Genomic DNA, 110,115 nt, shown 5'->3' with positions numbered 1-110,115 from the left:
AAATAATCATAAAAATCTAAATGGTTTAAATTTAATAAAAAAAAATGTGTTTCTTTAGTCAAAACTCTCACTTTGTTATTCATTCATTTCTTTTTTATTTTGATGAAAACAAGCACAATTTTTCAAATAAAAGTTTATTAATCAATTAAAAAAACAAAAATAATGTTTTGCTTATTTTTATGCAACTGTATAAAAAATTAAAAGAATAATTAATTTGAAAAAATTATATAAAAAAAAATAGATAATTTATTCTCACTTAATATTCATGAGCAATTTTTTTAAAAAAATCTATATATTAGATTCATATATAATTATTTTTAATATAATCATAAAAACTCTAACTTTATTTGAAAAACATGGTATGATCGATAATTTTTCAGATATTAATGATGATTTTATTTAAAGAGAATTTTGTTATAGATAAAAAATGAAACAATTAAATAAAGAAAAAAGGTATTGCCTGCAAGTCTGTGTTTTTCAAACTTAGGAGAATTTTTTTAAATAGATGATATAATATATTATTATCCAATAATCTGATTGAGAGTATTGTCGCGATTGTTTTCTAAAGTGTTTTTTATTTATAAATACATTAAAATAATTTTTTATTTATTTTTTAAAAATTATTTTTTATATCAGTGCATCAAAATAATCTGAAAACACCAAAAAAATATTAAATTAAAATAAAAAAATAATAATTTTTTTCAAAAATATTTTTAAAAACATAAAAATAAATAAAGTTAAATATCACACGCTGCAACAAATTTTGACAGGATTCTAAAAAGTAAAATTTTAAATCTTTTTAATTTTAAAACACCTAAAAAATATCATAAAAACTCAAAGTAATCCATTAAAAATATCTTTTTAATCTTTTCTCAAAACATCTTCTAACTTATTAAAAAAAAAACTCAAAATCCAATAAATATAAAATCCACTCTACTTTTTCTGTCATGATTAAAGGAAAGATTACTTTTATTGAACTCTTTTTCCAAGAAGATCCTAAGGGCACAGGTATGATTTTTTTATGATCATTGACTAAAACTTTTCTCTCCTCTTTTATTTTCTGACAAGTATCTTCCTCGTTTCTTAGCATTAAGTGAAACATAATGAAAGTGACTATGATTGAAACGTAAATATAAAAAAATTACATAGATCAAAATGTAAAAATTGCAAAATTAAGGGATTATATTGTGAAAAAAATATAAAATTAAGGAATCATACTTAAATCTTATAATGTTGAGACACCATAGCAATTTATAGTGTAAATATGAGTAGCTCTGCAATTAAAAAAAAAAAAAACAATGGAACATGTTCTCCTTTTAATTTATTTTATAATATTTATAATTGAAATTGTAACTGAAAGGTGAGTGGCTCTGTAATAAAAGACTCAGTGAAATTAATTTCTCGCAGTTTGTAATAAAATTAAGCACCCAACCAGCCATATCCACATGTTTGTGGCGGAGCACGTGCATGCCTCCATCATTCTTCAACACAGCCAGTCAAACTGACGAAAGACGAACACGCAGATCTCCTGAATTTTGGGCACAGAAAACCTGAACCAAAACAAACTCAGTTGTTCTCTGAAGCAAAGCAATCAAACAGTACTAAACAATCCAAATCCATGTCTCTCTTTAGAAATCTAATTCAACTCTCTACTTCCAAATCCAAACCTCTCTTACAAAACCCAAATTTCCTCTTCACTTCACTCTCCCACTTCACCACCGACACGCCGACGAGGTATGCCGGCCTGGAGCCTACCAAGGGGGACGAGAAGCCCAGAGTGGTGGTGCTGGGCTCGGGTTGGGCGGGATGTAGGCTAATGAAAGGAATTGACACTGATTTGTACGATGTCGTATGCGTGTCGCCGAGAAACCACATGGTTTTCACCCCTCTGTTAGCTTCCACGTGTGTTGGGACTTTGGAGTTTAGGTCCGTGGCTGAACCCATTGGTCGGATCCAACCTGCCATATCGAAAGCACCTGGGTCTTACTTTTTTCTTGCGAATTGTACTAGCCTTGATGCAGAGAAACAAATGGTAATGTGGTGTGACTTGCACTTTTTGTGTTTGCTAAAATAGGGACCTTTTTGGGTTACCTTTTCTTTTTAGAGAAAGTTATTTAGCTAATTGTTTTTGGAGAGGGTAAACAAAGTGACTTCTTTGCATACTTTTTTAGTACTGGTAATTTCAATTAATTGTGCCTTGTTACTTGATTTTCCAATTTAAAATGTTACATAATTTGGTTTGTATTTATTGAAGGTGCATTGTGAGACTGTTACGGATGGATTGGACACAGTCGATCCATGGAGGTTTAAAATTTCGTATGATAAGTTAGTAATTGCATTGGGAGCAGAAGCATCGACCTTTGGAATTCGTGGCGTGAAAGAGCATGCAATTTTTCTTAGAGAAGTTCGCCATGCTCAGGAAATCCGCAGGAAGCTACTACTCAACTTGATGCTGTCTGATATGCCTGGTATGCAACTGCTTTTCTGTTTTTGTTTTAACATTTTTTGGGAAATAAATTTATATGTCAAGTATGTTTGTTTAATATGAATTTATTTTTTTTTTTTTTTTTTGTGCCGAGACAGGTCTTTCAGAAGAAGAGAAGAGCAGATTATTACATTGTGTTGTTGTAGGAGGTGGTCCCACGGGAGTTGAATTCAGTGGTGAACTCAGCGATTTTATCTTGAAAGATGTTCGTCAAACATACGCGCATGTGAAAGATTACATACATGTTACTTTGATTGAGGTCTGCTTGTTATGAATTTTAAGCAGTTAGTTGTGTTAATGTAGAATTTTATTTTTATCATTTTCAAGTCATTAGTGCTTATACTGTGCATTAAAAATAATTCATTATTGCTATTGGGATTTTCATTTGCTAATTTGCATCTCGGAGTTGCCAAAGATTATGATGGGATTAAGCAAATTATTTCTTATTCACAGGCAAATGAGATCTTGTCTTCCTTTGATGATAGCCTCCGTCACTATGCTACTAAGCAGTTGACAAAGGTTAGAAATGTTTTGACTGTTGCAAAATAAAAAAATGCAGGCTGCCCTATCTTATTTGCATCATTTAGTCTCTTAACGTGAGAGGATTGCCCATGATGCTGATCTTTCTTAGCTATATGTTAATGAAAGGCATCAATTCCAGCTTTTATAAAGGATTTGGAACTTCTTTTTTATCTGTGTTATACTTGACTGTTGGAACCATTTGGCATTCCAATTATTTAGGAATTGTTCTTTTCCTGTTTTTCGCAGTCAGGAGTTCATCTTGTCCGTGGGATTGTCAAGGATGTTAAACCGCAGAAGCTAATTCTAACCGATGGCACAGAGGTTCCATATGGTCTGTTGGTGTGGTCTACAGGTGTTGGCCCCTCATCATTTGTAAAATCTCTGGAACTTTCCAAGTCTCCTGGTGGACGGTAACTCACTCGTTCTCTATGACAAGTTTCTGGTTGATATAAATTTAGAAGCATAGCTGGTATAATCTCTTTGTAAAAGAGGCCAACTTTTTGGTATCATTGTTCTGGAAGTGCACGGGAAAGAATGTGATTACTCAAGTTGACAGTTCGATGATTTATATGGTGGTTCTAACCATAGCTCTCCTTTTGCCTTCTATTTTTATCCCTATGTTTCTGATTTGGTCTTCCTTTCAAAAAGCTGCATAGCTGCACTGATATTATTTTTGGACATCCCATGTGGTTCCAAACATGTCTCCCTTCCCTTCTATTCTTCAAGTATGTTTAACTGGGTTTTGCTTTTGTCTAATGCTTCTGATACGTTTACAGGATTGGTATTGATGAGTGGCTGCGAGTTCCTTCAATGCCAGATGTGTTTGCAATTGGTGACTGCAGTGGGTTTCTTGAAAGTACTGGCAAACCAGTTCTTCCCGCGTTGGCTCAGGTGAGAACTAAGAACAACATAAGCTACCTTTGATTTCGTGTAGGCTCCCAAGTCAAGAATTTCAAGCTAAAATTTACTAACGCAGGTATTATAATAAACTCGCAGAATAAGTAGGAAAAATTTTAAAAGACTCCTGTCAATTTAGCTCAATAAGGAGATTATTTGAGTTTTCAAATCTTTGTCCCTCTTCATTTCTGAAGCCTCCCCTCTCGCCAAGAAATAGGTCTTGTATGATTGCAGGAAGTAAATTAATTAGATCTCTGTAACTAAGCTATTTGCATGCTTCCAGGTGTCAGCTTTCTTTTCATTATCATTTGTGCAATTGTGTGTGTTATCAAGTCTTCTCCTGACTCCTTGCTGGTGTTTCTTCATTTATGAAAAACTGATTCTGCTTCTTTGATATGTTTCTCTGTTGAGTTTTCTTCAACAGGTGGCAGAGCGTCAAGGAAAATATCTTGCAAATCTATTGAATAAAATTGGTAAAGATGGTGGAGGACGCAGAAACAGTGGAGGAGAAGTAGAATTAGGGGATCCATTTGTTTACAGGCATCTGGGAAGCATGGCAACTATCGGTCGCTACAAGGCGCTTGTGGATCTTAGACAGAGCAAAGTGAGAGCATCCATTCACTCTCAAGCTGCCTTGGTTGAGCTATTATATGATGAAGTCGGTTGGCTCACTTGTCGGATGTTTTCTGCAGGAGGCAAAAGGATTAGCTCTGAAAGGATTTGCGAGTTGGTTTATATGGCGTTCTGCATATCTGACTCGTGTTATAAGCTGGAGGAATAGGTTCTATGTGGCTATTAACTGGGCTACAACATTTGTCTTTGGCCGTGATATAAGCAGGATATAGCGCTGAAGAGAGGCACAGGTTTTAATCTCTCTCTGGAGCTTGTTTTTATGCATTATTTTTATATCAATTTTGTTTTCACATCCTGAAGGTTGGATGCCAGGTTGCAGGCATGCTATCGGACTGCAGTTTCTCAGGTTCTTGAGAAACCTCCGTTCATGTGGGAGGAAGGGATTGAATAGTTCAAGAATACCATGGCCAGGCCTCACAGCATAAAATGTGTTCACGTCAGATTTTTTCTTATCCTCGTAGTAGCCTCATATTTGATTCCTTCTCCCTGAATCTGCTGGTAACTTTGAGGGCTGCTATCTCCGGATCGGATTTGTATAGTTTTTTTTTGTAAGGATATGTTGAAGTGTTTTTTGTACATTCATTTCACAGCTTTAAAGAATTTGACTTTTTTCCAATAAAAGATGTATGAAATTAACTTGCTCCCTACAAGTAGATAGCAGACCTTTGCAGGGTAATTTCCAGCATTTGATAGAATATGCAAACGAATCGATTGGAGCTGGCCTGTCCACCAGCATCATGCTAATGAGTTTTTTTTTTTTTTTTTTTTTTAAGCTATAAATTGGCTCCAGGATATCAAAGAGGAGGAAAAAGGAATCAAGCTTGTTACAGATAGCCTACTACAGCATGCTCTACTTGAAACCATGTTCTTGCTGTTTGGAGAAAAACAAAGCAAGCACGAGTAATGCTCTCTATTTTTCTAGAAAACCAAAATAAAAAAGAAAACTGGAATTTTTAATTTAAATGCAGTATTTTTTTTCCCATCTAGATCTAGAAAACTGAAAGTTTGGTTTTTCGATTTTTTTAAATATAAAAAACATATTTTTAGATATTCTCTATCATTTTTCTATGTAAGTTTCCACTATTTTCTCAATAAAAAAATAACTTGAACAACATGAAATTCTTTATATATACAAACACTAAGAAAAAAAATTAATTTTTTTTATATTTTCATGTTTAATTATTGTCATGATTTTCTTATTTTAAACCTTGTACAAAGACTTCTTTTAAATTAACAATATAACTTTTTACAATTATTTTTAATTTGAATAAAATAAGTTAATATTTTACAATTAAATCATCACAAACTATTATAAAATAAATTTTGATTTTCTTATAAAAAATAGATATAATCTTAATACAATCACGTTTTTTACTTTTATGAAAAAATCCATGAACATGTAAAATGGAAAATGGAAAAGGAAAACTGAAAATAGGAAAGTAAAATACCCTCAACTTCTCAATTTTAGTTTCATGCATTTTGAAAGTAACATAACCGGGTTAGCTGATTTGCCTGCCAATAGCAATTCAAGGCATTAACATGGTTTATATTCTTTGAAAGATAGATACGGTTCATATTCACATGCATCATAGCCAGCCTTCCAAACAGTATACCATCAGGCGTTCAGCCACCATGACCACTTGTTTCAAATTCAGCCCCGCATAGGTGGCAGGGGCAGCATATCAGAAATGCCAGAAGTAGCCAACCTTCTGCCAACAAGATCTTTTAGTTCAATCTCTCCTGGAAATCTCTCCTCCCTCAATTTGGAGAAAACCTGCAATTCACAAGAGAGCAAATAAGATTAAGAAGGGTAACTTAAATCTATTTCTCTTAACAAAATTGAAATCAAGGTTCAAATTTATCAAGCAACTAAATAAAACAGTTGAGCAAAGATTCTCAAATGCTCAGCACAATTGTAGATTCAAATACCGACTCCAACTGGCGTCGGTGGCTCTGGGAAACTGATGGGATCTACTTGGTTATAAATGTATATGGTTACATGATATAGAGTCTAGACCATCCAACCCATGTTTCAATTGTAAACATTGATTAGAAGAGCACACACAGTCCTGTTAGTGAGAAGAGTAGCCAGTGCATACAATCTCTCTTGCATTACCAGATCCTCAAAATGAACTAGCAGATCCTTTCAGATACCCCACTGGCAAAAAATAAATGCATTTGAGCAAACTAAAAATTCAATTCATGCTCAAGCGATAGGCCACTAACCAATTCATCATTGCAATAAACTTCAAACGCCCCGGAGGTTTGCAGGAAGGACCGCAATGCATTGCCTAGAAGCCAAGTAGATGCAATGGTCCCAAATTTATTGGCACGTAGAGAATAATACCAAGGAGGTGGAGTCATGAGTCCCAGCATCGGAAAAATCTGTTCACCACCCAACACAATTCCCATTACTCCTATTTGAAAAACTGGTACTAATTTGGCTGCCAGCCGCTTCGGCAGGGTTGGAGGATAATTTACAAGCACAACATCAATTCCTGGAAACTGCGTTTCCAGCATCTTTTTCATTGTTACCGCATTCCCTCTGCAGAGAGCAACACAGAATAGTAATCCGAGCATCAATAGCAGCTCAAACCAAATCGATCCCATCAAAACCCAAACCTAAATTACACCTATTGAGATTACAAGAGCATATGCAGAGTTCACCAAATTTCGACATGAATCACCAATAACCACTAACAAAAACCATGAAAATCAAGGGTTCTTTTCAGATTCTCACGTGACAGGGAAAAACCCATTCAGCTGGTCATATTACTTGATCAATTGATCAAATTACAGATGGAATTTTGTAATCACGTAAACATTAAAAAAAAAACCAGTAAGAATTTTAGACAACGAGGGGGAATCAAGGAATCAAAGATACCTGTAAGAGCAGGAAGCGCAAAAGTCAATTCTGACAGTGCTTCCAAGACCAATCCCTCCAACAACTGGCTTCTGCAATAGAGACACACACCTCGGAAAATTAATCAGTATTTTAATTATTTTGAGAGTTAACTAAGGATAAAAACGTTAACGTGATACTTCACCTGCGTTGGAGATCCTGGGGTTTCATGGGCACCCACTGGTGGTTGTTTGTGATGATGGTGGGGGTGGGGGTGGTGGTGGTGGTGGTGGGGAGAGGGTTTAGGAGGTGGTGGAGAGAAGAGGTGGATAAGGTCAGTGCATAAGAGAAATAGAGGTAATCCTACCAGCAAAATCTGTGCTCGATCCATAGCTATTTGCTGTCAGAGGGAAGAGCCTGTGTGTGCGTGTGAAAAGTAAGCGAGAGCCAAGAAGAGAGTTTGGAACGACTAGAAAATGCACGTTCGCTGATGCGTAAATGCCTTTTCAGCCATTGGATCTCCTTTTAGTTGATCCAATGGTGGGTCTTTGTCCCATCCTTTTTTCAGTTTGGAAAAAAAATATATTTTTAGTTTTTATCGTCGTAAATTTTATTTTTTATATACTTCTGTTATTTATGACAGCTCTCACTCTTTCTCTCTCTTTAGAATCTGTTTTGTATTCTAGTTGGAAACTATATTTTATTCCAATCATAATTTATAACGTTTGATTAAAAATTTGAACTCCAATTTAAAGATGGATAGTGGATACCACTAAAATGGAGGTCATATCACCGATTTTGCTAAAGCGAAAAATTGCTGTTTTTCATTGCTTGCGTTCCACACCGTTTAAAATCCATTGTTGTATGTGCAGAATGAATTAAATATATTTAATCAAATATATTAATTCGAGTTTAAATTTAGAAAAAAAATGTAATTTTTAATTGTATTTTATTTAAAAAATTAATATTTAACATCATTCAATAACACTACATAAATTAAAAGAAAATTATAATGAAGTCGTAATGTTTACAAAATTTAATTGTAATTTTAATTTTGTTTCTCATGATATTTAACCTTATTGTTTCACATTTTAAAAACCATGAAAATTGTAGTCCTTATCGGATAAATTTATATAAAGTATTATTTATTTCACGATTTAATAGTAGTATTTAAATTTATAATATTTAAATTAAAAATCATCAATATTAATATATATCTTTTTAGTTATTTTATAATCTCAATTTAAAAAGCATTCTTAACCAAACACGTTAAAATAATTTTTTATTCAACATCAATTTCAACCACAATTTTAACCAAATATATATAGTATCAAACCAACCTCAACTGAAAGTATTATTTACAAAATAATTTTTTTTTAAAATCACAACCACAAAAACTATCACAATATCAAACAAAAAGCATTTTCTTGTAGTTATAAAGTATTTTAACATGATATAAAAATAAAATCCAAGGCTTATATCTAATAAAATAAAAACTCCAGTTTTTTTATTAATTCTTTAGTCAGTTAACAGGACAAATCACAAGCCATCATCTCCGTGTGCATTGGATAAAAAATCACGAGCCATCATTTTGAATATATATATAATGTAATTTGTTGGTAGATTATTATCATACCAAGTAATTTTATTTTTTTATAAAGTTAGATTTATTAATGGATAATTGGATCTTATAAACTTTATGTTGCAAGAGTATATTAGTAGAATTGTTTAAATTCTTTATGGATTCCATGCATAAATCACATATAATAAAGATATATTATTTAATTTTATTAAACAAATACAAATATCATATTCTCAGCAGTCGCATTTTAAAATGACATTTAGGAATCCAAGTATCAAAAATTCCTATTTATTTCAAGTACCATTAAATTTTCTATTGAAATTATGGTGCACCAAAATTTTTTTAGTTTCATTGTCTTTAATCCAGATGGATATTTTGCATGCATTCTTGTTGCATTTATTTTTCACTTTTTTCAATAAAAATAGTATTTAATATTGTGATAGTAATTATTTTTTAAAGTATTTTCACTTAAAAAATACAATTAAATAATATTTTATTATTATTATTTAAAATTAATTTCTGACATTAGTACATTAAATATGTATATAAATACAAAAAAATAAATTTAAAACAAAATTTTTTTTGGCAAAAGCATTTCCAACCACAACCAAACATGCTCTATATTTTATTTTTGTCTGCATTATCATTTACCACATTTTTTCTTAGTTTTTCCAATTTCTTGTTAACACATCCATTGACTTTAACCCACTAAATTCAAATTTTAGAGTTTAATTCTTAGTAATTTTGGAGAAAAATATTATTGTATTAAATAAATAATGATATTTTTTAAAATAATATAAATCTAGTTATTTAGTTAAAAATATAAAACTCAATCGAAATGACTGTTTTCTTTTTTTAATTTATGATTTATTGAACTTTACAATCACTTAATTTCGTTTCTTTATTCCAGTGAAATATAAGACATCTAATCGAGATAAAAAAAATATATTTTTTTTTGATTCAGTTAAAAATTTTATTGTTCTAACCAAATTAATTAATATCACATGATTTCAAATAGATACATTTATCTTACAATAAATATTTTTTTTCCTGTTTTAACCAGATAAATAAATTTGTTTTAATATTTTTATATATAGATATTATATTATTTTGCAGGGCCAGTTTTTCTCAAATAAGCCTCAAATTTTAAGTTAGGTTTCAAAGTCAACTACCACATCATCAGAAAACAAAAATAAATAAATAAATGACGACGACGACGACGATATATACACACACACACACTTACTTGCTGCAATGAAAAATTTTGGTATACCAAGATGAATAAATTAATATTCCTCTACTAAATTGAAGAAAAAAAAAGGTAAAAAGCTTTTGGAGGAACATCGCAATTATCCCAAAATTTTACTCGGTTTTGCAGGCCTGAGGCCCATTGAAAAACTTGAAAGTCGGGCTCATGAAAATCCAGGTCTCCCGTAGCGATAAACACACAAGGCATCTCGAGGCTGAGATTTGAAATTTCTAGATGAATAGGCCCAAATAATTTCAAATCAAGTATCTGTCTTTGTCTTCTTCTTTCGTGGGAAAAGGACTCTACAGTCTACCCTTCTCCATCAATATCTTCATTATTACAGTTCAACGTTTTAATTTTTGCTTACCTGAGCTCTAAGAAACATGGAAGTGCCCCCATCAATTTGGCTGATGAATTTCAAATTTTAAAGGTGGGAATGGGAGATGGGTTTTTCTCATGTGAATGACGCATGCATGGATGCCTATCAGCTTGCCTGACTGAGCTATTTTTGAGAGATCTGTAATGGTAGAAGCAGCAGAGTTGAGCAGGATTATTGTGTTATGAGGTCATTTCATTTCTAACAACTTCAGATCAGATCTTAATCACATGATGCGTAACATAATCTCATAAACCTGTCGCCCTCACCATTCCCTTTTCCTTGCAGCAACAACAACAGGAAAAAAAACAGGGACATGCCATGCCATGCCAGGCACCCTATAACATTTTGTGCGGCTGTTGCAGGCAATTTTCAAGGTGGTGCCCAGCTACCAACATCAATAATTACGAGTAATCTTACATTGCAAATTCAACGATCTCTCATGTTATCGATAAAAGTATAGTATGCACAGGTGAGGTGAGTGCACAGCGACGATTGATTGCTTTGAATTGGAAACCAAAAGGTGGATGGAAACAGAGGGCAGAGGTGGTCGGCAGGGGAGGCTTGCAGGACCCCCCTCCTCTCTCTTTCTCTCTCTGTTTCCTTTAATGAGTTTTGACTGATGAAGGCTGCAAGAAAGGAATTCCCTCTGGTTGCGTTCCCCTGGTTTCCTGGACATCGCAACCAGACATTGTCTTTCATAATTCAATCTTATCCGTCTCTCTCTTACGCAGACATGGCGCACGTACAGAGCAACAGTATAGTACCATATAATTCAAAGCCTCTCTCTTTTTTTCTCCACCACAAGACAAGAGAGACCCGAACGCGCTTATACGGACACTTTTTCATTCATCACGCGCATTAACCAGGAAATTTTTTTACTCGGTTCGAGTGCAATTCTAGTAAGGACTAGGCACGGCCCACGCGACGAATATGTATTTAAAAAAAAAAAAATGATCATATTTAGTTGAGGTAAACATGTTTTTAAAAAATAAAAGTAATTAGTAACACTGACTGAAATTAATAAGTTAATTTTATTTCAATGAGACGATAAAAAAATGATATTAACCAAATAATTTATAAAAAAAATCATGATATCTTTTAAACAAACAATAAGGACATGAAATTGGATAAAAAATAGATTAAAAAATTAGGTTGAGTCAACAAACAAACACTAAGGAATATAACAAGGAAAAAAAAATTTACAAGATAATAATTAAAATAATAAGGATGAAAATTAAAATAAAAAATAAATTAGAGAGCAACTAAATTTTTTTGATAAAAAGGTTAAATTAAAAAAAACAACTAAAAACAAGAAAGAAAAAAATTGAAAAAAATAACACAAACATAAACTTGGTTTGAAACACAAGATTAAAAACCTTTATAAAATAAATAGAAAAAAAAATAAGAGCCAAATACAAAAAACATGTGAAAAATTGAAATACTGGGTTGAAAAGAAATAACACTTATACAAAAAGGTAAAGTATGAGAAAAGGAAATTAAAAGAAAAAATGACACAAATTTTTGCATGGAAGGTTAAATTGAAGATAAAAATAACTCTGGCAAAAAAGAAAATAAAAGATCAAATTAAAAATAATAATATAAAATAAACTTGAATTGAAGAGTAAAATTGAAAAAAAAAACTTATATAAAAGGGTTGAGTTAAAAAATTAAAAGAATAAGAACTAAATTGAAAAATATAGTATATTATAAAATGAAATCGAAGGACTAAATTGAAAGGAACATAACTCTTATTAAAAAGCCAATGACAAAAAAAAAAAGGAAAATCAAAAGAAGAATAACTAAATCACAAATACCAAAAAACAAAGAAGACCAATTAATAATTTTTTTGGTAGAAGAGAAAAAAAAAATAAAAGAATAAAAAAATATCCATCAGCGATAAATCACTTACTCGTTAGTGACACACGTCCTATTAGCTAAAAGATGACACAACAACACATTTAATTACACAATTAATGGTCAGGTTTAACTACAGGAGGTGTTGTGATGCCTAAAGTGTGTAAATATCTCCCGCACGCCACATTTTTATGAATTCTAATATTATTTTATTAAGATAAAATATAATAATACCCTTGATAAAACAAATAAATAATAAAATAACCAACAAGAAAATACATAAATATCATCTGTGGACAAAAACTTTGATTGTTTTAGTTTAAAAGGCATTTTAGCAATCTTACCAAGACTTAAAATAGAAAAAAATTGATAATACTCCTAAATCAAAGGCATATATATTTTTTTTTTAATCTTTAATAGCAATTTCGTATTTTTAATGTTCATATAAAACAAAATGACCTTAATATCTTTTTATGAAAAGCCATTTATTATTTGAACTAGAGATAAATTAATAATTTTATTGTTATATTTCACGATGAAATGTATTTAGAACTATGGTGAAAATACTAGTAAAATTCCTTTTTTATTTAGTATATTTGTTATGTGTTTGATACCGTAGAAAAAAGTAATTTAAGGAAAGATTAGAAAGGAAAGAAGTTGCTATAGAAAAGATTTTTTTTTTTTGTTATTATCACTTTTTATTTAGTATATTTGACATGTGAAGCACGGAGAGAAGCGACTGAAGCTTGAAGATTCTGACACGTGGCTAAGATAAGGATGAAGAATGAGACATTGGAAGGTGACAAGGAACTAAACGTGATGTGATAGAAATAAAGAGGAAAGAAATGGGAGCTCCATTATAATTATAATTAAATTTATAACCATTGTAATAGCTTTGTTTTTAAAATATATTTTATTTAAAAAATATATTAAAATAATATTTTTTATTTTTTAAAAATTATTACATCAAAATAATCTAAAATAAAAAAAATAGTTTTAAAACATAAAAATAACATTACCACATGTTTAGACTGAGGTAGATGACGGGTTTGATTTTTGCTGGCAGCTATAGAATCTTTTCATCTTAGCAAACAACTCATTGTCTGTTTGTTTGCTTGCTTGCTTGCTTTTTTTTTTTTTTTTTAAAAAAAAAAAAGATAAAGTAGAAGAAGGGGCGGGTGATATGTCCATGCCCACATGTATGGGCTTTATTAGAACAGGTATTTAAGTTTTTTTTTTTTTTAAAAAAAAATCATCTTTTAAATATGAAGTTTTTATTTTATTTTATTTTTCAATAATTTTATCTTTTTTTTTGGATCTTTTGGTTTTTCATTTTAATTCCATCATTTAACATGAATTTTTAATATAATTTTATCATTTAGTATACTAAATTGATAATAAATCATGTTTTATATTTTTTTAATTATATAATAAAAAAAATTCAATTTACTATAGTTCATAACTCATATCATAGGTTCGACGGATTGACCAGAATTAACTTGATCTATCTCCTTTTTTTCTCTGAACATGCCCAATCAATAAAATTACATTGGAACAATTCTCTTGTGATTTAATGTAATACTCATACTAAGTAAATAGTCTATTCACGAGCTTTCAAGTTTGAATCATTATAATAACAATATTGAATTTTTTTACAAACAGGATATTTTTTTTATATTTCAAAAAAATTAAATCTAACCCACAACAAAAAATGCAAGCTACTGTATTAGCTAACTAAATAATTTTTCAAATGTCATATCAATTATATTTTCCTCCTCGCGAAATGATTAACAGTTATAGAATTTTACTAGTTATTATTTTTCAAAGAAATGAAAAAAAATATTTCACCAGGAAGAGTGTTTTAGAATTTATATTAATTTCAAATCTATATCTGACAACACTTTGTATCAATACATGAAATTTTGTTATAGATTAAAGTATAGTCTGAATAAAAGCTAAATTTGAATAACAGACATACCTCTTTTTCTTGATTAATCTTTATTTTGAATATTTTATTATGTCTCTAGATTTCTAAGAATGTCGTGTATTTTGAAAATTAAAAAAATTCATATGCATGTGTTCATGGTCTTATATCTACTTCGTGCCTAGATAAAAATATAACTCTGCAGAGTTTTTCTTAAAAAATGTATAAAGATCTCTTATAAAATTCGTCAAGCCATGTGTTTAAAAAACTATATCTCTTTTACAGTAATGTACTCCGTAAATTAGAATTTCTTTAAGATTTATAAAATTACGAGGCAATTAAAGCACGAGAATGGAGTGCAAAGTGTATTTCTAAAAAAATTATTTTTTTAAAAATTATATTTTTTACGTGCTGATTTTAAAAATATAAAAAATATATTATTTTAATATAAAAAATATTTTAAAAAATAATCATAACTATATTTACAAATTAGTTTAAACTTTCTCCTGAAAGAATAATGAAAGAGAAAGAATAATGAAAGTAGTGTTTGTCTGTATTTAACCAAAAAAAAAAAAAAAAAGAGCATGTGCTTTCAAACATTTTTGCAATCGGGACACGGTCTGCACCCAGTAAAACAGATGCATTTAAAAATAATTTTCAAAATACATTAACAAAAATATTAAAATAAAATGGTGTTTTTAAACAGTTAATTCACCGTAGAAATGTGGCAAGTTTTGTAAATTTCTCAACTTTTTTTTGGCTGCTTTCATGTTGCATTTTCGTTATTTTCTCATCTGCTTTTTTTCTTTTCTTAAAATCTTGATTTTTTAATTTCTTTCCTATGTCATATTTTTTATGTTTTTTGTTTCAAGAATTTCTTCTATTTTGCATTTCTTGGCGTGTTCATGGTCTTGGAGATCATTCCATTATTTATTGTAACCAGTTTTGTAAAATTAAATTATAATTGTTGTTAAAAAACAATTAAAAAATATAAACTAAAATTCACACTCCAAAAAATAAAAGCCCCTTTTATATTTTTAATAGACTATGTATGTGAAACTCAAAATAGAAAAAGAAAAGAGAAAAGAGATTGTTAGACTCAATCCACCACACGCCATCATAGAAGAAAACTTAATTGAGATGATTCCAATAATATCAAAAATAACCATCATTGGTGATTAGAGGAAGTTGCACACACTATACATAGATCTTCCTTACATGTTAATGCATGTAATATCTTGTCTTATTTTATTCAATTTAATCTTCTAGTTTTTAATATTTTTTCAATTTAGATCTTTATTCTTGAATAACTCTTTTATTTTTTTTTTTATTGGTTCAATTTTGTTCATGATTCTTTTATAACTTTTTAATTTAATCCTGAAATTTATTCCAACTTAACCCAATAAAGATCTAATTAAAGAGATACAACAATATAAAAAAAAAAAAACAAACAAAATAACCCAACCGAATGAACACAACAAGTTATAACAGAAATATCTTGCACCTTAAAATTTTTTTTGTTGCGATTGTTTTTTAACCATCTAATTTCTATATATTAAAATACTAACATATGTTATCAACTACAGGAAGGAAAAAAAAAGCGATCAAACACTTTGAAGGCAGGGCAGATAGAGTTGATAGAAAGATTAGAAAGATTTATAATAGGTTTAAGAATATGGTTATAGTTGTTTTTTAAAGTATTTTTTATTTGAAAATATATTAAAATAATATTTTTTAAAAATTATTTTTAATATCAGCATATAAAAATAATATAAAAACACTAAAAAATATAAATTTAAAATAAAAAAATAAAAAAAAATAATTTTTTTTTTAAATATTTTTAAAACATAAAAATAAATCAGCATTAAATTTCCTTTCAGGACAGGATTTAATTACAATGTCTTTAGCCTGACATGAGGTATATAGCACGGCAAGTAAAACAGTTTATTTTATATTAAAAACATTTTTTTGTTTTTGTAAAAACACATATGTAGTTTTACAAAACACGTACTGAAACCTGTCAGTTGGTTATTATTACCAATCAGATGCGAAGTGGTAGTAGTATGTATTATTACCCTGTACTGATACAGACCAAGTACCTGCAACAGCAGCGAAAGCCGACAAAATGAACAAATTGACTTGTCAATGCGCGTGGAAACATAATTTCTGAGTGTTTCTGAATCAATTCTCCATCCATCAACTATTAGATTTTTTTTGAAAAATGACTTTTAAAAAAAAAAAAATTTTGGTTGAATAAAAAAGAAATTTCAAATTCCATGAAAATCTAATGGCTCAATGATAAATTCAAGATTTAATGACTAAAAAAATAAGATAATATGATAAAAAAAAAAGAAATTAAAAGAAAATATGGTAATCAAGACCAAATCATAGATATATTCTTGAAATTTTTAATATTATTAAAAAAATTTAACAAGATAATTCTAATTCTAAAAACTATTGTATGACCACTTAGTTTGATGGTCTTTTAAAATATACTTGTAATTATTTGGTCAAATTTCTTTTAATTATATTGAATATGTTAAAAATAAAGCTTCGATAGATTCATAATTATCTATTATTTATTGATTATTAGATCTTGAATCACATTTATTATTTTTGAATCTTTATAAAAAAATTAAATTGTCAATTAATTTAAATAAAAAATAACTTTTAAAATAATTGTTATTCATCGTTTATATACAATAGCGGTAGTTTTTAATTGCTATTACCATTGTGTTTAGATTTTGTTGTTTTTTAAATACATTTTTTAATTTATGTTATTTTTTCAAAATTTTTATTTAAACGTTTTAGAATTACAAAAGACCCCAAAGTGTTCACGTTCAAATCTAAAGCCCGCCTCCTGTCCCTGTCCCTGCTTTCCTTCTCTTCGTTTCCATGTTTCCTTCTTTTCTCTATCTAAAAAAGAAATATATTCAAACCTCTCCTTTTCTTTTCAACTCCTCCCTTTTTCTTTGTTAAACTCCAGTTTTCCTTTTGGCAAAGTTGAAATCCCACAAACCCCATCACCAATTCTCACTCTTAAACACTACTTCAATTTACTACTACCTTTTTGGGGGGGAAGATGAAACTGTTACCGTCTCCTTCTTTCTCAGCTTCCTCCACTTCTTCTTTTGATCCAAATATGTGCACTTCAAAAAGTGCCACTGCTAGTTGCCTTACAGGTCTTCTACGTCGAATTCTATGCTCTCGCAGCCTCCCTACACACCCATCTGACCAAATCACTGAAACAAGTTCAATACTTTGTGATGGTAGACACCAAGAACTCATCAAGTCAAATGAGAAACTTGAGACCACTGCTGCTACTCCTGGTGTCGTGGCTAGGCTAATGGGATTGGAGTCTTTCCCAGAAACGAGTTCAGTTGATATGAAAGTCAGTGCTAACTCGATATCAAGAAGTCGGTCGATGAATTCTGTGGAGTTCAGAGGTGAAAGCGATCGGATGCAAGGGCAGCATAGAAGGGTTAAGAGTACATTGTCGTTTCGGGAGATGCCAACTTTTCTTGAGGTAGAAAATAAGGAATACTTTGTTCTTAGCTTTGAGAATATTGGAAGTGAAAGCAAGAAAGTTAGATCTAAAGAGAGGAAATGTGAAGTGCGTTCTGGAGAATTGAAGGAGAAAAGAAGAGAAAAATGTAAAAGGAAGGAAAACAGAAGAGAGAAAGCAGTAGAAGCAGAGAAGAGAGAAAGTGAAGAGAAAATCAACAAGATGGTTTTGAAAGTTTTAAAGGAGTCAGAGTTGAGTAACAGAATATTAGAAGATCATAAGCCTGCTCAAGAAGTTGGCAATGGTGGCAAAATTGAGGATTCACCCGCTCACATGAGTCTAAAGGGCAGTGAAACAGTTTACTTGGAAAATAAATGGCTGTATCATAAGGAAGTCTCTGGCATTGGAGCAGAATTAAGGAGGAGAAACAAGAAAACAAAAGGATGTGCATTCAAAAATGAGGAAGCAGAGTTCAGCTCACAGGATTCCAGCCCTGTTTCTGTTCTTGATTTTGATCAATTCATCGTTGATCCAGAAGTTACTAAATCAGGTGTCATTCTCCTCAGTTCAGCTCAAATTTTACACCTTCAGGCACAATTAGTAGTTGGTTTCATTTTCCTTTCTTCTTTTCATATCAGGAGCTGTGTGTATTGTGTTCTAAAAATCTTGCTTCTTTTTGTTTATGTAACAGAGGAAGATTCAAAGTCAGGGGAGTCTAATTCGAGGAGGAAATTATCCCCCCAACTTGAGAATCAAAATCACAAACACTTGTCACAACGCAGTGATGGTGACTTGATCTTCGACAACCGAAACTCCAATGAAACTGAAGAACCTTGTCCAGCGTCAAGGAAGAAAGTTTGCCATAATCATGACTACTTAAACATGTGGGATGAAGTTTGCAAGCTGACAGAAACTCAAGTGGTCGAGACAAATTTGAATGCACACAAAAATATGTGTAAATTCGAAGAAGATTTTGAAGAAATCAGTGCAGATTTTGGGTTGCAAATCTTGGATCAGTTGTTACAGGAGCTTGTAGATCAACTTGCTTGACTCTTGCCATGAAAAAAAAACCAACTAGTAAGATTATACTTTTTGTAAATTATATTATCACAAGAAACTCAGAATCTAATCTCTACCTTTCGAGTCTCTCAGCAGCAGAATTTAAATTCAAACTCCCCAAAGATGTTGGACTACTTTGATACTAGTAAATAATTTGTTACTGGAAAAGAGTTGTCTTTTTTTCTTTTTGTCTGCTGTCTTGTTAAACACTTTGGTCTTGTTTGAACAAATTTTTTATGTTTTAAAATTTGAATTTTTTTATGTTTCAAATTAAAAAAATTTAGTGTTTTTAATTATTATTTTGTATTAATGTTAAAAATAAAATTTAAAAAATAAAAATATTATTTTAATATATTTTAAAATAAAAATTACTTTAAAAAACACTCTAAACTAAAATATCAAAATGCCCCTTTGAGCTCATGTGTAGGCAGCCAGCCGAAGCATAAAGCATCATGTCCCTGCAAGTTTAGGACAACGGACAAATTGTCCCCAACTATCATCCAATTTTGTATATTAGGTCACCGGAAGAGCTTTTGAAAACGTGGTTATTTTTAAAAAAAAATTAATTTTTTTATGTTTTAAATTATTTTAATATGCTAATTTTAAAAATAATTCTTTAAAAATAATAAAAAATATTATTTTAATGCATTTTGATACGAAAAACATTTCAAAAAACAACCACAATCACAACCACATTCTCAAATAAATTTTTAAAAATTTTCTTATTTAGACCCTCAAGTATTTGCTCAATTAACCCTCACGTTTGAGTAACTCTTTAGGAAAAACATTTAAACCATAGCATGTTGTTTTTGTCACAAATTTCAGTTTTAACATTATAAAATACACATTTTTTAGTTTTAATTGGTATGAAATTATAGTTTCATGTTTTAAAGTGTTATTGATATGAAATGTTTATTTTAATTGGTATATAAAATAATTGATTTTTTTAAAGAAATTTTTTTTATTAATATTTGTCATTCATTTTTTAAAAAACTTTAGAATGATGTTAGTCCTTTGAAAGAGAGAACTTTTATGGGTTAATGATAAATATTGTCCTCGTATTCCAAGCAAGTGTTAATTGGATTTCAATAGCAAATTAATTTGTTAAATACTCTTGACAAAATTTCTAATAGATTTTTTTGGTAATTTTAATAAATACTTTATGAAATAAAAATTAGAAAGAAAAAATAACAAACAAGTCAACGCGGTTAAAGTTTATATGTAATTATTATCTATTTGAAAATATGGTTATGGTTGTTTTTTAAAATATTTTTTAATTAGAAATATATTAAAATAATATATATTTTTAAAATTAGTATGTTAAAATGATTTAAAAATAAAAAAAAATTAATTTAAAATAAAAAATAAAAAAAAATAATTTATTTTAAAATATAAAAACAAACAGTACTAGTACTAGAACAATGTAGAATCTGCTGAAGACGGTCAACAACTAGAACAATGTAGAATCTACTGAAGACGGTCAACAAAATCACTAGTAAAAGCTTACATTGAATCAATTGGTTTGGTACAGGACTCAATTAACACTTAAGAAGGTACATGGACTTTAATCATCAATTACTTGGATGGTACAGATCATGATCTTATATATATATATATAAGATCATGATCTGTACCATCCAAGTAATTGATGATTAAAATATATGAATTTTAACTGTTTTCCATCTATTAAGTCATTTCTTCAATTATTATAATTAAAATAATTTTAAAATATAATACTAGAGTTTAATTAAAAAAATATTAATACAGCTCAACATTTAACTATGCATCAAGACATGTTATTGTAAATTGTAGCAATGAAATGATCGTTTTGCCAATTATCAAACAAAGTAATTTAGTCTGTTAACAAATAGATTGTAGCAATGAAACTAACATTAAAGGGCATTCTAGTATTTTCATCATATTTTTTTCAATTATAATTAATTTGAATGAGAGTAATTTAGTCTATTAACAAATATATATCTAATTAAAAAATAAATAAAATTGATTGGCGTGTGGCGCACTTTCTTTCTATCAAACATCACCATGAATAATAATGTTTGAAGTGTCACGCCATCCTTTTCACCATTGTTAATGTGCGTGTGAAGAGATTAGGCTTAAGTGAATTCGTTTTCTTTTCCTTTTTTTTTTTAATCTCTTCTCACTTTAAATGTCACCGTAACCCTTGTAAAAAGGTTGTGTGTCATGTGAGATTGTATTTATATTAATTTTGTTCATAATTATTTTGATTATTATATATATTTTTTTATGCATTTTATTTTTAAAAAAAGTTTCATCTTCGAACATTTTATTTTTTTATCCAATATTCTTATTTTTTTATTGTTATTTTTGTCTTTTTTTATTTTCTTTATTTTTTTTTTCAATTCTGTCCCTCAACATTTTATTTTATGTAATTTTTGTATCCAATTTCTATCCTCATTGTTTTTATTGCTATTTTCATGCTTTTTATTCTTCTCTTTATTTATTTTTCAATCTAGCCCCTTATTATTATTTTTTTCATTTAGTTTTTATACCAAAGTTGATATTTGTTTTAATTTCTATTTTTTTCATAATTAGAAATTTTACTTTGTGATTTTTTCATATTTGCCTTTGATAGGGTGATCCCGATCTCATAACCCGAGTTACACATTTTGAGGACTAGTTCGATTTAACTTTGGTTTTTTTTGGATTTTTTTTTAAAATTAATTTTTTTAATTTTATTATTCGACATTGGATTACTGAGCCTTGAGCTTCATGATTGTTCTCTTTTTTTTTTTATGGGGCTATCCCGATCTCAAATCTCGGGTATTGGGTTAATTGAGTTAACTCGGACTGACTCATGTTTTTTTTTATGTTTGTTTTTTTAATTTTTTTTTTTTAGTTTTATCATTTAGTTTGCTTAAGAGTTGACTTCCATTATTTCATTCAATTTCTTTTGTGCATGGTTATCCCTATCTCACGATCATCCTCAGGTTTGGTATGCTAAACCAAGTTGATTTTTTTTTTTTTTAAAAAAAAATTGATGTTTTTAAGTTTATCTTTTAATGTTTGCTTTGTTGATAATTGAGCTTTGAATTTATTTTATTTTTATCTTTATTAGGCTATTCCATTTTTATTTTATTATTATTATTAAATAAGATCGTTAAGACGTTTTAAAAATATTTAAAGTATATTTTTTATATTATCGATTTTTCTTATTCTTTTAAAACACTATTATCGTCTATGTATCTTTTATTATTTTAAAAAGAATTTAACCTGATCGGTGATAGAGCATGTAACAGCTATCAAATAAAAACTAGAAATGAAAATTCATATCTTGATTCTTATTATTTTTTTGTAAATCTCACCTTAAAATATTCATGTATTGATTTGGTTGAAGATTTCAATTCCTTTTTTTTATTTTCTTATAGATTAATTTTCGACCATGGGAGTAAAGTGGGCACAGTATAATGTGGGATCCAGCCAAGATTTTCTTTTTCTTTTTCTGGAATCCAAATAACAATCTGATGATAATTGAGGGATAAATCAAATTATTGACAGTGCGAATACCAACTGTACTAGTTAGGTTGTAGGGCACGGCATGCCAAGTGGCTTGTTTATTTTTGTATTTTAAAAATATTTTTAAAAAAAATTAATTTTTTTAATTTTTTTATTAATTTTAAATTAATATATTTTTAGTATTTTTAAATTATTTTGATGTAGTGATATTAAAAATAATTTTTTTAAAGTAAAAAATATTATTAATATGTATTTTAATATAAAAAATTATTTAAAAAAATAACTGGAAGCTGCGAATCAAGCTTAAATTTTAATGCTTTCTACCGCCGAATTAAGATTCCGAGATTTGGCTTTTCTTTTTTCTTTACTCAAAAGAATCCAAAACGATGACTTGGATTACAAGCTAATGATGTGTGTTTTAAGACTTTGCATGCACTTTGTCACCCCCCGAAGCTTATCTCTCTGTCTTCACCTGTTTTATTAGTTTATAGCCGAGCAATATCTTAATTGCAATCAACGCTAAATCCACTTGACTAGGTCCATTCCAAGCTTCTTTTTTTTTTTTCTTTTTTTCTCTTGAGAAACAATGCGTGGTGAGGTCATACTTGACCCCAGCAGCAAACAAGGAAGAATGTTTTGTCCCTCGAATTAAAATATATATCAAATCCCAATAAAATAAGTTAAGCAGGTAAATTATTCTCATGAGTCGAGCAATTCAGGCAGCGTCACCAGAGGGAGAAGTAGGTTTCAGTGTGCAGCAGTAGGATTTTGGCTTCTTGCGCGAGCAGGATATGAAACGAAGAGGTAGGGTTGGAGCACCAAAGCATCCTCTCTTCCTTTTTCTCTCTTCGAGTGCACCACTACTTTAAAAGGTGTTTTGAAGATACAAAGCGAGTAATGATAACTAGACTGCCTTTTCATCAGTGCTCAACAATCTCCCCAACTTGAGAATTATGGAATCAATGAATCCCATCTTTTCCTTGCCGAAAGTGAAGTGTAGTACTCAAAAAAGAGTGATAGGTGGGACACCATTGACAAAACACGAAAGAAGGAAGAAAGAAATGGCATCACTACTGGGAGCTAGCATCATCCGTAGATACAGTCCTGGATTTTAACGTCCGTTTTCCTTCTTTTCAACCTCTAGTTTGATGTAGAGTCGTTGGCTACCAGCATCTACTTTCTTCTCCTGCAATAGGCCATGGATAGAGACCTCCAATGCAACTTGGGAGAATATGGCTTCTCGTCTACTGAACAGGAGGTTGATTCATGGCGCATCAAGGATAAGAAGAGCTCGTTAACATATCAGAACAGAGACAGGATGAGATGCGGGCGTATACAACAAGCAGAAAGATAAAGGATCCATTGAATTCTGATACATGTTTTATTATGTAATTACTGTAACAGTTTTTAGTACATATGATGTATACAACCCAAGAGCTAAAATGAAATCAGGCCATGGGTGAAATGAAATCCCCGAGGCCACCGCCTCTACTCTCGCCAGCACAAGATGATGCTTCCCACTTCTATATGCGAGTGAAAAAGAATCTATTGTTTCTTACGAATATAAGATATCCATGAGCAGAAACATTTAGTCCTGCCACAGATATCTTTGTTCTCTTCCTCGGTTTTAATTTCTATTTTTTTCCTTTCGTCCATTCTCCAGTTTCTTACTCCTAGATGTGATCAAAACTAATAAAAATTCAAAAAATGGCAAGACAAATAAGTAGTTAAATGATGAATTATGGGCCAGACTGGGGCTGATATTTGCTTCTAAGCCACCAGTGGCTTCTGCTCCATGTACAGCTGCTCCACCCAAGCCGGAAGCGTCTCTGAGCCTCCAATGTTAAGATGACATTGCTGCTGCTCCTCAAAACCCAATGGCCCAGATTTTGCAGGTGTATCCTTCACCAGGGACTGTACCCATGAAACATCCTGCTCATCAACAGTTGCTGGCACTGAGGCAGCAGCTGTAGAAAAACTGCTGCCATTGCTTCGAAAACCAAAAGATGCGGACTTCCGGAGTTTATTGAGCTCTTCTCCCTGGATACCCCAATCTAATTTTCCATCAGGAGAACCCCAGTCAGAAAGGTTAGAAGGCATTACGTTTGCTGAAGATGATGGTGAAGAAAACCCAGTATGACGATTCAAAGCACTTCGTTCCACAAAGCTCTGGCTACGCTTTGCAAAGGCAGCAGACCTTGAACTCAAAACTGCTGCTGCCGCCCCTCCAGAATGATCGACTCCAAAAGATGGTGATCTTCTCACAGGAGATGATGAGAAGCTGGTGGGATAGCTGGACCGAAGCTGCTGGTTGATGTTCTGGCGCATCTGCATCCCTGTTGGAGGCTGCAATTGAGCTACTGCAGCATCCAGTGAAAGTCCCTGCATCTGAGGCAAAATTGAAGGATCGAGGGATCCAAAAATATCTTCAAGGTTAGTAGGCCTCACTCCTCCAAGCCTATTCAACTCCCCAGAGCGATCACCAGAGGCAGCAAAAGCTGGGGCAGTGGACAGACCATTGTTCCAGCTGGAGGGGGATGAAAGACCAGAAATCTCATCCATAAACTGCTGCCTTCGACGGTGACTTTCAAGCCCAAGCAATTCCATGTCTAAATCCATATCTCGAGCACACAATGCAGATTTCAACCTGCTACCAGGAAGCTGCAGTGCAGGGGGCGCCACATTAGACTGGTTTGTCCATCCACCTATAGGTGAAGAGGACCCGGATGGAGTCGGTGGGGTTGATGTGGATGGTATCAAGCCAGATGGAGAACCAAGGGAAAGTGGGCTTATAGAACTCATGTCCAAAGTTGAACAATTTGCTGAGTAGGATCTAGGAGAAGGCACTGCCGAACCTGTAGAGGCATACAGGGGGCGCAGCTCTTCAGGCTTGTGAGCAAAGAAACACACCCTCCTAGCGCAACCTGTCTCATCTTTACAGAGACGAGTTCTATACTGGGCAGGATGAAGCCAACACTCAAATATACCATGTGCATATTCACAGGCATCACCCTGCCTGCAAGACCCCTTTCGAAACTCAGGACATGGAACACAGCTATAGTGGTATTTCCTGGGGTCACGACGCCTAGCATTCTCTCCAGGGTGCACAAATGGGCACTCTGTCCAGTCATGAGAGTAAGCCCTTGAGCAAGGCTTGACCTTAAATGTATACATTCTAAACTCGTCAGTCCCATATATCCCATTCTTAATATCAGGAAGTGTCAGATCAATAGGATACTCTTTCTTCTCGTGCCCATCTTTTGAAACCCTTGGCGTTGAAATTTCTTGCTGTTCCAGCCCATCCATCTCGTTAACAATTTGATAAGCCAAAACACATGATTCTTCACCACTACTGCCACCCTTTAACATGATCTCCAGGCTCTTTCTCGTTGAATTAGAACCAGACTCAACAACAGGGGCAATCAAGTCACCAGGGTGATTTCCATTGGCATCAACGGAACTAGGATCAGCAGAGGCATCAAGCAAGAGCCTGGCAACCTCAGGAGCAGAAGAAGAGCCACCGGCAGCAGCACAGTGAAGCGCTGTGGCCCCATCAGAACCATAACCTCTGTTGACATCTACATGACCTGTTTCCAGGATATAATTCAACACATCTTTGCTTCCGTACAAGGCAGCAATCATGAGGGGTGTCCTCTCCTCGAACCCCATCTTTTTCGAGCCAATTCTCCTTCCATACCACAAACCTGGCTCATCAATATCATGTCCCTCCTCTTCAATTGCTCTCTTAAACCCGGTCAAATCATTCGAGGCAGACAACTCGAGCAAAAGAGAGAAATCACAGCAAACCCCGTCTTGCTTTTGAAATTCATTCTCCATGTTAAAACCAGTATGTGTTGGTTTCCTCTTTGAACCACTGCACATCGAAAAGTCTCTCTCTTTAGAGCCTCCACAAAGTCTTTCTTTTCTACAGAATTGTAAACAAATAAAGCCTTCAAAAACATTTTACAAGCACAGGTTTTTAGGTTGTTTTCCATTACACACAAGGAGAGGGAGAGAGACAACAAGTGACAGAAAATTTTGGTAAGGAATAAATTCCACCAAATTATAAACAAAACATCCATTAAAAAACATTTCTGAAATTTTTGTGCCATCAAATAAAAACAGTAACAATCATAAAAGAAAATTTTCAAGAAGCGGGAAAAAAAAACAGAGAGAAATTAGTTAAAATCCAAACAAAAACAACAGCACCATCTAACACACCCTCCTTCCTGGTTTCTAATAATAGAAAACAATTCAACAATTTTTTCTAGCATAATTTCAATAAATATCAAACTAAACACCCCCACAGCTCGAATCCCACTCTTTTACCTACATTTTCGAACAAACCTAGTATTGTCAAAAACCCACCAAGGCAAACAAAACCCATCATCGAATCATAACAAGCATAAGAAAGTACATACCTTGGCTTCAAATGTAAGAATATGAGAGCTTGAATGTAAGAACTGAACTAAACCCTGAGCTGCTTTCTTCTGGGTTTTCTTTTCAAGTTAATTAACCTCTCTCCTTTTATTGAACTTCACAAAGCCCAAAAACCTCAATAAAGAAGGAAAGAGAGACCTTTTGGCTTCTCTCTTTTAATGGGCGCTTTTGTTTAGGTCAAAAGGTCTGAGTCTTTGAAACCACCCTCTGCTTCTTCTATGGCTCCTCCTATATTTTTTTACTCCTACTTTTTTTTATTTATTTTTTATGTTTCCCTCTAAGGAAAATGAAATGCAGATGCAAATGCAAATGCAGATGCAGATGCAGATGCAGATGTAGATGCAAATGCAAATGCAAATGCAAATGAAATTTTATGTGTGAGTGGAAGGTAGGGGCCACGAGGTTCTTAATATCTAACCGTATCGATTGTTAGGTTGCCACGTGTTGAGAACCCGATAGAAACTGCCCTCACCCAGAGGTGACCGTATCGAGATTCCGGATTGTCACGCTTAACGCGTTTTTGGCCTCTTTTGGATGACGTGGACGTACCTGCACCGTCGAGATGATTTTAATCCTATTCGTTGCTTAACTACACTAAACTCACTACCTGTGATGTAAGATTATAAAACAAGTTAGTTGTATTGGTGAAAGCGAGTGCATAAAGCTGCGATGATTAGCTGTTTTTTCTATAGAGTGAACGAGCTGTTAATTTGAGCTGGATATTGTTTTTTTAAGTGTAATGAAAATGCGCCACTGAGGAATGAATTCTTGAAGGTATAGACGAACGTACGGTGGTTTTTTTTAGAATGTAATATTTTCCTATTATTTTTAATATCATTATATTAAAATAAAAAAATATTTATTTAATTTTTTTAAAAAAATAAAAATTTTAAAAAAATCCAATCGCTCTCCTATGGTGTACATGTAACAAGCGCTTCGATGTTTTCTAGAAAGCTCTGTCGTCTGTTTCAAAATGTAACTTTGAGGTAATGTGTGGCAGAGAGCGACGGAAATAATTGGGCTTTTAGATAATTTTTCATCTTTCTGAGGAGTGACATAGAAAAACAAAAACGAAGGCCCAAACAAATTGAATTTTATTTTTATAAATATCCCTTTGAGCATTTTATAATTTTTTTATTTTTATTTTATAGATTTTTAAATAAGTTTTATCACATGCACGAAAGTATGTGTCAGTGTTTAGATTTTTAAAATATTTCTTAATAATGTAATTATATTAAAAGCTTGTTTGTTTCATTTCATTAAATCAATGTGAAAAAATAAATTGCTCAAAATACATAATAACTTATTTTATATAATTAAGTAATTTGTAAAAATTAAAAAAGTGAATGTATCAGAGTTAATTATTTTTTTATAAATTAAATAAAATTAATTAAGCAAGGAGTGATTTTTATTGAAAACTATAAGAAGAAAGTTTTTTACTCAATAAGTGTGTTTTTTAACATTGAGAAAGAAAAATAAAATATCATTTTGAAAACTTAATATTGTAATTAAAACATATATATATATATATATATAGAGAATTAAAAATTGATCACGTTCTGGGAAAAATTATATTTAATAATAAAGAAGTGAAGACTATATAATAACAAAAAAATATGCATCTATGATGAATTGTCATCTCTTATTTTTAACTATGTTAGATTTTAACTTTGTATTGGTTCAGAAATTTTATTTGACATGACATTGGTTTAATTAGTTAATTTATTATTTTAAATATTTAGATGAATAATTTAATATATATATATATATATATATATATATATTATCTTCTTAAAAATGAATTATCTTTTTAGCAGTAATTACAAATCGTTTCCTAACATAATTTTGATTTTGACTAGTGGAGATATTATTATTTAAAGTTAGTAAAAAAAATATTTATTATTAAAAATTAAAGTAAAAATAATTATTTTTATTTATTATTTCAAACATTGCAATATCAATATGACAATACAACTTTTTCATAATTTATTATGTGTCCCTCATCAATCAAACATAATGCTTGTATACCATCATCAAACCCAAATTTATTTTAATTTCTTATTCTATCTTGTCCCAACTATTTTATTAATTTATTTGAAAGGTGCAGTCATCTAACATTTATACACTTTTCTCGTAATCTTTTTTATAGATGAGAATTATCAATCAAATAAATCACATGAAAAAAAAATTACAATGTTTGTTAAATAATTATTTGAAAAATATAATAATAGTTCTAGTGATACCTACTGCGGTGGGGTAATGGTGATTGCATCAGGGCAATGACAATGTGATGGTGGTGATGATAAAATTATAATCATGATAGTTGAAATAGTCATACTAGAGAATTATTATTCATAAAATATATCACGGGATTTCATGAGCTAAAATTATATTTTAATAAATGAATTAATTTTAGGTTGATTATAAAATATTTTACATTAAATAAATTTTTTTGTAGGATATTGTATTAAAAAAAACATTGAAAAATATTCAGGACTAATATATAATGCTTATCTTGGTCCGAGACACAGGGAACACTGGCTCCTTTGTTCATCCTCGATAATTAAACTGTGCAATCAAAATCTGTCATGGTAGGGGCTGTGAGACTCCTGGCACGGCATGACATAGGAGTGCCCATTTTCAATCAACATTTCCTCTTAATCTTGTTAACAAATCAAAGAATCCACAAACACTGCTAAGATAAGAGATTCACCATCATCATTACAACAGTTACATGGATATAGAGAAAAAAAATTAAAATCTTTAAAAGAACCCAACAAATTGCACACAGATGACAAGTACTGTTAATTCACCATCAACTTTATACTAATAACATGTCTGGTGTGATGTGAGCAATGATTACAAGTTTCTTCAAAGTTTTTTTTTTTTTTTTAAAAAAAAAATATATATATATATATATATATATTAAAAAAATCTATTAGCACATTAAAATTATATAAAAAATATTAAATTAATGATTTTTTTAAACTAAATGTAATTTTATAATATATATATATATACACGATTTTAAATACAAAAATAAACAATGCTGGTATGTAAAAATACCATGTTTAGTTGTGTAATTACATGTTGCCTGCTCTTTTTCGCCGTTGGAATGAAAAAAAAAAAACTATGTGAAAAAAAATGACAGGTATAAAAAAAAAAAATTTAAGTCCAAAGTTAATAGTTGAAGTGGTAATTTAAATAATATAAAAAAAAAACACAACAAAAATAAAATAAAGTAACCAAAAAAACAATGACAAAACGATATAAAAAACCACACTCGAGCATATCTGGATTACTAAAGAACATAATGCTAACCTAACCAAAGGAAAAGCATAACAGAAAAAGTCGAACTTCAAAAGAAGAAGAAAAAGAAAACATCAGCTTTTAAAATAGAAGAAAAACAAAGCAATCTCAGGCGAACCTTCCAAATCTCGTCTAATCTGAAAAACTTGTAACTTATTAAATTATGGATCCGAGTTTAATTAAAAAACTTAATTGTCACTCAATTTAATTTTAAATGATGGAATCGTTGTAAAAACTACTAATAAAAACACTTGCAAAGGAAAATAAGTAGAAAAAAAAACGAGCTTAAAATTTGATAGGAAAAAACCAAATAAAGATGATTTGAAAAAAAAAAACCAAAATTATCCCAAAAAAATTGAGAGAATGATCAAGACTGGATTAGACATCGAGGGATGAAATTGAAACAAAAAAATAACAATTAAAAGAGTCATGACTAAATCTGACATAAAAATCAAATGAAATTAAATATTTAGAGATAAGATTGTAAAAAACTAATCTATTAAGAAAATGGTTTAAAAATAGCAACTAAAAGAAACATGACTAAATCCGACACAATAATTTTATCGGGGTGAAACTATAAAAAATAAAATCAATCAAGAAAATAATTCTAAACAAAATAAATAACAATTCAAATAATGAACACCAAATTTGAAAACAAAATTCAAAGGACCAGGGATGAAATAAAAAATAAAATCCATTTAGAAACAATCAATATAAATAAAAAGAAATGCAAATAAGAGAAGAGGGACTGAATCAAAAGAAAAAAATCAATTGAAGGGCTGATTTAATTTTTTACATGGCATGCACACAAATCCAAGAAGAAGGAGAAGGAAAAAAAAGGATAAAAAAGACATTTTTGGCCAAACTGCACCAAATCACTATGCACGTATCATCCAGATAAGTAAAGGATGTCGAGACAAATCTAATGATGCGACGGAAATGCCAGCACAACTACTGGAGTTAGCCGCACGCGCCACTAGAAGTTGGCAGAGCGGCTAACATTCTGGTAAATGTTTTGAACAAGATAACAACTTTTTTGATATTTTTAATTGCACAAAAATAAAAATACCCCAAGACCAATCAACAATCGCAATCAAAACCATGAGGAAATTACTACAAAGCCCATGAATTCATGGCTAAAAAATTAGAATGGCGTGGGTAATGTTGTAATTTCATTGTTTGACCAAACATGAAAATACAAAAACATCCTTATAAAAAAAGCTTTGAATTATTTTATTCTAGGGCTACATTTGTTATTTTATCATGCATTTAGAAGTAGAATTACTAAAATAACCCCATTCAATTCTCAAAAAATATTCACATCATGTGAAAAGATTTTTCTACTCTTGAAGCAAAAGTAAAAAGAAAATGATCAGGGATAATATAACAACTATACTATTGAAATAAATAATAAACTGTTTCTTAAAGCACAGATATCAGCATCATCTTTACTTTTAATTAAAAAAATTTGGTTAGAAATGGATTGTTATATTTCAACCCAAAAAAGAAGGGATTAGTCATTAGCCCCATGACAAAAACCGACGGGATATTTCCTTACAATTGGATAAGCACAATGTCTCTACTTTAATGCCAACTTTTTTTTATGTGAATTTCCTCGTAATTAGTAGCCTCCTCCTATATATGCTATGCTAGCTAGTAACTAGGATGCCCTCCCTTTCTCTTAATGCCCCATCCTCGTCCATGTACGACTCGACATCTTTGAATGTTCAAATGAGGAAACGGCTGAGTGGATTTTTTAAAATTTATTAAAAATAATATTTTTTATTTTTTTTTTTTATATCAATACATTAAAATAATATTTTTAAAATAAAAGTTAAAAAACATGATGTAAAACCACGAAGAAAAAGGCGTGGACATGAAACCCCAATTTGACTATGATTAATTGAATATGTCAAGGTTGATGAAAAATCCATGGCGTGCTTCAAAAAACGACCCCACAAGAACATAAACGACATCGAAGATTGCATGAAAGATATGGTGATCAGGACCGCAAGTGGGTCAGAAAGAGCTTTGATCATGTCGTTTTCACTTGTGGAGTGGAAAAGTTGCTTTTATGTTAAGTGTAAAAAAGTTGTTTTAGTCTTTTAGAACATGTATTTATTCGTCACCTATCCGGCTATTACTATGGTCAATTGAATAGGAGCATGGCGGCGATGACTAGCAGGGAGACTTTTTTTATGGTCTTTAAACAGCAATAATAATGTATTTTTAAGAATGTGTTATTCCTTGTTTTAAAAAGTTTTTTTTATGTAAAAATATTAAAAAATATATTTTTTATTTATTTTTAACAACAACACATCAAAATAATTTAAAAAACTAAAAAAATTTAATTTAAAACAAGAAAAATCATTTTTTTACAAGAAACACGTTTGAAACTTCCTTCCAATCGGTGCCTAATTCTACATATATACATTTCAAATTACTAGGCTCTCTTTTAATTTAGCAAGGGTAAAATACATTTATTGTTGTGATAAAACATCACAAAAAACTATATCAACCACCATTATTTCTAAATTATAATTTATTTTGTTCATTGTTGCTCCTTTTAGCTTTACAAGTTGCAAATGGGATCTTGCTCTCTCTCTTTTTTTTTCTTTTTTTTTTTTGATTTACGTGGGTGTCCGGGCCAGCTTGCGCACACCACGACTAATCCCACGGCTCACTGAACATCCTGCAAACTCAATGAGCATGTAAGGTACCACGGGGGTGACAAGTATGCACGGTGAGGTTTGAACCTAGGATGCAGCGAAAGGGAACAAGTCCCTTCAACCGCTGGTACGGATCTTGCTCTCTTTTTTCATACAAGAGTAATGGGTATGTATAAACACTCATGAACTTTGTTGAACAAGAACGGAGAAAAGAGATTTTTGCATATCCGCAGGAGAGAAGACTTGGGGGTGTTCTTGTTAGGTACTGCATTCCAAATAAAAATTGGATAAATTTTGAATTGTTTTTATTTAAAATTAATTTTTTTATAATTTTAAATTGGTTCAAAAATATTTTAAAAACTTACTGGTATTATATTTTTAACCAAAAACTTTAAGAATAGTTGCTTTTAAATTTATTCATCCTTTCCCCATGCTCTGGATGACAATTGGCCGGAGGAGGGAAACCTGTCACGACATTGTTACTCTTTCCGACGACTTAATGTAGACTTTTGTTTTAGGAAAAGAGAAAAAATAATATACATTGCACTTCCTGTAAATTAATGCATAGCTCGTCTTTGAAATCCAGTATATTATCGTCATCCCATTTCAGGATACAGGTTTAATTATAAGTGTAATAATAATTATTTTTTAAAGTATTTTTATTTAAAAATATATTAAAATAATGTTTTTTTATTTTTTAAAAAATTAATTCTAATATTAGCATATCAAAATAATATAAAAAAATCAAAAAAATGTTAAAGTAAAGAAACAAATAAAAAAAATTAATTTTTTTTTAAAATACTTTTAAAATAAAAAATAAATAAAAATATGTCAATGCGCCGCTAAAATGGCCGAGTTAAAATAAATTTTGTCATTTTTTTCCTGAAAAAACACTCTTAACTGCCCAAAACAATACACACACTGCACAGCTGTACGATACAAAATATTATTTAGTTTGTTCTTGTGTTTAAATAATATTTTTAGAAAGAATTATTTTTTATATCATATTAAAAATAATTTTTTAAAAATAAAAAAATATTATTTTAATATATTTTTAAAATAAAAAATATTTTAAAAAACAATGATATGCTATCAAACATCCTAATCACAGGCACATTAATAAAATTCCCGACTTTGGTGGTTGATGTTATTATGTTCAAAACCGAGCAAATTACCATTAAACCCTATATCTCCATCATACGATCCAAGGTTCATGAATAAAAAATAAAAAAAAAAAACCCTTCGATGTTCTAAGTAGACGAGGCATCCTAATTATATGTTCTAAGTGGAAGATCAATTTTGAAAATAGAATTACATTACTACAGCCAAGTACTTAAAAGTTAAAGCACAGATGTTTAAGACTTGGGAGAGGAAAATTCTAAATTTAAGCGATGAATATGCCATAGTATTTGTAGCCAAAACATGTCTGCAGTGTAATAAATATTGATTTTTCAAGTTTTTTAAATTATTTTTATTATCAGCATATTAAAATAATATAAAACATAAAAAATATAAATTAATATTATTATTTAAAAAGAAAATATAATTAGACAACAATTACAAATATAACCAAGTGAAAATGCAAAGTTAAAGTTTAAAAGTTATAAAAAAAAGCTAGAATTAAAACTCATGCAAAATGATAGTCTTGTATAATTATATAATATAAAAGTATTGAGAGTCTTATAATGGTTATTTTTAAAAATAATTTTTATTTAAAAATATATTAAAATAATATTTTTATAATTTTTTACCTCTGAAAATACAAAAAAATATTAATTTAAAAAAATATAATATAAATATATATTTTTTAAAAAAATATTCTTAAAATATAAAAATAAACATGAGAAAAGAGGGATGAAGAAACAGAGATTGATGGGTCGAACGGAATTAAAAGGTGAGCTTTAATATAAATATGACATCACTGCTTAGTTCACCAATCAGGATGGTCCTTGGCATGCAGCTGAAAAGTCAGAAAAGTACATCAGTTTGGCTTTGCCACGCTGCAGGTTTTGAATGGCTATTCTGCCTCACTGTTACTTGGTAACTTTTTTAGCCAGCCGCCTCGGACTTTTTCTCCCGGGGTTCCGTGGACGGAAAACTCCAAGAAGCTAGCTTCTACCAAAACCCACAGTCCACTGGGCCACAAGCACAGGCAGGATGACGACGGAGAATGCTCATTTTAGAATTTTCTTACCAAACCCTCCTCTCCATTGGTGGTTACAGCATCGATAGATAGTCTTCTGTCCAAACAAAATCAAGGATTTGATACTTTTCATTATAATAGTATATTAAAGCTTGTTTGGCATGCATTTTAAAAATATTTTTAATTTTTTTTAAATAATATATTTATGATGTTTTAAAATCATTTTAATGTGCTTGATCTTAAAAATAATTTTTAAAAATAAAAAAATATTATTGACATGCTTTTCTTAGTGAAAAACATTTTTAAAAAGCAATAACATCCATACTACTAAACACACACTAAAACGGCCTTAAAATATGTTTGGTAAAAAAATAATAATTCAAATCAATGTTTTTTTTAAAGAAGAAATGTAGTTTAATTTAGAATTTATAATTTAAAAGGCTCAAATTTTAAAATTTTGATTAACTGTAACAATTTTTTATTTAAAAAAATTATATTTTGAATCGATATACTTATATTTTTTCCTTGAATTAAAAGTTTAAAAATACTTAAAACAATCTGTAAAAAGCTTGTTAAACACGTCCTTCACCGAGTCTTCCTATTAATATTTAATCAAACCTCAGTTTCCATTTAGTATCATCATAACATGTGAGATTTATGTGTATAAAATTATAAATATATAATTATAGTTATTAAATTCAGCCTAGCTAGCTAGGCACGTTGACGCATTGACTTACTGACCCACAACATCATTTTAATATATATATATATATATATATATATATATATAATTTTTTAAAGTATGGGTTAATTACGTTAATCCAACTAACCCATAATCCAGCTTTCCGGATTAGATTTAAGAGAAATTACTCAGAAATTATAAAAGAAACAAGAAGAAGAAATTACTCAGAATTTGTAACGGACGAACACTAATTTTCCAAAAGAGAAAAACCATGAGAATGCATTTGAATTGTTCCTGTCGTTTATTTTAACTTGAATTAGAAGGGTGTTTGTTTTTGTTTTTTAAAGTGTTTTTAAATTATTTTTTATCCAAAAAAAAATATTAAATTCATGTTTTTTAATTTTTTTATGATAATTTAATGTGTTAATACAAAATATATATAAAAAATATAATTTTAAAAAATACTCTGCACTTTATTATCATACGCACTATGAGCTCATTAGCGACTGCATATTTCAAAACTAGATGACAAGGAGAAGCAATGTTAGCTATAAACTAATATTAAATAAAAATTATCTCATAATATATTGAACAAATACATGTCATTAGCATTATTTATTTTATTTAATAAAAAAATATATTTAAATCAGTGTACACGTCATAATAATGGCTCATCCCACCTCGTTCCATTGTCAACCTGTCAATCAATTTACAGTGTGATTCCAGATCCTTCTTCTTCTTCTTCTTCTTCTTCTTCTTCTTGTATTGTTTATTTTTTGTCTGCAATGGGCATTTCAAAGTGGAAAATACACGTCACGATGCATAAATCAACTTTAATAGCGGAAGGGTGGAAAAAGGTAATGGGCACTGCTGCATAAATAAATATTCACGAAATACGGAAGAAGTGATCACTGAGAACCCAAAACCCATCACATAACACAAAATTTCGGGAGTGGAAAAAAAAAAAAAAAAAAAAAAACATGCAGACAAAGGGAGCTTGTCACGCTGCCCCCATTAAGGTGGCAGTGCGCTCTGGACTCTCCTAACACCGTTAGGGTTTTGGATGTTGATACAGTGAGCTATAGGTTGTAACGCTTTCAACTATCTAGCAGAGAAAACAAAGGCAAACAGGAGCTTTCAAATATAATACTTCCAATTAGTTTGGGCCTGCTTGTCTTTGTTCTAGACAGGCCAGCTCTACATGATGGTGAGTGAGTCTGAACTCACCCTGCTGCAAGCCTGCGATCTTCAAATGGGGATAAATCTTCCGAGCTTTGAATCCTCCAGGAGGAAGGGAGGAAAGTTTTTCTGATAATTTATAAATGATGCCAAGCCTTTTCTGTTCATTCACCATAGCTGCAAATACAATGTTTGTGTGTGTGTTGAAGGAGATGGATAGTTTGGTTGGGCCTAACAGATGGAATAAATAGTTCAAAGTCTTGAATCTTTTCATCCATATTTGCCTTTTGCCCTATTGCCGGGCAAACCTGAAGCAAAATCAACCATCTCTACCACTGTTATCACAGTAGCTATCATTAGCACATGGAATGGTGCTGCACACCTGAACCTCTCTCTACTTGATGGTGGAGTCACTACCTGGCGCACTAGACAAGTTGAAATACTGACATGATACATGCAGGAAAATCCATCAACTTGTTCTTGTGTTTTTAAGAAATTCTCGACATACACTTGTTTTTTGGAGAACTTCTGTCATTTCTAATTGTATTTCAAGTATGGCATGGTTGATAGTTGAAACTGCTTTGGCAAGTGAAGGGCCAACTACGAGGAGGCATCCCCTTTTCTTCCACAAAATATATATAAAAAAAGAAGTTTTTATAAAAAGTTGCCCAATGATAGCTGCACAAAAAAGATTCTGGGATCAATTGACCAAAAGGGCTTTCCAGATACTAGAGCTATATGCTACTATACATATAATTACAAGAAACACTCGTCAGTAAAAAAATCAGTTCACGGATTTATTCTTGAAGGCAGACATATTCCAGGAGCTTGCTCCTTCACCACAAGGCCTTTACAACTAACTAGCTTTACAATACACTGGGCACCAGCTTGGGATTTCTGCTTGGCTTCACTGAACCCTCTCCCAACAACCTCTTCAATCCAATCCTCCATTGCTCTCTTCTTCTCAGACAACCAAGAAGCTGCAAGTATTTGTACCATGACTTCATGATCAACCTCCAGCAATACCTCAGATCCGAATACCCTCTGACATTGTTTGCTGATTTCCTTCGTTGTCTTCTCAGCAAGAGAATCAAAATCAAATGGCTTGAATACCACCTTTTCATCCACTTGATCAGAAAAATATTCCAACCAAGCTTGTGAGCTTTCAGAAATAGAGTCACTGTCATTGTCGCTGCAGTTGGCACACTCTCCTGTATCTTCTACAGGAAGATTCAAATCCAGATAGGATCGCAATGCCTTATGGGCCCGTTTGCTAGACTCGCAGGTGCTTTCCTGCTCAATAGAGTCACTGGTTACATCTAGTTTTCTTTTATTTCCAGATGAGACTGCAGAGGTTACTTCTCTTGAAATCCTAACCTTCATTTGACTGCTTTTAGTGGCAACCTCTGCAACATGTTCCACTAATATTTGCATTTGCCAGCTTTTAGCTCCGAGTATCATTTCCTCAGAAAACCTAATGGTTTCTTTCTCTGAGAGTAAGTTTGTATTACCTACTGTGATTGTTGAGGTTGCCACAAAAATTGTACTGTTGGTGCTAACTTCTCTTCCACGTGAATCTGGAAATTTACCAGTCCTCAAAGCGCGGGACAAGCTATTTTGGACCAAAGGATCAGCCTTGTCAACATTTTCAAGAAAGATTAACGAATGGGGTTTCTTGCTCAACTTCGAGGCAATATAATCAACAAAAGTTGTCGACCTCCCTAATTCATCATCATCTAATTCTTGGCTTTCAAGCATTGAGTTTGATGAGTTAACCTTACCATGGGAGCCCAAATCCACGGAGATGAGGCTTTGGATACTGCCAAACATTACCACAGCAAGTGCTGATGCGATTTTTTTCTTTCCAATTCTGTCAGGTCCAAGGAAAGCAAACGATATATCTCCTTTGGAATTTGAACCATGGTGTCTTCCATGTCCAGCTTTGCAGCGGGATACAGCTTCGCTAATAGCAAGCGTGGCTCTATCTTGCCAGCCAACTTGTTCAGAAAGAGCTCTCATCACTGATTTGAAATTTCTTAAATTAAATTGCCCTCCTGAAGAAGGGCCAGAGCAGGAAGAAGATTGTGCAATTTGAAGTAAAGTATTGTCATCATACTCCACAGAACTGGAACCTGAGAAGTGCTCCTGATGCTCCCTAGGGTTACATAATTTTGTAGTAATCAGTTCTCGAGTGCTTGGTGCATAAAGTGTTCCCAACCCCAAATCTGTGGTTACAGAAGTGACAGAAAAAGATGATGTCCTGTCAGTGGGCAGACTCACATTGGCCATGGGGTTAGGGGTAAACCAAGGGCTCTCTTTCTCTTGTTGCTGACATCTTGGAGCTTCTTCAAGTAGCTTAGATTGGTGATTAATATTCTCAACTTCAGAAACCGCACAGTATCTCCCTGGTAAGATCTTTTGCTTGTCCAAGCAAACGCCAAGATTTAGATATGCACATTGATTATCATTTAGTGATGAATCTCTGCTGCTACTATTGCTTCTGCTCTCTTTCCTATCTGTTAGGTACTGAAAACCCTCAGCAATGGCGGCCTGGGATGTGGCTTGGGAAACATCAAATTTGGAGAATGGCTGAGCATGATGGAGACGTTGACAAATATCATCCCATCTATTTTGCAGACCCAAAATTTTAGCATTCAATGAAGCACCGTCATCTTTGGTCTGCACTGAAGATGAAGCACACGCTTCCATAAATATTGCCACTAATACCAAAGAAAAAAAGAAAATACATAGTGTGCTGTGTGTGCATGGTGAGCTAAGTCAAAGATTTGCAACCACGGAGTAACACACCTTGACCATGTCCACTGCCTTTCTCGTGTCAAGTTCAGCCATTTGTAGCGAAGAAGGTAAGTTCTCTGAGCACTGTTCAGCAACTGATATTGTTGGTCCCATCTTCAGAATAGCAGCAACATCTTGCTCATACTTTGCATTGCAAAGGTGACAACGAGTGATTGGCTGGTTTATGCTGTTTGATGGAATTTTGAAATCAGATGGGGTAGAAAAGAACCCACCAAACGGAACAAAAGACCCCAACAAGCTGTAAGTGTCATGAGCAGGTAACTGTGAGATTGAATGGGTAAAAGATGGTCAGAAGCTAAACTGTATGCACAGCATACATATTTGCATAATTGATTTTTGAATATCACTAGCCATTAACATATCTCATTTTCAACAAAAAGATAAAAATGAAAAATATAACCACAAGTAAAAAGATCGACACTAAATTTGACTTCATGGAACAAGAATAATGCTTCGGTAGCAAGAATAAGTGCCATTTGAACATGGTAATACTTGGCACATAAGCAATATAACTAACAACAAGCACACAGGAATAGAACCACGTAGTAGCCAAAAAAGATTATGTAAAGAAAAAGCTTAGAAAATGCATCTGCTAATGCAATCAAGATAACAAATTAGAACACGAGTAAATAAGTCTAAAACAGCAGCAAACTCTGGCTCATGGAAACAATCATTAACAAATAAAATAAAAATATCAAATTCAGGCCAATCCTTTTCCGCCATATCCTTTCCCCTATCTTCTTCCTACAGTACGCTACCATAAGAAATGCACAAATCAAACCTAGACTCCACCACCCTGCATAGAAATTCTTGCATCCAAATTTTAAAAAATATCCAACGAAAGCATAACATTATTTTCTGCTTTTGACGTAAGAAAAAAAGAGAGCTATCACAGGATAAAACTACTCACCTCGATTTCGTGCCAAAACCTCCAGTGGGACTCTTATAAGAAGTAATAGGCAGAATCCGAAGATCCCAATCCTTTTCCACACCGGAAAACCGCCCTACAGACTTCAAATATGTGTCATAACTATCTGCAGCTCCCACCAACCAGATTTTCTCCCTAAAACCCTCCAATAAACCCGTCAATTTCGAAACTAAATAACTCAAAGCATCCCTACACACATTTTCACCAACCAAAACCTTGAGATCTCCAATGTTCACAACAATCCCCGGACCCGAACACCGCTCCAATTCCTGACCCAACTCGTCAAACTTCAACCTCATCTTCTCTTTGTCTCCCCCTCCTTCACTAACAAAATGAATAACCTCATCTTCAACGCTAATTACACTCACCCCACTAATCTCACTAGGCAAAACGCCTCCTTTGTTATCTTTATTTACACTATCAACAAAACCCTTTAAAGCATTACTTGCATAAACCCCGACAAGTAGTAAGTTTCTTCCCTTCCCTTCTCTCCTCACTAAAGCCTCCCCAATTCTCCTACAAACATCATCATCTCCAACATCATCATCAAGCCCACTACTAAACGGAAAACTAAACCCGGGTGGTCGCCCCGGAACTGTATTATTCGAGCCTGGTAAATTACATAGAAATACGGGGGCACATCCGGCCCGTGAGAATTTCGATCTTTGAATAACCGGCGGGTGAACTATTGCCATCTTTATATCACAACTCCTAAACCCGGCTTCCCCAAATACGCGACTCACAATCGGATCATCCAAAATCGATAAAATGAAATGTTTCATTTCAACTTTCAAAACCGACGCCGCTTGCTGGTTACAGTGTATTTGGTGCATATGAAAATTATCAGGGTGTCTGCGTTGATTCGCCTGTGACCGTTTGATCGCTGCCATCAGGGAGTTCGATATTGGCGGGTCCTCCTCGAGCGTCTTCGAAGATGGTAACCGGTCTAGAGAGACGCCAACGCATAGGTCGAGGACGTGAAACTGGCGGCGCGAGGAGTACGCGCTCGTGGTGGTACGTGAGCAGGCGTTCTTGAGAGTTGAGGCAGGGAGAGCTAGCAGAGCAGAGACAGCGTGCAGAGAGGTCGTCTGGGAGTGGCTTCTTCGACGCGCCACCGCAACGGCCTCGTCTAGAGCACGCGCCGCATCCTCTGTCAAGCATTGCCTCGCTACGCCTACAGGCGTCGGCATCGCCGGCTAGCCGACAGAGACCTGTGCGTGTATATGTGTATATATTGAGGAAGATAAGGTCTGAATTTTCTTTATGCTTTTAAGGTTGTAATAAAAAATAGGACAAGGTGTTGTTTACTTCAACAGCTTTATGAATTATTTATTGATGAAGAGGGTGGGGAGAGGTGAGGTGGAGTCGAGTCTGGGCGTGTGGGTCCGGTTAGTTAAGCAATGGAACAAAAGAAAACTCACCGTTGAGTCTCGGCATAGATTCTCTTCTTCTCGTGGGTTTTATTTACCTCCACTCTTCTTCTTCTTCTTCTTCTTCTCAGGCGTAGAGAGGGAGAGAGAGAGAGAGATGCTGTGCCCACTGAAGCATGTCATACGGAGCAACAATGACAGGGGAGAGGGGATGGCAGGAGTCAGTGTCTTTGCTTTTTGGGTGTTAATTGAGGATGGAATATGAGAAGATTGTATTTGATAAGGTGATAGATTTGGTTTTGGATGTCTTTTTAATTAATTACCATTTTAGGATGACCTTGCAAGCCCTCACCACCACACATTTTTCTCTTATTGTTTCGGACAACCAATGATCTCTTAGGATGATAAATTAGTGGATTAATGGTGAGTTTACCAGCGCGGCAAAACGTTAATCGTTTAAAATTTATTTATTTTTAAAATAAATAAATTATTTTAATATACTGGTATTAAAAATAAATTTAATATATATATATATATATTATTTCAATTTATTTTTAGATAAAAATATTTTAAAATACAACCTCAACCATAATCACAAAAATATCCTAAGTTTATAGAATTATAAATAATTCTTAAAAACTAAATACAAATAAAAGAGAAATTATAATGCTAATAGAGTAACTAAATAGTTCCTATTGGTTGTGAGCTTCGTTGCTTTAAAGAAATAGAAGAAATAGACAAATATAAAAAATTGAGATAATAAAATCAATTACTCTTAAAAGCAATAAAGAATATGTCCACCTGATATATTTTTTTCCTATTTATATTTATGTTTTTTTTTAAGTAAATTTTAAAAGGAACTAATAGAATATGACTGGTACTCTTTTATAATTATAAATTTCTTTTTATATATTCTATATAAGGAATCATTAAAGGTCATTTTTTATTTTTTTATTATTATTGTTTTGCTGTTGCTACTTTAACACCGGGGGTGCTTGACATTGAGTTTTAATTTTATTTTTGTTAAAATCTGAATTGTTTTTCTTTAAATTAAATTTTTTATTGTTTGTGAATCATTTTGATACCAGGTATAAATTTAAAAACAATTAAAAATATATATTTATTTTAATATATTTTTAAATAAAAAATATTTTAAAAATAATTATTATCACAATTATAAATACCCAAAGTATTTACAAGGATGTTTGATAAAAAAAAAAAATGCACGATCCTTTAAGTAATCCAACTCTATGGGCTAGAAGGGAGGGTCGTAAATTTTTTTTAAAATGTTTTATTTTGCATTTATTTTTTGAAGATTTCTTTTATTTTCTATACATATACTTTATTTTATAAAAAATATTTATTTTAAAATTATATTTTTTTATATATTTAGCATTGGATAATATTTCTTTTCCTTTTATTTTATTAACTCAATTTTATAAAAAAAATTTATTTTTTATTATCTTTTAATGATTTTTAATAAACAAACTTACTAGATGAACAAATAAATATTTATATTTATTTTATTTATTTTATTTATTTAGTTATTATTAACAAATATTTTTTTGTTTGTTGGCACTGATAATTATCGATATATTTAATTAGATATCCAAATAAATTTTTCTTTATAGATTTTATTTTTATATATAAAAAAATACATTAAAATAGTCTATCTCTCTATATTTGAAAAAAAAAAATGATGACCTACAATAGAGTGAAACTCAAATATCTAGTATCTATCAAATTAGCATGGCCAAAAAGCAATATCCGAGCAAATAACGAAGCTGCTATGCTACGTTATCCGAGTAAATCTAGTATTTTTTTACAAAAAATATAAAGGTTATATTTTTCGGAACAACATAATTTACTAAAAGAGTTTAATAAATTACACTGTTTTCAACAATATAACCACTTAAGATTTTTTATATTTATATTATTCACAATAGTATAATTTAAAAAACAAACAAAATTTCAACAAGTTATATTATTTTCAACATCATAACTTATTAAAAATATTAAAAATAAATGCTACCACAACACACAATATCGCTCTATCGATCTCAATTAATTATGTCGGATTTTACTCACCTCGAATTCTTTATCTCAAAAAAGTCATATTTTTAAACAGAAATACATTTTTTTAACAAGAAGTACAACTTTGTACTTTGAACCAAAGTTAATTTCCACTCCCTTTTCCTAACTACACGCTAGATGAAATCATAAAAATCATAAAATATATTAAAAGATATCAGTTTGTGTTTTGCTCCATAAAGTTAACGGTGTGTTTGTTTTTTCCATTTAAAAAGCATCTATGAAGATTTTTTTTTTTTATGATTTTAAATTGCTTTGAGAGGTTAGTGTTAAAGATAAATTTTTAAAAAATAAACAATAACAACTACTGAACGAGAAAAAAATGAAACGTGTAAGATAAATTCATGCATCAAACAATCCCTTATTTTCAGACAAACCCACTTAATTGTATAACTCAGGGACCCCTGCCTCTCTTTTCACTGGATCACGTAGGTTTTTGTCTTGGCATTTTATTTTCAAACCTATACACTTGCTTACACATTATAATTATAATTAAAAAAATAAAAAAACTAAATTTACTCGAGTTAACCCGACTAACCTATGATCTAAGATATGAGATCGAGACAATCTCATATAAATAATAATAATAAAAAAATCATGAAATTCAAGACCTAATAATCTAATACTAAATGATAAAATTAAAAAAAAAATTATTTAAAAAAAACTTGAAAAAAAGAATGAAGATAAATTATGCTAGTATTTGAAAGTTGTGACTTGGTCATGAAACCAAGATTATTCCTAAATATGGGATCGAGACAATCTCATATAAATAATAATAAAAAAAAAATCATGAAATTCAAGACCTAATAATCTAATATTAAATGATAAAATTAAAAAAAAATCATTTAAAAAAAACTTGAAAAAAAGAATGAAAATAAATTATGCTAGTATTTGAAAGTTGTGACTTGGTCATGAAACCAAGATTATTCCTAAAAAGTAAATACAAAAAAATCACAAAGTAAAATTCATAATCATCCAAAACTAAAAAATAAAATAAATAGTAATTAAAACAATAAGATTGAATATGATATGAAAAACTAAATGAAAAAATAATAACAAGAGACTAGGTTGAAAAATAAAAATTTAAATTTTTTTAAAATACTTTTAAAAATAAAAATAAATGCGGAAAATTACACAAGGATGACCCCAACTGAAGCACGTGAAACCTGCATTTATCCGGCACGTGTCGAAGTGCAAATTATTGAGATAAGGGAATCGAATTAACTGGATTGTTCGAAGCTTTGAAATATTTTGAAACCGATCGCTTTGGCACTCTCATTATTCTAGGAAGGCGTACGTGTGATAAATATTCTGAAATACTCTAAATCTTTACATCAGCATATTAAATTTATTAAAAATAATATTTTCCTTGTTAAAGAACATTCGTTGAACCTTGAGCATGGAGCTACGCAAGGAGGTTTTCTTTCCATTTAAATATCCATTGAACGAGAAATATAATCCACAAGGTCCATTGAATCTGAAAGATGGGCAGAGACAAAAAAACAAAAAAAAAAAAATGAAATCTGACTCGCACCAGGAAAAAGAAACACATCTTTTCCTCCTCTTTTTCTCCTCTCATGGTGGCCAAAGGTAGTTGAAGGACCTCTTTTTTACAGGTGCATGCAAGTCAACTCATTTAATAAACTTTATTCCCATATTCCCCTCTTCCAAGCTTAACGTGCTGTTTATTTTTATATTTCAAAAATATTAAAAAAATTTAATTAATATTTTTAAATTATTTTAATATGCTAATATAAAAAAATAATTTTTTAAAAATAAAAAATATTATTTTAATATATTTCTAAATAAAAATTATTTTAAAAAATAACCATAATAATACTTTTTTTTAACAGTACATCATCCTCCGACCCCACCAGAACTTTACTGTGTTTATATTTGGAGGACATGTGCGGAGGCAAGAGGCAGAACTGCGATCTTGGAATAGTTGTTGTCCCAAAACACAAACCCATTTGCTTTCTCTCTCTCCTATAATGGTGGTTGGATGGCCATGGATCTTCCGCCAAATCCTCCATCGCTTTCATTTTCTTATCCCTCGACCTCAATAACCAGGAGGGCCATCCACCGCGAAAAGCTACTTGCTTGTGACAGCTTATTTTGGACTTACCCTAACCACTTGCAAGTTGCCAGGTCCAATCACCATCACCATTACCATCACCATCTGTTGCTTTTCAACTTCAGAAACACGCCCCGATTATTCATCAATCCGGGGCTGAACCGGTTTTCTTGTCTCGAGAGAGATAAAGCTTCCTTCTTCGATTTGTTTAAAAACAAAAAATATACATTGATCACAACTTAACAGTTGATGAAGATCGATCCCATCTGGTTTTCATAGTCTATATGTATGAGACCGATCTGAACTCTCTAGCTTCTTTCTAGAAAGGATTGCTTTTTTTGACAAGTAGCCCACTACCAGCAGGTTAGTTCATCACTGCGTTGCAGCATCTCTCAACTTGGCGCAGGCATGGCGAGTGGATATTTATGGAAGGACTGATTTTATTCTTTGAAGTGGTGATGATAACAGAGAAAGGAGAAGAAAAGGAGGAGCCATGTAATTAACCCTCACTTTCTTTGTAAAGTGGGTTTTGCTTGAAATGGAATAGTAGCGTATCATACTTTTTTTTGACACCTTTTCCACTAATTGTCTGTTCATAGATTTGCCGTCTTCTCTCTTTAAACCCAGACCGGGGCTACCCGAGGATCTTGTCGTCTAGCTTGTTTCAGATGAGTCCACGTGGATTTCCATTTTCCACCATCAGGCCAGCTCAAAAGGCTCGGAATTTATAGCATACATGAAAGGCATGATAGGACATTGAACAAAGGAAAACGTGTTTCTTTTATAAGTCCGGTCCTGTAGCATTGCAAGGTCACTTTTAAACGAAAGGAAGTTAGTGCTTTTTTAAAAAAATATATCGAAATATTTATTTTTATTTTTAACACTTGAATTTTAAAACTATTTGAAAATATTTTTTTTTTTTTAAATAATCCTAACCAATCTCTAAATAAACCCTAATCTAAATAGGGCAAGTCATGACTCTTAATTAGAATAATAATAAAAATAATAAACGACACCCCCGCCAAACACACGGTTTTAATGCATAAATATAGTTTGGTGCTTTAGAGTTTGTGAGTTTGCAAATGAGTCCTAAAATAGTGTAAATATTTGAACTTGCCCCCTATCCTTGTGTCCTTAACTGTCTTCAACAAATTGCATCAAGTTTTCTAAAATAAGCGTGGTCTTGTAACTTATAATTAAGGTGTGTAGTTAACTTATATCAATATGAAAAAAAAAAAAATAGATATATTGAATAAAAAAGTATTTTTAACACTGAGAACATAATATATTATCTCTCATGTTTTATTTTAAGTATTATACATTCAAGAGTGTTTTAATCGAAAACTTTTATAAGAAAAAATAATTAAATTTTAGATATTATTAGTTTAATTTTTATAAATTTTAAGGCTGTTAAAATTTATATAATTATTAATTTTAAAGTTTATAAAATTAATCAAGGTAAAATCGTACACCTAAATTAATTAGAAAAAAAAGATTGGTAAATCATATGGTCGTGAAAATTCCTTGTCGTAATTGACATTTTTATTTTTTAATCGACTTGATCCTTTCCCGGTACCTAGTCAGCCAGTGTAATCAAATCTTGACGTGTCAATCAAAGCATATTGGCTTGAGATATTTTGATGTGATATGGAGGATTGTCAATGTCCTCCTCTATAGTTGAGAGCCAATTATTCATATAAGCCATAGAAGGAGAAGCAATGACTTTGGCTTAGGGGAGGTGTTTACTTTGTCGACAAGATGTGCCACGCTTTGGACCCTGATGTGACACCATTTCCTTTCCTAAAACACCAAAAAATAAACTCGAGTGGGGAGGTAGAAACAGGAGGCCAGGAATGATGAAAGGAAAATGGGGCGGTGTTTTGTGGGGGTGCTCTGTCATTTTTCTTTCAAGTATTTGCTATACATAAAAGAAGAGCAGTAATTAAGGAGGTTATCTCAGAACCCTGGAAGAATAATAATTTTATAAATGGAATCATAAGAAGTAGAATTGCTGCAATTGTGATATATTACTATTCAAATCCAAACTCTCTTGGCCAACCCCAGGTCTGAGGTAGCCCGCCACCGTCAAAGAAGACAACAATCCTTATGATAAATCCTGGGTTTGTAAGATTCTCGATGAGCATGTTCGATCGTCCACTAATTATTAACTGAAAACTGCCAAGGTCCCTTGCCACAAAATGAACCAATTAATCTTGGTTTCTTTTTGCATGTATATTTTACCTTTTTTTTTTAAAAAAAAAACTGGGTGGAGAGATGGAGCTCGAGCTAGATAGATTCAAGCACCACGATTTCTATATATGTTACACAGGGGAGGTTGCACCACCCTGACAAGCCCAGATATAGAGCTCGATCGCCTTGGTTTTTTCTTTCACTTTCCCGCCTAGCAAACAACGTCAACTAGGTATGGGCCAGGCGTAGAAAATTGAATGTTGTATATTAGTGTCTCCTTCCTCAAATAGAAGAGTTAGTTAATGAGATGAAGGTTAGCTGGTGGGGGATCCGATGCGAGAAGCCGATGACCATTCGGGCCATGTTCAATTTATCCTAGGGTAGTTTTTCAATTTATCCTTGTAAACCTAATAATTGATCAGTTTTATTCTTAAATATATGCTAAATTTCCAACCTACCATTTTGATAAGATTTTAAAACTAAACTATCAGAAGTAGTCATACGTGACTGCTAGTTAAAAGTCTATAGAACTAGCTAGGGTTTAATGATTGGAAGGTTTTTTACGTATTTGCTCGCCAAATTAAAATCCACAGGAGATCACAAGGAACGGCGACGTTCATTCTTGATTAAGAACCAGGTAGTCTGGGTTTCAAATTGGAAACGACCTCAAGGTTGCTGACACAAATGGAGAAGAGTCAAAAGGGCTTCCTCGGGGGTTGAAGTTCGTGTTACGATGTGGAGTAAGCAAAAACCTAAGTACGCTCCTCCACCCTTCTGCAATCATTCTTTACGTGGCCCTGGTCAGGTGCAGCAATAGCATAAGATTACGTCTCAGGTTTTGATTAATTGAATGCAGTAACTGTGGAAAAGCTTGCCTTTATCTAAAAGCTGAGATGGGATGCCAAGAGGTGGTGGACACTGGACAGGCAAAACAAGGATGTTTTGAGTCTCTCTCTCTCTCTCTAACTATAAATCATCCAATAATTAATACCTACCTTTTCTCTCTAAGAATGTATTTGTTTTGTGTTCTTGGAAAAAAAATTGATTTTTAAAAAGTTTTTTTTTTATTGTGGTGTGTATGATTTAATTAAGTGTTTAATTAAAACTATAGTTAAAAATACATTTTAAAAAATAAGTAATAAGTGTTTGTTTAAAATTAGGATTGAAATTATTATTAATGTTAAATTACTAAAAAAATAATTAATTTATATATCAATTTGCACTGTATTTAAAATACATAACAACTAAAAAGATCCAAATCAAAATTCAATAATGGTTTCACAGAAAACATGTGGTGGGAGGAAGATGTGGGAACCTAGTTTGAGGGATGCTAAGCCAACAATTTAGGGGACAAGAAGACGAAAGGAAGAGAAAAGGAGAAAAAAAAAGACGGATGGGATACCTGGATGAATGTTGAGAAGTATGAAAACAAATAAATATTTTTTTTTCTCTTGACAAATCTCGATTAGAAAGAATTATCTCACAAACAAACTCTTTAGTGAAGGTTGTTTGACAGAAAAAAAAGTATTATATGGTAAATCTGTGAAAATTATTTGATGAACACCATGTTAAATCTGGAAAAATATGTTAAATCTGGAAAAGAAGATGAAAGAACAGCAAGGCACGATGGGGATGAACATAAGATGGTAAAGATGGAGAGGGTGGGGGTATTTTGGAAAGTATAAAAGCCAACGGGTCTTTTTTTCGAATTAAAGGTGGTTGGTGGAGAAGATTTGAGTTTTAAACTCAGTAAAAATCATGTTAATAATGTTTCTTCATAATATGTGGTCAAAACGGAATAAATTATGGGTTTCACTAATTTTAAATTACGTTTCAAATTTAACCAAACAACATTAAATTATGTTGTGTCTTAAAAGCAAGTGGTGTGATGGTTTTTTTTTTTTTTTAAATATAATCATTTTAAAGTATAAATTAAAAGCTAAAAATACATATTTTTTATATAAATTCACAAAAAAAAAACTAAAATTACCTCCAAACCAAACACTCTCTTAACTATATATCTTTTGCATTAATGATAATATCTAGTTACTTGTAACATGTTTATACTTCGTGGGGCTCATGTTTTAATTTATATTTTTTTGCTTAATAGACTTGAAAATATATGCTTACCGGGAAGAATCTACGGCGGCAGTGCGGTGAAAATGCATGACTTGATGAGGCACATGGCATTCCAGACACTCACAATTTTGTGTCAGAGTCAGGTGCAGCAGCACCCACCAACTTAGTTACCTCTTTCCTCTGCAATGGCGCGTGCATCTTCTGCTTTGAGAGATACTGCAGACTTTCACTACCAGTCTTAATGAGGAATTGATCATGTTCCAAATAATGTCTCCACCTTTCAACAACCATCGAAGCAGCCATGGATTCTTAAGATCATGCTGTGATCAAATCTTAAATAAGTTTCTTAAATCACCGGTAATTACCTGTAGATATCTTATTGGTGTTTTATCTTGACCCTTAAAACTCTAAAAATACGTAAAAAGCAGATCAACACGAGCCAATAGTATTTAAAATATGAAAAATTATAAATTGGATCCTGATTATGTATATATACAGACACTGGTTCCTCTAAATGGACTCCCTGGTTCAATCCGCTAATGGAGACGGTCAATCTTGTGATTTTTGTCGCTCGGAACATTCTCGGGAGTCTTTTAGGTCAAATCTCATAAGAAGCCTTGCACTCTTGTATCTCTCTCCTCTACGATCATACAACGGAACTGCTCGAATACCAGTTCTCAACTCTGATATAGGCAAATATGTTTGGCCGGCGAAGTCATGACTTCCATATTTATCATCGTCATCGACTTCAATCCCAAGCACTGACAATTCAGGAGCAGCCACTTCGAACTCAAATTCCTCGTTCCATTCCGGTAGCCAGCTGTTTTTAGCTATCTGTGTTCTCTTGGTTTCACTAGCACGGACCCCAACAAATATTTCAACCTGTGAATCCAGTAACTGGTTATCAGAAGTAACATTTTTTCCATGGTTATGTTCCAAAAGAGGGAGATCTATTCTGCCAATGAGTAATGCAAGTGATGTGCGTTAAGACGATCATAAGAAATTCGGGAAAACTGCTGGCATGTCAAAGACCACAAACAAGTACAGAACTCTGAAGGTGAAGCATTTTCAAAACTTGTGACTTGAAACTCCTACAGGCACATTTACTATAATTATCACACATATTTACTTTGATCTTACTTTTACCAAGAAGTCAGGTGGAGAATATTGATCAAAATGTGTGTGGCGAAAATCCAAATGCCACCCTTCCCCAGAGTAGATTTTCACCTGATAATTAGAAGGTGAGTCCGATCCAGATGCTTCAGTATTAAGGAGACGAGAAGTGGAATTTAAAACATTTACTGTTACTATTTAAGCCCACAGACCTTCAATATTTTATAAACTGGCGAGGGCACACTAGGATCAAAATCATCATTTTCCCTCAATAAAAAATCAGGTTTTTTCACATAACCACAGCCACCATTGGCTCTAAACATTCCTTGCATAATCCAAAGGGGCATCCCATAGCCCTGTCAAGGAAATAAAGAGGAAAGGGTCAAGAAAACACACAAGGCCATAGCACAGAGAGTGGAAATCTGTCCCAACAGTCAATTGAAATGGAGCTCAAACAATTCAAAATTCTCTTCCTGTTGAAATTGATATCAGTCAAACCTGAAGATGGAATGTTAGCATAAGAAAGCAAGCATAATTATTCCATTATAACTGGAGCTTCCAGGAATACAAACACCCAATTTAGATTTAAGACAAAGTTTGATGATAGTGTAGTCTCATACACTTTTGGTGTTTTTTTGTTTTTCCAATAACGTCGTGGCCAGAGAATCACTGTTCTTTTATTGGAAGAAGTTTCCTAGACTTGAATCATAGTGGCACGACTCTCCAGCCTATAATACACTACCGAAAATTTTAAAGCATGCTGCATGTTATAGGGACACTATATCTTAAAGCAAAATGACCACAGATTTCTAAGAATTCTTAAAAATTTACCCAGAATACTCCAGAATTGTCGTCATTGATCACTAAAAGAACTTGCATTTTAGATATGGGACCTGATTTACCTCGACAATAATAGGCTGTTTTTTTTTTAATAGACTAGTATTCCTAATCCCTTTTGATGAAGAAAATGCTCAGAGTCAACACAGTAACAAGAAAGTCATAAACTATACTTATCTTGCCTGCAAGAAGCACATTGCAGGATCTTTATGAGACCTGCTTTTATTTGTTGCATCGGCTGTACTGTTGGAACAGTTTTTCTACCTAAAGAACTTTTGAAATGAAGTTATATAAGGCTTTTCTTTTCAAGTATTCATTTGAGAGTGTCTTGTTCGGTCTAATGTCCTCTAGAGAGTGATCAATGACAGGAATAATGGAACAGAAAGCTACAATTCCATCCTCGCTTCTTTTGAAGTGAGGTGTATTCTAATATAGAATCAGAAGATATATATGCATGAGAAAATTAGAAATAGAATTCAAAGTCGAAGATATCCCAAGAGTACAAAGTATCAGTACTCATTCTATCAACCTAAGAAGCTAGGAGACAAACCTGCATATTAAATGCAACCATTTGAGCTCCATGTTTCCATCCGACGAAAGGATCGTAATTAGATGAATCCAAGCGTGTACCTTTGGGGTATACCCGCAACAAATTGTTCTTGGTGAACCTAGTGGAAGAAATCGTTAGACTTGCTAGTTAGAACTAACACTTAAGATGGGAAGCAAGGTAAGCAATACCGGTGGTTATAATCAGTAGGAGCACTAGAACAAATTTAGAAAAGCATGCACTGCCTCCGTAATGAGCAGAAGATCCAGGTTTTAAGACTCCCAGCTCTGCAATGCTGTCCCCGACTTAACAACGTGGGTTTTTAATATCAATGAAGCACAGAATCCTTGTCGATGAACAAAGCTGTTTTTTTTTAAGGGGCGGAAGAGAAGGATAAACTTATTCTGAATACATTATCTTATTTACCTGACAATGTCTTTTCCATATGTTCTTGTAGCCTTATCAAGTTCTTGCTCACTCAAGCTCAAACGTCTTACTTCTTTCTCATCTATTCTGAGCCATTCTTCTAATCCACCTTTTGGCTTCCCTGAAGGAATGGCAATTAAATCCCTGTATTTAGGTATTGTCATCTCCTCATCTTCTCCTTGAAGCTGTTCTCCCTCATCAATCCGATCCTGCTTAGCGAAACACATGGATGAGCAACTAAAAAGGTTAATTCTTGAAGAATGCAACTTCTCATCACCCCCTTGTTCCTCTGATGATTTTTTTGACTCGTGCGGAGAGTTGCTGTCTTGAGTTTCAAGATACTCTCTTGGCGGTTTAGTTGAAATCAAAATCTTCTTCTTCAATGACTCTGGTGATAATTTCTCTAATCCATCTTTCCCGGGACGGTACAGCATGTCCCTGAATGTTTTAGTGACCATCTATTGCATACCAATTTTGGTTACACAAGAGGTACACTCGAAATCATGCCAGCAATAAAAAAACATAAAATCCCATGATATAAGTTCACTCTCACCTCAGCAACCTTATCTTGAAGACTGACAGTCAGGTGGTCTTCAAACGTTATCACAACAGGATATTCGGATACCTGAAAGGCAAATTCCTTAATTGCACGCAAACATCTGAGGAGTTTCACTGATGTTGTCAGGGTCCTGCGTATATAAAAGAAATCTAATCAATTCGTAATTTTGACAATAATATAGCTTCAGAAGTAAGAGAAACAAAAGGGTTATGCGTATCTTTGTTTACTAGAGCCGATGCAATTAAGCATGAATCATTTTCACATTCTTATTTTCAATGAAAATCACAAATTTATATTACGAAACAAAACAAACCTCGAGCATAAATTAGGTAGACACAAGTAACACAACATGAGATCTAGAGATAAAAGTGTGAATTAATTCCATACCCACCATGGCGAACCACCACATCGTTGTTCCTGGCTGGCCATAGATCTAATTCAATTACTCTTACACCATTTTTCAAAGCTTTTTTGATAGGTCTAACACTGCTCTTACTGCTTAATTGATTCCCAGACAGGTAAGAGTTGTGGCCTGTGTACATGAAATAATGAGCTAGTGGCGCAGTCATGTCCTGGTGCACCTGAATTCAGAAACATCACACACAATTACCATTATAGGAAGCACACACGAAACAGAGAGGGGGGTGGGGGGGATTTGGAAAAGTTATATATCAATATTGGCTATGACACGGAAGATTTAAATAATCAAGATGTTAAAGATGGATGCGTGAAAGATGTTTGGTGTTATTCTGGAAGTGCAAGAGGAGAGGAGTATTACACATGGAGAAAGAGGAGTATTCAGGTCGCCAAGAAGATATCGATAGAAGGCTTCTAGATTAAGACCCTTTCTTGGGAAGATGTTGAGATGCTTGAGACTATTAAAGATCGCCTCAGCGTCTTCTTCCTTGGCATTGTTTTGTCCTTGAACCTTCGATAGAAATTTAAGTAGATCATCCATTGACATGGTGCCATTCTGTGAGTAGTCCTGGAAAAGTTTTTTGACATCATCAGGGGGTTCAAGCACCCTGTGCACGAAAGTTCTTATGCAAATGATGCAGACCCTGAAAGGCTGCTCCATTTGTTGAAGAAAAAGAGATGAGATCCTTGATTTGATGTTGTTTATGCTTCCATGTATTTTGATTCTGCTTTATTAGGAATGGAGAAAGAGTAGAATATCTTCAAATGGCTGTACATCTCAAGAGTGTTGGTAGAGCAAACTGAGCATCTAGGACGCGCAAATTGTAAGAAAGCTACAATTTTCACAACCCGTCCTCTTCATTTGTTGTTTCAGAACAAACAATAGTGGTCAGAAGAAAGTAGTAATTCTACGAATCTTCCTACTGAATTAAAGGAAAGAATTTCTTGTCGCTGCTATTAACCTTGAACCACAAACAGATAAAAAGAATGAAGTGGTGGGGCAAGGAAATGCATCCGTCCCTCGAGTTATAAAATTCCTGGCATTTAAGCTGCAGAGTTCACTGGAGAATACAGAGCTCATTATCACACTCTGTTTTGACACCCCATTCGTACTTTATAATATTCCCATCAGAGAAGCGAATAGCATATGCAACTCTGCAAGAAAATAAACCAAGTTATTGAGTTCTCTGCTTTTAGATTGATTTGCTGCTATTCTTTTGGTTTCATTTTAGGTTTACAATCACGTTATTGTACTTTAAATGATCTGTAATATCAAGAAGGTTTTGCATTTTCATCCGGGCAAATTTACTTCCATCTGCTTATGCTCCTCGCCATATTGAACTTGAGATTTTATAGTGCTAAAAAAGGAGAAAGCAATGAAGTTCCAACTCAAATCACTTTAGGAGATCAGATGCAGAAAATTGTTAAGCCCGAGACATTTAAGGCTCCAGGTCGACTAGGCTCATGCATGCGGTTCATTCCCCCGTTGTAAGTAGTGCAGAGAGCTCTAAGCAAGCAACTTAAAACATAGAAACTCAGAATGTCTCACATAAATGAAAATGCCTGATCGCGTAACCTAAAGAATTCTACCAAGCATTTAGAGTGTAGAGTAAGCAATATGCGTAAAAAGTAACTGTTGTTGTTGAAAATATAAATAAATTTCCATCTAAAAGACCATAATCAAAGAACAGCCATGAGTTCTCCTTCAATATGCAGTAAAGAACCTTGGATTGTTTGCCATGAGAACCAAATCTTTTAGCAAATGTGAAAGCATATACCATAGACTGATCCCTCTAAAAACAGCACAAACAAGTGGATGATTCCGGGGTGTAGCACAAACTTGGAAGGAGAAACTGGCAAGTCGGCGGAGGCATTGTAGATGCAGGGGCGGCGGCGGATATGGGAGAACCCACTGAGAGGTATTTTAAATAAAAACATAAATATTATAATTTTACGTTTATTTTTATGTAACTATCATAACAATAAACACGATATTTATTATAAATAGACTAAAAAATTATATACTTAATTAGTATGTATATGAACAGTGATAATTAAATTCAAGAGAGAAAAAATGAGATGATTGCTGATCCTACCATAATTATCTTTACGAAGTACTATGATATATTATTGAAAAAAAAACTTAGATAACATGATGTCTATTTCTTATATATATATATATAATTTCATAGTTTATATTTTAATTAATTATATTAACATAAATTATTACGTTTATTTTATTTTTATTTATCGTAATAAAAAAAGTATTGGATAATATTTTAAATTTGGAAAGAATTAATATATTTCACACTTATCATATCCTAAATCTTAAAAAAAACATCAATCCAACAGGTACTTGAGGATGAAGGCCCAGAGAGATCAAAGCACAAATCATAAAACCATAGCCCACCAAATGTCGGCCTTTTTCTGAGCCAGGAAGGGCCCTGGAGACTCCACGTTTATCAACCAATAGGGTTTAACTAAAATATCCAGCTAGCCACGCGGCGCAATTCCATTGGACTATGCCACTCCCTTCCTGTATTAAAAAAAAAATAAAGGACCCTATATGCAGCTTCTCACTGTCACTAGCAAAAGAACCCTGAAGCAGAGATGGCAAGATCGGGATCGTTGGCTGTTACTCTGCTGTGGACTTTAGTCCTTTTCGGAACTCTGACTCTCATCCAGGTAATCTAAGATCAGTTATGTTGATTAATAATTATCTGGGTCCGTCGGCTATAATGGTTCTATTAGATCGAGGCAAATATTAAGAGATTTTGTTCTGATTTTCTGTGTTTTAATCGTTGACTGGAAGATTTTATTGATTGGTGAAAATTGTGGTTATAACGCTGAAAATCTGAGTAACCTTTTTCAGGCGAAGAAGTCGAAGGAAGATTTGAAGGAGATTACCCATAAAGTTTACTTTGATGTTGAGATTGATGGAAAACCAGCTGGTATGTTCTTTATTCGGATTATATTAAAAGAAAAGAAGCAATTGGGTATTTCGATGAAGAAGTTGCTAGATGCCTATGTGACCTATTTGCTCTGTTTATGCATGCTGTCGTGTTCTTGCTTTCAAACAGACTGTTTGACATCCGAGAGATATTTCTTGTGCTGCTACATTCTGGATCCAAGGACAATATAGTTGGCAATAACCAACTTTTTCATTCATTTAGGGAACGATTTGAAATTATTGGAGTTATTGTAACTGTTGAACTCTGCAGTGGAAGCAACATGTTGTATAAATTTCTCTGTTTTGCATTGCTTTGTTCTCAAATATTGGTCACTAAAACATGACATCTATTCTCAGGTCGCATTACCATCGGACTATTTGGCAAGACAGTTCCAAAGACCGTAGGTATAATCTTATACGTGGAGGTATATTTGGTTCCTTGATTGTTGCTGATCTTGATTCAGAATGTTGTTAATTAGTTGATGCTTCCAATTTGCAGAAAATTTCCGGGCACTGTGCACCGGTAAGCTGCTAAACTAAGCATCTTCATTTATCTACACGTTTCTATAGATGAATTATTTCCCATCTCTCCATTGTATCGTTTTTCTATTTCCAAAGTAGTTGGACTTGCTTTTTACAGAAAATATAACGTTTCTGCCATTTTCATTTCTGAATGTCTGATCGTCTAATTGGTGATGAATATCTGGACTGCTGACCTCGGAAATTCTTGAAAGCCCTAGAGAGAACTATAAAAGTGGCTTTATGTGTTGGTCGTTTTTTTAGAAGAAATAGAAGACAATTAGTTTTTTTTATTGTGGTTCGTTTTCATAAAATGACCCCCATGATCTTAGCCTCTTGCAACTGAATTGTAAAAGCTAGGTTCATGCTGCACCATTATTCTTTATCGCAGGAGAAAAGGGTGTTGGAAAGAGTGGGAAACCGCTTCACTACAAGGGGAGTGCCTTCCACAGGATTATTCCCAGCTTTATGATCCAAGGAGGTGATTTTACACTTGGTGATGGTAGAGGGGGAGAATCAATTTACGGGGAGAAGTTTGCGGATGAGAATTTCAAGTTGAAGCACACTGGACCTGGTAGGTGAAATGTTCGGTAGTTTTGATAAACCGCCTTGTGGTTGCGTGATAAACATGATCTATTTTTGTACAGGAATTTTATCAATGGCAAACGCTGGTTCTGATACAAATGGCTCACAGTTTTTCATCACAACAGTGACAACTAGCTGGTAATGACATGTTTATGTTTTGAAATTTGGTGTGAGATGCAGCTGCAATGCTCTGATCGAATACTGAATTGTCTGCACTACTGAGTGATCAAACTATGTACAGGTTGGATGGCAGACATGTTGTGTTTGGCAAGGTCATATCTGGAATGGATGTGGTTTACAAGGTTGAAGCTGAAGGCAGGCAAAATGGCACGCCCAAGAGCAAGGTTGTCGTCGCGGACAGTGGAGAACTCCCTCTATAAGTGTCTGCTATTTCCATCCCCCCCCCCCCCCCTAACCAGCATGTCCGGTGATAATGGGTGTTCTTTTCACATTATGTAGAAGAAGACTGCATAAGGTGAGATGAACTGTGCTCTGATATCTTAGAGATGTTTTAAGTGGCCTTTATGAAATGCTTTCACGTGAGAACTATGTAATGCATCTGAAATACTAGTGATGGATTGTTATTTGGCGCACGTTTATTTTGAGGCATCAAAGTGCCGAAGATGGTGGGTTAGTTAAATTTATATAATTTTTAATCCAATCAGACACAGATTTATGACTTAGTGGGGGTATTTAGCGCTGCTGTTTAACTGTAGATTTGTAAATTTTTGAAATTTGTTTTGCTTAAAAAGAATTGTTTTTGTATTGTTTTGATATGTTATTGTGAAAATGAATTATAAAATATATATATATATATTTATATTATTTTAATTTTTTTCAAACTAAAAAGTACTTTAAAAACTTTTAAAAGTAAACTCTATGAACTTACCAAACAACCTCTGTAATAACTTCAGAAAATACTGTGATTCAAAAAGCTAAAATTCAATTGCAGCAGCATATACCTTGTGCATGAAATGTTTGGGTGTGTTATTATGATTGTTTTTTAAAGATTGTTTTTTAAAGTGTGTTTTATTAGAAATATATCAAAATAATATTTTTTTTATTTTTTAAAAGTTGTTTTTGATATCAATGTATTAAAATGATTTAAAAATATCAAAAAAAATATTAATTTAAAATAAAAAAATAATTTTTTTTTAAATGCTCTTTAAATGTAAAAATAAACATGGTTAAATTCAAAGTTTGAGTTGTTAATTTTCATATATGAAATTATATGCATTCAATTCGATGTTATTAAAACTCTGGTTTTATTTTATTTATTTATTTTTATTATAATATGCAAATATTAGGGGATCGGCATCTACAGTGTGATCAGCTATGGTCGAGCCTATCAATAAAAAATCAATAGCACACATGACATTACATAGCCCTAACTGCTCAACTATTCCAGTATTTTTTTACACACTGACAAAAGGCAGCCAGAAGTTAAATCCGTGTTCTCTTCCTTCTCCCGTAGTTGAGCTGTCCACTTGACCAAATTCATGTCATTAATCCACATCCTGAAACGAGTTTACCTTACTCGAGCATCAAAAAACAATAAGATAATGGATTGCTTAACTACTGATAAGAAGAATATTTTAACTACGACCCTTTAACCTCAACCCTAGATTTACTTTGGAAACGTCATCTCTAACTGCCTTTAGAACCTGTTGTTAACAACTTGTATTATGTCGACAGTTCACATTTCTTCTCTCTTGCTCCTCCATCCATGTCTATTTCAAGTTTTCAATAACAGAAAACACAACTGGTACATCTTCCCATTCCCACTGATTCTACAGCAAATTTCATCTAGAATTTATTGTCATAGATGAACAATTTCCCGAGTTCCAAATACATAAATAATAAATAACAACTCGCTATAGTGGTCGATAAAGGAAAAGACGCTCTTTGGAGTATTTATGGAGCTGTCCTATGGCCAGAGATTTTGTTAGGGAAAGTACAGTTGTTGAGAACTAACACCCAAGGAAATAAGATGAAAGAATTGATTATTAACCCATCGAAGAATAAGGTTTTGGAAAAAGGGATTTGCTGTTTGCTGTCTTTCACATTCTACTCGTGAAACACTACTAAAGTAATCATATGAAAAGACAGTGACTGTAGCAGAGATGATTACAGCAGCACTGTCCACCAAAAGCAAAGTCAAAGATTTGTCAGTTCTCTCGATCCTACTACGTTTAGGCCTGAATAGTCTTTGCAAACACCCGAGTTACAACAATGGGGCCTTCTGAAGATGCTCAAACAATCACACAAGTATACTGAATAGTCTTTCCGTCAGCCTCTGTTAAGAGTTTTGCAAGCAAATATAGCAAAAGAGAAAGTAAGACAAATAAAAAATAAACAGAGCATAAATACCTTATTACGTCTGCATACAATGCAGTAAACCACAGTCCCGCAGGCTTGAAATCATCATCCTTATAAAACATAACAACAAACACCGCATAAGCATACATAACCATCATTATCACCGCCTGACCTCCATCTCCATCTCCATCTCCACCACAACCAACCACCAGGACACAAAACAAGACAAACACGACAGACCTCAAAAGAGTTCATTATCAATTGACTGACTAAGCATTATTGATTAAGCAAAGATGATCGAGATTACTTTAACTGATTGATCCTTTGAGGATTTGACTTCATTTCAAGACTCGTTGCTAGCGCTCTCCAAATTGCTTTCTCCTCCATTCTTAAGGCGACGCCGTTCCTCAACAATGTTGGAGACATTGAATGATAAATCGGAGTAAATCGACATTACCTTGGTGATATTTCCATTAATCTCGCGAATTAATGAAACGTTTTTAACGAGATTATCTGGAATCTTCGACTGGTGATTCGCGTTCACTTGTTTAATCAAGTCACTGTTGTGATCCAGTACGCTCTGCACCTGCTTGAAACTCTTGCTCAGGATATCCCACGCCTCCGCGTCACACTCTTCTTCCTTCTTTGCTACTCCTCTGTCGTTTTTTATTCGCTTCTTGTTTGGTTTTGGTGAAGCTGTAACGGTTGTGTTGTTCATGCTTGGATCTTCTTCTTCCTCCACCAGTGATGGTGATTCAAGCTTTTTCAACGCTTCATATGTGAGTTTAACCTCTCTCTCTCTCTCTCTCTCGATTTCGTCACTCAGGTTCTGTTTTATTCAGCAGAAATAACGAAAATTAAACTTGATTTTATATCTTGTGGTGAGAGAGAAACGGGTCGGGTCGAAGGCTAACCCACTTGAAATGGCGGTCTGTGGTTGTCGAAGAATTTGACAACCCAGTCATGTTTTTGGAAACGATTGGTTCTTGCCATTTGGTGAGTCTTGATTGGTCCGTCAAAGGACCCTTGATACCTGGTGGTGTATAGTGGATGCTTATTTTTCAAAAAACAGAAAAAAAGAGGCGCGCCTCTCTGTTTTCGCTTTAGTGCTGACCTGATATATTTTTTTGGTGTCCCAAAGCGCTGCCTTATTGGGCCGCCTGGGTGATTTTAATGATGCTAAAATAAAAAATATCTTCCCGTTCAAATAAACAAATAAATATCTCTCTCGTCGACTGATTTTCGGAGCTTTAGGCGCGTCAGGACACGCGCCTTGAGACGCGCGATGACTTGGAATCCTTCAGCATGGAGTTATAGTGGGACGGCGGCGTTTGATATCAAAATGTGCTGGACAAGAAAAGAAGAGTCAAATCTGAGAGTCTGATGATGCCATTATGGGCTTCGATCAGCGAAGTTGGAATATGCTCAAAGCCTGCTTCTTGATAAAGGACCTAAACCCAACAACTTGGGAGAAGTCGACTTAGTCTTGTTTTGTTTCAGGAAAGGAAGTGAACAGGCAAAAACAATACAAGGAAACGTATCAACGGTTGAGGAACTGGAGTCGTCGTGAAGTCTTCCTAAATATTCTGCTCTATCCTAATCTAACTCCTAACAAATTAACAATTACCCTTTGATAATCTTGAAATTCTGACAATGACATTACTGGATTTGTCACTCTATTACCTCGTAATTCCCTTGATGCTGGATTCTGAAGATACGTCATGTTTCATGCTGTAAGATCACGGATCTTGCGCCGCTAATATTGTTGGAGGGTAAGGAAAATAATTACAAGTTCAGAATGGTTGGAAACGACTCAGAAACACAGCCATGGACTAATTCATTACTTTCCCAATTACACAGCCTAGGCTTTACAGGACAGCAACAGAAAAATTCTGAGTGAGGCAATGCAAATCAAGCTTGGAAGACAGAAGATTGTTTTGTGAAATTCCAGTACCTCTATTAAATAAGAACAAGTAATCTGGTCAATTTCTGACTTACAATCCCTGAGCATAATCTACCAATGATAGTTAGAAAGGGAGGGTTCAATACACGTTCAGAGCACAAAGAGGAGCTTAATCTACCAGCTTAGGTGCGGCCTAGTCTAGCTCATCTTTCACCTACCTCCGTAAAGGAACGGAGCTACTACATGGATATTAACATCTGAAACCTATTCTTTAACATTTTACAGTACCTGATCCGTGAATCCCTATTGATTGTTAACCAATATAACGAGAAAACCTGTTGTGTGCTCGACTGCTTCGCTTGGGATACAATTAGTCAGTATCGCTATCTATATCCAGAAAGCTAAACTCTTTGCATCCATCAATCTTGATTAACAACACTCCTTGGTTTTCTTCACTCCATTCAATACCTTCATTCTCCAGGAGTCTTGTGACCTACATTCATTAAAAAGAAAAGTACAGTATATTGTCAATGCAGGAGACCTAGATGATTCAGCAGCTAGCTTTTGCATGTCAGAAACTCGCTTTTCAGTTCTTCCATCCCAATATTTCCCAAAGTCAAATGTTTTCAAAGACAAAAGAAGAAGAAAACTACAGAGGTAAAGTAGTACATTGTTTTTCCCATGTGACAAATCGACATGAGAATTACAAAGGCTAACCCATCATGTTACAGGATAAACAAGGCAATTGCTACTACACTAATCAGGAGCCAAACTAATATGGGAATATTCCCACAAACCCTAGAGAAAGGCCCTCTTACTTTTCCTGACACTGAGTCATCCTATTCAAATTTAGCTAATACAAGACAATAGGACATGGATTTCGTTTTGTAATTCATTGCCACAATTCAGAACGTCGAACCTTGAAAAAACAATTAACTAACTAACTTTCCAATGTAAGATAGCAAATTAACTGGAACTGGGATGGTAGGAGTCCTTACCGCTTGTTTGACTTTTGACTTTCCCAGACCACGACCCCCACATCCTGTGATTACTCTGAGAGTTTGAATTGCTGGGACCAGACCACACATGTTCATCACAAACAGCAAAATTGAATATCGAGGCAAGTCTGCATAGAAATAAGGAAGTGCAGGAAGATGCTTACAGCGCACATAAGTTCCAAATAGAAGATGAAGTTTCAAAACCTTCATTGCTTGTTTGACATGTTGCCCATGCAAATCAATTGTTATGACATTTGTTATGCCCTTGTTTCTGCAGAATACTAGCAAATCATGGTCGATTACAACAATAAATGTAGGGTTCGAAAAATAACGAATCATTTCATGCACAGACCTAGCTTTAAAGATATCCTGGCTTGCCTTTTTATCTGCCTCCTGCGCCAACTTAGTTTCCATCCTCCCCTGTCCAAATCAAAGATAGCAAGTCAACAATTTATGGCACAAATTTCACCATTTAGATGTACATAAATATCCTGGGAATCTAAATTGTAACCCACCAACATAATTGCAAATACATTCCAACAGCATTCAGACCCAGCCCACAAGTAAAATGAAAAAGGTGGGTGATGGTTATAAAAGAACAGTTGAAAACCACAGCTTACTTGATGACCCTGTTTTGACAAATTTGTATGACATGCAAGCCATGATTCTGTGCCTTTAACAAGCAAAAATTCAAAACCAAATGAAATAATGGAAAAAACAATCACCAGAAAAAAATTCAAACCAAAGGATTTATATAATTTAAAAGGAGATGCCATAGTAAATGCATCTTACAATGTTTTATCACAAATATCATTAGAAAAAAAAAAACATTAGAATTTTTTCAAAATAAATTGTAAGATAGGCTAGGCAGTTCAACAATAATAGGACTCCTTATCACTTTCAAATAAGTAATAAGTTGTCTGTGGAAAGAGAGAGGGGATGAGGAAGATCTAAGATAACAAGGGGGAAGTGATATTTAAGGATCTAAAATCCTTAAAATTGGGATGGATTTGGTTTATGATCGAGCTAAATGACATAAACAAATCCATGTAGCAGACCCCAACTAGATTGAGGATGAGGCTTAGTTGTTGTTGTTGCTGTAGGCTAGGCAATCCTACATCGATTATTTAGAACCTTCTCCATGACTACTAAATTCATTTCATGCATCAGACACTATATGACTTTTTAGTTTACAAAAATAAGAACTCGTCATAATGGATAAAACAAGAAGAAGATTGAATCTGGATGGTGACATTAAAATACAAATGCAAATATTCTTCCCTAAAGCAGCTGACTAACCTGATCTGAAAGGTAAGCTGCATACCCCCGTTCTCCCTTTGAATATGCTGCTGCAGCCTGAAGAAAAAGTTTATCTTCCATCAGAAACAGATTTTGTTATAAAAAGAGAGAGAGACCTAAATTCTTATGTCGTATCGAATGTTGTGGAGCTTGTAAGTAGGAAATCTTCTTACTTTTTGATAGTACGAGGCCCTTGAATTCCAGTGTCGCTTTGCAGATTCTCTAAGAAGATGATATTCTTCACCATTAGCTACAATTCATAGAGAAGTAAATGTAAAGAAAAAGGCATGATGAAATTTAATCATCCATATATAACAAGACAGTTGTTTAAAGTTTTTTTTTTTTGTCAATTGCAGTTGTGCTGTCTGCAGAGTAGATTGATAAATTGCAAAATGGTAACAGAAGCATATCAGAAGTGGATAAAGAAATGATTCTACAATGCATGAGAACTACAAATAACATGAATAAAAATTAATGTCAAATACCATAGTTATTCTGCTGAGCATCAATAGATGGAAAGACATCAACAGCAGGCCCCAGTGATTGCATTTTCTTTACTACATTCCTCCAATTCATAGTGCTTGGTTCATGTTCAGAGCTCATGGGAACATTGAACAAACATTCCAAAACCTTTTGAGGGAGATTTGACTCATTGCTTATTGGGGTAGTTGAAGATGGAGCTTCGAAACTAGTAAGGGCCTGATAATAATTCCTAAAGAGGGAAAAACAAGTAAGCTTCTGCATTAGGTGCTTTTTACAGTTGATTCAATGACTAATAATCTGTTCAAGTGTATCTGAACAAATGATTTCTCTTTAGCAATTTGTAATGATCCACATTCAACAATAGCAGTATACAGCATGACTTTGGCCATCTCCTTTTCTTTCCTTTTTCATTATTTTGAGAAAAGAAACAGTTATTCTCAGTTGCTGCTGAAAATCCTATGCTATAATTACATCCATGCTCTAGACATTGAATTTCAATTAATATTAAGCTTAAATTTCTCAATAAAAATGTGATGTATCTGATTAACATTAACATTAATAGAATGACTGAGTACATCCAGCAAAGACGTTAAGGTTTTTTTATGAAAAAAGTTGAATCAACATTAAATATTCGACATGATAGTTAAGAATGTTAGATGAGAATCGACAAAATATAAATGGAGGCTATGATTCACTGACAGGAAAAAATACATAACCTTCCATTTAAAAGGATAACTTTTCTACATCTTTTATCAGTTCTATTAATACTTGCAGTTAAAAGAAATACAGTTTTTAATATAAAATAAATATCACCAGATTAAAAATTAAAAGAATACAAATTTAAGATGTGGGCCAGCAGAACAGAAGAGACCTCCAATCCTTTGACCATAAAGAAACGTTCTTTACCACCACAACAGTTTTACTATTACTAGCTAAAAGCTTAGGGAAAATTTGCAACACGAGAAATGCTAGTAACACTCACTCTGGCGTTCTCTATTAGACACTCAGCCAATTAAAATATACACATCCCACTTCTTCATTCAAATAAAACTGGAAACTGCACATAGTAGATTCCTATGTTAACAAGCGATACAAACCGACTATGACTTTTAACCTTTTCCAAACCGATTATGACTTTTAACCTTTTCTCTCTTAACAATCCCTATAGCAGATTCCGTTATTTTGGTTGATAATTAAATGTACCCTTTACCAACAACTTTTGAATCCTGTAAATTTGTTTACTGGGTTATCGCAGGATTTTGAAACAAGTCTCCACGAATTTCTTTGATCTAGATTGACATACATGTGTTTTTTCATGAAGAAGCTAAAATTGGATTATTGCTGCAAGAAATTTGCTTGTAATATCAGGATTTATGCATTTTCTGCTGGTAAAGTTGGCAGATTAATCAACCTCATTCAGGTCATTTATTTTCTGGGTTTTTCTTCTCTTGGTCAAACAAATTCAACTTGAACGCATTTAGACAAGGAGGATTCAATGTTTGATTTCTTTCATCTTGTATAACCTGCAATACTACTATTAATATAATTATCTCTATCTAGTTTAATTAAAAGAGCTCTTAGTTGTTTCAAAACAATAAGGAAACATGACATAAATTATTTTTGCAAAGTTGAAGAGAAATCTAAGGTTGAAAGACAGATTCTAAAGTAAAATTAGTGGCTTCGAGGATGAGACTTCATACTTCCAAAAAAATCATCTTGTTTATGCTTTATTTAACCAGAGTCAGTTACTAATTTTAAAAGGGAAGAGAGGTGTGATGTGGACGTTTTAATTGGCCAAGTGTCTAATAGTGGGTGGCTGGGTGCTAGAGCAAGTGATGCTAACACCTCTTGCAGCAAAAAAGCCCAGAAAATGGTTGTCCCAACAGTTGTTTGTTAAAACTTTAATCAAGAGAAATGCTATGATTATTAGGCACTCAAAGTGTAGTTCACCTTCACTCACATAAAAGTGGAACCAACATGTAAATATCATTTTTTGTGGGTGAGAGAACAAGACATCAGGAGTACCAAATAATTCCTTGAAATACTACTATTGTGACTTAATAGTTACTCCTGAAATATGGCCCAACACTCATATCCACACCTACCCAAACATGCACAATATGCATATCAGCATGTAAAAGGCAACTAGTTGAGCGATGGTGCTAACAACAATAACAACAGAATGGATTACCTGTAACCACAGCCCCATACACTATCCTGAAGTTCACTTTCAGAAGAATGGGAAGTGCAATCAGAAGCCACATCAGTCAACTGTTGAAAAATTAAAATGATTACTATATATATAGCGAAAACCAAAGCCACAAGTTTCCACATTTTGAAAAACAAATCACCACAATTAGAAATTTTTACAATGTATAATTTGCAATATTGTTTGATTAAACAAAATAACACAGGAAGAAAACAAAAAAAACATATACTTCTATATCAGCTGTTGAATCCCTAGGCTATAACGCCCTAGATTTACCTCTTTGCAAAATACCACGGGGTAGCTAGAATGCTGAAAGAATATAACTAGGACTCTTTTCTAATAAAAATGGCATGGTTAATATTTGGTTATTTGTTAACGGCTAGAACTGAATGTACATCAGTATTTAATTGGAATAGCATTGAAAATTCAGTGTGATTGTCATGAAAACTACCCATTTAGAAGCCTGCATGCTAAATTAATGAAGACAATACAGGGACATAGAAAAAGAACAAAACAGAAGGATGGAGGTTACTGCATTTGTGAACAAATCACATAGAAGACACCTATAGAGATCAAAAAAACAAATGGGATAAGAATATTTCACAAATTACAAATGCACCATAGACAACCTCTTCTTACTTTCAGAATCAATCATCCTAGTGTAAAAAAAAGAAAGAAAAAACCTCATCAGATTCCAATTCTAGCAGTAACCTTAAAAATAATCATTTCCTCAACAGAACTACTCTAGAAACAAACACCTAAGAGCTTCTTATAACCTTGTGAGGTTCCAAGGATAATAATTAAGACCGAAAAGGCTAGGGAGAGAAATCAATTTTAAAGCACATAAACCAACCAAAAGTTCCCTTGAGGAAAGGAATCGGCAGTGTTACAGGAAATGTGGGTTAGCCAGCATTTCCAACAGAATAAACAACACATACGGTAACACTTACATTGTCACTGCGCTCAACAAGAAATCTGGCATCTTCTTTATAGTTTACAGAATCTTTAACACGTCTACCACTACTTGACTGTTCATGGGAGGAAGCAGATAAATCAAGCAACACATCCAACGCCTGAAAGATAACATGCATATGAAAACATAATTCATATTTTAAAGAATCAGTGCTCCACGGAAATAAAAGTAGAATAGCAAGCTGCAACAGCAACAAACTATCATTTCAATAACCAGCTCATTTTTTAAGGAGATATGAACATTGGTAGATTATAACTATGATGACTCTGGGCTTCATGTGCTTCACTGCAACCAAATAAAAAAAGCTTTGGTAGATTATTCAGAGAAGCATAATTATTTTCCCTCGATATGAACATCGTATAGATGCGGAAGGCAATGGAAGTAATCCTGGTGTACAGTGTGGTGAAGGAAATGGAGATGGTACTTTCATAAGGAGTGATACTGGGAAGAAAAACTGACTCCAAATCTAAAAATATGAACAACGTCCAAATTACAATTTCCTTACCTTTTCAACATCATATCCGCACTGACCTGCCAAATCAGGATCTCAAGTCAAGTGTTGTCCAACAATAATAAATTAATCATGAAATCCTTTCCACTAACTAATAATAATAAAAAAAAATAATGAGATCTGTATATACACGCACATCATGATTATATAGCCCGTTACCAACATGATTAAAATACACACACAAACCTATATAATAGATTTGAGACTCCTCCAGTTGAGTAAAACGGAGGTACAAATAAATAACAAAAAAAGTCTTAAGTAAGAAAAACCATTAAAAACTGCAGCTGAGAACTAGTTTAAATCAGTGAAACTAAAAACAACCTCAATACTAACTTCTAGTACACTCAAAAGTATCGCCTCCCAATCCCAACCCAAAACCCTCAAAATCTTGAACATTTAGCAGTCACCAATCAAAATATATGAACGCCAAGGCCAAACATTAAAAATACTCCCACGAGTAACCAGGATAAAACTCTCCAGTCCCACATGTCAGTGGATAACTTTTACACCATCTACTTCTACTATCTTCGTATCCAAGCAAAGCACATTAGGGAAGTACATTGGACACCAAAAAGAATTCATAGTTTCATACCAAATCTATACACACTCCTTTATCCCAAATTTTACCATGCGTTTCAATTTTTCACAAGAACATCAACCAGCAAATCCATTTTACAGTTCACTTGACAGAAACCAATGATTCAACTAATTAAAAAAAAAAACTCTAGGGCTACAGACAAGAAAGGGTCAATACTTACCAAGAACATCTCTAACAACACCCATGCTGAGCTCGCAATCATTACCAAGCATCGAACACAAAAACTGTTCCGCCTCTTCTTTCTCCACAACACCAGTCCCGAAGTCCTTTGCTTTCATAGAATCCCTCCTCGGGCTGGCCTTAACATACTCCTTCCCTAAAACCGTCGAGACCGTCCCCGTAACCGCCAAAACTCTCTTCTGCTTGTTCCCTCCTCGAAACCCTTTCCTATTCACCAAATTCCCCTCCAAAAACCCATCCCTTGAAGCCGAACTCGAACCCGTACTACTACTCGAGCTCGAACCCAAACGAAAACCCGATAACCCACTCGAAAAGGAACTTGTCGATGGATCCTCACTATTTTCCATCAAATTCTCCAAAATCTGCGCCGCTTTGTTAATATCTCCCTTCGCTTCCCTATAAGCCTCTTCGGCTTCTTCTACAGAGATCGAGTCAAAAGCTTCCATTAAAGCCACAAGTACTTTGGTTCCTTCCTGTCTCTGCTCCAGATTTTGTTGCTGTTGCGATTGTTGACCCTGACCTCCGTCACTTGCGATGGGTTTAGAGGCACGTGAAGCGGATCGCTTCTTCTTCTTCTTATTGTGTTGTTGCATCATATCCTAGGGTTTCGATATTGAAATTAGGAGTAGATTTAAGAGAGATTGACGATTTCGATTATTTGAGGAACCCTAGATTATGGGAGGAGAGAAGGGGGGTTTCGGGCGAGAAGATAAAGAAGAGGTTCACTGAAAATAACCGCAGTAAGAGTGGGGGAGGAAGGTGGAGGTTGAGGGAAAAGTCATGTTGGTTATAGAGGCATGGCATTAGCATCACAGAATCTCTGCTATAGCGCGTTTTCTTTGGGTCTGTTTCTCTTTAAAAGGCTGTGTTTTGACCTCACACTCTTGAAACAGGTCCTTGAACACGCTCAATTATTGTCTTGGACTCCTTTTCTTTTATGGATTTCTTTACCTTTTCTCCTGCTTTAATTTTTTTTTTTTTTTTTTTTTTTTTTAAAGTTGGAGTTTGAGGGTGTTGTTGGTGATGTGATTAACACAGGATTTAGAAACGTGATTAACATGTATTTTTAAAAAAATAATTTTTTATATATTTTCAATCATTTTAAATACTAATTTTAAAAAATAAAAATATATATCATTTTAATATATTTCAATATAAAAAATATTTTAAAAAATAATTATAACTACACTCCTAAATAAACAATAAGAATAACCATTGTCTGCCTCCTCTTTTATGATTTTGAGAATAACCAAAATCGCAAACATTTGATTATGAATTCCACGTTACTTTAATCATAAACATTGATTATCTATTCTTTTATTCTTGCCCTTTCACATGTTTTTCAAAATATTTTTTTTTAAATGACTTTACACTTGAAAAAAATTAATAAATTGATGTCATTGTTTATTTTTTATATTTTAAATCAAGTTTAAATATGTTTTAAAAATATTAAACTGGTTTTTTAGTGTTTTTTTTTTTTATGGGTTTCATGTATTTGTGTCATAATATATTTTAAAAAATTTGATATCTTTTAATCTAAAATTACTTTTAAAAAATATCTTATAGCGAAATATCAACACACAAGTAAAAACCCATTTAAAGATACTATTCTTGCCACATCTAGTGCTTTGGATTAACAATATTTATGGGACCATTAAAGTTGGCAACAACCCAAAGATAATAATTTATTTTTTAAAATTTTTTTAAAATAATTTTTAAATTGAAAAAAATATTAAATTTTGATGTTACTGTTTATTTTTTTTATTTGAAAATGAATTTAAATGTATTTTAAAATTATTTTTAACTTGAAAAGTATTAAATTAATATTCTTTAATGTTTTTTAATAAATTTCATATGCCAATATTAAAAACAAAAAAAAACCATGTTAATATATTTAAAAAATATTTTTTTTTTTTTTGAAGAGTAAAGACACACTAAAGGTAATATATTTAAGAAAAAAGACTTTTGAAAAGTAAAGACACACTAAAGGTAATATATTTAGACAAATTTAATTTTTTTTTTTGGTGAAAGATTAATATTTTTTGTATATTTTAAATCGTTTTGATACGCTGATCTTAAAAATAATTTTTAAAAAATAAAAAAAATTATTTTATTATATTTCATAATAAAAACACTTTAAAAAACAATTACAATAATATTTTTAAATAAATAAATAAATAACATTTTTGAAAAGAAAAGACACACTAAAGGTAAAGATAAAGGCCATTGAAAGATAATGAAAGTATTGTGGCATGTTGCTGCTGCCACATCTAGTGCTTCAGAATAACAATATTGATGGGACCATTACAATTGGCAACAACCCACAGGATGTTGATTTGAGAGAAGCAGATCTCCACAACGTGGCCGTCTCTTTCCGCCGACAGCTTCAAAGAAAGAACAAAGCTGGACCAGTTATCTTACACTACACGGATCAAGGACGAACCTTGGATTGCAGGAGCACAAGTTTTCAACCTAGGAAAACTCGAACTGCATTTTTGATGATCCAGTGTTCAAAGTTCCAAACTTTAACATCAACCGATGACCCAAAATTGGAAAATCGTCCTGCCGGAGACAAGAAAGATGGCCTCACATGCTATACAGAAAGAGACCACCCAACAAGTACAGTATATAGAAACTTTCACCGGTAGGTTTTATTACTTTACGGGCACTAACAGCTTTTATTTGGATTGCTCTTCTGATATCAGGACAAATGAGAAACAACAGGCGCTCAGTTGTAAAGAGATATCTATGCTAGCCGATTTATTGGATTTCAACAAAAGAACAACGTGAAGGGGAAGAGCAGTTCCATGCCCCAGCCATTTCATGGTTTTCCCTCAACTGTTTGAATTGGTTCTTCATACACAGAGTTAACCAATAATTTAGCCTGCACCGTGTAATGTGGAATAGGAGTCTTCTCCGTCTCCTTGGGAGAATTTGATGGAGTCCATGGACGAGCTTGACTGGAACATGGGGGTATTAATTTTGCTGAACCAAGGGAAGCTTGGAACTGTTCATGCCCAGCTGGCTTCAAGAACTCCAGCTCATTATCACTTCTCTCACAATGCAGATACTGCATTTTCCTTGTCTGCACCTCATCCTTCACTCTCTAGAAAGAGAAAACAGAAGGAAATAAAAATCCTCAACAAAACATACCCAGCTTATTGCAAACAGAGATCGAAGATATGGCAGAATAGTGGTGAAAGATCATGCAATTCATTTTGTAGCATTGAAAATATTTTCCTACTGTGGTTCTTTCATTTCAAGTGAGGGGGGATTGTTGTGGACAGGAAGAGGGCCGCTACCATGCAAAAATTTCTGCGATACCCCACACTATCTCTGCCTTCCCAAAATTTAGAAAATTAATTGCCGTGGTTTCTGATCCAAAACATCCACCCTCTTTAGAAAGCTATAAGCTTAACTGCTAGTAAAAAAGTTCAAAAGAAGCAGATTCCTAGAAACCAACCACGTCTGTCATGCATATTGGGAAGGAGTCCTGTCATAATCACAAAATTTCATGTATACTTGAAAGAACAACCATTTCATTTCAAAAGCAAATAACATAAAGAGCAGAAGAAATGCTCTTAACTAAGATTCCAATGGTCAAGCAGGAATGAAGTCTAAGAATACTGTAGTAACATGCCTGATGAGACTGTTACTTTCTTTTAGAGACTGGTTCTAGATTATTACTGGCAAATTATTAGAATCATTGTCTTTATGCCAAAAACTGCTACTACTGTTAATCTACTCATCTTTCAATAGGTGCATAACAAATCTTCGAATCAATTAGATTACAATAATCAACTTGTATGGAAGCCAAATTATCACCATACGCTAAAATGTCATAACACAAAATCAAACACAAAAAGTGTCTGATTCTCTAGCATTCTGATTAACCATCATCTTTCAAGTAACTTGATGATCTACCCAAGAAGAACCAAGTTCGTGCATTGCATCGTGTATTTAAAAAAAAGCTATCATCCCTCTTGCACACACCTCGACTAATCTCATTGACCCTGAAGTTAACGACCATATATGCCTCCAGTGGCCCCGAGAGGACTCGAACTCGTGACCATTGGGGAGCAAACCCAATGCTTCACCAGTTGAACTACCCTTCAAGGTTCCATATCTACAATCTATTGATACTAAAAGTGATGGCTTCAGTCTGCAGTCTGCCCTACTGAATTATATGGAATTTGGGGTCCAGCTATAAGCTAAGATTCTTATAAAACTTTTGAAAGAACCCACATTTATTCTCTGCAAAAGATTTCAAAGGCAATGATTTCTCAACAAAAAGATAGCTGTTCACAAATTCCCTCTCCAGCATTATGCAGCCAATGCTCGTTCCGAAATTTCACACCGTAATTACATTTAACAATTCAATAGCGACTTATCCCACTCATTTATGATATTCAAAAGTGATTTTTGTTTCCTACTTTCTCATAACAATATCAAACAACTTCCAATTAAAAGATATATTCCACAACAAAGCAAATGCATCAAACCGCAACTAGAGCATCAAAATAAACTCCCATAGCAACAAAAAGAGTAAAAAAGTTAGGAAACAAACCTGCAACAATCTCGAATCAAACTTAGGCAATCCAATTTGTTCAACAGTGAGAGAACCAAACAAGTTCCCCAACAAAGCAGCATCAGGCACAGCCAAACCTTGAACCAACCCCGCCACAAACCCGCCTAAAAAACTATCCCCTGCACCGGTCGGATCCTCTTGATTCGCCGAAAAGGGTGAAATCCTCAACTCCCCGTCTTTCCAATACACTTTACAACCATCTTTCCCAGTGGTCACCACCACACAACACCACTTCCTCACCTCCTCCACATCCATAAACACCGCCTCCTCCGATGACGCCTTCAAAACCCCAATTCGCGGCAACATCGAATAAAATCCCGTCTCCTCTAACTTTACAAGCTTAACAGTACCATCAACACTATCAAACACCCGGATTAATGCTTGAATATCAACAAAAACAGAATCACAAATGTCAATCATCCTCTCAAGCGTCTCCGGAAGTATTTCCCCGCCAACACCAACTGCCATTCCGAAATTAGACCTCACATCAGGAAGATCCGATGGCCGAATCGGGTCACAAGCACAGACCCGTTTCAAGACCCGATCTTGATGACCATTCCCATGAATACCTAGATCAAAATAAGCATGAAAAACAGTAGTTTTTGAAGTGGGTATGACAATTGGGGTATAATCAACCGGGTATTTAAAATCTTCCCCAACTTTTGAAACTAAATTACAAGGAATCGACATTCCATTGACAACATTGGAAATGAAAGAGGCTGCACCACCAAGTGATTCGGCTTTGACGGTGTCGTCTTGGATCAAAACATCGTGGCAGTAATTGCCCACAATCAAAACACGGGTTTGCTGCTGTTGGGGTTTGTGGGCTGCTGCTGCTGTTGTAACCATTGTCGTGAAGTTGATGTAATAGTTGATGGTCTGCAGGTCATAAGTGAGAGAGAGCTAAACTAGGAACGATCATGAGAAATGAAGGAGTGATACAAAAATGGGGTGTTTTGGTTATGTGTCGAAAGAAAACGGACGCGCGCCAAACATAGAGAGAGAGTTTGTGTGGCTTTTCCTCCAATTCCAATGTAATTTAAGAAGAGAGATATCGCTGTCTGTTTATTTTGGTGAGAGGCGAGGATGGAACTCTTTGTCTTGGAGCGCTCAAATATTGAATGATATTGATACAGGGTAGATGATGATGGTGTTATTATTAAATTCTAGTGGGATATTGAGAATTGTGTTCACTCTCGATAAAATTTTCCTCCTCTATATTTTTTATTTTATTTTATTTTTCTCTTTAATGGGGGTGTTAGGAATCTTGATTATATCTTGAAATTTTTTTATTTTTTTAAGTTTTAAATTAATTTTTTTATATTTTTTTTATTATTTTGATCTTCTAATATAAAAATTATTTTTATATATTTATAAATAAAAATAATTTTTATCACACTCAAGCAACAATAAAACTACTATCTAATAAATTTTATTAATGTTTTTATGTATATACCATAATAATGTAATAATATAAAAGACACATATTTACAAGTTTGTGTCTCGTATAAGTTTTTAAGTTTGTTTTGTGATTTAGAAAGTGCTAGTACATTAGATAAAGAGTATAAATTATTTAATATATTTTTGGACAGTATAAAAATTATTATTTATTATGTATAAGACAAATGTTTTGATTCCATAAAAAAGAATAGAATAAGATTGATCAATTCTATACAACTACAAAACATAACATGGGTTATATTTTTTTTTTATTTCTTCATTTCTCTCTTTGTTGCGGGAAAGAAGAGAGAGAAAACCATTTTAAGATAAAACACTATACCTAAAAGAAATCTAGGGTATCTTCTTTTCTACATGCAAACCAGAATCCACCGCAAGTAAATCAACGTACACTTTCTTCTTCTTTTCTCCCAATTTATTTGGTAAAAGCCGTAATTGATTTGGCTTCCGAGTTCTTGATTTAGGGGTTTTTTTATTTAACGGACACCTTTTTTTTCCTTTCTATCTTGATTAAAAAAACGACACCAATTGTTTTTTTTGTCTTTAGGCTTGATTTGACATGATTGGAATGGTTCCATCTCTTTGCACTTATCCATATTGTTGCTGAGAGTTTAGTTATTGTGGGATAAGTTTTTATGGGTTTTTTCTCTAAATATTATAATACGATAACTTGTATAAAAATATTGTATTAATAACTTATGATAAAATAAATTTATATATAAAAATAATCACATAAAAAAATATTTTAGATGAAGAACAATTTTTAATCAAAAATTAAATTTAAAGACAAGTTTTTTTTAACTTTGAGAGTATTATGCATAAATGTTTTTTACGAAAATATATATATTTTTTTAGTTGTTGTCATAAATGAATAAAATTAAATATTTTTATTGTTTCTACATATATAATATTTTTTTTGTTTTTAAAGATTTTGACTTGAATTAAATTTTTTATCCTTCACTCTCATATACATCAAAATGTTTTTAAGAAACCCACGATAGACGGATGGAGTAAATCTCTTTAATTAATGTAGTATTACCTTTAGTAAACTATTAAACTTGGGACCTAAATCCCACATTAAGATCTTGATCATGGGGACCTAATTATAATAAACTTGGGACCTAATAATAACAACTTTCATCTATTACTGTGTCCTAGCTTTTAACCATGGCAGCAAAGAAAACAGAAGGAACGCAAAAGGTGGAATTGAAGAGAATTTTTTTTTTTTTTTTAAATTTACGTGAGTGTCCGAGCCAGCTTGCGCGCACCACGACTAATTCCACGGATCACTGAACATCCTGCAAATCCAGTGAGCATGTAAGACACCGCAGGGGTGACAGGCGAGTACAGTGAGGTTTGAACCCAGGATGCAGAGGAAGGGAACAAGTTCCTTCAACCGCTGGCTCAATACCTCAAGTGCCGGAATTGAAGAGAATTGATAATGAAGATGATAGATTAATCACCTTCTCAAAGCGTAGATCTGGGATTTACAAGAAAGCAAGCGAATTGGTTGTTTTAACGGGGGCAGAAATTACAGTGATAGTATTTTCACCATCAGTCAAGCCTCTCTCTTTTGGCCAACCTTCGGTTGAATCAGTTATTAATCGTTTTCTTGAAGATCCATCAAGCATGGATAACACTTGCCATCTTGTGGAGGCTCACCGGAGGATGAGGATTGAAGAACTGGCCAGAAAATGTGACGAAATGCTACGTCAATTGGATGAGAAGAAGGAAACAAGCCACCGATCAAAAGGCAAAATAAAAGAAAATGATCGCAGGGGCTGGTGGGATGCCCCCATTGAAGAGCTTGACATCAACGCTCTTATTAGAGTATGTTTGAAACGTGGTTTTTTTTAAAAAAATTTAAATTATATTTTTTTATATTGTTTTTATATGTTTGATATTTAAAAATAATTTTAAAAAAATTACAAAAAATTATTTTGATATATTTCTAAGCAAAATATATGTTAAACTGCTATCATTACTGCAATCTCAATCACAAAACAAGTTTGAAAGATTACAAATAACATGCACAATAAAATAGTAAAGAAGAATGCGCTCATAATTTTTTTTTAAAATAAAAAATATTTTTTTATTCTATATTTTTAATTAAAAATACTTTAAACACCCGATAAAAAAATTCCAAATCTATCAAGTCTTGTTTCTTTACTTCCAATTTTTTATCTTGTATGCCTAACATATGAATTCATTTACATTAATACACACACAGGCACTAACACCGTGCGTCTGTTTATAGGTGGATTTATTAAATAATCTTTTGTTATCCTTTTATTAATATGTAAAAAACTGCCTAACTTTTTTTTTTTTTTATGAATTCACAAAAAAAACTATGAAATCTCATATATAGAAGGTTAAATACACCATCATAGAAAAATTATTTAGGATATGGTACACTTTCTTGTTGGACGATACAAAGACTGTAATGATCATGTTAGTATTAGATTGTTATTGATTCGCTCATATATATATATATATATATATATATATCTTGAAATTCAAGAGGTCGTGTAATTTTTTATTTTTTTTGAAGAACTAGAGTTGAAAAAGGAAAATTGGAATTTCCTATTTAGATGCAAGATTTCTCAATTTAAACTAGTTTTTCAGTTTTAAAATTTTTTTACCAAGTTTGGAAAATACATTTTTAAGGTTCTCCGTGTTTTTGCTTTATAAATTGTCCATTGTTTTTCAAATGAAGAAAATTCATGAATTATAAATTTATTTCTTTTATATACAAGAACTTTTAGTAACAATGTTCTTTTTTTCTTATGTTCAATAGGTGCCATAAATTTAGTTTTTATTATAAATCTAATATAAAGATATTCTTTTTTTAGTTAACAAGATGAGTCTTTAATGATAATTTAATTTTTACATGCATATTTTATTAGTTTCACGTATTTAATTTTTATTATATGTCTAATATAAATATTTTTTTATCTAACAATTTAATTTTTTCATGATAATTTTTAATTTAAATGTACAAAAGGATTTTTGAAGAGGATTTGACTAGATTATCCAATTCATGTAAATATTTTAAAATTGATATTATACAATTAGATAATCATGAATACAAAATATTAAAATGAATATTGTAAATTATGGTTTTATTTCCTATGAAAGATAGTTGTAATCTTGATGTATATTTTTTTAAAAAAAATTAATTGAACATATTTTTTCAATTTTCTATAAAAAAACTTAAAAAGAAAAAAAAACCCATAAATGAAAAAGGAAAATAGTTTTTTTAGTGAACATGCAAATCTTCCAAATTGATCTTTAAACCAAACATTTCCATCTTATCATCTTGCCTGCATTTGTTTTTCAAAAGTAATCCAGTTAGTTAGGATGCAATACGAATTCGAAGGTTAAGATACAACATCATAGAAAAAAAATATTTAGGATGTACTTCACTTTCTTTATGAACAATACAAAGACTATAATGATCATGCTAGTGTTAGATTGTTATTGATGTGCTCGTAATTTACTAAAATATAAAATATCCTTGAAATTCAAGAGGTTGTGTAATATTCTATTTTTGAAAAAGTAGAGTTAAAAAGAAAACTATAATTTCCTATTTAAATTCAAAATTATTAATTTAAAAAATTAATTTTTTAGTTTTAATTTTTTTTAATGGGTTTGGAAAATATATTTATGAGGATATTTACAGTTTTTCCTTGCAAATTTTTCATTGTGTTTAAAATGAAGAAAATTCATGAACAATACAATTTTCTCTCTCTTATATATAAGCACCATTTATTAATGTAAAAGGTTAAAATTATTATTTAATTTTTTTATATTTAGTTAGTGCCATAAATCTATTTTTTTTAATTATAAATCTAATATAATTTCATTTGTAGTTGACATTATTAGTTTTCATTGATAATTTAATTCTTACAATTTTAGTAGTATCATAAATTTGATTTTTATTATATATCTGATATAAAACTTTTTTAATTTAATAATATAACTTTTTCATGAAAATTTTTAATTTGAATGATATAAAATTCATATTTTCCTAAAAGACGCAATTTCCTTTCCCTAGGTAAATGAGAAGAGTGAATGCCATGTGCCTAAAAAAAACTAACACGTCCGTGCTCAGCCATCTTCTGGTTGTCGATACGAAAGAGGGGGGCACCACTGACATTAGGCCAAGACCATGGCGCCAAAACACTTGGTTTATATCATGTTTTTTTTTTTAAAAAAAATTATATTTTTAAGAAGGATTAATTTTTTTTTATGATTTTATATTTTTTTGATATGCTAATATTAATAATAAATTAAAAAAAAATATATATATATATATATATATATTTTTAATACATTTCAAAATACAAAACATTTTAAAAAATAATTATTACTGTAATATTAAATAATCTCTTAACAAGCAAGAAAAGGAAATAGGCTAATCCAAAGAACATATAAAAGGAAAATGATGGTGTCATAAAAGGTGCATATACACACACCACCACTCACACACTCATTTTCATTGTTTTTTAAACACTTTATCAAAGTAGTCAATCGGCTCCAAAATTATTTATAGTGAGCTTTTTTTAATGCATCTAGAAATAATTTACTTCTTTTATTAAATAAAAAAGGTAATTAGAATTTAATATAAAAATCATACACGATATATAATATTAAAGGTGTTAGATAAGTGTTATGATATTTATAGTCCATGATGTGGACTATTCTGAAATACAAACCCATAAAAATTAATAATACAAACTCAACACTTTAATATTTATAATATTCACAGGAAAATTAGTTTAACTAGGTCTATCTAACCCACTTGAATCCCAAAAATAATTTAAATAAATTAGATTTATAATGTATAAAATATTATAAATCTTCTACAAGAACCATTCTTCAAGGATGTCCTACATGCATGCTTTCAATAGATAGAGAAGGATATCCCACGTGTCAAACATGAACATTTCAACCACGTTATTCCGCGATGCCTTTCGAGTTTTAACGGTTGCAGGCCATCTTCGAAGAGAAGAAAACCCCCACCGACCAACCTCCGACAAAAAATTACCACCGCTTGAGCAGAGAACACTTTTCTTAAAGCAAACCATCCATTACTTAACATGTATATAATTAATAAACACACATCTCCACTCACGATGGCTATCATAAGCTCAGAATATTCTAGTTCTGTCCACACCGAATCATAACCTTTTCCCTTTGAATTGGATTCCACTGCATTTCCGGCCCACTAAAAACGAACCATGTGGCCTTTGGAGTTAGTGGGAAATGGTTGCAAGTCAAAGATGGTAAGCGCGTCAAAACCATAGAGCAGGAAACAAAGAATTCGTGCAAATTCGATTACCTAAAGGCTACGGACATTAGAGCATCTCCCAGTTGCTAAATGGATAGTCAAAAAATAATATTTTAACTTTTATTTATTTATCTTTCATACGGAAAAGTTAAATCAAATGTTAAAATATTTTTTTTTTCCGCAAATATTATTCCAACAAAACTCTCAAAAAAACTAAAACTAATGAAGTAGGACCAACAAAAAAATAAATCAATAAAATCTAGCCATGTAAAAAAAAAATCAAAATCATTAAAAAAAATAAAACACTTATTTATTCCACTCCAATAAAATTAGGCTTTTCAAATGATTTTTTTCCATTAAAATACATATGGTAAAAAATATTATATTTATACCATTCAAAATACTATTTTATCATTTTATCTTTTTGAAATAGCATTTTTCATTAAAAAAAACCAATGCAGTTTACCTTTTCTCTACTTTCTGATCCATTTTGCAACATTTTTTTTTTCAAAAAAAAAATTAATCAATCTAACAGTATGAGTCCACTGTGTGCTGAAACTAAATTTATTTTATTTTAAATTTATTTTTTTAATGTTTTGAGATTATTTTAATAAACTGATTTTAAAATAAATTTTAAAAATTAAAAAAAATATAAAATATTTTTAAATAAAAAAAATTTTTTTTAATAAATCATCATTATCTCATAATATCGGTTAATCAAAGCTAGGTAATGCCGAAGAATTCAATTGCTTGAAGGGACATTTTATTCAAGATAGAGGCAGCTCATCTCTTCTGTTCCTCCATAAAAAAAGAGGCCAGCCTAATTTCCGATTATCTTCATTCTTGATTAAATAATGCCTTCCCATCGAATCCACGTGTTACGCAACATAGCCGCTGTCGATTCCTCTTGCTTCAACTCAGGCTGACTCGAGTTCTGCTTAAGAAACTTGTTAACACTGGTTTGGGTACGTAAATTTGCTTCTGGAGCCCAAATAAGAGAGACATGGGATTTTTAACTAGAGCAATCAGGCACACCGGGAGAAAGATCGAGACCAAAAAGATAAAAAAAACTCTTTGATTTACACTTTAACAGTTGCAAAAGCAAGAAACAAACTAAGCGGAACAAGACTGGTAAGCTAATTAAACGACTGAATACCCGTGCCGTTTACCAGAAGATCGTCAGGATTTCTTGGAATGGCTAATGAAGGCATGTTTGGACTGAATCTTGCAGTAAAACTGCTTAGAGTGAACATTTGGCGGTAAATTTATGTAAATATTCACCTCTTCAAGGGTTTGATCCCCCTCAAATACAGTTTTATCTAAACAAACAAGAATCGCACGCGCACAAATATCAGAAATCAGAAAGAATATAATTTAAATAAAAATGGAGAATTAGAGGTGCAGACCTTCACGGACGAAGCTGTGGCGCTTCTCTGGAGCCAATTTCTTAGCCATTCTTTCACGTTTTCGCCGATTTTATTTAATTTCTATTCTGAGAAAGAGACAGAGCTGTGTATTTGTTGAAATCATAGTCAATTAGAGAAGAGAGAGAGAGAGAGAGAGAGAGATAAATCAAAGAAAGGGACTAACCTCCAGAATTTGAGCGGGCGAGCTGCTCTCCGGTAACGGAGCCGCGTTGGGACTTGGGAGTGTTTTTTTTTTTTTTTTTTTTCGGAGGGTGATAATGGGCTTTGTGGACTTTCTCTGGTTTCCTCAAACGCTCTGGGGGTTCTGTTTTTATTAATTTAAAAGGTGGTGGATTGGGCTTTCTCTAATTCATTTGTCATCCTATTGTTGCCCTGTAAACTATGATTTTATTTTATCTTTTGTTTTGCTTAAGATATTTTACAAATAAAAAGTATTTTACATATAAGATTTTTTTATAAAATATTTTACATGTGAAATATTTTTCAACGGAAATAGTGAAAAAAAATGTGATAAGAAAAAGGTGGTAATGATGAAAAAAATGATGATGAGACGAAAAATAAAAAGGTGGTGTTGAAGAAAAAAAATGGATTATTATTCATAAAATATTATATGAAATTTCATGAGTTAAAAATATTTTCCAATAAATAAAATAATTAAGTTTTAATGTTAGCTTTAAAATATATTTTATTAACCAGTTTTTTTATAAAATATCTTATAGAAAACAAACTTAGAAAGTTTTTTTAGAAATAAAAACAAGAAAATATATAAAATATTTTTCTATAAATATTTCAAACAAAACAAATGGATCCTAAAAAAAATTCCTTTGATTGGTTTTTTTTTTGATATTTTATGCTCACAGGCTATAAAAATTTTTACAATGCAATTATATAGATTAATTCTTATTCCAAATCATGAGAATAAGATATCGCTCATCACTTAATCCACAAATTACAGATAGACTATGCCATTTTTCTTAAAAAAAAACAAATTACAGCTCATGTTCAGAGGAGCATGAGGATTCCAATCCCAAAAGTATTGCATGCAAACCAATTCTTATTTAATTAATTTATATATATATATATATTTTTTTTAGATTTGAGGAAACTCCACATCCCTGAAAAGCGCATTTTGTGAGTCCAGTGAGCGAGTAAAACCCGACTGTCCCAAGCTCTTACAAGAGGTGCACGCCCTGATTCGAACTCAAGACCTGCTGTGCAGATCTCAAGCCCTTTGCCACTATGCACACCCCTTAAAGACTAATTTATAATATAATGCTTATAATTTATATTGTTTCAGCCGCTTAATCATGTATAATCATGCTCTTTTTTATCTTTTGAGATGTAGATTGTTTGGAAATACAGTTATACCTGTATTTCCAAAAAAAAATTAATTTTTTTTGTTTAAAATTAATTTTTTTTATATGTTTTAGATTGTTTTGATGTGCTGATCTTAAAAATAATTTTAAAAAAGTAAAAAAACATCATTTTAATGCATTTCGATACGAAAAACACTTTAAACAATAACCGCAACCACACCTCTAATCAAACAAAATATTAGTTACTATTTATGAAACACGTTTATCTCCATATACATTGTATGTATTCCTTTATTCAGTTGATTTACAATGTTTAAATTCTATCTCTTCAACTGTTAACAATTATTTTAAATTAATCATTTATAGTTTCATAATTATTGTTTGTTAATGTAGATTTACATATACTCACTATAGAATATAAAATAATAAGGCAAATGATTTGCAAACAATCAAAGTTTTCAAATTAAATTTCTATAAAGATTGACGTGTCAAGCTACAAGTGGTAAAATATGTTTTCATGAATTTTATATGATTGCCTCCAATAAAAAATAATTGTTATATATGTTTGTATAATAATTGTGTATGAAAAATTCATTCGTATAATATTAATCGTAAATAATACTTATTGATTTAGTTAATTTGTAATGTTAAAGAAATACAATGTATGGTTATAGAGTAAAGTAATTAATGTTTGGTTTCTGCACACTCTGATTAAGGTTAATAGTTAACCTCATGCACTTATTTGATATTGTTATTTAAATAATATTTATTTTTTATGTTTAATTTGTTTTTTAAAATACTTTTTTGAACTGTTTTTTCACTTAAAAAAAACCAGATTAATGTATTTTTAGATGTTTTTCGGTAATTTTGATGTGTTCAAAAATAAAAAATCTAAAAATATAATATTATTTTAATGCATTATTAAATAAAATATTTTCATAAAAATACTCTACACCACATTACCAAACATACATTTCACACATACCTATCAAGAACAAACAAATTTTAAATGTTGTTGAACAAATTTCCATACATGTGCATAACAACAATGATTAGAGTTATTACTTGTATATTATAATATGTTGTATTATTCTCAATAATTCTAACACCCTACCATAATAAGAAGCATGCATTGCTTAAAATGATGAATCATATCATATTATACAAGCATCTTAATAAAATAAAAATATCCTAATCAGAGGAAAATAAAGAGAAAAATATTTGTTTTATATCAAAGAAACATCTAAATTAGAAAACTCAACATGTGAATCTCCATTACATAATTTTATAAACTCTAATATTATGTTAATAAATTATTAAATATGGAAATTTAAGTCAATAGATGACCCTCTTAGGATATAATTTTATATATTTTTTTAACAATTTATAATTAATTGAAATAAATATAATTGGTTTTTGATTTTGAATGAGGTGTGCATAAGTTGATAACAAATGACTTGTACTTTCTAAATTAAGAGAGCAAAGAACAAACCATAAATGTTTTTTAAATGTGGCCCACAAATGTCATCATGACACTTGTTAATAGCCATTTATAGTTTAAATCAACATATAGTTTTCTATTTTGCAGTATAATTTATATTATAAGCACTTAAAAAGTTTCCATATAATATAATAATCATTTAATATCTTTAGTTAACATCTATAAATGTTGGATTTTTATTTCATTCATTAACTTGATTGAAAAAACAAGTTTAATATGTAGAGAAATTTTATGGTGCTTAAAATGTAATTGTTAAATGCTATCATAGGAGAAAGATATATACAAAAAATAAAATAGAGGAGAATTACAAAAATATTTTTTTCAATATGAGAAATAATACATATTATTTTTTTTTCGAAATCAAATATGATTTTCTCTATTTTCTTTTTGTGTATATCTTTTTTATATGCAGTAAATATTCAATAATTAAAGCTTGAGTACTATAAAATTTTTCATGTATGTCATCAAATAACATTCAGCATGTGTTATAAGAACAATTATTAGCTTTTATCATTTATAAATTATGTAATTTATAAATGGTATTATATAAAAGATAATGATCAATCATTTAGAACAATACGTCGTGCTGTTCTTTGCGGCTCTAACATCCGACAATCACGATTAAAATCGATTGTTTAAAACTTGCGTTGTTTTTTGCGGCTCTAACAACCGACAATCACTATTAAAATCAATTACTATATGATCCAAACATCTTAAGAGGAAGGAATATGTGCAAATTAGAGGAAAGTAACAAAAAGACTAATTGATGTATATCAAAGAAGCACATGAACTAGAAAACTTTACATGATGGGTGAGTTGCTAATGTATAATTTTATAAACTCTAATATTATATTAAAAAACTATTTGAGACTAGAAATTATCACTGATGAAACTTTAGAATATTATTTTATATTATAGTCTGACAATCAATAATTAAAAATAAAAAACCAATGAGGTGTCTATGTATTGCCATTTCTAAATTAATAGAACAAAGAACATACCATAATCTTTTTTAAAAAAATGTGGCCAATACACACCATTATTACATTGGCAAGAGTCAGTCATTTATAGTTTAAAATCAACATCTAGTTTTCTATACTGCAACATAATTTATATTATAAACACTGAAAATAGTCGCCATATAATATAGGATTCATTCATTTATTAACTTGATTTTAAAAAAATGCAAGAATAAAATAAGTAATCAAATAATGCTTAACATGTGTTCCAAAAATAATCAATAGCCTTCTCCATTTAAAAATTATATAACTCCAATTAAAGAGTTTTTGTTTTTACCATTATAAATGCTTTTTAAAATATTTTTTTATTTAAAAATAAATTAAATTAATATTTTTAGATGTTGATGTTTTTTTGATAGTTTTGATGTGCTAATATCAAAAATAATTTTTTTTTAAAAATATTATTTTAATATATTTCCAATTAAAAAACTATATACCCTCCAAAAATTCAAGGAAAATAATCAAAATAATATGGAACTGAATCTCAATAGATCATCACAATAAAATCACTCTAACATTTATAATTATATCTAATGCGTATCTAAGTTGTTTATAAAAAATTCTATCCACCACTTAATGAGAATTTATACTTCAAGGTGGCCCGCTCCATATTACCATAGATAAACTTAACACATTCAAGTTTCCCTTCCTATATATACATCTCCATTCTCCAGCAAAGTACTGCATTCAAGTTTCTCTCCCTACATCTCCATTCTCCAGCCAAGTAGCGCCATATCATACATATTCTATCTATTTATCTTATCTTGCATCTTATTCTTTTCATCATGGAAGCCAAGAAAACAAGGGGAAGGCAAAAGGTGGAAATGAAGAGAATTGTAAATGAAGATGATAGACTGGTCACTTTCTCAAAGCGTAGATCCGGGATCTACAAAAAACTGAGCGAGCTTATCACTTTAACGGGGACGGAAGCTGCGTTTCTCGTCTTTTCACCTGGGGGTAAGCCGTTTTCCTTCGGCCACCCTTCAATTGAAAATGTGCTTGATCGTTTTCTGGAAAATCCATCAGACACAGATATCTATGGCGCCTACGAGCTCTTGGAGGAGTATAGGAGGGCGAGGATCGAAGAGCTAACACAAAAGCATAATGAAATGCAGCAGCAGCTGGATGACAATAAGGAAAAAGGCTGCAAGTTGAAGGATAAAATACAAGGTAATGAGAGAGATCAATGGTGGAATGCTCCAGTCGAAGAGCTCAACCTCCAAGAGTTGATTGAATTGGAGAAGAAGTTCGAAGGCTTCCGAATGACCTTACACGGCAAGATGAAAGACAGCAGCAATGGTGCGTCCTCTTCACATGCTCCAGAAGCAGGCAACCCGTCAGCATCTCATGCAAATGATGCAAACGTTGCCTCTCATGGAAGTAATTGGGGCGTGTGAAGCTCTGAGCAACTTTGTTGAAAAGGCCTGTTACCTTTTTAGGGTTTATGTTTACAAAGAATTTTAAATCTATTGTTTTTTTTTTTTTTTTTTTTTAGTTTTAAGCTTTGTTTATTTAGTTTTATATATCTAATGTTGTTTATGCTAAAGTGTGGTTGTTGGATTACAGATAAAGATATATAAAAATAAATATATTTATCCAGATGCGTTGTGTATGCTTGACTGTGTGTATTATTTTAAGGTGATTAATACAGTGGTTAATGGATAATACTGTCTTGACACTCACCTAAAGGTTTAATATAATTCTATGTAAAACCATGAACTCTATCTCTATCTAAATATTTAGTTTGAAAAAAATCTTTAATATAATTATATATATTTTTAAAATACGTAAACTGGTCTTAAAATACCTTTATTGTCGAATAAAAATAATTATATGCATTGGAAGAAATAATTTATTTATAACTACGAAATATATTGTCTTGACTTTTTTTAAGAAATTCCATATGCTAAAATATAAATGTTTTTTTATATGACAAAACAAAATACATATCAATACTAATATGTAAATTCAACCACCATTTTACCAAATTAAGAAAGAGATTAGAAAATTAATATAATTCTTTAAAAATATATTGATCTTATTTCTTCACTATATGTCTATTTATGCATCACGAAAAATAATTTAATAGTATAAAAAAAGCTTCTTGAATCACTCTTAACCCATATATTACCTTATATAGTAGCACTCCATGTTGACTATTAAACATCTAAAATTTCTATTAAAAAAAACATATCAACAAAAACCAATAAATAAAACTACACTAGAATTTATGAAATAATTAGTTTATATTTTTTTCATTATATAATATAATTATTTTTTAAAATAAAAAACAGTCCAGATATATAGATGCAGCTCTCTTTCTTCTTCTTTTTATATATATTTTCTTGAAAAAACAGAAATAGGATAACATGACATGAGAGATGATGTTTTATTTTGTAACTATGTTTATATAAAAAAAAAACTATAAGAATTGTTTAGTAATTAGTTTTTCAAGGAGCTCTCTTGACAAAAATATTTAGGAGGCGCTGTGCATGGATCAATGAAGGTGGCGTTTAACAGATTAGCGTGGCCCTTTCTTAATTTATTTTTGGACAAAAAAATTATATCACAGCCTAAAATCACTCTTTACAGTAACAGAAAATGGATATATACGGACAAAACCCGGGTCAGAATTGGTACGAGGGCTGTAAGAAAATCTGTTTTTCTCTTTCTCTATCTGGCTAAAAATAGCTAACAATCCGACAAGTGTAATTCAAGACCCGCAACCCCACGTAAGAATTATGCGATTTTCACGCAAGACAATTTTCCGTTTATAACGTTACCTTGACACTCCACGGATTAACTCCTGTCATTAAGAAAGCCCCTTAAATGGATGTGGAATTCAATGACAATTACGAAATCTCAATACTGCCCTCCAAAGCGCGACCTCACAACCCAAATTTATCCTCTGCCAGCCAGTCATTGACTTTTTTTAACCGGTCATTAATTAAGAGAGGTTATTTGTTTATGAGGAAGTTTTAGCTTTTAAAGTAAGAGTCTTTTAGGTAGCAATTTTTTTTAAATAATTTTTTGTACTGAAATGTATGTTAATAATTTTTTTTTTAAAAATTATGTTTGATATCAGCACATCAAAATGATTCAAAACATACAAATTATATTAAATTTTAATAAAAAAAATTAATATTTTTAGGAACGTGGTCAAACGGTTCCTAAATCATGTAAATAACATGTTTGGTAATATACAAACTCAATTCACTATTTGTGTGGGAATTACATATTTTATGTTGAAATCATTGATTCGTGCAAAGCAGCTGAGAGCTGCTTTTTTGTTCTGTCGTGTCCATATCAGGTGAATTAATTCACGTAACATTATTCACGTGAAAAATGACAAGTGAATTTTATTGGCATTGTTCACATGAATAGTGTCTTCACTGTTCAATCAATAACACTATATAAATTAGAAAGACATCACATTATGATGCCGTATTTGCGGGATTTGATCACAATTCTAATTTTATTTCTGATGATATTTTACCTGATTTTGTTGCAAAAAGCGCTCTAATTAAAACTTGTTTTTTAATTAAAACACATCTATATATCTTATTAATGAGCTTCCTTGTTTTTTTTTTAATATATAAAAATACATTTTTTAAACAACAACTTATAAGAATTATAGAAGCAAATTGTAATAGAAAAGATTATAAAAATAACACACCTATCACGCATTGTTGCAGAGGACTTTATGGAATCTTTTATTATTTAATTATAAAATAATAAAAATATGCATGAACATGAAAGTCAACTAATAAAATTTAACAAAATAAAAGACATGAAAGCCGACAAAAAGAATAATTGCTAGTATTTAAAAAAGAATGCCATATTCTCATTAAAAAAAAGTGATTGATATTTAATAAAATAATATCCTTAATATATTTTTAATTAATTTTTTAATGAGTTAATTAAATCTATAGAAAAACATTGTCATATAATGCTTAACAGAAAGAGATTAGACACTTGAGATTGAATGCGACAATGTGCCTAGCCCATAACCAAAAAGAAAGAAAGAAAGAAGGCCATGGGCACACCCTTAAAAACATCTTTTTTAAAAAGAAAAAGAAAAAGAAGAAGCAAACAACGTAAAATTCAGATCTCATGGACTTAAAACATTATTTTCAATATTTTTTTTATTTAAAAACACTAAAGAAACACCTCGTAAAACCTCAACAACCCCATATCCAACGTTAAATAAGTTTTTAATCAATTAAAAATACTAAAAAAATTCACCTTGAATAAAAAAAATTCTTGAATTTCAATCTACTTTTTTTAGCAAGATGAGAGATAAAAAATACCTCAATAACACTCTTCTCATTAAATGAAATATATTATCAACAAGATCAATTTTTTTTGTTATTGAAATTTAGATAATTAACAACTTTCTCTTTCCTCTCCTTTTTTTTTTTTAATCAACTTTCTTTTTCAGCTCTCAACCTCAAGAATTAAAACACTAACAATCCTAAAACAAAAGGAAGCAAAGGATCAACATAAAAAACATAGATAAAAATACATTTTATCCCATAAAATTGAGTAAAGCCATTTTTTTATGTTTTCAATTTGATCTTTTTCTTCTAATTATATCTTCATGCTATGAATTCAAATAATATCTTATTGAATTGACATCTAATCAAATTTTTAAATCTATTCAAAACTTTTATATCTCAAGAATATGCAAATAGAAGAGAATATCAATTCACAAAAGATTAAAAAAAAGCACACAAAAAAATGAGTGATAAAAAAAAAAGCACTACTATAATCAATAATCAATAATGAAGTGTGAAAGTGTGCATAACGCAAGCATATATAGTAAAACCACCGGCTATTTAAAAAAAAAAAAAAAACTACAATTATAATTATAATAAAAGGCCAATTACTGGGCCTCATTTTAGCCCATATTCAATGCCCTAAAAAATTGTGTATAGCAAGAACCCAGCGAGGTTATATGCAGTTTCTTCTTAATTTAAAGAAAATGCTTAAATTAGAGACATGTTTTAAAAGAAAACAGAGTTAGAGATTAATTATCTATTTATCCTTTATTCTAACTCTTCTAATCTTAGAGAGAGAGAAAATAATCTTCTTTAATAACAGTATTTGACGAGTCTAAATCATGCAAGATGTCGAGGTCTGTACCCCATACGTGCACTCATGAACTATACAAAGAAAGGAACAAAAACGCACAAACCTCAAGGTGGTAATGCCGCTTGTGGCCATCAAAGAGAAGGCAAAAATATCATAACTCGTTAATGGAGAAAAAAACTAAAATACTCGTACTTGTCATAATAACAAGTGCCTCCTTCCTAACACGTAGCCATCAGGTGTTAATACAGGGATGCACGACATTTACGTAAGATAATATTGGATTGGAGTAAGAAGAGATCAGCGGTTGTTTTGGACGGTAGGGATGAGAAATTTCGACCAAATTTCATTACTTGTTGAGAATCTGACCAATCAAATGGCGTTTATGCATGCTCTTGTTCTTGTTTTACTTCATCAGCACTCGAAGACAGGTGAAAAAACCACAGCCATCTGATTGTTCTTGGGGAGGCCTTGAAAATTCCAGGAAAGTTCTAAACTTTCCTGGGTACGGACACTGCTGCCCCCTTCTTTAATGCAAGACTTGGAAGATTAAACATTTGGTGGTTTGGAAGGATTTTACTTGTGTTGAGAAACTGGGTAGATGGATTTATTGTTTCAGTTCATTAATTCTTCGACATTTAGTATATATCCTAGTACGACCATATTAATTCTTTAAATGTGTTAATTATTTATATATAGTACATGTGCTTTTGCAAACATATATGTCTCTATAAATGATATAAATGATTTAGTTCTGAAGTCCTAATTTTAACATATATAGTAGATGATAAAATTCTAGAAAGCAATGCAACTGGATGATAACAAGCACACGATATTCTCTCATGTTTCTATACTTCAAATCTTTGCAATATTTTTTAGATAAATGGTTTTAATTAGGAGAGGATATATAAGAGGTAGTTAATTAATTTGTTGTTGTGACTTGTATTTGAATTTAAATCATCTTCATTTTTTTTAATTAAAAGAGAGACCATTTATATTTGTGGATGATGTTTTGTGTTGCATGTACGGAAATTAACTTTGATCGTGATTCAAGTATTTAATAAGGTATTCATAATCAAAATTTAAAACCCAAATATTATAATTTAATATAAAATTAGCTTAGTATATATGTAATTTTTTAAATTTTAAATTTATTTATTTATTTCTAGTTAAGTTAAGGGATTAGATCGGGTTTAGATACCAATATCCTCACTCAACTTAAAACATGCCCTTTTGCTTTTAAATTCTACCAAAAACCCATTGAATTTAATATATTTTTTTTATAAGGATATCCTTTGAATTTGGGGAAAATTGTCTTTGTAATATAAAAAAACATGAGATAAGAAGAGAAGATGAAGAAATATTTGATTCACACACTTACTTTGGGATTTCTCATCATCTAGTGAGCTTGTTGTTGATTAAATTTCATCATCATTTGAGTTTCCACGCACTGTCCATAAGATTCTACGCTGCAGTCGACGTGTCTGTTTGTAAAACACATGTCTTTACTTTGTTCACCCATGTTTTGTTTTAGGTTCTTCCAACCTTAATTAGCATCGGGTCAAACCGGTTCCAGGGGTTTTCCGACTTGTTCTTTCGAGTTTTGGTCCTGGTTCTGGGTTTCTTTCTAGGTCTGCTAATTTGTTTGTTTTTCACATGGCTTTATTACTGGCTTCTAGGGTTTTCAAAAAGAGTTCTTTTCAGTTCGAGACTTGATTTTTGCTAACTCTACTTCTACAATATCGCCTGACTTCGAGTTTCTTTCTGGTTAAACAAATTCCTAAATCTTATAATTTACGGCTGAGATTTGTTCTTGGCATATTGCCTGTTGTTTTATCACCTTTTTCTATATCATTTGCGGTCTGCGTTTCACCATGCATGTATATTGGCCATAACACTTGTGATGTTCTTCCAAACATAGCAGAATTCGACAAGAGGTGCCATGTGCTAGTTTAACCTAGCTAGCACATTTCAACGAAGCACACGTAGTTCTCCATTCTCGATGATCCATCTTCTCCTTGCTATCAACGTCAAGTTATTCACACGCCACTGTAATTAAGACTGTTTATTAGGAATGATAGATCATTTTGGGATCAATATTAGTTGTAGATAAAATTCGATGAAGAACAGAAACAAAATAAAGCAAATTAGGAAGGATTGAAATCAATCTACCTAATTCGAGTAAATTAGGAAGGATAATTCGAGGGATCTCTCTAATCCCTTCTTCATCTTTATCTTTCTAATAACCAGATGAAAGATACATCCAATCCCCTTATCTCAATTCCTCACCTAACTGTTCAGACTCGGGCTGAGTTGACGTACATGTTGTGACTGAGTTTGAGTGAGATTTTAGAATATATGCATTCGCTGGTGGCTGTTAAATCATTAGTTAGGTTAACTGTAGCAATATCAATTGCTTCATTCAGACTACACGCTACAAGATCTTCACTGTGCATGCAGCGCTCTAAATTCAACAGGTTTTCAATAAAGCAAAGCAGCATTTCTACAGTAGCTTTGGCCTACCCAACGTGGTCAAGAAATTTCTTCTCCTTACTGCTCTCTTTTCTCTCTTTTAGTTCTCTTAAAAGAGAAAAACCATGGCCGCCGTCAATGAAAGAATCACCTCACTTTTCAGTACTTCTCTATTTTTTACCTCTTCTTTTTTACCAAATCTTGATCTAGTTCCATATATATGGTTCTGGATCTGGTTTAGTTTTTAGTTTTTTTATATCGGTATAATCTGATATATATTTTCTCTGAACAAATGGTTTGCTATTAAATCTTATGATTTAGAAGAGATTAATAACGATCATATAAAAAAGTGAAGTTTTCCATCAATGGAGTCTGATGTTGTAACCCGGTTCCTTCAGAAGTACTTGATGACAACTTGAGATTGTTCCACGTATATAAGCTGCAACAACATTCTTATTTTAGAAAGCTCTTGATAGAGAAGATTAAAGAATTCTATTTAATGTTCATAAGGGCGTGGCCAGGAAATCTTTAATTTTACTGAGGCCAAGATTATAAAAGATTTTCTAGAGGACCATAACTTCATTAATTTTAATAGTTTTTATTCTAGAATTTAAAACTGTATGGTTTTTTTTTTTTTTTTCCAGAGACCCAGGCCCTATCAGCCCCCTGCGTACATAGATGGATATTTAATATTAACCTGAAAGTTCATGTTTTCATATTTTGTTGGTTGTTTTATTTAATTCTTTTTAATTGGTAAGCTGTAATTATCATGAATTTTAAAAATAGCCATGTATTTTATATTCTTGTCGTGTTTAATGAAATTACTATATTCAATAATATATTGTTTTTTCATGATTCATATAAAATATGATCAGCCAAAGAACCACTTGGCTTATTATACTATACTTAGAAGTGTAATAGCAATTGTTTTTTTAAAATCTTTTTTTTTACATATAAATAAATTAAAATAATATTTTTTATTTTTAAAAATTATTTTTAATATCAACATATCAAAAAAATCTAAAAACATAAAAATAATAATTAATTTTAAATAAAAAAATATTAATTCTTTATAAAACTATATTTCGAAGACAATAACAAAGGTGTACCTGTTATATATACAGCTATGGATGCAATTCCATTCCCATCTTTGCACTCATGTCTGATAGCTAGTAATGTATAACACGTTACATGTGAAACCTCAGTATATAGTCCCAAGAGTGCAACACCTAGACAATTTCATTAGCAAGTACGTGGACTCCCATGCAAGAATGGCAACAAGCGGGGGAAAATTCCAGGAAGCTACACTAATTATAAAGAAACTGCACTCTCGGGTCTTTCTGCCTCAGAAACATTTAGCTTCTCTTGTCCTATATATATATATATATATAACCTCCTCTTTATGATATGAGCCCAGGAATTAAAGCTAGAGGCAGCAGGGATCGCTTGGATTTCCTTCACGTAGAAGTGAAAACAAACTAGGTGTATACTAGGGTGGTGGCTATACAATATTTTACCATAATATGGACCAGTACCACTCACAGGTTCATCAACAGGTCTCGTCAGAATTGGAAAATGGAGATGTTGACTATAAGGAAGGCTTGAACAGCAATAACATTAAGGGGGGTTTTGTCAATGGGAAGACACCACAGAATGTTTCGTCTTCATTTATGCGAAAGAAATCCGATCCAATGCTTGTTTCATCAAATGTTCTTGGCTATTTCTTGACCAATCTTCAAGAAGTGATTCTTGGAACTAAGCTGGCTGTTCTCTTCCCAGCCATTCCTCTAGCAATTGCTGCTGACTATTATAAGTTCGGAAGAGTAAGTTGATTAGTTTCTTTTCGGAAGAATCATGGAACCTTTTTTTTTGGTTACACAACCATGTCATTGATTTTTCTTTGTATATTTACAATTGATTTTGTTACATTTAGCAATTCCTGTATGCATATTTACCAATTTAACGAAGATCGATGATAGATATGGATTAAATAAATATATTATGATATCTCTTGTTTTATATCTGTTTAATTTGCATTATTCTGCCACACGTAGCCTTGGATATTTGCTTTGAGCTTGCTTGGACTCACCCCACTAGCAGAACGTGTCAGCTTCCTCACTGAGTAAGTCTGTAACTAAGCATAGTCAAATTAATAATTTTATACGCAAGTGCTTGTGGAATATTTTATCCATTGGTTGTTCTGATACTAATCTTTATTTTCAACTTTTGTTGTTCTTGCTGTTATTAATCCCAGACAAATTGCATACTTCACTGGTCCAACAGGTAATTTAAATTTGCCCACAAATCACTTCTAATTCTGGTTTTACACCATCATTTGAAAATTGAAGATGATTAATTCGATCATTTGCAGTTGGAGGACTCCTTAATGCAACATGTGGCAATGCAACCGAGCTGATAATAGCAATACTTGCACTTTACCAGAACAAAATACATGTCTTGAAGTATTCTCTTTTGGGTTCCATTTTGTCAAATCTCCTTCTAGTTCTTGGGACTTCCCTCCTATGTGGAGGCTTAGCCAACCTAAAAAAGGAACAGAAATACGATAGAGTAAGACACACACTCAAAATTCAAGAACAAATCCAATTAATTTTACAGCTTGGGTAAGTAATTATTATATGCGGTCTAATTCGTTTCATAATCTTTTTTTCTCTTTTTTTGGCTTTAACAGAAGCAGGCTGATGTGAACTCTTTACTTTTATTACTGGGGTTGTTGTGCCACATGTTGCCACTGATGTTCAGATATGCCGTAGGGGAAGGAACTGCCACTGCCTTCTCTACCCTTGAGTTGTCCAGAGTGAGCAGCATTATTATGCTTATAGCATATGTTGCTTATATCTTCTTCCAGCTAAAAACTCACAGGCAACTGTTTGATGCTCAAGAGGTGATTAATTAATTAACTCTAGATGCAAAAAAGTTTTAAGATAAAAACTATATGAGGCTCATTATAATTGCAGCACTTAAAAATGTGTTATTCAATGAGATCAGTATTCTATTAGGTCAAAAGGAAATAATTAATCCAAAGTTGACATTAATGCATAGAACTTAGTGGTTCAAGTTGAATGACAGGAAGATGACGAGGAGGAAGAAAAGGCAGTGATAGGATTTTGGAGTGCATTTACTTGGTTGGCTGGCATGACAGTTATCATAGCTTTGTTATCTGAGTATGTTGTGGGCACAATTGAGGTACATTACACTTGAGAATTTCTAAAATATTATTTGTTAGCAATATTAAAGCATCTTCTAATATGTGGATCTCAAATTTTAATGTATCTCAACCAGGCTGCATCAGATTCTTGGGGCATTTCTGTCAGTTTCCTCAGCATAATTTTGCTGCCAATAGTGGGGAATGCTGCAGAACATGCTGGATCGGTCATATTTGCTTTCAAGAACAAGCTGGTATGATATGTTAGACCATGGCAGTAGTCTTACTCTTATATTTTGTTGCCTGCTAAGTTTCAATAACACCAATTATCTGGCTGTTCTGCAGGACATATCTTTAGGTGTTGCTCTAGGTTCCGCCACTCAAATTTCAATGTTTGTGGTAAGATTAAAGCATCCCAGGCAAACAAAATCCTTTGCCAGATTAACCTTGGAAAGAAATCATGATAACTTTTTTTTTCCTTCTTTTTTTGTGGGCTTCAGGTCCCTTTATGTGTTGTTGTTGCGTGGACAATGAACATTCATATGGACCTTGATTTCAGTCTCCTTGAAACCGGTTCTCTTGCTTTCACAATAATTATCACGGCCTTCACTTTACAGGTTTTGTCATCTGATATTTTCTTAATTACCAGTGTTAATGCATGTTATATTGTCTATTAATTATTTAGTTGGTTTGTAAATTCTCTTATGGTAGTATTTTCATTACTTACAGGATGGAACTTCACACTACATGAAAGGACTGCTTCTTTTCCTGTGCTACATTGTGATTGCTGCGTGCTTTTTTGTTCACAAAATCCCTCAGAGTAAGTTCCTAGCTAGCGAAAATCCATTTTGTAGAATGATCCAAGTTTCTTCATTCGTTGACTGCTCACTGCTAATGTTTCCTACAACTCTGATTTAGATCAAATCTCGCAAGGCAAACCATTCACTGGACTCTTTGCAGCATAGCTGCATTTACATGCGGGGGTTGATCCCCAGCAAAGAATGGTCCACAGATCAATTTATGTTCTTCAATTCATCTGTGAACCACCTGCATCGGCATTCTGGTAAGAGAGGATGGTGTGGTAAATGAGAGCTTTCGAGTTACAAGGCCATCAAAAGTTGAGACTGGTTTTTTCGGATTTAGAAGGGAGCTCTGGAGAAGAAACAGAACTTCTCATGGAACAAGTTTGTTTATAGCTCTGTCTTTATGTCTTCCTAATAATGTTTTGGTACTGAGTTGAAGTACAAAGCAGTGTCAAAATGCATATAGTTTTTTACCGAGTAGCTGTGATTTTCCATGTATTTGATTTAATTCACTGTATCATGTTGCTTACGAGAATAATCTGTCTTCACTTCTTGCAATGTAATAATCAAGTTAATAAAGAAAACAACTTTGAATATCAGAGTAATTGTGCCTCAAAAAACTAAAGTTATTTTCTAATTGGGAAAGAGGAAGAGAAATGGTGTTATAAAATCATTTTGGCATTACATTAATTATAATAGAATTTTTATAATATTTCTAAACTTTTTGTTAAACGAATTCACGTGCGGCTGACTCAGTATAAGTGTTATCTATACAGTACGTAATTTTTAAGAATTAATACAGAGGCAAAAGGATTATGAGAGGGGATAATATTCTCAAAATTTAACTATCATGGCTATCTCTGGCTCTGTCCGAGTCTTATCTCTAGTTCTGTCCCGTATTCTATTAATTAATTAACGAGACACTCTGGGAATCAAAATTCAAGTGGCTGGCATAAACTTGGCAGGACAGCTTGACTGTTTACTCATGGAACAACTTGATGCTGCACCCCAAGTTGCACATAAATAACAGCAATATCAGGGTTGACAATAGATTACTGGATTGATTACTCATATGTCATGATTCATGCATCCAACTGTATCTGCATTTTGCTTGGAGTAAACTAGCATTACAAGTGTTTGGATGCAGATTCCCCATAAACTGACAGAATTAGCACCCTTTTCGTTGTTTATGGAGTATGAACCTGGTCTGGTTTTGTACCATTCAGTTCTTCATGCAAATCCAAAGCTCATGAATCTTAACCCACAATTCCAGCTTGTTGTAACTTTCATTTAGGACATCCAGTTAAAGTGTAGTAGAAACATCTTGGGAAATTGTGGACAAGAATGTAAGATGACTGTTTCTTTCGTTTCTCTCATTCTTCTAATCCCTTGCCAGAGAAGGCATGGGATTAGACATGTTATGTGCACTAAGTAACCTAGATGGGTCTGCCTGATATTTTTTTAATGTATCTCACCTTTATGCCCACCCTAAATTCAGGATGACTAGCAGCTCAACCGTCTAATCAAACTCCAACTCTTCCGGACCTGGTGACAGAGATTCAAGGTGTTTCATGTGTTGTTGAAAATTAATTGAGGGATAAAAATAGTAAGCTGCATCAATCAAGAAGGGGTCCTGAAACCGTTCATGTCTGAGTACCAAATATAGTGCCAGGGTTACCTTAACCATGTGTGGACAAACTTGGAAATAATATTATAAGCTCTTATTGCAACCACAATGCCAGCATATTAACGGCCAAAGGTCACAATCTGCCGGCAAGCAAGGCTGTCTAGAAGCATTGACGCCGCAACTATTTGCCACTCGCCATGTGATCTTGGTTAATTTAAAACATAAAGTATTCTTGACATGAAAAGGAAGCTATTTAAATAATGATTTTGCTTTTCTTGATTTTGAGTAGCAATATATTATAAACCAATTATTGATGAGTCTTAAAGGGCAAGCTTGAAACCTTGCCAGATATCCTCCCTCAAAAGAATAGGACAACTTGTTTGATTCGGATTAGGTGTCAGGCCCTTCTAAAACACTGTTAGAGGGTCATTAACTACCATACGGGAGGACACAAGAAATCCTTTATTTATAGATGCTGCAAGGTTCTAAAATCTGAGCTAACTATACGATATCAAATGGCAGATGAGGAATCCAATAATGGAGCTGAAGCTGCTGCTGATTGTGTTGCCATCATTTTTGGTGTCACCGGGCTTGTTGGGAGAGAAATAGCCAGAAGGCTAATCTCAAAAAACAAATGGAAGGTTTATGGCGTGGCTAGAAGGTATGAGAGTTTTCCTATCCTGAGTCCCAACTACCATTTCATCTCATGTGACCTGCTAAACCCTCAAGAGACAGAGAACAAGCTCTCTATGGTGCAAGATGTGACTCATATGTTTTGGGTCACTTGGACAGGCGAGTTTACTCTAGATAGCAGAGAATGCTGTGAACAGAACGAGGCCATGATGTCCAATGCCTTGAGTGTCATCCTCGCCAAATCTAAGGCGTTGAAGCACGTTTCACTCCAAACAGGAATGAAGCATTATTTCTCATTGAGAGGCCCTTTTGATGTGAAAGAAGTCTCTATCTACGATGAAAAGTGCCCAAGAACAAGTGAAGGTTACAACTTCTATTATGTTCTCGAGGACTTGCTCGAGAAGAGATTAGCTGGTAAAGTGTCATGGTCTGTGCTAAGGCCTGGTTTGTTGATGGGGAGCTCCAACACGACTCTGTATAACATCATGGGTTCTTTAGCTATCTATGGTGCTATTTGCAAACATCTGAACCTCCCTTTCGTGTTTGGAGGGACTAGGGAGTGTTGGGAGGAAGTGTGCATTGATGGCTCTGATGCTCGGCTAGTAGCTGAGCAACACATTTGGGCAGCTACCGATGATGGAATATCTTCCACAGGCGGCCAAGCATTCAACGCAATTAATGGCCAAAGTTTCACATGGAAGGAGATCTGGCCGGTCCTCGGAAAGAAGTTTAGAGCAGAAGTGCCTGAAGAAATGTTCTCAAACGACTTTTGGTTTGCAAAAGCAATGAGTGACAAGAAGGAGGCCTGGCAAGAAATTGTAGTGAAGGAAGGCCTGCTACACACAGAGATGGAAGATTTGGCTAACTGGGAATTCTTGGATAACTTGTTCCGCCTTCCGATGAAAATGCTAGGAACCCGAGAGAAAGCTGACCGATTGGGTTTTACGATGAGATGCAAGACATTGGAATCGATCTTGTATTGGGTTGATTCCATGAGAGAGGAGAAGATGATCCCTTGACTTGACTTCATTTAGGTTGAACAATGGACGAGAGAATGTGGTGCACCACCAGTTGGCTCTCTCAGCAAATAAAAATTATAATTATAGTGCCTTTATAAGTGCTGTTTGGCTTTTGGCTGACTGAATTAAATAGTTCTCTCTTATGAACATGAAATATATATATCGATAATACCATATGATATGAGTTGATTAAATTATGCGGATGTCCACCTGTTTTTACTCATTTTGCATGCCTTAAGAGTTAAGAGCCAGCTGCATCATAGATGCCATTGTTCATTTCTCATGTTCCATCCCACTCTTACGGAGCAAGCAGGGGGGTGCGCTAGCTTGGCTTCTCCAAGTTTTAGGGACATAGAGCATTCTACGTAGAAGTACCATGTACGGCGGCTGTTTTATTTTGTACATGACATCTACGTATATCTTTTGTCATAGTTCTCTATTTTTAGAGAGAAATACAGCCGCTGCCCGTTTCTATGGCTAGTTTGAACTTGGATTTGTGAAACATGAAGAATGATTTCCGTATCTTCTTACGTGTCGACCTGTTACTAGAACAGAAGACAATTATTTTAGAGCCGCCTTGATAGATTCATGTCATAAAATTCCCAGGTCAGGTAGTCTGGTGGGATCAAGCACTAAAGAGAAATAAATCTTCCTGTAGGTAATTTGCTCCTTTGGCATCCCCCATGATCTCAACTTGAAGTCTCCTGCACATTGTCTTCTGTCATGATTTTGATGCTTGCCTGTGCAATCCATAAAAGCTCCTGGATTGTAAAGTCCTCATCGTTTCTTGAAGTTGAGGACTTCTATGGAGACGGCAAAGATAATAAAGAAGAAGAGACAAAAGCCAACAAGCACTGCTACCGACACTCCGATCATACTGGGACCATAGCCGAAAGTAACATCCAATTAAACTTGTTCCTGCTTTTAACAATTATTGATTCCATATTATCTAGCTTAGAAATAATTTCGATTAATTTTATAAATTTTAAAATTAATAAATATATAAAATTTCAATAATTATAAGATTTATGAAATTTAAACTGGTAATCTTTAAAAAACAAACTTAAAACTTCATCAATTAAACTTGTTCCTGCTTTTAACAATTTTTTTTTATTATTTATGTGGGTGTCCGGGTTAGCTTGCGCGCACCACAATTAATCCCATGGCTCACTGAATATCCTGCAAACCCAGTAAGTATGTAAGGCACCGCGGGGGTGACAAAAATGCAAGGTGAGATTTGAACCCAGGATGCAGAGGAAGGGAACAAGTCTCTTCAACCGTTGGGCCAAGACCTTAAGTGCTGCTTTTAACAATTATTGATTCCACATCACCTAGTTGAGAAGTGATTTTGATTAATTTTACAGGTTTTAAAATTAATAAATATATAAATCTATAGTGATCTTAAGATTTATAAAATTCAAATTAATAATTTAAAAAAAAAAAACCTAAAACTTTATCAATTAAATTTGTTCTTGCTTTTAATAATTATTGATTCCACATCATGCAGACGAGAAGTGATAATACCCCGCAGAGTCCACGCAATAGGGCAGACGTAGGAGAACCAGATCCACCATCCTGGAAGGGGGCAGACAGCAACAGGTACACCGTGCACATTTCATGGATATGGGAATTTATCCCAAATCCTTCAACTTCCTTTCCCCTCATGAATGTGAAGTCAAATTATTTCCCAGTCCCTTAACTATATATCTGTCCATTCTACCGTGTGACTGTGCTTCACTTTGGAGATGTTAATTATGTGATTGGTCTTTACAAAAATATATATTTAAATACATAAAAATGTCTGGTCCTGAGGAGAAATCAAAAGTTGTTTACCTTATCGAGGAAAAGAGGCAAATTATATATCCACGAAACAAAATAGAATACTATACAAATATGTGGTCTCGAGCAAAGTATATAACAAACATCATCAAATGAACATTGAATTGTAAATATTTTCATCTGCTGCTATTTCTTCAGCACAGTGACAGGTGTGGCCATTGCATTGGATAATGGAGAGTACATTGCTGCTTTCTCTCTGTAGAAAAGAGTTCTCTCAATTGAAACTATTGGCTGTTCTGTGGAAGCATTATTGACCTCGAGAAACATGCATGAAGAACATAGTGCTCCGGCCATAACCACAAGCAAAGCTAGCTTGAGCTGCGTCCCAATCAAAAGTATCAGGATGGTGTGATTTAATAAACTGAGCCTGCGAGCCTTGAGCATGTGTTGAGGCAAACTTCAAAGGAACCAGCAGGCGGATTATACTGAAATGGATAGTTGAAGCTTCCACCTCCCTGGGGCAAACTTCAATTTCTTTTTCTTTCTTTTTTCCAATAAAAGAAGTGTTCTTTCCTTTCTTTTTTTAATAAAAACTATAATTATTAAACTTAACCTGTGGGTTCTTGAGTTGTATTTTTTTTTCACTTGGTTAATCAGGTGAATTAAAAGCAATTTAATTTTTTAAAAAATATTTTTTTAATAACTTTGTTTTGATCTGTTAAATAAACCTGTCATGACCTGAGCCTTAAGTTAAGTCATGGATTGAAAATCACATCATTATTCATGGGAGCGACCACGTTTAATCCATTGTTGTAATTGAGATGTGGACGTGTAAAAGATCTTCCCACATCAGAATAATTTTAAGACAAGACATAAAGGGAGAAGTCCATCTCACATCCACACCAATCATAGAGCTAGCAGCTAACTGATGTTTGGACGCTACTTCCACTTTGACTTGACTTAATGCATTGTTTGTTTCAGGAAAACCAATTCCTGAAATTTATTTTTCTTAGTTTTCCATGTTTGATATCAATATGAAAAACTAGTTAGCGAAAACTTAATTCCGGTCAAAACAGAAAACATACCTTTAGCAGAGAAAAGTGTTTTCCTTTTGATAAACAAAGAAAAACACTTTCCTTTCTTTCTCATTACACATATTTTTCTTAAAAAAATCTCATCACGATCTCTCTCCATTGGAGACCAAAAACAAAATAATAACAAAATCAAAGAACCCGGATTTTCTCCATTTTCTTCTACTTTCTCAAGAACCAAATAAAATTTAAACACTTTAAAGCAAACAAAATGAGCTGAATCATAACCGATGTAATATGAAACTCGCATTTTCAACACTCATCAACATTAACAGTTAAGGAAAGAAACAAGAAAAGAAAATTCAACTCCGAACTTAACAGGAGAGAGAGGGGGGGGGAAGCTTCTCTTCACATACCTTGACAAAGTCTAAAATGGGCTTTGCATAGAATCAAAAACCCTTCTCAGTAAAGCAAATTAATTCAGAGCTGGAAGGTCGATCTCAAGAAAAAGCCTCACTAAATCAAGAAAAAAAAAGTGAAGTTGAAACAGTGAAAAATGAAGCTCTCTTTTTCTGTAAAAGAGAAAAAGAAAAGGCAAAAAACTTAACAGCTCAAAAGCAGCGGCAGCAGCAACTATTACTAGAGAGAGGTGGTGTGTCGTTTGGATTGCGAAAAAGTGAGGGAAAATTGGAATGGGAGGCAGAAGCAAGCAGGCTTGTGGAGAAGAAGTTGTTTTTTCTCTGCTTCACAAATAAAATAAAATAAAACAATAAAGAGAAGGAAAGAAAGCTCTCTTTTGAGAGAAACCGTATAGGGGAAGGGAAGGGGATGACAGAAACCGAACAGGGGAAGGGGAAAGGGTTGACAGAAACTGAAACCGAACAGGGGAAGAAGAATTAGAGGAAGAGGCATGAGAATCCACCGAGACCAAGAGCAAGTTTAAAAAGGGGAACCCACCGAGACCGAGAGTTTATTCTGTTAAAAAGGGGAATTAACATAATCAAATATAAAAACGTTGATTGATTTTGCTGCCACAATTATTGCTTTATTTTGCTATATGAAAAAAAAAAATGGCTTTCTTCATATGAATAAAAAAAACTTATTTTAAGCTTTTAAAATTAAAAAAAAATATTAATAGGTTTTACTTAAAAAATATTTCATAGACTTATTTCTATATAATATGATATGACATATATATAGTTATATTTTATAAAATAAGCTATGTATAAATATAGCTTATAATAATAAAAAAAATTCATCATTATACTTTTTAGATTTTATTTTTTTATTGTAAGTGATTAAATATTTATATTAAATATTTTATATATATTAGCTAAACCTGAAAAAAAAAAATTAATTCATTAATAAATTATTTTGCAGTTCATTTTTTATAATACAAACAAATACTGGAAAGTGTTTTCCAGTTTATTTTTCATAACAGTGTCAAATATTGAAAAATACTTTTCCAGAATTCACTTTCTAAAAGGAAACAACTTTTCTGCAAACAAACGGAGCCTTATAGAATTCTTTTTATTTATAAAAAATATAAATATTGTGAAATTCAACTTCAAATTAACCTAAAATATATATTTATATTATATAAATATATTTATAGAATATTTAAATATTTCTAATGCAATATATATATATATATATATATAGAGAGAGAGAGAGAGAGAGAGAGAGAGAGAGAGAGAGCAAGCACGCAGGGAGCGATAGAGCAACGAAGAGGTGCTTAAATACTGCTAATTCTAAACTTAGACCGGATAATGCAATCCTTGAACCTCCCAATACCAATTTACAACAACTATCTAGGTCCTCGAAAAGCTGACAAGCATTCTCTCTTTAGAAACACAAGAGACCAAACGCACCGTTTCCCTACCTTGCTTCTCGCGGCCAAACATGACCTGGATCTCAAAGAGGAAGAAGATAAAGGAGTGGCGGCTGTGCCGTTGCCAGAGGGGCTACTGAGGGAGGCGATGCCCCGTCACGTGGCGGTGATAATGGATGGCAATGCGAGGTGGGCCAGGCAGCGTGGGTTTATAGCATTATCCGCTGGGCATGAAGCTGGTGCACGGTCACTTAGGGAGCTTGTGGATTTGTGTTGTGGCTGGGGGGTTAGAGTTCTCACTGTTTTTGCCTTCTCTTATGATAATTGGATTAGGCCTAAGGTCAGTAGCCTTCCCTCTCTCTTCCTTTCTGTTGGTAAGTATTTTAGTAGCGATGGAGTTCACAAATTCTTGAAGTAAAAGACTCAAACTAATTCACTTCCATGTTTCTTTACTTTAATTGTGATTGGAGTGTGTAATATAGTGCAGGTGGAGGTTGATTTCTTGATGAGTTTATTTGAAAGGATGTTGAAGTCCGAGTTGGATAATTTTATCAGGTAGCCATCTATCTGCTAGAGTTCTTTCTCTTACCACCGATCCAGTGTCTTCATTTTATTTTATTTTTGTTGTTTTCTTTCTTTGCATAAACATGGGGAATTGCTGTAAAACTCAAATGATCTTGGTATGCAATGGCAATTAGATTAGACTCTTTGGCTAATTTTAATCCCATCGGATCAGAAACCACGAAAGATGAGATTACTTGTTTGGGGACCATAATAGATGGCTAAAATTGCTGGATAAATCCCTATCAAATTTGTTGGTTTCAGAAAGTCCAAAGCATTTGCGTGTGAGACTTTTATCAAGCTTGATTCGTGGGAATATCCCTTTTCTAAATTACTTCCATCTAGACTTTCTACAATGTTTTGCTAAAAAAACATGCTTCTTTTGTATATAAATTGCTCTTGAGCGTGTCTGTGTGAGCCTTTATATATATGATCAAACCAGCATGTTTTAATGCTAACCTGATCCTAGATCCTTTCTGGTTGTCAATAGTTTACTTGATTTGAATGTTTACGAATTTGAACATCAAAATGTTAGAGAAGTCATCAAATGGTAACCAGTGGAATATTATTTCTCATGTATGGCATCAGTGCATCACTGCTGCGAAATGCGATACAATCGTGGCTATTTGAAAATATACAAACATTAAAATGTATGCAGTAGTTTGATTTATTGCCATCGCTTTTATTGGTCCTGATGCTTCTGATGCCACTCGCAGGCAGGGCGCTCGAGTCTCTACAATCGGAGACTCGTCCAGGCTCCCGGAATCTCTGAAGAAACTGATAAGTGACGTAGAGGAGAAGACGAAAGACAACTCCAGACTTCATCTTATCGTGGCAGTCAGCTACAGTGGGAAATATGATGTTACGCAGGCATGCAAAAGCATTGCTCAAAAGGTAAAGGATGGCACTGTTCAACTTGAAGACATCGATGAAAGCCTGCTTGAACAGGAACTGGAAACGAATTGTGCAGAGTATCCATGCCCTGATTTATTGATTCGAACCAGCGGAGAACATAGAACAGCAATTTCTTACTGTGGCAACTGGCCTACACTGAACTCTTCTTCGCAGAAGCTCTCTGGCCTGATTTTGGAAAAGCTGAGTTTGTAGAGGCCTTGACTTCCTACCAGCAAAGACAGAGACGCTATGGTGGACGACGTTCATAACTGCGTGCTATTTGAACTTCAAGAATTATTGACACAAATTAATGCCTTCTCTGTCAGGCAAAGCTCTGTTCGCCATTTATTTAGCCTGGGCTCTGAAGCCCAGTGTTCGAGGATAGCTGGTCGAGTATGCACCTGGTCAGAGACGTGTATGTGTGTAGCAGAGCAAGGGTATTCCTTGTATTCAATGCCCTTATATGATTCAGGGCACTGTATGCAATACTCATTGATAAAATAGAAAACTTTATTTCTGGTTTCTTCCTGTCTAAAGCTCGACGACTTCAAACCCTTTTCTTTTCTCGCGTTACTGATATAGAACCATGATTTTGGTTTTGAAATTCCTAACATTTAGTATTTCCATCTTTTTGCAGGTTAATTTTGCAGCATTTCTATATTTCTTTTTCTTTTTCTTTTACTGTTGATCGGGTTCGATTTGGATGAGTTTTAGTTAGGGTGTTCATATTAGTTAGATCAACCAAATATAAACTTACTATCGTTTATAATATAATATAAACACTGATACTATTTCCATTTCATCAATTTTCTTCTATCAATTCTCTTCTACGATTCCTTCTCATCTACTAACGAGGACGACGGATGATCATTTCAAATTTAATTTCTACATATCCAGATTATTACAACACTAATACTGGTAAGAATTTTCCTTCCCTGGCCTAGAATTAAATCTCCACCATGCCAATATTTCTTTTAAAAAAAAAAAAAAATTGAATCGATTGAGCAAGAACAGGAAATGTTTGCAGGAGAAGATGATTGGTCGGAGTCATTTACGGGCAGCAAGATCCGGGGGGTTTAATTGAGCTACAATGGAAAACGTCGTTTTGTGTTAAGTGGAAAACGTGAGATTTCCTAGCCCTAAAATACAGTTAGTTTTGATTTTTATCCAAAAAATAATAATAATAATAACCAAACCAAATTTTTTTTAAAAAAAAAACCAAAACCGAATTGAAACCGGGTCAAACCAACCGGTTTTGGTTTGGTTCGGTTTTTTAGAACTGAAATCGGTTCAAACCGGTTTGGCTTTATTTTTTGATTTGGCTCGGTTTTTTCAGTTATATTCAGTTTTGGCTTGGTTTTTTGCTAGCTTGGCTCGGTTTTTTTTGTTTGGGTTCGGTTCAATTCGGTGTTTTTGGTTTTATATTTATAAAACTAAAACCGAACCGGCTGGTTTTTAAAAAAATTTAATCTGTTTTTTTTTTTTTTCTGATTTTTTTCAGTTTTTTGATTTTTTTCTCATTCCTGAAAAAAGATAAATGCGAGTTCGCTTATTATTATTATTATTATGAAAAAAGAAAGGAAGAAAGGTAGGGAGGAGGATGATCGAATGAAGATTATTTTTAATGTTTATTATTATTATGAATTATTCAAAAGAATTTCTCCTTGTGTTGCTTTTGATTGATCTTCCTGGTGATTATAGATGGGTGGTGTTTGAATTTTGTTATTACGGTGTGGAAAATATGGAGCTGGAGAAACTCGACTTTCTGGTAATGGAGTTCAACAGGGCTTTGGATGATGGGGTTCAACAAGGCTTTCAAATTTATATAATTTTTAAATACATCTTCAGCTTGGAATCTCCCCAAAATCAACTAAAAATAAAAATTAAAAGATTGTTTAGAAGTGTAATTATAATTATTTTTTAAATAATATTTTATTGAAATATATTAAAATAATATTTTTTTTATTTTTAAAAAATTATTATTAAAATTAGAATATCAAAATAATTTAAAACATAAAAAAAAAAAATTAACTTAAAAAGAAATTAAAAATACAAATTGATCTGTGTTTTCAAATGCTCCCGTCCGGAAAGTTGAGTATGCAAGATATTTCCTAGATATATGCAAGATTTCCTAGATATATGCAAGATATTTCCTAGATAGGAGACAGAAAAGATATTTATTGGACGTGTTGATCGTAATTTTTTGGGTTGTGGGTTTATTGAGTATATCAAATCTCCAGGTAATTCAAGATAAAAAATAATGAGAAAAGGCTGGTGGCTTAGTTCCTTTTTTTTTTATGATAGAAAAATTATAATATTTAATATAAAAAGTTTTTTTACTTTCTTAGCTATCTAGTATGAGGATATAAAATATTATGAGTATAAAAACTCCTTTGTGATTTTAAAATAATTAAATAAAAATAATAATTAAACTACATTATATTTATTGTAATTTTCCCTTAAAAATATCTAAAAATTACACTTCATCATATAACTTCAAATTATATGAGAAACATGAAAACATCATATTCCACTATAATTCATGGAAAATCGCGTGCACGGTGCATCTATTATCCTCCGAGGAAAACGAAAGAAAGTAATGGGCAAATCCAAGCTCGCTATAAATCTACTCATACAAATTAGGGGGTGTGTCGGAAAATGATGATAGAAATCTTCAATGATTAGTATACAACTCAATGTTTAATATTTATCTTAATTACTGTTTAGATGCTTACAAGATTGTTGGTCTTTGTTATGCTGCAAGGTAAATTATTTTTTTAACCCAA

At 32.6% G+C, this 110,115-nt stretch overlaps 13 protein-coding genes and 1 long non-coding RNA gene across 21 annotated transcripts; 7 read left to right on the top strand and 7 right to left on the bottom strand.

Annotated features, from left to right (window-relative positions):
* The first annotated feature begins 1,440 nt into the window (after positions 1-1,440).
* On the top strand, positions 1,441-5,187 carry LOC118035185 (internal alternative NAD(P)H-ubiquinone oxidoreductase A2, mitochondrial). Its single transcript, XM_035040700.2, has 9 exons — positions 1,441-2,032; positions 2,255-2,468; positions 2,584-2,744; positions 2,939-3,004; positions 3,254-3,417; positions 3,784-3,898; positions 4,329-4,508; positions 4,597-4,767; positions 4,850-5,187. Exons 1-8 carry the CDS (start codon positions 1,619-1,621, stop codon positions 4,747-4,749), a joined length of 1,467 nt encoding a protein of 488 aa, XP_034896591.1. The 5' UTR covers positions 1,441-1,618; the 3' UTR covers positions 4,750-4,767; positions 4,850-5,187.
* Positions 5,188-5,963: 776 nt separating this feature from the next.
* Positions 5,964-7,863, bottom strand: LOC118035186 (selT-like protein). The gene is made up of 4 exons (XM_035040701.2): positions 7,585-7,863; positions 7,422-7,492; positions 6,764-7,082; positions 5,964-6,311 (listed from the first exon to the last, which is right to left on the bottom strand). Exons 1-4 carry the CDS (start codon positions 7,768-7,770, stop codon positions 6,189-6,191), a joined length of 699 nt encoding a protein of 232 aa, XP_034896592.1. The 5' UTR covers positions 7,771-7,863; the 3' UTR covers positions 5,964-6,188.
* A 9,370-nt stretch (positions 7,864-17,233) lies between these two features.
* LOC118035187 (uncharacterized) lies at positions 17,234-19,099 on the top strand. The gene is made up of 2 exons (XM_035040702.2): positions 17,234-18,422; positions 18,564-19,099. Exons 1-2 carry the CDS (start codon positions 17,450-17,452, stop codon positions 18,920-18,922), a joined length of 1,332 nt encoding a protein of 443 aa, XP_034896593.1. The 5' UTR covers positions 17,234-17,449; the 3' UTR covers positions 18,923-19,099.
* Positions 19,100-23,784: 4,685 nt separating this feature from the next.
* On the bottom strand, positions 23,785-27,118 carry LOC118035188 (zinc finger CCCH domain-containing protein 66). Of its 2 annotated transcripts, none has more exons than XM_035040703.2 (2): positions 26,848-27,118; positions 23,785-26,351 (listed from the first exon to the last, which is right to left on the bottom strand). In XM_035040703.2, the coding sequence occupies exon 2, from the start codon at positions 26,306-26,308 to the stop codon at positions 24,197-24,199; it is 2,112 nt and encodes a 703-aa protein (XP_034896594.1). In that variant the 5' UTR covers positions 26,309-26,351; positions 26,848-27,118; the 3' UTR covers positions 23,785-24,196. The 2 variants fall into 2 exon arrangements, with proteins under 2 accessions (XP_034896594.1, XP_034896595.1); XM_035040704.2 differs by having other exon boundaries at positions 23,785-26,300.
* A 10,367-nt stretch (positions 27,119-37,485) lies between these two features.
* LOC118035189 (protein SMAX1-LIKE 6) lies at positions 37,486-42,195 on the bottom strand. Its single transcript, XM_035040705.2, has 3 exons — positions 40,576-42,195; positions 39,657-39,903; positions 37,486-39,527 (listed from the first exon to the last, which is right to left on the bottom strand). Exons 1-3 carry the CDS (start codon positions 41,781-41,783, stop codon positions 37,638-37,640), a joined length of 3,345 nt encoding a protein of 1,114 aa, XP_034896596.1. The 5' UTR covers positions 41,784-42,195; the 3' UTR covers positions 37,486-37,637.
* Positions 42,196-50,840: 8,645 nt separating this feature from the next.
* LOC118035190 (phosphoinositide phospholipase C 1) lies at positions 50,841-56,327 on the bottom strand. 3 transcript variants are annotated; one of them, XM_073411399.1, is made up of 9 exons: positions 54,940-56,327; positions 54,658-54,864; positions 54,267-54,460; positions 53,874-54,009; positions 53,321-53,778; positions 52,898-53,015; positions 51,723-51,866; positions 51,538-51,624; positions 50,841-51,279 (listed from the first exon to the last, which is right to left on the bottom strand). In XM_073411399.1, exons 1-9 carry the CDS (start codon positions 54,955-54,957, stop codon positions 50,947-50,949), a joined length of 1,695 nt encoding a protein of 564 aa, XP_073267500.1. In that variant the 5' UTR covers positions 54,958-56,327; the 3' UTR covers positions 50,841-50,946. The 3 variants fall into 3 exon arrangements, with proteins under 3 accessions (XP_073267500.1, XP_034896597.1, XP_034896598.1); XM_035040706.2 differs by having other exon boundaries at positions 54,658-55,451; positions 56,021-56,327; XM_035040707.2 differs by having other exon boundaries at positions 54,658-55,451; positions 56,075-56,327.
* Positions 56,328-56,823: 496 nt separating this feature from the next.
* On the top strand, positions 56,824-58,943 carry LOC118035192 (peptidyl-prolyl cis-trans isomerase CYP20-1). Its single transcript, XM_035040708.2, has 7 exons — positions 56,824-56,981; positions 57,169-57,247; positions 57,604-57,651; positions 57,746-57,769; positions 58,157-58,339; positions 58,413-58,488; positions 58,592-58,943. The coding sequence occupies exons 1-7, from the start codon at positions 56,907-56,909 to the stop codon at positions 58,728-58,730; spliced, it is 624 nt and encodes a 207-aa protein (XP_034896599.1). The 5' UTR covers positions 56,824-56,906; the 3' UTR covers positions 58,731-58,943.
* Positions 58,944-62,601: 3,658 nt separating this feature from the next.
* Positions 62,602-70,747, bottom strand: LOC118035193 (SMR domain-containing protein At5g58720). Of its 4 annotated transcripts, XM_035040709.2 has the most exons (12): positions 69,804-70,747; positions 69,040-69,065; positions 68,512-68,634; positions 67,544-67,623; positions 65,355-65,581; positions 65,043-65,119; positions 64,870-64,926; positions 64,191-64,243; positions 63,923-63,990; positions 63,735-63,851; positions 63,571-63,641; positions 62,602-63,065 (listed from the first exon to the last, which is right to left on the bottom strand). In XM_035040709.2, exons 1-12 carry the CDS (start codon positions 70,417-70,419, stop codon positions 62,943-62,945), a joined length of 1,638 nt encoding a protein of 545 aa, XP_034896600.1. In that variant the 5' UTR covers positions 70,420-70,747; the 3' UTR covers positions 62,602-62,942. The 4 variants fall into 4 exon arrangements, 2 of the variants coding, with proteins under 2 accessions (XP_034896600.1, XP_034896601.1); XM_035040710.2 differs by lacking the exon at positions 64,191-64,243 and having other exon boundaries at positions 63,735-63,841; positions 69,804-70,744; XR_012170747.1 differs by lacking the exon at positions 62,602-63,065 and having other exon boundaries at positions 63,735-63,841.
* A 1,281-nt stretch (positions 70,748-72,028) lies between these two features.
* LOC118035195 (inositol 3-kinase) lies at positions 72,029-75,525 on the bottom strand. The gene is made up of 2 exons (XM_035040711.2): positions 74,391-75,525; positions 72,029-72,929 (listed from the first exon to the last, which is right to left on the bottom strand). The coding sequence occupies exons 1-2, from the start codon at positions 75,258-75,260 to the stop codon at positions 72,645-72,647; spliced, it is 1,155 nt and encodes a 384-aa protein (XP_034896602.1). The 5' UTR covers positions 75,261-75,525; the 3' UTR covers positions 72,029-72,644.
* A 6,383-nt stretch (positions 75,526-81,908) lies between these two features.
* On the bottom strand, positions 81,909-82,893 carry LOC118035196 (uncharacterized). Of its 2 annotated transcripts, none has more exons than XR_012170780.1 (3): positions 82,753-82,893; positions 82,569-82,654; positions 81,909-82,481 (listed from the first exon to the last, which is right to left on the bottom strand). It is a non-coding gene; the product is annotated as an uncharacterized lncRNA (long non-coding RNA). The 2 variants fall into 2 exon arrangements; XR_004685149.2 differs by having other exon boundaries at positions 82,569-82,671; positions 82,753-82,885.
* Positions 82,894-87,009: 4,116 nt separating this feature from the next.
* LOC118035197 (agamous-like MADS-box protein AGL29) lies at positions 87,010-88,032 on the top strand. Its single transcript, XM_035040712.2, has one exon. It carries the CDS (start codon positions 87,211-87,213, stop codon positions 87,820-87,822), a length of 612 nt encoding a protein of 203 aa, XP_034896603.1. The 5' UTR covers positions 87,010-87,210; the 3' UTR covers positions 87,823-88,032.
* Positions 88,033-95,408: 7,376 nt separating this feature from the next.
* Positions 95,409-98,492, top strand: LOC118035198 (vacuolar cation/proton exchanger 3). Its single transcript, XM_035040713.2, has 11 exons — positions 95,409-95,811; positions 96,043-96,110; positions 96,243-96,271; positions 96,360-96,556; positions 96,678-96,890; positions 97,076-97,192; positions 97,289-97,405; positions 97,497-97,550; positions 97,652-97,768; positions 97,881-97,971; positions 98,070-98,492. The coding sequence occupies exons 1-11, from the start codon at positions 95,512-95,514 to the stop codon at positions 98,114-98,116; spliced, it is 1,350 nt and encodes a 449-aa protein (XP_034896604.1). The 5' UTR covers positions 95,409-95,511; the 3' UTR covers positions 98,117-98,492.
* Positions 98,493-100,096: 1,604 nt separating this feature from the next.
* On the top strand, positions 100,097-101,430 carry LOC118035269 ((S)-8-oxocitronellyl enol synthase CYC2). Its single transcript, XM_035040806.2, has one exon. It carries the CDS (start codon positions 100,097-100,099, stop codon positions 101,231-101,233), a length of 1,137 nt encoding a protein of 378 aa, XP_034896697.1. The 3' UTR covers positions 101,234-101,430.
* A 4,313-nt stretch (positions 101,431-105,743) lies between these two features.
* On the top strand, positions 105,744-107,851 carry LOC118035199 (dehydrodolichyl diphosphate synthase 2-like). The gene is given in 4 exon segments (XM_073411309.1): positions 105,744-106,214; positions 106,362-106,429; positions 107,152-107,450; positions 107,453-107,851. Coding segments are annotated over 4 exon segments (915 nt in total). The 5' UTR covers positions 105,744-105,812; the 3' UTR covers positions 107,599-107,851.
* Positions 107,852-110,115: the final 2,264 nt, after the last annotated feature.

Source organism: Populus alba, chromosome 9, assembly GCF_005239225.2.
Source record: "Populus alba chromosome 9, ASM523922v2, whole genome shotgun sequence".
Lineage (NCBI taxonomy): Eukaryota > Viridiplantae > Streptophyta > Magnoliopsida > Malpighiales > Salicaceae > Populus > Populus alba.
Note: the sequence above shows the minus strand (reverse complement) of the source record. Positions and strands in the feature narration are given on the sequence as shown.

Coding starts and splice junctions, on each gene's coding strand:
- LOC118035190 (XM_035040706.2), bottom strand. CDS start 54,957: ATGGAGCAGCCTTTCAGGGTCTGCATCATTTGCATAAGAACTTTCGTG. Junction 54,461..54,657: donor ATACTCCTCTTTCTCCATGT/GTAATACTCCTC, acceptor TTCTGAATTCAG/GTGCACCAGGACATGACTGC. Junction 51,280..51,537: donor CACCTGACTTCTTGGTAAAA/GTAAGATCAAAG, acceptor CTGGATTCACAG/GTTGAAATATTTGTTGGGGT.
- LOC118035198 (XM_035040713.2), top strand. CDS start 95,512: ATGGACCAGTACCACTCACAGGTTCATCAACAGGTCTCGTCAGAATTG. Junction 95,812..96,042: donor ACTATTATAAGTTCGGAAGA/GTAAGTTGATTA, acceptor TGCCACACGTAG/CCTTGGATATTTGCTTTGAG. Junction 96,891..97,075: donor AACTGTTTGATGCTCAAGAG/GTGATTAATTAA, acceptor GTTGAATGACAG/GAAGATGACGAGGAGGAAGA.
- LOC118035197 (XM_035040712.2), top strand. CDS start 87,211: ATGGAAGCCAAGAAAACAAGGGGAAGGCAAAAGGTGGAAATGAAGAGA.
- LOC118035187 (XM_035040702.2), top strand. CDS start 17,450: ATGAAACTGTTACCGTCTCCTTCTTTCTCAGCTTCCTCCACTTCTTCT. Junction 18,423..18,563: donor TCCAGAAGTTACTAAATCAG/GTGTCATTCTCC, acceptor TTTATGTAACAG/AGGAAGATTCAAAGTCAGGG.
- LOC118035269 (XM_035040806.2), top strand. CDS start 100,097: ATGGCAGATGAGGAATCCAATAATGGAGCTGAAGCTGCTGCTGATTGT.
- LOC118035193 (XM_035040709.2), bottom strand. CDS start 70,419: ATGATGCAACAACACAATAAGAAGAAGAAGAAGCGATCCGCTTCACGT. Junction 63,852..63,922: donor CAGGATATCTTTAAAGCTAG/GTCTGTGCATGA, acceptor ATGATTTGCTAG/TATTCTGCAGAAACAAGGGC. Junction 63,066..63,570: donor AGTCAAAAGTCAAACAAGCG/GTAAGGACTCCT, acceptor TAATGAATGTAG/GTCACAAGACTCCTGGAGAA.
- LOC118035185 (XM_035040700.2), top strand. CDS start 1,619: ATGTCTCTCTTTAGAAATCTAATTCAACTCTCTACTTCCAAATCCAAA. Junction 2,033..2,254: donor TTGATGCAGAGAAACAAATG/GTAATGTGGTGT, acceptor TATTTATTGAAG/GTGCATTGTGAGACTGTTAC. Junction 2,745..2,938: donor TACATGTTACTTTGATTGAG/GTCTGCTTGTTA, acceptor TCTTATTCACAG/GCAAATGAGATCTTGTCTTC.
- LOC118035195 (XM_035040711.2), bottom strand. CDS start 75,260: ATGGTTACAACAGCAGCAGCAGCCCACAAACCCCAACAGCAGCAAACC. Junction 72,930..74,390: donor TTGATTCGAGATTGTTGCAG/GTTTGTTTCCTA, acceptor TTCTCTTTCTAG/AGAGTGAAGGATGAGGTGCA.
- LOC118035186 (XM_035040701.2), bottom strand. CDS start 7,770: ATGGATCGAGCACAGATTTTGCTGGTAGGATTACCTCTATTTCTCTTA. Junction 7,493..7,584: donor CCCCAGGATCTCCAACGCAG/GTGAAGTATCAC, acceptor TCTCTATTGCAG/AAGCCAGTTGTTGGAGGGAT. Junction 6,312..6,763: donor TTTATTGCAATGATGAATTG/GTTAGTGGCCTA, acceptor TGTGAATTGCAG/GTTTTCTCCAAATTGAGGGA.
- LOC118035188 (XM_035040703.2), bottom strand. CDS start 26,308: ATGTGCAGTGGTTCAAAGAGGAAACCAACACATACTGGTTTTAACATG.
- LOC118035189 (XM_035040705.2), bottom strand. CDS start 41,783: ATGCCGACGCCTGTAGGCGTAGCGAGGCAATGCTTGACAGAGGATGCG. Junction 39,904..40,575: donor GGTTTTGGCACGAAATCGAG/GTGAGTAGTTTT, acceptor TGACACTTACAG/CTTGTTGGGGTCTTTTGTTC. Junction 39,528..39,656: donor AGGCAGTGGACATGGTCAAG/GTGTGTTACTCC, acceptor TCTTCAGTGCAG/ACCAAAGATGACGGTGCTTC.
- LOC118035192 (XM_035040708.2), top strand. CDS start 56,907: ATGGCAAGATCGGGATCGTTGGCTGTTACTCTGCTGTGGACTTTAGTC. Junction 57,248..57,603: donor GATTGATGGAAAACCAGCTG/GTATGTTCTTTA, acceptor ATCTATTCTCAG/GTCGCATTACCATCGGACTA. Junction 58,489..58,591: donor ACAACAGTGACAACTAGCTG/GTAATGACATGT, acceptor AACTATGTACAG/GTTGGATGGCAGACATGTTG.